Genomic DNA, 139,656 nt, shown 5'->3' on the forward strand with positions numbered 1-139,656 from the left:
GGGCGTGGAGGTGAGCGGCTCCCCTCCCCTCCCAGTCGAGGGGGAAGGGGCGGGAAGTAGGCAGGCGGGGTGCAGTGATTGGCTACACCTTTGACGGGCGGGTAATGCGTCCTGTGGCGGAACAAAGCTGAGTCTTCCCTCTGCGGGGCGGGCCGGGGGAGTGGGCGGGATTTCCCGGGTAACAGAGAAGCGGCCGCGGCGGTAGAGGCGGCGGAGACGGTTTCTCCATCTTCCCCCCTCCCCTTCCCCCCTCGGAGTTTCCCTCCCTCCCTCCCTCCCTCCCAGTCTGGGCACCGGGGCCTGTGACCGCTTCGTTAGTGGAGAGGTAGCTGCCAGCCCGCTTCGGCAGGCCTGTGCCCCGCGCCGTTCTCGGGGCCTCCCTGCTGAGCCCGAGGGTCACGCCGAGAGGGACACGCAGTGACGAGCGGGTGAAGCAGCTTTGCGGTGAGAGCACGCCGGCCGGGGGGCCGGGTGGGAGGCTGGTGTGGCGGGTAACGCGGGGCTCGAGGGTGTGTATTTTTAGGGGGGCTGACCTCCTCGGCTTCCCGTAGAGCAGACGGGCGGGAGGTGTGTAGCTGTGTGAGGGGGGTGGGGGGCGGAGCGGGGCAGTGCTCCGTGCGGGAGGGGGAGGAGAGCGCAGTCCCGGTGCGCGCGGAGGGGGCGGGCGCTCGCGCCGCCGCTCGGGGGCGGGGCCGGCGCGCGCGTGCGATTGTGGAGGAGGGGCGGGGCCGGCCTCGCGCCCGGCGCTGTTTGCGGCCGACCACCTTCCAGCCTCCCGGGCGGGCGGGGCCTCCGGCGAGCGGCCACGCTCCAGCCTGCTGGGGCGGGGGACGGCTCCAGGGTCTCCCGCGTGTGGCTTCTGGGCGCGGCAGGGAGGGGGCGTGAAGTCTGCGTTCCTCCGCCTTCGGGGATCCGGTTGGCCGGAGGGGGCGTACCGAGCGACGATGCCACTCCCCTTTGCCGTCCCCCTGCTCTGGGTTTCCGCCTCCTTGGCGGTAAGGCGGTGCTAGGGAAATCCCGCTGTCGGGTCTGGCTGCGAGTCCGGGCGCCTATGTCCGCCCCGCCCATGTCCCCGTGGGGTGGGCGGGGCCCCGCCGGGGAGTTGAGGAGGTGTTGGGACTTACTCCTGCGGCTCGCCCTTGCCTGCTGCCTGGGGCGCGGGGCCCGCTGCCAGAGCTGTCGTCTCAGCTTTGCTCCGCGCAGCGTGGATGGCCCGCGCGGCCAGGAGAGTGGGAGCATGGCCACTGCCACTCCCCTTTTGGTTGTAACTCTTGGGGCGAGGTGCTCAAGGTCCTCTGCCAGGAGTGTGTGCTGCCGGTGGTGATCGTGCTTCCGTGGCGGTGGGGTGGGGGAGGGGCGGGGAGCCCTAGGAGAGTAGAACTGTGGCCGGGGACAGCCTTTCCTGGAGTTCCCTTGATGTTCAGTTACTGTGGCTGTACGGGGCGGGGCTTTCTTTTAGCCAATGGGGTGGTGGGTACTAAAGTTGGCGACTGTTTCGGTGCCTTAGGACTTTAAACTCGGTTAGCCATGAAAAGGCAGTGGAAGCTCCTGCTCTTAACAAGGCTGAGTTTTATAACAGGAAGGTTTGGATTTACATTTTAATTTCAAAACTGATCTGTTTTAAAGATGGTGATTTAAAAAAAAACTCAGACTTTAAATAAAATACTCTAATTTCTCCGACACTTGTGTTTTTGAATGCTTTCGTTGTACAGATGGTTCTGCTATATGAGCTTAGTTTCCCAAAGAAATGTTTCGATTTAGATAATTAGGTGAAAAGTCTTCTCTTTGTTGTTTGATGTAATTCTGTTAGACCATCTAGACCACCTTCTATTAATAGTCTATGGAACATAGTGTTCTTGTCCCTTTTTATTTCAGAGTAGGGTGAAGTTGTGGACTAGTGTAGCCTTCTGTGTGTGTATTTCCCTCCAACTGTATTGGGGAGTGGCCTTAAGGCATTTCAGATTGAATGTATGTATACATAACCACATTAGATGAGGTTTTTCCTCTGACTTGATACGTTGTCTTTTCCTGTTAAGAGAATTAAATGTTTTTGACATTTTTCATGGGAATAGAAACGTGGTATCAGTGTCTGTTTATGCTCTAACATGTGAATGAGCCTCTGATTAGTTATCTGAGCTGAAGTTAACTTCTAGATTTGTGCTTTGGTCAGTAGGGGCTGAGAGTTTGGTGCCCTGTGGTATACTAATTAATGTGAAGACAGTCCCACCTTCTCAGTTAAGGAAGTTTCAACAGCAACAGTAGCACTTTAGTTAATGATAGCTGTAATAGAATTGGTGTGGAGACTAAAAGCCTGGGTGTTTTTCCTCATGATATAAACTGGCAAAGACAGTGGAGAATGATGTACAATTGAGGAAGGTTTGATCAATACATAATTGTTCTCACCATTTGTGGTACTATATGCTGTGAAACACAGAAGAACCTAATTTGTGCCCTTAAAAATAATGTTGTTTGGTTGGTATGCCTGGGTTAGAAGTTCCACATAGGCTTTCAGGATTCACGTAAGAACTTGATTAGGCTGTATTAGGAAAATTTTCATAAATGGTTCTTTCTGGATATCAGCATTTTATACTATAATTTTGAGACAAGTTAAATACCTTAGAAAGATTGACATTTTTTAATTAAGAAGGTTTTAATAGTTCACCTAAAGAGTAAGACTTTTTTTTTCTTTTTTAAGGAAGGAGGTGTTTAGTAATTTGATAAGATTCCTGGTGAAGCATAGATCTGTTTACATCTTGCATCTATCAGTGCACCCAGGCAAGATACTGGAGAGCTATGCAGGGCAGATGTTAGTACCTGGGAATTTCAGTTGGAATTAAAAGGTCCTTTCAGCGGAGCACTGTGGCTTTTGTCTGTAGCACTTTGGGAGACTGAGGTGAGTCAGGAGACCATCCTGAGCGAGACCCCATTTGCACAAAAAAATAGAGAAATTGACTGGGCGTGATGTTGCATACCTGTAGTCCCAGCTACTCAGGAGGCTGAGGCAGGAGAATCACTTGAGCCCAGGAGTTTGAGGCTGCAATGAGCTATGATGACGCCATTGTACTCTAGCTGGGGCAACAGAGTGAAACCCTGTTTAAAAAAAAAAAAAAAAAAAGTTACGGGGGTCTTCAGTGGTCTAGTGCAGTGCTTTTCAAGGCTTTCTCACCCTTTTGGATAATTCCACCAGACAAGAGTTTGTTAAGCTTTTACTTTACCCAAGCAGTCTGGTTTTGGAGTCTGTCATCCCTATACTTCAGCTGCTTCTGTCTATGGATAGTGAACAAAGAAGGAACAGTGTGCTTTTTATTTTATTTTTCTAGTGAAAGGGTCTTGCTTTGTCACCCAGGCTGGATGGAGTGCAATGGTGCCATCATAGTTCACTGCAACCTGAAACTCCTGAGCTCAAGTGATCCTCCTGCCTCAGCCTCTGGAGTAGCTGGAACTACAGGCACATGCCACCATGCCCAGCTAGTTTTTTAATACTGTGTAGAACTGAGGTCTTGCTTTGTTGCCAGGCTGGTTGAACTCCTGGCCTCAAGCAGTCTTTCCACCTTAGCCTCCCAAGGTGCCAGGATTACAGGTGTGGGCCACCCAGCCTGGCCTCAATGTGCTGTGTTAAAAAAATTTGTGGTAAAGTATGCATAACAAAATTTACCATTTTAAACATTTTTCAGTTCAGAGGCATTAAATACATTCACATTGTTGTGCAGCCATCACCACCATCCATCCTTAGAACTTTTTCATCTTCCCAAACTGAGACTCTGTATCCACTGAATAATAACTACCCATTCCACCTCCCCCAGCCTAGGCAAACACCTCCTTTATGTCTCTATGAATTTGGTTACTCTAGGTATTTTATATAAGTGGAATCAGACAGTATTTGTCCTTTGTGTCTGGCTTATTTCACTTAGCATAATGTCTTCAAGGTTCATACATGTTGTGACCCGAGTTAGAATTTCCTTTTTAAGGCTGAATGATATTCCACTGTGTATATAATACCACATTCTATCTATTTATTTGTCGATGGACACTTGAATTGCTGCCACCTTTTGGCTATTGTTAATAATGGTGCTATGAACATTAGTATACAAATACCTGTTCAAGTGCCTGCTTTTAGTTTCTTTGGATATATATAACTAGAAGTGGAATTACTGGGTCATATAGTGATTCTATTTTTAATTCTTTTGAGGAACCATTAGTGTGTTTTTGAGAGCAGCTTTAAGGGAAAAGAACGGGACTCAGATTCTACAGGTGAATTGAGCCAACACTCATTTTTTTGATCATCTGCTTGAATAGCTCTGGGCTGACATCGGAAGAGTCTCGTTCCCAAGAATTTAACTTCTTATATGGAAAGGCAAAGAGACATATGATTTTACTGCATGTGAATGAGGGTTGGGTGCCTTAAGAATCAAGTACAAAGTGCTATAAGGAGTTCTAAGGAGGGACAGTCCATCTTTGGGGTGGAGGAAGAGAGGAATTGAATGAGAAACATGAAGTAGTCTGAAATCTGAGATCCAGTGGATGTGAGTGGTTAAATGTCCTTAGACAACTCACTCAAAGTGCCCAGAGAGCACTTTGGAATGTTAGAAGTGGTGATATCATGTTGAAATTGAATTCTCTCTTGAAGTCTTTGTTTTAGAGCTTGTGAACTACGGTCTCTTCAGTTTGCAGACCTGATCTGTTCTACTACTTTGGAAGATATTTAAGAATCACAAGCAGGGCATGGTGGCGCACTCCTGTAATCCCAGCTATTGAGGAGGATCTCTTGAGCCCAGGAGTTTGAGGCCATAATGCACTATGATCATACCTGTGAATAACCTCTGCAGTCCACCCTGGGCAACATAGCAAAACCCCCTGTCTAACAACAACAAAAAAAGAAATTTAAAAAAATTTTTGAAAAAGAGAATCACAGTAAAGAAATTATAGACTTGGCATATATGTCAAGCTCAATATATATTGTTAATATGGTCAACTATTGTTCCCTAAAACTTTTATTCCTTCACATGCCTTCCTGTTTCTGCTACTTTTAAAAGTTATAGGCCGGGGGCGGTGGCTCACGCCTGTAATTCTAGCACTCCGGGAGGCCGAGGAAGGTGGATCGCTCGAGGTCAGGAGTCCGAGACCAGCCTGAGCAAGAGCGAGACCCCATCTCTACTTAAAATAGAAAGAAATTATCTGGCCAACTAAAACATATATATAGAAAAAATTAGCCGTGCATGGTGGTGCATGTCTGTAGTCCCAGCTACTCGGGAGGCTGAGGCAGAGGCAGGAGGATTGCTTGAGCCCAGGAGTTTGAGGTTGCTGTGAGCTAGGCTGACGCCACAGCACTCACTCTAGCCCGGGCAACAGAGTAAGACTCTGTCTCCAAAAAAAAAAAAGTTATAGAAGCAATATCTTAGGATTTTGACCTTCCTTGTGTTGTTTAAGTACATAATTTTGAAATTTTATTTTGTTGAGATGGAAATTAAATAATGTGGTAACCTATCTAGCAGCGTACTTGAATAGTCTGTGAATCAGAGTTTTGCCATTATTATATTCTATCCTTTTTTTTTTTTTTTTTTTAAGAGGCAGGGTCTCTGTGTTGCCTGGGCTAGAGTGCAGAGGCACTATCATAGCTCACTGCAACCTCAAATTCCTGGGCTCAAGAGATCTTTCCACCTCAGCTTCCCAAAGTGCTGGGATTACAGGCATCGACCACTGCTGGCCCTGACAGTTTTCAAAAAATGTATATGAATTCTGATTGTCTTTAGACAATTATCTGTCTTTTAAAAACACATTATAAAAGAAAACCTTGGCTTCCTTTAATTGTGTAAATTTCTCTTTCTTCAAAAGACTAGCTACAGGGGATTTGTTTTCAGTCTGTTGCAAGCAAATACATAGAGGTTTTGTCCTTACACGTGTGCAGGGCAACTGTCTCATATGGCTTTCTGTAGAGATTGCTGCACCGGTAGCTCCCAGTCTATCCAGATTGGGATTTAATTTTCTAGCCTCAGTCCCCACGACAATGCTGGTACATGGTAGGTGATATGTTGTTTACAAACTAAACTCTAATGGCATTTAAAAATTTTTTAACTAGAGGCTACCTTTGTTTAGTTGAAATTGGCTTTAACACATTGATTGCCACACTAGAAAAAAATTTTTTTTCTCGGGACCACAGTGTTTTATTACGAAAATAGAAAACTTCAAAAACAGAAGGATCCTTTCTAATTTTATTAAAAATTGTTATTTTTTTGTTTACTGTGTGTGAGTTATATGCAACTTGAAAAATAGTTCTCATGGCTCCCAAGGTGAAAAGATGTGTGAGCTACTTATGCTTCATGAGGCCCCGGGCTCAAAACTAGTGTGAGTTAAATACAACTCACATGGCAGTTAATTTGTTAAAGATACTTAGGCATTTATTGGTGGCAATTTCTAACTGCTGTACTTCTTTTTTGCCCCTTCTTTTGCTACTCCCTTTCTTTCTTGTGTGTCTGCGTGTTATTTGAATTCAACGACATCACGACAGTGGACCCTTCTTTAGTCCTGCTGGTACCTTCCAGGGCTGGGTTTAACTAGACTTGACTAACTTGACTAGGCTCTTGAGGAATATACAAGTCCACAGTCCCTTATTTGCATTTCTGAAATGCAAGAGTTTTAGGTTTGTTTGTTATTTGGTAAGTTTGGTTCTGTAATTAACCTAGGGGTACAACCTGATCTAGGCTGTCCCACTTGATGCGGAAATGTGACTGTGCTTGATTATGGGGAGCTACCCCAGCCCTGGCTGGGAAAAGGGATATGATAAACAGTATATGCACTGTAGTTCCTTACTAAAATCCAAACAATGTTGATGACTCTACAATTCCTATCTGTAACTGGGATCTCTCCCTATACTACAGACTAACATGTCCAGTGGCCCTTGTAATGTCTCCTCTTGGATAGCCAATAGGCATCCTTGACTCCTCTTTTCCCTCTCTTTTTTATATGTGGTCCATCAGCAATTGCTCCATATTCGAAATACTATGCAGAATTTGACCCTTTACTACCTGCACACCCCCAGCCCCTACTACACTTAGTACTAGCAGCATCTCTAGCTTGGATTCTGTTCTCTCTGCTTGGTTATTGCTTCTCTTTAGTCCATTCCCCTCCCCCTCTTTTTTTTGACACAGAGTCTCATTCTGTTGCCCAGGCTAGAGTGCCGTGGCATCAGACTTGCTCACAGCAACCTCAAACTCCTGAGCTCAAGCAATCCTTCTGCCTCAGCCTCCTGAGAAGTTGGGACTACAGGCCTGTGCCACCATGCCCGGCTAATTATTTCTATATATTTTTAGTTGTCCAGCTTATTTCTTTTATTTTTTTAGTAGAGACTTGCTCTTCTTCTACTTTTAGTAGAGGGGTCTTGCTCTTGCTCAGGCTGGTCTCAAACTCTGAGCTAAAACGATCTTTCTGCCTTGGCTTCCCAGAGTGCTAGCATTATAGGCGTGAGCCACCTCGCCCGGCCTCTTTAGTCCATTCTCAACACTGCAGCCAAAGTTATTCTTTTAAAACCTAAGTCAGACCATGTCACTTCTTTGCTTAAAACCATCCAATGGCTTCCCATTTCAGTCTGAATATTAAGTCTGGGTCCTTATTATGACCTATAAGAACAAACCTGATGTACCCCCTTCCTACCATCCCCACCCCGTCACCTCCCTGACTACATTTCTGACTAGTCTCTCCTTCATTCTTCACCAGCTTTATATGGCCTTGCTGTTCTTGAAAACAGTCAAGCACATGTGTGCCTCATGGTCTTTGGATTTGCTGTCTCCTCTGTCTAGAATGCTTCTTCCACTGATTTCCACATGGCTAGCTTTTCCTTTCTTTACTCAAGTTACCTTCTCAATGAGATACTCTTTGGTCATTCTTATCTAAAATTTCAAAAACCCTTCCCTGCTGTTGGCACTTGTTACTTCCTAATATTTTAAACATGTTGTTCATCTCTTATTTATTGTGTTTTTCCCACTAAAATGTTAGAAGGGATTTTTGTTTTTATTTACGGTTATATCTCCATCTCGTAAAACACCTGGGGCATAGTATATGCTCAGTAAATATGAGAGGATGCATGCATGAATGAATGATTTTGTTCCCACCACAGACAAGGCAGTATGCTAAGCACAGTAGAGGATATATTGATGGTTAAAGATATATGTGTTCTTGTGTGTATGGGAGCAGATTAGCTAATATACGATAAAAGCAATGTCAGATGAGTGACACATCTACTTGTCCTCTTAAGAATCATCTCAAGTCCTATTCGTCATACTTTCTTTTTTTAAATTTTTTTGAAAGAGAGGAGGTCTTGCTGTGTTGCCCAGGTTGGACTTCCAACTCCTGGGTTCAAGCAATCCTCCCACCTCAGCCTCCCAAGTAGGTGGAACTACAGGTTTGCACCACCACGCCTGGCTTGTAATGCTTTCTTTAAAGTTGTAGCCAGCAAGCATATATTGTGTCACACTTTTGTTTTATATCATCCTCAGTTGATTTCTAGAGACCTTGTCACCCTAACTAAATGGTCTTGTGAATAGGGAAATATGATTTCCTTCTTTTATATTACCCTCTTATAATTCTTAATTTTTTTTAACTTTTAACATTTAATGAAAATAATTTTAGACTTCAAAAAATGTTGGGAAAAGAATACAAAGAATTGCCATATAAACTGCACCCACATTTTCCCAAATGCATCTTTCAAAACCATAATCTAGTGATCTAAAGCAGAAAATTAACATTGCTAACAATAATACCTTTTGAATTGAAATAGTTTCCTGTTCATTTCCTACCTACAACAATAGGTACTATGTAACATCAGTGTCACTTGGATCCAGTTTTAGTTTTTGAGTTTGTTTTTGAACAGGCCCAACTACTTGTAAATATGTGTATTTCATGACTTTTCTTGAAAGAGAAAATTTACTTTTTTTTAAAGGAATAAACTCATTTTAGCTTTTACCCTTTATATGTCTGAGGCATGTTATAGGGTCCTAGTGATCTCATTTTTCCTGTATCTTGAAACATTTTGGTGTTTGATCATCCTAGAATTATTTCATCATTATTCATCAGTTATTCCCTAATATGCTAAAAAGGACTAAAATAATAGAATAGGAGAATGATGGAATTGCTTAAAAGAATGATGCAGTAGTGAAATAAATCATTGCTATTAACACTTAAATTTTTTTACTGCTTTGCCCAAAGCATTACAGCATCTTTAAAGACAGTGTAAAAGAAGGTGGGAGACACCATCTTAAACATTATGCAAGATACTAACATTTGGAGAATCTGGATGAAGGGTATATGACAATTTTTTAAACTATTTTTTTTACAACTTTTAAGCTTTCACTGAACATATTTGAGAATCCATAATTTTTCATTTTCCTTATTTTCATAATGGGAAAGAGAAGAAAACTAAAGACGTTGTACAGTTATTAGAGGAACTAGTAGATATATGCAGTGTGACAGCAGCACTGCAGACTGTTATGATGATGGTAAAATTGATTGTATAAACCAAGTTGCAAAATGAGTATGTATTCAGATGACGATACCCTAGATGAATTTTCTCAAACTTAAGAATTTATGAGTGCTCAATGTATTTCTGAGAGAGAGAAGAAAAACGTTATCCTCATCCAGGTTGTCGTTCAACAAGAAGGACTTTAGAACGTGATTTTTTTTTTTTTTTTTTTTTTTTTTTTTTAGAGACAGGGTCTTTCTTGCCCTTCCTCCCAGGCTAGTGGTGTGATCACAGCTCACTATAATCTTGAACTTCTGAGCAGCCTCCCAAGTAGCTAGGACCAGAGGTGCATGTCACTGTGCCTGGCCTTTTTTTTTTTTTTTGGAGACCATATCTCAATATGTTGCCCAGGTTGAACTCTTTCCTGTCTTGGTAATCCTCCCACCTTAGCCACCCAAGTAGCTGGGACTATGGGGCATGCCACTGAGCTCAGCTTTGAATGTACTATTTTTGACAAGAACCAAAACCATTCCAGTTTGCCAAAAGGATGCACGATGGTTATTCTTTCATCTTTTAGGATGTTTCTGCACCAAAACTTATTTGATGTGGCTTGAAGGGGACAAGTGCCAAAGGTTAGGTGTGTGTACAAAGATGATTAGAGGGGAAAAACGATGTAGAAATGAAAAAAATCATTGGACTGATCATTCTAGTGAGTATGTATTAGTCTAAAAATGAGAATGCTTGTAATTTTGGAACAAAGATGATTGTCTTCTCTTCAGTAAAATTATGAACTAAGTTTTCAAAGTATTGCATTTGATCATGCAAGGGCAAAAAAAGAAGACCCGAAAGTTATGATAAACTAGAACCTTCGTAGAGATGTACCTGAAACCTGGGATCAAAATTTACAGAATGGCTGTGTTTCAGGTGCATGCATGACAGTTGAGTAGTTGGTTGCATTTGAAAGGATGTTGCCCATTTTGGGTATTTACATTTCTAAAAAACCGGAAAATATGGAATAAAAATTTACAATTGCTGTTTAAAGCATTAATTCTTTTTTGTTGTTTCATTTGAGACAGCGTCTTGCTCTGTTGCCCTGGGTAGAGTGCAGTGGTGTCATCCTAGCTCACTGCAGCCTCAAACTCCTGGGCCCAAGCAGTCCTGCCTCAGCCTCCCGAGTAGCTTGGACTACAGGCATGCGCCACTACACCAGGATAATTTTTTCTGTTTTTAGTAGAGGTGGCGTCTTGGGTCTTGTTTTTGTTCAGGCTGGTCTCAAATTCCTGACCCCAAGCTATACTCCCCTCCTTGGCCTCCCAGAGTGCTAGGATTATAGGCATGAGCCACCGTGCCCAGCTGCATTTTTCTTTTGATTCAAAATTTACATATAGTGATATGCACATGTCTTGAGTACATTTTGTGTGTGTGTATGTGTGTGTGTGTGTGTGTGTACACATAACGTGAGATGATGCTGTATATTCTATAGCTTGGTCTTTCTACTTGGTATGTCTTGGAGTGCTTGGCTTGTACTTATAGATTTAACTTGATCTTTTTAATTGCTGAGTAGTTTTCCATAGTATGGATGTATCAAGCTTATTTAGCTATTCAATATATTTGACAGAGTGTAGTGGAATTGCATTAGAAGTGGAATTGCTAGGTTAAAGGATATGCACATTTTAATTTTATTTTTTTTATTTTTTGAGACAGAGTCTCACTCTGTTGCCCGGGCTAGAGTGCAGTGGCATCAGCCTAGCTCACAGCAACCTCAAACTCCTGGGCTCAAGCAATCCTCCTGCCTCAGCCTCCCGAGTAGCTGGGACTACAGGCATGTGCCACCATGCACGGCTAATTTTTTCTATATATATTTTTATCTTTCCATATAATTTCTTTCTATTTTTAGTAGAGACGGGGTCTTGCTCCTGCTCAGGCTGGTCTTGAACTCCTGAGCTCAAGCAATCCTCCTGCCTCGGCCTCCCAGAGTGCTAGGATTACAGGCGTGAGCCACTGCACCTGGCCACATTTTAATTTTTAATAAATACTTATAAGTTGCCAATCATGATGGCTCACATCTGTAATCCCAGCACTTTGGGAGGCTGAGGCAGGAGGATCACTTGAGGCCAGAAATTCAATCCAGCCTGGGTAACACAGTGAGACCCTGACTCTACAAAAAATTGAAAACAAAAAGTCAGCCATGCATTGTGACTCGTCCTGTAGTCCTAGCTACTCAGGAGGCTGAGCCAAGAGGATTGATCGCTAGAGCCTGGGAGTTGGGGGTTTCAGTGAGCTGTTGTCATGCCACTGCACTCCAGTCTTAGCAACAGAGCAAGGCCCTCTCTCACAAAAAACAAACACAAAAACTTATACCAACAATGTTTCCCTGTACCCTCACCCACACTAAGTATCATAATTTTCTTTTAATTTTTGCCATTTGCTTTGGGATAAATATTATTTTACTTTACATTTTTTTTTATTACTAATGAGGTAATATATGGTCTTCTCAACTAGTTTTTAAGCTTTTAGAGGGCAAGGGCTGAGATTGTATACCACCTTCATGTCTGCTTACTGAACATTTGCTGTAATAATTGAATGAATGAATGAATGCTGTGAAGCTATTCCTGCTTTATTAGGTTGAGGCTGAAGAAAGGATGAGTTAGCTAAGTGTGTGAGAGGTTAAAGAAAGCCAAAATTGCTCAGTGCATGTGTGCCTTACGTAAAGCAAGTCTTCCTTTTTTTCTCTTGTCTTTTGTGAGAGGTAGGGTAGTTGAGGTGATTAAGAGTCCAGGCTTTGGAGGCAGATTTCCTGGATTCATATCCCACCTTTGCCTCCTATTAGCTGTGCAGCCTTGGGCAGTTTACTTAATCTTTGTATTTCAGCTTCCTCATTTGTAAAATAGTGAATAGCAATACCTTGCTTACAGGGTTGCTTGAGGGTTAAATTAATAAATATTTGTAAATGATGTGGAATGGTGTTTGGCACTCTATATGTGTTAACTGTCATTCTTTCCCTTTTGCAAATACAGTACAATTGGCCCTGTTCATCCATGGATTCAACCAACCATGGATTGAAAATATTCAGGAAAAAAAATCCCACAGAGTTCCAAAAAGCAAAACTTGAGTTTGCCACGTACTGAAAGCTACACTGAATCCATACAAATGAAGTGATGTGTAGGCGTTATATTAGGTATTATAAGTAATCTAGAGATGATATAAAATATAGGGGAGGATGTGTGTAGGTTATATGCAAATTGTGTGCCATTTTATGTAAGGGATTTGGGCATTCGTGGATTTTGGTATCCATGGGGGACCTGGAACAAATCACCACGGATCCCGAGGGACAACTGTATTTGAGTGTCTGTAATGTGTTAGGCCTGTGGGGAATACAAAGTTGACAAGGACCCTACTTTGAAGAAGCTTGTAGATTTAAGGCTTGTTTAGGGTAGTGTTGAGACATTGGCAGGGCTGGATGACAGGGTATAGACTGGAAGGAGATAATTGTTTTTTAAATAGTAACCTAAATTCCTCCCCCAATCAGAAAGGAAGGATTTTGTAGGCTAAACTAAGGAATTTGGATTATATTTTAAGTGATGGGAAACCAGTGATGGATTTATAGCTGGATTAGATTTGCATTTGAAAGCAATATAGAGGCTAGACTAGAGGGGAGAGGCCAGAAAGTATTGGCCACATTTGAGGGGAGGGGTGAACGGGCCTGATGAGGGAGTGGTTGTGTGACTAGATGGGAAGCGATTGATCTGAGAGACAGTTAGGAAATAGAATTATGGGTGGTGATTGTTAAAGGAGTAGAGTATACTTTAGAGAACGTTAAACCCCTTCAGTGTTGCAGAGGTAGTCTGGAAAGCAAACTCTGGATGTGAATGAAGTTAATACTTTATCAAATCACAATCACTTTATAAAAGGAATGATTTTTTTTTTCCCCAGACAGGGTCTCTGTTGCCAGGCTAGAGTGCAATGGCATCATCATATTAACAGGTTACTGTAACCCTGAACCCCTGTGTTCAAGTGATCCTTCTGCCTCCCAAGTAGCTAGGACTACAGGCATGAACCACTAGTCTGGCTAATTTTTTTTTTTTTCTTTTTTCTTTTTTTTTTTTTTGTAGAGACAGGGTCTCGTTGTCCAGACTGGTTTCAAACTCCTGGGCTCAAGCAATCCTTCTGCCTCGGCCCCACAGAGTGCTGGGATTATAGGTGTGAGCCACTGTGCCAGGCCCAAAGGAAATGATATCTTAATTGCAAAAAGATAGAGCATGATATCAGAATAAAGCATAGTATTTTAATCCTTAATCCAAGAAAGACTCACCACAATCCTTCTTTTTTTCTTTTTCCTATACTGGTCCATAGACCAGCATTTAGGAATCACTAATGTAATCTGATCCCCTCCTTTTGCAGATAAGAAAACAGGACCAAAGTTACAAAGCTTCATGTCAGAATTTGGACTAGAATCCAGTTCTTGACAGGCATTTTAGTGCAATGGTCTCCAAGCCTAGGCCATGGCCTGGTGCTGGTCCCCCTAATCCCAGTCAGTGGAAAAATTGTTTTCTATGAAATTCAGGAACCGGGCCACCCCGCAAGAAGTGAGTGTCGCGCAAAGCAAAGCATCATCTGTATTTACACCTGCACCAGCTGCCTCCCCATCACTCTCATCACTGTCTGAACTCTGCCCCCCATAGAAAAATTGTCTTCCATGAAACCGGTCCCTGGTGCCAAAAAGGTTGGGGATCGCTGACCTATGCTGTGCTCTTCAGATCTGAAATTGGTTTACCATTTGTAAAATATTTACTTGGCTTTTGGTTACAGAGATTAATCTCAGGTGAGTTAAGCATCTAGAGTTCAAGCCAATAGAACCCAAGACCAAACTGTGGTATAGGTAGGTCATGGATGTACATAGAATTAGTAGCCAAGAAAGTCTTTTAAGACTTTACTCCATCCACTTATTAGACTCAGTTCCTCATCCCAAAATAGTTTGAGGTTTAGTGTTCCTGGTCATTTGATCAGTGGCTCTTAAAGTATGAAATAGCATGTGTGATCTATATTTCCAATCCTTGGATATGTCTGAAAGTTTTAGAATTAAGCTGAACATGCTGCTTCATACTAGGAAAATATAACCAATTAAGACAGTTGAGACATTTTAAATTATTTCTCCTGTGTAGCTGTCAGCAGTATGTTTTCAACTCCATTTAACTGAGTTCAGTATACCATAACGCACAGACTTGGGAGACTTCATCCTTTGATCTGAATAGGCTACAGAGGGAACATATTTGTGATTTGAGATTTACAAAAAGATAATATTAAAAGTAGCCAGCTTGCAAATTAAACAATTGTGCTGCTGTGTCAGGGTCCCACTTAGGTTTGTGAGATATGAGAAAAACCTGAAATGATGTCAAGGCTAAGGATTGTAGTGGCAGGCAGGTTGAGGACTGAGAAGAGGTGACGCACCCCAGAGGCATCCTTGTGCAGACTGCTTTCTTTTCAGGCCTCCTGTGCTCCTAGAGGATGAAGAAAAGACGGTTGAGTGGACTCAGAAATTGGGCAGATACTTTTTTTCCTCCTTACAAAAAGTGCCTTACTTGAGATGAGGGGTTGGTTTGCTAAAATCTCCCACTATTACCGTAACTTTTATCTGGTCTCAAAATCTGGTCTCAATCCTGGGCTCAAGCGATCCTCCTGCCTCAACCTCCTAAGGAAACAGGATCAAGGCACAAGCTACTACACCCGTTTACTTGAAATAAGTTTTAAAAGTAGACTACAATTACAGTACTAGATTTTGAGAGGAGTTAAGAAGCAGCATTTGAATATTTTTATAAATTGTTTTGAATAATGTACATGGGGTTATGTACTTAATATGAGGAATGACAGCATTTGAGGAGGAAACTAGAGAATAAAGCAAAAAAAGATGTTTGTTTTTAAAGTAGAGGCAATTTTTCAACTTAGCAGTGCCAAATTAATTAAAACTATGTTACTTAAATTTTTGTCTTTTTCAGTTTTAACTTGTACAGTGTGAAGTGTGTGTGTACATGTACATGTACTTTTGAACACCCAGGATGATGTCTAGGATGAAACAGATAATCAGTTCTGGGAGTCTAGCTTATACTAAACTTGGGTGATTGGCCCTAAGTTAGACACATCATACCAGAGTGAGAATTGATTTGCATGTTAAGTCTTTTGGTTTCTGCAGGTTTTGTAGTGCATCCCTGAGCATGAGTGCAGAATGAAGCGACGTTTGGATGACCAGGAGTCACCGGTGTATGCGGCTCAGCAGCGTCGGATTCCTGGCAGCACAGAGGCTTTTCCTCACCAACACCGGGTGCTTGCCCCTGCCCCTCCTGTGTACGAAGCAGTGTCTGAGACCATGCAGTCAGCCACGGGAATTCAGTACTCTGTAACGCCCAGCTACCAGGTAAACTGGACCCAGCCAAGGGACTAGGCTTGAGAGTAGAGGGATGGTAATTTTATCCAATTAAAAAATGCTTTATTAAGCACTGAGTTAGATATAAAAAAAATTATGGAGTATGTGTAACATAATTAATAAAAATACTGTACACTCGCATATAGTTTAGAATAAAAAGAATGTCATGACCTTTGAAGTTCACTGTGTATTTCTCCCTGATCCCTTACTTTTTTCTCTCTCCCTTCAGAGGTAGCCACTAGTGTGAACTTGGTGTTCATTATTCCCTTGACTCTCCTGTTTTTTTTAAAATCTCTAAATAATATAATTATTTAGTTTGGATATTTTTGAATTTTCTCCCCACCCAGACAGGGTCTTGCTCTGTCACCCAGGCTACAGTGCAGTGGCCAGATCATAGCCCACTATAACCAGGAACTCCTGGGCTCAAGCGATCCTGCTGCCTCAGCCCTCAGAGTAGCTAGCACTACAGGTACACACATGCCTGGCTAGTATTTATTTATTTATTTTTTAATTTTTATTTTTTGTAGAGACAAGGTCTTGCTATGTTGCCCAAGCTGGTCTCAACCTCCTGGCCTGAAGCAATCCTCCTGCCTTCCCCCTTCCCCTCAACGGGCTGGGATTATAGGCGTGAGCTACTGTGCCCAGCCTAGTTTTCAACTTTTATATAAATGGAAACATACATATTCCTTCTTTGACCCACTTGTTTATTCATTCAATATACTTCCTAAGATTCATCCATATTTTTATCTGTAGCTGTAATTGTACCATTTTCACTCTGGTATGAATTAAATGAATATACCCCGTTTATCAATTCTACTGTTGGATAATTGGGCTATTTCCAGGTTTTTACCATTGTAAAGGTGCTGCTGTGAACAATCTGATGTATTACTCCTAGTGTACTCAAACTGGCGATTACATTACAAAATAAGAAGCTTGCACCAGAATTTAAATCAACACACTTCTTTTGTCAAGAGAGTCTTTGGGGGAAAAAAAGCAGCTGTATTAAACAGTGTCCTTACTAGTGGAGTACAGTTGACCCTTGAACAACTTGGGGATTAGAGGCTCCGATGCCTACATAGTCAAAAATCCACATGTAATTTTTGACTCCAAAAACTTAACTACTAATAGCCTATTCTTGACCAGAAGCCTTACAAATAACGTAGTCTTTTCACACATATTTACTATGTTGTGTATATTATATTAAGACACTGTATTCTTACAATAAAGTAAGCTAGGAAAAAGAAAATGTTATTAAGAAAATCATAAGGAAGAGAAAATATATTTACTATTCATTAAATGTAAGTGGATCATCATAAAGGTCTTTATCCTTATCAGCTTCACATTGAATAGGCTGAAGAGGAGGAAAAGGAGTTGGCATTGCTGTCTCAAGGGTGGCAGAGGTGGAAGAAAATCCATGTATAAATGGACCCTGGGTCTCAAACCTGTGTTGTTCAAGGGTCAGCTGTACTTGGTTTATATTGTGGTGCAAATTCCTTTTCTTTTTTTGTAGACCAGTCAGCAGGTTTGAGGACAAAAGAGGAAGAATTTCTCAGTATCTAGGAGAGGGATTGCTGGGTCTTAGGGTATATGCATCTTTAGCAGGGCCAAACAATGCTAAATTGCTTTTAAAAAGTGTACTAATTTAAATTTCCACAAGCATTATATATTCCTGTTGTTCCACATCCTGACCAATACTCAATCATTCATCTCTTGCCTTTCACTCTGTTTTGTAGAAATGGAAGAAGTGTAATTGTTTTTTGTCCTTTTTTATTATGAAATTAATATATCACCATGGACTTTTCTATAAAAAGGAAAATTACTTTTTCCTCTGACCCTTCAGATTTTCTCCCACTGGTACCCAAAATTTTGTGTACATATACAAACATATCTGCATCAACCTACCTAATTATCTAAATCCACTTTTCTTTTTCTTCTTCTTTTTTTTATTTTATTTTATTTTTTTGAGACAGGGTCTCACTCTGTTGCCTGGGCTAGAGTACAGTGGCATCATCATAACTCATTGCAACCTCAAACTCCTGTGTCAAGTGATTCTCCTGCCTTAGCCTCCCGAGTAGCTGGGACTGTAGGTACACCCCACCATGCCCGGCTAATTTTTCTATTTTTTGTAGCAGCAGAGTCTCTCTGTTCCTCAGGCTCACTTTTCTTTTTGTAAAATTTGGATTTTATAGTACTTACTGGTCTGTTATTTGTTCTTTTCACTTAATATATAGTGGATACCTTTCTACTTGAACATATGTATGGATAGATTTAAGTAATTAAAAAAAATCACTGCATTGTTTTAAGAGTTGCATATATAATATTCTTCTCCAGATCAGTCTGAACTATAACTTATTTAACTAATTTGGAGAGGCCTTCTTCAACCTCACTTTTGAGTGACTTGTAAGTATGACTGATACTGGGAATATAAACTGGCGTAATCTTTCTTGAGAGCAGTTTGGCAGTTTGTGTCAGATTCTTTAGTTACTTTTTGACCTGGCAGTTCCATTTCTAGGAATTTATTATAAGACTACAAAAAGAGGGCAACCTGGGTGAGGTAGGAAATGGTGGTTCCTTAGATGTCACTCTTCCTCAGGAGTTCCCCTGGAAGCAGTGTAATGCCCTCGTACGGGCTGAGACAGCAGTCAGAAGAAGGCCTCTAGCAGATTGAACCTTTAAGTTAGGACTTGAGAGGAAAAAAATTGATTGTTTTCCTTGGGTGATTACTTTTACTAATATTATCTTAACAGGTTTCCTATACATGGGATAGTTAAAATCTCTTCCTACTGGAAACTGTAATGTGCTTGTATAAAACTAGGCATCTCGAATATTTATGAACTCCAGTAAAGTCTTGTGAAAGCCTGTGGACTTGTAAAACCTGTAAAAACATACATACTGGAATATAGAAGCTCAGAAGAATAATCCGTCTTATGAGAGCTACATTAGAGCTTTTAAAATTATCTAAATAATTTCTCTTTACTCTTCATATATTTTGTAATATTTCTGTGGATTTATGCATAGTCACTTTATTTCTCCTTCCTCCCCCTCCCCTTTCCCTTCTAGGGTACTTTTTTATGAACTTTGAGGATTTGAAGAAAGCTTTATTCATTTTTGTTTGTTTTTGTTTTTTTATTTTTTAGAGATAAGGTCTTGCTCTGTTGCCCAGACTAGAGTGCAGTGGTGTCATCACAGCTCACTGCAACCTGGAACTCCTGGGTTTCAGTGATTCTCCCGTATCAGCATCCTAAAGCACTGAGATTACAGGCCTAAGCCACTGAGCCCAGCCCTTCTATAAGTTGTGGAGCACAATTTATATTACTTAGAGAAATAGAATTTCATGTTTTTTGTTTCCTTATTTTGGGGCTGGGACAGTCAGGTATATTGTCATTTGTTGTCTTCTATAGTTATTAATAGTTCTGTAAAAGGAAATAGAAAAGCTCTGAAATTTTTATATAGCATGTCTTGCAATAGAAATGGAAGCAAAGAGACTTGTGCTTTCATTTCATCCTGAAATTTTTAAGAGGACAAGAGAGAGAAAAAGAGAGAATGGAAAAGACGTGTTTGGGCTCAAACCACCACCAACTTGGAAAAAAATTGTTTTACTTTAGGAGTAATACTTGGAGCTGGGTATGGTGGCACACACCTGTAATCCCAGCACTGTGGGAGGCAGGCCAAGGTGGGTGGAATTCAGCACCAGCCTGGGCAATATAGTAAGACACCATCTCTACAAAGAAATAAAAAAAATCATACTTGGTCATTGTAACAAATAAAGATAAGCAAATAAAACCAAGTAAAAGTCTTTCCTAATTTTACTACCACAAGATTAAATGCTAACATTTTGCTATATATTTGTTGACTAGGGTTTAAAATCTTTTCATTTTATCGTACACTGCATTGTACTGTTTTTTGTTTTTTTCTTTTTGAGACAGAGTCTCACTTTGTTGCCCAGGCTAGAGTGAGTGCCGTGGCGTCAGCTTAGCTCACAGCAACCTCAAACTCCTCGGCTTAAGCGATCCTACTGCCTCAGCCTCCCGAGTAGCTGGGACTATAAGCATGCGCCACCATGCCTGGCTAATTTTTTCTATATATATTTTAGTTGGCCAGATAATTTCTTTCTATTTTTAGTAGAGACGGGGTCTCGCTCTTGCTCAGGCTGGTCTCGAACTCCTGAGTTCAAACGACACATCCGCCTCGGCCTCCCAGAGTGCTAGGATTATAGGCGTGAGCCACCACGCCCGGCCCATTGTACTGTTTTTAAAAATTATTTAAATGTTTAAATCTACATGCAGTACATGAATACATTCAACTTATGGTTTAGGCCGGGCGCGGTGGCTCACGCCTGTAATCCTAGCACTCTGGGAGGCCGAGGCGGGTGGATCGCTCGAGGTCAGGAGTTCGAGACCAGCCTGAGCAAGAGCGAGACCCCGTCTCTACTAAAAAAATAGAAAGACATTATATGGACAACTAAAAATCTATATAGAAAAAATTAGCCGGGCATAGTGGCGCATGCCTGTAGTCCCAGCTACTCGGGAGGCTGAGGCAGTAGGATCGCTTAAGCCGAGGAGTCTGAGGTTGCTGTGAGCTAAGCTGACGCCACGGCACTCACTCTAGCCTGGGCAACAAAGTGAGACTCTTTCTCAACAACAACAAAAAAAAAAAACTTATGGTTTAGAACATTTTGTTAAAATATATATGTGTCTGTATCAGTGCTATTTAAAGTGTGGTTTATAAATGGCTGGTCTGTATATTTTATTACTAGTGTGTAATGAAGTAATTACAGAATTGAGAGTGTTTAGAAACTTTGTACTGATTGGACATCATAATTTTCTATCTGTAAAATCCAATAATGAAAATTATGGGTTTATGTAGTTTTTATTTCACTTTTTTAGTAATTTACTTTTATTGTATTTTATACAAGTACTGGACCATGATGGATTGGCATTTAAGAAAAAGAAAAACTGAAGAGCTGGGCATGGTGGCTCATACCTGTAATCCCAGCTACTTGAGGTGGGAGAATCACTTGAGGCCAGGAGTTGGAGACCAGCCTGGGCAACATTGTGAGACCCTGTCTCTTAAAAAAATGAAAACAGGCCGGGGGAGGTGACTCACGCCTGTAATCCTAGCACTCTGGGAGGCCGAGGCGGATGTATCGTTTGAACTCAGGAGTTCGAGACCAGCCTGAGCAAGAGCGAGACCCCGTCTCTACTAAAAATAGAAAGAAATTATCTGGCCAACTAAAATATATATAGAAAAAATTAGCCAGGCATGGTGGCGCATGCTTATAGTCCCAGCTACTCGGGAGGCTGAGGCAGTAGGATCGCTTAAGCCGAGGAGTTTGAGGTTGCTGTGAGCTAGGATGATGCCACGGCACTCACTCTAGCCTGGGCAACAAAGCGAGACTCTGTCTCAAAGAAAAAAAAAAAAAAACAATAACAAGAACCATAAAAAACCAGCTGAGTGCAGTGGCACATACCTCTAGTCCTAGGCTACTTGGGAGGCTGAGGAGGGAGGACCACTTGAGGCCAGGAGTTCAATATCATCCTAGCGATATAGCAAGACCTTGACTCAAGGGGAAAAAAAATGGGTCCTTCATCACAGATAATTTGAGATGCACAAAGCTATATCATTTTTAATAGCTACAAAGAATTCTGTTGTAACATGGGTGGGGTATAATTTATTTTACCAATTCCCTTTTGTGGAGATTTGGGTTTCTAATTGTCTTTGTGTATGCAAAGATACACACGAATGCTTTGTACATTTGTGTTATTTCTCTAGACACATTTGGGAAAGACTGCACAAGCCTTGATGTTTCTTGTTTGCATTTTGTCCACCCCAGGTTTCAGCTGTGCCACAAAGCTCCGGCAGTCATGGGCCCACCATAGCAGCGGTTCATAGCAGCCATCATCACCCAACAGCTGTGCAGCCCCATGGAGGCCAGGTGGTCCAGAGTCATGCTCATCCAGCTCCACCAGTTGCACCAGTGCAGGGACAGCAGCAGTTTCAAAGGCTCAAGGTGGTGTTTAGTTCCTTTTCTTGGGTCAAAAAGTTTATCATTAGCAGGAAACAACAAGTTTATCTTTAGCAACCTAATAGTGCCAGTGTTACAACTTTTAACTTGAGAGATGGGTGAATCGCAAGAAGTTCTACTTTGTTTTTGTTTTGTCAAATCTGGTTATATTTCTCATCTTAGTACTAGTGCTTTATCCGGGGAAGAATATACTCAAGCAATGTTTGTGGAATGTATGAATGCGTGGTACTCCAATGTTACCAGGACCGAGGGGCTGTTTTCATACAAAATGAACCTTAAAGTTCACTTTTTGGATGCTTGCCTTTGAGCCCTCCTTTGTTAGCATTGTATAAGCTTTATGGATAACTCACATGATTGGCTATAGGCATGTACAATAAATTACCCCAGTAATATCTTTTACAGTTTAGTCTTTTTATTCCTGTTTATAAATAGCTGAATTGGCTGGCATCCGCAAGTCCATCCTTAGTAAAAAATATGCTCCTTTTTGGGGAACCTTTATGAAGTTTGGGGAAAATTGTAAGTATGAATAAAGTGTCAGTGTTTTCTCCTGAGTTTCTGTGGTAGGTTTTTGGTGCTTTGAAATTCATGAGGCATTGTGGCAAAATGAAGCTTATGTGTTTTCAATTAATCTTGTCTCTTTTGTTACTTTTCAAAATTTGTGATTGTTGCAACAAGTGTTCCAGGTTTCAATTTTTCTAAATTATATACAATTTAAAATTGAGTGTACTAACTATAAATGAAATAACTATAACAAAAGACATTAGATCATTATTTGGTTATATCAGCCTAATTATATTAAGTTGCTTGCAGATAGCAATGAACAATGTACCATTGGAGGACATATCCATGTGTAGCAAATATTTCTACTTTGTTTTCCCTGACATTTAGTTTAATTCTCCCTGACCCTTGCCCTCATTGGTTTGGGTTCTTAGGAACTTTAATATTGGCATAAGGACATTGAATGCTATATAAATATCTAGAGCACACCAAAACTAGACTATTTATAGGAATTTTGCCAAACTTACTATCTATATTGGCTTAAATAATGCTGACTAAAGCATAGTCTTTAAAGAGAGTGCAAATTATCTAGGCCTGAAACTTCATTCTGAACTATGTCTTTGGGAAAATTTAAATTAGCAATATTGGGTTTTTTTAAAAAACATTTTTGTTCTCTGCTTGTAGAGTGATGGCTATGTACCAAAATGTATTACTGCTGTATACTTAGTACTGCACCAAGTTCTTAAAATACCTTTTTAAGGGCCGGGCGCGGTGGCTCACGCCTGTAATCCTAGCACTCTGGGAGGCCGAGGCGGGTGGATCGCTCAAGGTCAGGAGTTTGAGACCAGCCTGAGCAAGAGCGAGACCCCGTCTCTACTAAAAATAGAAAGAAATTATATGGACAACTAAAAATATATATATAGAAAAGAATTAGCCGGGCATAGTGGCGCATGCCTGTAGTCCCAGCTACTCGGGAGGCTGAGGCAGGAGGATCGCTTGAGCCCAGGAGTTTGAGGTTGCTGTGAGCTAGGCTGACGCCACGGCACTCACTCTAGCCTGGGCAACAAAGTGAGACTCTGTCTCAAAAAAAAAAAAAATACCTTTTTAAAAACTTGTTGGGTGTGATTTAATTCCATATTAATCCTGTATTCCACAGTTAATACCTTAATGTTGCAAAAAAGCTTATAAACTTGCTGTTAAACTAACAAAAACACATTTCTGTAGCCTTTTTCAACCAACCCTGTCAAAGCACAACACCTGTTTTACTCACCTTTCTCACAGGAGTCTTCGGTATAAGTATATGGATGGTGCTTTGTCTTACAGAAACTGGCAAAGAAACAAGGAAGGGCTTTGGATTTGGGGTTATAGAGTGAGTCATGGGTAGAGTTAGGATTACTTGCTCTATTCTTTTAGTTACAAGCTCTTGCCTGTATTCCTAAATAAAATAACTTGAATTTCCTTCCTAAAAAGAAGAGGCAAGATTCTTCTGTGTCTTTGTGTAATTTAAGTCAGTATTCCCACATTACCTGCCATTTTTGGATCAGTACTAAAATGCTTTACAAGTCTTTGAATCAATTTCAATAAATCATTTATATTCTATAGTAAGGAAATATCCTGTGAGAATGCTTGCTTACATTTTTATTTGAAGTATCAACATTGTCTATACTTTTTGTATATCTTTGGCTGATTGGTGACAAGAAGGAATTTGAGTAATTAATTTGAGGCATGTTAGATGTGATTTGATTTAGTTTCTTTGTTGAATGCCAGCAGCGCTGATATTTGGAACATATTTAGCAAGTTCTCTTTACAGATGCTTGTGTTTGTCTCCCCCAACAAGATTACAGACTTCAGGAGGTTCAGGACCTCAGTAATAAATTTCTGGTAAAGTGAGCCGGGAAAATTCATCAGCAGAGTCCAAGGGCACTTCCCAAGTGCTTCCTTAAATCTGTAGCTTCTAGATAACTGCATCTAAGTTGATTTTTAAAAGTATTTTTTCATTTTTTATTTATTTTAATTTTTTTAGAGACGGTATCACTCTGTCATCCAGGCTGTAGTAAAGTGGTGCAATCATAGCTCACTGTAACCTTGAAATCCTGCCTCAGCCTACCAAGTAGCTAGGACTACAGGGGCACGCCATCACAGCTGGCAAATTTTTTAAATTTTTTTTTGCAGAGGTGGGGTCTCACTGTTTTGCCCAGGTTAGTTTCAAACTTCTGGCCTCAAGTGATTCTCCCACCTCTGCCTCCCAAAGTCCTAGGATTACAGATGTGAGCCCCTGTGTGCCTGGCTTTTTGTGTGTGTGTGTGTGCGTGCGTGTGTGGTTTTTAGAGCTGCTTTTATAACTAATTTTTATTTTATTTATTTATTTTATTTATTTGTTTTTTTTTTTGAGACAGAGTCTCACTCTGTTGCCTGGACTAGAGTGCCATGGCGTCAGTTTAGCTCACAGCAACCTCTAACTCCTGGGCTCAGGCAATCTTACTGCCTCAGCCTCCCGAGTAGCTGAGACTACAGCATGTGCCACCATGCCCGACTAATTTTTTTCTATATAATTTTTAGTTGTCCAGCTAATTTTCTTTCTATTTTTAGTAGAGACGGGATCTCGCTCTTGCTCAGGCTGGTCTCGACCTCCTGAGCTCAAAGGATCCACCCGCCTCGGCCTCCCAGAGTGCTAGGATTACAGGCGTGAGCTGCCGCGCCCCACCTATAACTAGTTTTTAAACCGTGGCTCACTATGACTTTCAGTACTGTTTTCTTCCAAATATACATATATCACAAAAAATTTCTTTCTTTTGGGTTTCTGTACTTTTTCTTTCTCTGTGATAGTTATACCATATTATGTTTGTTTATTTTTGATAACTCATCTTTTGTCGTGTGATGATAAATGCTGTTAAGTATCTTCCAAGATCTTTGTTCCTTCTGCAAACTTAATGAGTTTTGTGTTCTGTCAGCTTCGTCATTAATGAAACACATCAGTGTGGAAAGTTGGGAATATGAATTAAATAAGCCATTGGATTTCAACAGAAATTGTCATGTTATTTTTAAATTATAGAAAAGCCAACCATCAAACAAGTGGTTATTGATCAAGTATACAATCTGTACTGTATCAATACTGACATTCTCTGATTAACCATGGCCATAATGGAAGTTTGGACAACTCTGTAAATACCATTTGTCTCAGTCCATTAGTGCTACTATAACAAAATACCTGAGACTGGGTCATTTATAAATAATAGAAATTTATTCCGTACAGTTCTGGAGGCTGGGAAATCCAAGATCGAGGCACTGGGAGGTTCAGCGTCTGATGAGGGCCTGATTGCTGCTTCCAAGATGGCACCTTGACCTCTATGTCCTCACATGGTGGAAGGCAGAAGGGCAAAAGGGACCACAGTGCTAGTTCCCTGCAGTTCCCTTATAAGGCCGCTAATCCCATTCATGAAGGTTCCACTGGCATGCCTTAATCACCTCCTCCTTAATAATACTACCACATCCACGATTAAGTTTCAACGTATTATGAATTTGGGGGAACACATTCAGACCATAGTACCATTTAATGGTTTATTTGAACATAAATGTTTCATTTCACAATATAGTAAAAGAGTATGGCTTATATTAAATTAGGTGTGTATTTCTGAAACTTTGTGAAACTTGATATTTTGTGTAATTTAAGATACTTATCCCAGAGGGTATAGGAAACACCTAGAGGGTATTTCCCTTGGCTATCTCCTGAGTAACCAGAAATTAAATTGTCCTAAATCAGACTCAACTTTTTAGTCCTTCAAACATTTTCCTCTTTGTGGTGGATCACTTTGGACTGCTAGCTCTCCCTTATCTACCATATTCGCTCAATCTCCGAATCCTGTCACTTCTACCTGCTAAAAAGCCTTTTAGTCTGTGCAGTTCCTTGTTCTTTTGGTCAGTACTGTAATTCAAATCACTGTTCTCACATGAGTTATCCAGTTATCCCTATAACATAACTGGTCTTCCTACTTTCTTTCAATCTATCCTACCCTGTGCCAGTTTTTTCTCAACACTGTAGCCAAATTGAGTACATGAAAATGCAGATGATAAAAATATCAATTGCTTTTTAACAAGATTTACAAGTCCTTTCAGGATCTAGATCCTGCTTTTTTTCCTATCTTACCTCTTGTTTACTATTCCTTCTAATACTCTTCTTCATCACAAATCCTCCAGCCAAACTGTACAGTTTTCAGATTTCCAGATGTGCCGTATGGTGTCCTGTAGGCACTTGGTGATCACCTACTTGGACACTGTGTTACGATTCCCAACTAGATGTGAACAAACTTCTGTAGAGTAGGGGCTGTGAATGATTTGTCACTGAATCCTTAGTACCTGCATTGAGCCTGGCACGTTGTAGCTGAGCAGCTTCATACTTGTGAAATGAATAAATGAATGATATTTTAATGTGATTATTCTTTACTGATCATTCTGTTCAAAATTATCCAAGGCAAGGCTATAGATTCTATGAGTTCATTTTTATTTTACGCTTGAGTTTTAATATTGGCATCCATACTGACTTTCAATATTTTTTAATCTATTTCATTTACTATGTTGTTTAGGCATAAATCATTTTTTTTAAAATAATTCTTGGCTTATTTTTTTTTTTTATAACTTTGAGATTTATCCCTGCCTCAGGTGGAAGATGCGCTATCCTATCTTGACCAGGTGAAGCTGCAGTTTGGTAGTCAGCCTCAGGTCTACAATGATTTCCTTGACATCATGAAGGAATTTAAATCTCAGAGGTAAAAGATATGTGTGGTTATACTCAAGCTTTGTGCGTTAATTTTGAAAGTAAGAAGATATAGCTTATTCTTACCTGCTGAAAGATAAAGGATACTCCCTTTTGGAGGTTGAACTTTCAGTATCGTGCCTTTATTTTTTGTATTGCTTTCTTGATGGAAATTACAGCCACTAGACTTTTGTTTTCTCTCTGTTGGTAAATTTTTCTTAACTGAAATTTTTCCTAGTGCTTCATCTCAGTTAGGGAAATAGTACTGGTAATGACTTAGGCTATTTGATTTTTGAATTGGTTTAAGATACCCTGATGTTCTGGCATGGTTTACTGTCAAAAAAGAATAACTCATCTGAACAATATAGACACATACCCAGTAAGTGATTTATTCTGTTGTATGGAAGGTTGGGTCTTGTTTGGGGTTTGCAGCTTTATATTTATTATCTGAGTATCTGCTTGATTGTTACTATAAATGTATATTCTTTTCAAAATTGTGACCAAGCCTCTTTGGATCTAAAGCTAAATGGCTTTGGAATTTCAGGGATCTTTGTATGTTGTTAATTTTATAATGTACAAGTTGATTTATATCCTGTGTAGAGAAGACCAGTGGAAAGTGTATTGTTTTCTTTTTAGAATGTTAGTCAAGCTTGCGATCCATAATTTCTCTTTTTGTTTTTTATCAGCATTGACACTCCAGGAGTGATTAGTCGTGTGTCCCAGCTGTTCAAAGGCCACCCTGACTTGATAATGGGCTTTAACACCTTCTTGCCCCCTGGCTACAAAATTGAGGTGCAAACCAATGACATGGTGAATGTGACAACTCCTGGCCAGGTTCATCAGATCCCCACCCATGGCATCCAGCCCCAGCCTCAACCAGCACCCCAGCATCCTTCCCAGCCTTCAGCCCAATCAGCCCCAGCTCCTGCCCAGCCAGCTCCTCAGGCCCCACCTGCCAAAGTCAGTAAGGTGAGCACTTGGAAAATATTGCAGCGTGTGAAATGCATCCCTAGAAGGCACCTTCCTTTGACATTTCCCTTTATGTAAGTCTTAAATGGAGATACAAGTTACAAAGATTTCATCAGAGAAGATGCAGTAGTCACATCATCTTGTGAATCACATAATGTGGTTCACATTTACACACCATATATTTAGATATCTATTTAAATCAACACATCAATAAACTCCAAGCACTTTTTTGTCCCCAATTTCTGCTTATTATACCCATGAACATCCAGACAGGTGGTAACTTTTTATATAGTAGTACTTTGACAGCACAGGCAGAAATGGTCATTTTGCCATGGTCAAATTGTGCTACTGCCCACAAGGTCATCTTTTTATAAAAGTTTTTCCACTTACTAGGTTAGGTCATAACAAGCTAAGCACAAGATCCTGCTGATGATGATGGGGTGTACTTGGTCTAGAACTGCACCGTCTGATACAGTGGCCATTAGCCATGTATGACTAGTTAAATTGTTTTTCACTTGTACTAGCTACATTTCAAGTGCTCAGTAGCCACACATGGCTAGTGGCTGTTGTATAGGACAGTAAAAATAAAAAGCATTTTCTTCATCTCAGAGAGTTCTATTGGACAGAGCTAGCCTTTTTTTTTTTTTTTTTTTGAGACAGAGTCTCACTCTGTTGCCCAGGCTAGAGTGCCGTGGCGTCAGCCTCGCTCACAGCAACCCCAAACACCTGAGCTCAAGCAATCCTCCTGCCTCAGCCTCCCGAATAGCTGGGACTACAGGCATGCGCCACCATGCCCGGCTACTTTTTTTCTATATATATTTTTAGCTGTCCATATAATTTCTTTCTATTATTAGTAGAGACAGGGTCTCGCTCTTGCTCAGGCTGGTCTCGAACTCCTGAGTTCAAACGATCCACCCGTCTCAGCCTCCCAGAGTGCTAGGATTACAGGCGTGAGCCACCGTGCCTGGCCTCAAAGACTTTTTTATATAGATTTACTGTAACAATTGAGACGTCTTCTTTTTTGACATTACAGATCTGTGTAGAATGAGTTTTTTTTCCCCTATCTATACCTGTTGAGCTAGTGAGATTAAAAATTGCATGTGAAAAATTATTCCCTATAATTGGGGATGGCTCCAGTTTTAAAGTTTTATGTAGAAAATCTGGGACTGAGCTATTAAGAACGTGTGAACCATGTATAACTCCTACCCCTGCCCAGCATTATTTGAGTTGGGCTAAAATGGCCTGGCCTGAGTGAATAAGTAAAGGAGAGAAGTTGATCAGGCACCTTTCTCTTTAGTTTGAACTTTCTTTCCCTATGTCAAACCCTTTGTGCTCCTGAGGAGAATAAAGACTTTTTTCTTTTTAGCCTTCCCAACTACAAGCACATACTCCAGCCAGTCAGCAGACTCCCCCACTCCCACCATATGCATCCCCACGTTCTCCACCGGTCCAGCCTCACACACCAGTGACAATCTCATTGGGAACGGCCCCGTCCTTGCAGAACAATCAGCCTGTGGAGTTTAATCATGCCATCAACTATGTTAATAAGATCAAGAACAGATTCCAGGGCCAACCCGACATCTACAAGGCGTTCCTGGAGATTTTGCACACATATCAGGTAAGAGGTTGCCCATTAAGCTTGTCTTAACCAGTCCACCCTCTGAGGCCATCTAGTCCACGAAGAACTTGAGTAACCATTACTGTATCCATTAATTCTTACTGGAAATTAACCAGTTATAAACTATGATGTGTGTTTATAAAGCCAGTTTTATTTGCCTGACTTGATTGCCCTGTAGCATAGTTAGGATATTTTTTTTTTTTTTTTTTTAATTTTTTGAGACAGAGTCTCACTCTGTTGCGCAGGCTAAAGAGCAGTGGTGTCATCATAGCTCACTGCAGCCTCAAACTCCCAAGCTTATGCGATCCTCCTGCCTCAACCTCCAGAGTAGCTGGGACTATGTGTTTGCTCCACCAAGCTTGGCTGATTTCTCTTTCTTTTGAGACAGGGTCTCACGTGAGCCACTGCGCCTGGCCCCAGTCAGGATTTTTAAAGTCATTGCCCTGTGACATGAATGCCTGTTTTATCAGGGAAGTTTAGAGGATGACCTGTGTAGTCTAGTTAATCTACAATGGAAGAAGGAGAAATTTCTCTAGTGTTTATCAGTTGTTAGTGGTTCCCTAGGCATTCACATTTACTACTCTGGTGTTACAAGTAATTAAGTATCATCCATCATCTTCTGCTCCTTTCTCAACTTAAAAGTCTGCAGTCAAAACAGATGCTAAGAGCATAGACTTTCTTAAATACAGCCTAAGTGGATAACAGTGCTCCTGTCAGACGTTCCAGAAAGTGCAAAGGTGAGTGATTCAAAAGAGTGGCCCTTTAATATGATCTCTTCTTCTTTACAATTCTTCAGAAAGAACAGAGAAATGCTAAGGAAGCTGGAGGAAACTACACCCCAGCATTGACTGAGCAGGAGGTATATGCCCAGGTGGCTCGTCTCTTTAAAAACCAGGAAGATCTGTTGTCAGAATTTGGACAGTTCCTGCCGGATGCCAACAGCTCCGTGGTAAGTTTTATTTAGAAGAAGAATTACACTATTTAGGATTCTCGTCTTAGATCAATGGGAAAGTTACAATCAGAAGAGAACTTGGATGGTATTTACTTGCGTTGATAAGAGCGTTTATCTCTTTCATGTGTCTTAATCAGCTTTTAAGCAAAACAACTGCTGAGAAGGTTGATTCTGTGAGAAACGACCATGGGGGCACTGTGAAGAAGCCCCAGCTGAACAACAAGCCGCAGAGGCCCAGCCAGAATGGCTGCCAGGTCCGCAGGCACTCTGGACCCGGAGCCACCCCTCCGGTGAAGGTGAGAATGGGCAGTGGCTGCTCATTTTGACTTTCACAAGCTATTCTAGTGGACAGCTACTCCCGGGGTGGTCACATGTTATTATCTTAGGTGTGTTGAGAGTTGGATCCTGGATATTCATTCGGAGCAAGTTGCTGTTTGTCAGAGAAACTCAGTGCAAAATTTTCTTATCTGGCTTTGCAAAAGAATGTTAATATAACACTAATTACTTGGCCTACTGTGCTTTTTTCAGTTCTTATTGTATTTTTCCTGTATTATCTCTGTTTGCTATGAGATGTCTTCTTATTTTTTTGTTTGTTGCCAAGGGTTTCCAAGACTTAAATATTTTTTTCCTTTCTTCTGATTTGGTGCTTTAAACGTGCTCTGTGCTAAGAAAGAAGATTCTTTTTTTTTTTAAACTTCCCAAACATAAATTATTTATAAAGGGCCAAATATACATTCCAGTTGTATACTGAGTTACACAATTTGTTTAAACATAGATTAAAACCAAAATATTACCACCAATACCCACATTTATGGATAAATTATATTTTAAACATTTTTTATTGATACATAATTTATATATTTATGGGGTATGTGTGATATTTCATTGCATAGAATGTGTAATGATCAAGTCATGGTATTTGAGATATCCATCACTTTGAGTATTTGTCAATTCTATGTGTTGGGAACAATTCAAAGAAGATTCTTGAGCTTGATAATTGTTTCAGAAATAAGTGCGTGGTCTCTAAGTTCATCTTGGAAGTAAAGTGCATGTGATTTGTGAGATCTCTTTGGTCTAGAGGCCTATCCTACTCAAGGCTCTTTGTTGGGTTGCCAGAGCTCGCTCTCTCTCTCTCTTTTTTTTTTTAAGAGACAAGGTCTCACTCTGTCACCCAGGCTGGAGTGCAGTGGTGTGATCATAGCTCACTGTAACCTCGAACTCCTGGGTTCAAGCGATCCTCCTGCCTTGGCCTCCCAAAGTGCTGGGATTACAGACGTGAGCTACTGTGCCCGGCCAGGTTTGCCAGATCTTATGTGTATCATCTTAATCTCCAAGGCAGGACCTTTGGGCTGTAGCAGAGGGAAGTCTTAAAAACTGTCAGTAACCCATCACATGATGTTTTTTGTTATAGAAAATACTGATGGATGGTCTGCCTATAGAAAGCTAAGCTTGCTCCTTTCTTAGATGTAGTCTATCTGTGATAGGGAGAGGGCTAGTTGTATGTATTGAATGTTGAATTGTTTAGTGAACTCTAAAGCAGTATGTAATATGGAAGAGACAGATGTGTCTACAGAATTTAATTAAAGAATAATCAAAGTTAGTGGTATTTCTAATAGAGATAGCAAGAATCAGCTCAGATATGCTACATTCTTGGATTTGTCTCCGCCCACACTTAGTTACCCACAGGTGGAAACAATATTTTAGGGGCTTACAATTCTCCACCTACTTTCTCTTTAGGCAGTGTAAGCAGAGGCTATGGCTCCTAAGAAAGTATACTCTGAGATGGCCAAGGTAAATGTGCTGCTTCTCACACAGTTTGTGCGTTTCTTCACAGATAGTGAGAGGTGGGGATTTTTAAAAGTAAATTCTTGCCTGACAGAGTTATATCATGACCTATTCATTCCCTTTAAAAGAACAATATTAAATTGGTCTGAGTGGGTATTGCCAACAAGATAGTTATTTCTTCTATTGGGAAAATAAACTGCTTTTTTCATGAATTTTTTAATTGAAATATTATAAAGGTTAAAGGTTGATTTCTGTCCACTCCAGGCAAGTGTGCCAGCTCTTTTTACAAACAACCTCTTCTCCCTCAACAGGTAGGAAAACAAGACAGTGGCATTAGATTCCAAATAAAGTTACTTTTGGCCTCTGGAAAAAGTAAAGATATTAATTCTAATACTTTGTCACAGTAATGCTGTGATTCATTTCTGGAGAGAACATTTAGGGAGTAAAATGAACTGTGACCCTCTGGTGGAGAAAGAAACTGACAGGCAAACTGAAATAGAGTAGAAATCATTGAGGGTGTAAAGTGAGTTAGTGACTTGAATTCTCTCATTTGTTTTAAATTATTAATCATTGGTTTCCGTGATGAAACCATTGAACACAGATGAAAATAAGAGAAATCTACTCTTTGAATCTTACATGTTTGTATTTTTCCTTCTTTGCAGAAGAAACCGAAACTGCTCAGCCTAAAGGATTCTTCTATGGCAGATGCCAGCAAGCATGGTGTAGGAACTGAATCATTATTTTTTGATAAGGTAAGTAAATGGATGAGTTAGATTTGATACTGGCTATTAATGTGAAAAGAAAATCACGCCATCCCCAAGAATATTTTGTTTTAAAGGCATCAAGCTGATTAGGACTTTATATTTTTTAACATAGTTTTTAAGTTGTAAGTCCTTTCAGTCTGCTAGTAGCACTGTTAGGGTAGCTAGAGAATTGGTAGCATTGTCTGCTTTATTTTTGTGAAGTAGTTTGTGGCAGAAGCCGTTTCTTTTTTTTTCTTTTTTTTTTTTTAGACAGAGTCTTTCTCTGTTGTCAGGGCTAGAGTGCAGTGGCATCATCATTGCTCACTGTAACCTCAAACTCCTGGGCTCAAGCGATCCTCCTGCCTCGGCCTCCCTAGTAGCTGGGACTATAGGTGTGTGCCTCTGTGCCGGCTGATTTTTCTATTTTTTTGTAGAGTTGGGGTCTCCTCTTGCTCAGGCTGGTCTTAAACTCCAGAGCTCAAGCAATCCTCCCACTTAAGCCTCCCAGAGTGCTAGGATTATAGCGTGAGCCACCTCGCTGAGCCAGAAGGCAGCTTTTTAGAAAATGCATCATGTTCCTCACAAAAGATGTTTGGAGCTCTCCGTTGTATATCCAGGTCTCTACAATGGAGATATAGGTGCCTGCATCAATTGTTGAGGACTTAAGATGATTTGTAATCTTGTAATTGTTGAGATTCTTATTTGTGGTGTGCAGGTATAGAGTTCATGGGAATTCTGATTTAATTGTATGTTTTCGAAGCTCCCCAGGTGATTCTAATGAGCAGCCGAGTATTGAGATTGCTGGTGTAAATGGTGTTGTGTGGTGCCTTAGTTTGGTTCTCCTCCTGTGTCTGACTTCCTTCTTGGAGTCAGGTTGGTGATTAGCAAGCAACTTTCATCAGGGTAGTTGCAGCTGTTGGGCTTTTTGCTGGCAGGATCCAGCCCAGATTGATTTGTGGTGATTTACTCTATCTTGCAAGTCTGGGGTTTTGGAGAAGGACAAATGATTTAACATCTCCATGATTGGTACCCTGTGATCCCTCTCTGTCTCCTGTGCCTATGTGACCTCTCTTGTAAAAGAGGCTCTGACTCGAACCATTTCTGAGGTCTGCTTGGGCACTTTGTACTTTAGACAAATGTAGAAGTCCAGGTCACAACCAATAAATGGCAAGAAAAGGGTGAGGAGGGGTAACTGTTATAGATGAAATAAGAATTGAGAAATATATAAGCCAAATATGAAATGCAGACTTTGGATTTTGAACTTAATTTTGAAAGACATTTATTAGACGATTCAAATTTGTGCATAGACTTAATATTAAATGCTATTAAGTAATCTTTTGAAAATAAGGTAATTTTTAAGAGGAATGGTAATTTTAGGAGTACTTTTTCTTAGTGATACATATAGATGGAATGTCTAGAATTTGCTTTGAATTTGGTGGGGAAATGGATATAGATGAAATAAAATTTAAATATTGATCTTGAGGTTTGGTGAGTACGTAATGTTCATTAGACTTCTATAGTGTTTCTTCAAAAGCTAATAAAAATTAAATAGGGTATAATAGTATCAAAGGTAAAGTACTCTTTCATATTTAGCTTTAAAAGTTCGTATTCTCTATAGTGTCTCCTAACGAACAGTTAAAAAGTATACAGAAGTCGGCCGGGCGTGGTGGCTCATGCCTGTAATCCTAGCACTCTGGGAGGCCGAGGTGGGCGGATCGTTTGAGCTCAGGAGTTCGAGACCAGCCTGAGCAAGAGCGAGACCCCATCTCTACTAAAAATAGAAAAGAAATTATATGGACAGCTAAAAATATATATAGAAAAAATTAGCCGGGCATGGTGGTGCATGCCTGTAGTCCCAGCTACTCGGGAGGCTGAGACAGGAGGATTGCTTGAGCTCAGGAGTTTGAGGTTGCTGTGAGCTAGGCTGATGCCACGGCACTCACTCTAGCCTGGGCAACAGAGTGAGACTCTGTCTCAAAAAAAAAAAAAAAAGTATACAGAAGTCTAGAGCAGGGTTTGTTGACAAGCCATTTGGTGTGGTAATGGTCTGCAGTCCACACCAAAGGACCACAATGCTATATATTTACTTCTGGAATTGAAACTACATCAGTCATCTAGCCAGGTTAGTTTTACTTTGTCTATGCCTTTGGACATTTTAGGTTTTTGGATATTAAAATGCTCAACATTGTAAATAAAGGAAGGAAAATGTTCAGGTCAGAGGACAGAAGTATTTTATTTTAAAAGGTCATCATTCAAGGTTACCAGAATTTGTAATAGTGTTGCAAAGATTCTTGCTGTAAACTTCTGTTAGGAGAGTCAACAAAAGCTTGCATAACTCTGATATGGTTTAGAGAATCAAGCATATGAGAAGGTATACTCCAGGATCTCACTTCTTAAATTTTTGTTGTGGAAAATTTTGAACATATACAAAACTAAGGATAATAAAATGATCCCTTATGTCCCTACTATCCGGCTTCAGCAGTTCCCAGATCCTAGCCAGTGTACTCATTTCATATGTACTCGCACCCATCCCAAATAATTTGGAGACAAATCGTAGATATTATTTCATCCATAAATATTTTAGTAAGTTCCTTTTTTAAATGATTCCTTTTTTCAAACACAATCATTATGACATGTAAGAAAACTCACATTGATTCGTTAGTATTATCAAATATCTGTTCAAATTTCCCCAATTAAAAAAAAGTCCCAGATCCGAATTCCCCACTTAACCTTTTTTCTTCTGGTTGTCTCCAAAGGTCCGAAAGGCTCTTCGGAGCACGGAGGCATATGAAAATTTTCTGCGCTGTCTTATTATTTTTAATCAGGAGGTGATCTCTCGGGCTGAGCTTGTGCAACTAGTCTCTCCTTTTCTGGGGTAAGTGAAGTTAGGGGCTCAGCCCTGATGCGTGATATGGAGGCCAGGTAATACCTTATCTGTGAGAGTATATGATAGGCAGAGTTAATTTAATTGAAGTAGGATGGTTAACTCAAATGTTAGTGTCAAAAGAGTCCTGAATAAGTTTTCATTCCAACTCTAGAGGTGAGAAAATAGAGAGGGCACAGAGTTATTTATTGACTAATGGCCAAGACTAGTGGTCTCGTCCTCTGACCAGTGCTGGATGTTTATAGAGACAAAACTCTTCCAGGGTTCTAGAATCTAGAATGTATTTGACAGCCTAAGAATTATGTGAACATTAAAGCAATAATCTTGATCAAAAGAATGGCTGGTTATTGCCTGGTGCAACTCCTTTCGTTACCACTTTCATTGATCTGGAAGTATTCTGTAAGAAAAGGGGAAACCAGATACTCAGAAGCAGTGCTTCTTGGGAGGGAAATAATTTTTCTCTGGTAGTGGAGTTCTGACCCCAAAGCAAATGGTGGTAGTCGCACCTCAGGATAACTGCATCATGTTTCTAATTGCTTACTAGTTTTTGGTTTGATTCTTCAGGAAATTCCCTGAATTATTTAATTGGTTTAAAAACTTTCTGGGCTATAAAGAATCTGTACATCTGGAAACTTTTCCAAAGGAACGAGCCACAGAGGGCATTGCAATGGAAATAGATTACGCCTCTTGTAAACGACTGGGCTCCAGCTATCGAGCCCTACCGAAGAGTTATCAGCAGCCCAAATGTACAGGACGGACTCCTCTCTGTAAAGAGGTAAGGCCTTCCCCAGTAAGGGTGAGGGTTGGCCCTGCATCCTGAGCTTTCTGTGGAACTAGAGATTGAGTGAGCAATGTGGGGATCGGGAAATAAGAAAAAGCAAAATAACCAAAAAAAGAAGAATAAAGAGATTGAGAATTTATATATATGTATGATGAAATCAAGAACATTCTCCATCTTTTTTAAAAAGAAAATGTTTTTCACTTGTATTCAGAACCTTTTTTGTACTAATAATCCTTTTGTAAACTTGCTAAAGGTGAAATTTGTGGAGTAATGTTAGCTGTTTCTCCCCTCCCATAGAGTTGTGACTATCTTTTTATTGAGAATGTTCAGTCACCAGAAAGGTTTTTTAGGGTTTTGTTTCAGTCTCTCTTCTTCTACCCAAAGGTTTTAAATGACACCTGGGTTTCCTTCCCTTCATGGTCTGAGGACTCTACCTTTGTCAGTTCCAAGAAGACTCAGTATGAAGAACATATTTATCGTTGTGAAGATGAACGCTTTGAGGTACGAGCTCCTTTGTCATTTGAAGTTTGGGGAGACGGGAGGTGCTAAGTGAAAGGCTATCTTTTCATTTCAGGGTTTGAGGGTTGGCTCTTTAAGACTGAAAAGCCAGAGGCTCACATTGTTTTGTGGCAAATGTTTTGTTGTGTTACTTACCATGCTTTATGCAAATATTTTAGTAAATTTTTATGCCAAATGTGACCCTTTTTAGGCCACATTAGCCCTTTTAACTGAAATTGTCCATTGATGACTGACTAATAGTCATTTGGATTTTCAGTGGCATTTTAAAGATTATTGTGTTTTACGTGGTATAGAAAATCAGTATCCTAAGGCCTTTCTTGAAGATGTTTTTAAATGATTTATAGAAGGTCTGTGTGTATTGTTTCTCTTAGCAGATACCTTAACATAGTTCACAAACCAGCTCTGCTGTGAGAACTGGAATTCTCTCGTATTTCTGGTATTGATTTGGCTTCTTTTGAAAGAAAGTAAAATTAGAGACTTTTTTTTTATTATTATTTTTTCATGTTTTTGCATTTGGATTCAGTTGGAGGGGACTTTATTTTAAAGTAGTTGAGAAGGGAAGAGTGGAGTGAATGAATGAGTTGGTAGAGGGCCCCTATATCAGGCGTGGGGGAGCATTGAAAGCTCAAAATCCTCAGTGTGTTTGATACCTGGTTTGCTGTATCATCGCCAAAAAGGGAAGTTCAGTGTGTCTAAAGAGGTAAAATGACATGTGTCCTATTTATTGTATCTAGTACATTAAATAAACTGGCTCTGCTTATTCATATGGATGGGAGATACCTTACTTTTTTTTTTTTTTTAAATCTATTGTGATTTAACTCTGCTAGTTTTCCCTTTTCGCTCTTGTTTTACCTGTTTCCAGTGTATTTTGAATAAAGAGCCACCTGCTGCCTGGCCACTGGCAGGTGGTTGGCCATCTTTGCCCCAGACTTTATAAGGAGTTTAAACCATTTGCCAAAAACTAAATCATGACAAAGATGTTAACTTCATGGGGAGTTTGATCAAGCTAAAGAAAGCAATTCTTTGTTACCTATGTTTAGTAAGGTTAGAAGATGATGAGTTAAAAAGCAGAGGATGGAGCTGGGCATGGTGGATCGCCCCTGTAATCCCAGCTATTTGGGAGGCTGAGGCAGGAAGATCACTTTAGCCCAGGAGTTCTAGGCGGCAGTGAGCTATGATCGCTCCATTGCACTCAAGCCTGGGTGACTGAGCGAGACCTGGTCTCTTTTTTTTTTTTGAGACAGAGTCTCACTTTGTTGCCCAGGCTAGAGTGAGTGCCGTGGCGTCAGCCTAGCTCACAGCAACCTCAAACTCCTGGGCTCAAGTGATCCTCCTGCCTCAGCCTCCCGAGTAGCTGGGACTACAGGCATGTGGCACCATGCCCGGCTAATTTTTCTATATATATATTTTTAGTTGTCCATATAATTTCTTTCTATTTTTAGTAGAGACGGGGTCTCGCTCTTGCTCAGGCTGGTCTCGAACTCCTGACCTTGAGCGATCCACCCGCCTCGGCCTCCCAGAGTGCTAGGATTACAGGCGTGAGCCACCGCGCCCGGCCTGGTCTCTTTTTTTTTTTTTTTTTTTTTTGAGACAGAGTCTCACTTTTTTGCCCAGGCTAGAGTGAGTGCCGTGGTGTCAGCCTAGCTCACAGCAACCTCAAACTCCTGAGCTCAAGGGATCCTCCTGTCTCAGCCTCCCGAGTAGTTGGGACTACAGGCATGCACTACCATGCCCGGCTAATTTTTTTTTTTTTTGATATATATATTTTTAGCTGTCCATATGATTTCTTTCTATTTTTGGTAGAGATGGGGTCTCGCTCTTGCTCAGGCTGGTCTCGAACTCCTGAGCTCAAACGATCCGCCCACCTCGGCCTCCCAGAGTGCTAGGATTACAGGCGTGAGCCACCGCGCCCGGCCCGGCCTGGTCTCTTTTTAAAAAAAAAAAAAAAAAAAAGTACAATATGGGATCTTTTGTTGACAGGATGTTCCTGTTCTGTCTCAACTGGTATGTCTGCGAATAAGAGGCAACATCCTTATTTCCCATCTGTGACTACAAAGGCAAACATGAAAGAAGTGTGGTGTATGCATGTGCTTAGCATGTGCTTAGGATTTGATGCGATGGGCTAGTTTGAATGGGCTGTCCCTTTATCAGTCACAATAGGTTAGTAATACTGTAGTACAGACAACCCCCAAATCTCAGTGACTTGAAAAAACAAAGGATTTATTTTTTGATCATTCTACATGTGCATTGATGTTTAGCAGGGATTTTGCTCATCAGAATTATTTGGGGGCCCACCCTGAGAGAAGGCCACCATCATGAATATTCCTAGTGACGAGAGGGAAAAGAAAGCTCAGAAGGATCTCACAGCCTTCAATGCTTCAGCCTAGAAGTAATAAAAATTACTTCTACTCATCTCATCACAACTCATTTGCCAGAATTGGTTACATGGACCTATCGAATCATAAGAGAGCTGGGAAGTTTAGTCCGTTATTTGTGCATATTTGGGAAGCAGGGAGGCCAGGAATATTAACAAAATGACCACCACCATCCCAAAACAAGAAAACTTAGGGAGCATTTGTACAAACATTTGGTGTAGGCCTTTGAAACTACTCATTTATTTCATTTTCTGTTTTCATGTTTGGAGAGTCTTGTGTTAAATCTAGGAAAAACTAGACTCAAAGGTGGCCAATCATTTCTTTAACCAGGATAGCCTAGGCCACTGCTGGAAAATAGGTTCCAGGAGTTCAGTAAGAATTTAAATGTTTACCCACAGATACAGCATTTTTTTGTTGTTGTTGTTGGTTTTTTGTTTTGTTTTGTTTTGTTTTTGAGACAGAGTCTCACTCTGTTCCCCAGGCTAGAGTGCCATGGCATCAGCCTAGCTCACAGCAACCTCAAACTCCTGAGCTCAAGCAATCCTCCTGCCTCAGCCTCCCAGGTAGCTGGGACTACAGGCACGTGCCACTGTGCCTGGCTAATTTTTTCTATTTTTTTTAGTTGTTTGACTAATGACTTTCTATTTTTAGTAGAGACGGGCCTCGCTCTTGCTCAGGCTGGTCTGGAACTCCTGAGCTCAAACGATCTGCCCACCTCAGCCTCCTAGATACAGTATTGAGTTCTTTAAGGAATGGTCATCACTGCTGTTATGACTGCTAGATGTGGAAGAAGGCTATTCGATATTTAAATATTGAAGTATATTTAAATATTTCAAGTTATGCCAAAAAAATTTACTCTCCAGACTGATTTGTCGTCTTAAGTGGTCTTCTGGGGATTATTTTGATTTTTATTGTTTGTAACAGATCTTAGCAATTCAGGAAAGTTAATTGTCTCCTGTTAGGTCTCTCTGGTCTGGAGTCAGCACTCTTAAGCAAAGCACACTGTGGTGGTGGTGGTGATAGAGATAACTACCACTTGTCCTTCTTAATTATATGTTTCTTACGTGCCAGGCATTGTGCTAAACACTTTATGTGGACGGTATCATTTAATCCAGAAAACAACTTTATGAGAGTAGCAGGGGCTGTTATCTCTATTTTACTGATAAGGAAACAGCATTATATGGCCAGCATGGCAGAGCCAGGATTCAAGTACAGGGAGTTTGACTCCTTACCTTATTCTCCTGACCACTACTCTATTCTGGTTTGGGTCCTGAACAACCTTCTTTGTCTTCCTCTTTAGCTTGATGTAGTTTTAGAGACCAATCTGGCAACAATCCGAGTTCTAGAAGCAATACAGAAGAAACTTTCCCGATTGTCTGCTGAGGAACAAGCCAAATTTCGCTTGGACAACACCCTTGGGGGCACGTCAGAAGTCATCCATCGAAAAGCACTCCAGAGGATATATGCTGATAAAGCAGCTGACATAATTGATGGTCTGAGAAAGAACCCCTCCATTGCCGTTCCAATCGTCCTTAAAAGGTACCCGAGCAAATGTGCCCTTCATGCTTTAGTGTATTTCATGGCAGATATAGTATCCCTTTAAATAAGCCTCACATTTTCAATCTGATTGTCCCATGAGACCTTTCTTTCTCACCAACCCTGGTTGTTAGAATTCAGGTACAGAATGGAACTTCTTGTTGGGGTTCTTTGTAACCAACATTAGAGAACAAACCTTACAGGTTCCCGGTGGAGTGCTCTGTATGTATGTTTGAGCAGGCATTTTAAAATACAACCACGCATGTTTCTATCACTCAGTGTTGACTATTGTTACCATCTTTGTTTTTTAATAAGAAAAATCTGTCTTTATCTTTGTAAAATATGATAATGTGCTAATTATTGAAAAATATTTAGTTTATCATTTTTACCAAGGATGTTTTGCTTCTTTCTCCTAATAAGCTTTCATGTCAGACTTATATATAAAGGGGGCTGTTGTACCCACCTAAGGCCAGGTGCTAAGTAGGTGGCCAGAGACTGGGTTGATAACATCATGAATCCTTTGCTAAGAGCTGGGTTGTTTCTTGGTATCACCTGGTGAAAGTTAGTTCACAAATGCTCAGATTTTATTTTTTTCTCCCTAGTCTTCCCCTCGAGAACTGGCACAGATTAATGGTTTCCTCTTCTTGCCAGTAGCATTTAACTTCTGGCTTTGAGATGTAGGTTATCCTTCGGTTCTAGTGCTGTTTTTGGATTTTACTCTATTCTCTTCTGGAGTATTAGAATCAATTGTTCTGATCAGAATTTCCAGACTCTGTTCAGAGAAACATTGTTGTGCAAGTTCTCCACTCTTGGACCTTTGCATTTCCATTAGCATAGTAAACATTGTGGGAAGACCTGCAAAAGAAACTTGTTAACTTTGTTTTTGCTGGCCGAGGAAGAGAACTCTTTTTTTTTCAAGGAATACTTACAACTCAGGGGTACTCTGTGGAATGCTGTTTGAGAAATAACTGTTCTAGGTAAGATTTCTGACTTTGGGATAAATTACTTCCCCAGAGTAAGTCCTGAATGAGTAATTTCCTCATGTAACAGAGTTCAAGACTGGTTTGATAACATTTATCCCACGTTAATAATTTCAACACACCTAGTATAATTTTGACTTTGGAAATACAGTAAGCCTGGCATGTTTCTCATGTTTAAACCCTCTGAATTCCCATGTTGTTGTTTCTGTCCCCCGTCCCATTCCACTAGGTTGAAGATGAAAGAAGAAGAATGGCGAGAAGCTCAGAGAGGCTTCAACAAGGTGTGGCGAGAACAAAATGAGAAATACTACTTGAAGTCCCTGGACCACCAGGGAATCAACTTTAAACAGAATGACACCAAGGTCCTGAGGTCTAAGAGCTTACTCAATGAGATTGAGAGTATCTATGATGAGGTGAGCAGGATTTTCTACATCTGTGAGAGGACTCTAGTCTTTATTTAGCATAGCTTTGATTCCAGGAAATGGCCTTTGTTAAATGTGAGACCCTCCCCAAGACCTGTTCATTCTTGCTTCATAACTGTCATAGTCTTTTCTACTCCTGATTCTACCATTTTAAATCTAAACCTAACCTTTGGACCTAAGCTGATTGACTAGCATCCTGATTTACCATCCCGGTATCAGTTTACGCCTCCCAACTCCCTTATCCACTTCTCCCATCTGTTTCCCTCAAACAATACCTTGTATTCATGCAGACCATCTCAACTTACCACAACTTAACTTACCATTGACCCCCAAATTCTTTGTAATCCTGGTTTATTCAGCACACTTACCAGGCCTATAAATGGTATTAGGAGCTAGGATACATAGATGAATAAGAAATTAATGAGCTCACAATCTTAGGAGATGGGTAGAAACATAAATGCAGTACAATTAGGAATTCCTAGAGTGGTGTGATCCTAAATTTTTAAAAAGAGACCAAGCACAGTGGCTAACACCTATAATCCCAGCACTTTGGGAGGCTGAGACGGGAGGATCACTTGAGCCCAGGAGTTGGAGGTTGCGATGAACTGTGATTGTGCCATCGCACTCCATCTAGCCTGGGTGACAGAGTGAGACCTTGTCTCCTAAAAAAAAGAAGACTGGGCAGAGGGGACTCACATCTGTAATCCTAGCACTCTGGGGGGCTGAGGGGTAGGATAGCTTGAGGTCAGGAGTTCAAGAGCAGCCTGAGCAAGAGCGAGACCCATCTCTTCAAAAAATAGAAAAATTAGCTACACCTGGAGGTGCATACCTATAGTCCCTGCTACTCTGGAAGTTGAGGTGGGAGAATCGCTTGAGCCCATGAGTTGGAGATTACAATGAGCTATGATGTCACCATTGCACTCTAGCCAGGGCAAAAAAAAAAAAAAATGAGTTCTTACATAAACGTAATCATCCATATTTTGCTAATGCTGTGACATCATTAATCTCTACACCCCCACCCCAAAAGTATTTTGAAGTGAATCCCAGACCTCACATCATAGCTTCCATAAATCCTAATTTAGGATTTTAAAAGATGGTCTCAGTTCTGTCCCTCTATTCCTGTAAGTCATGAATGTCTAGAAGATAGCAATATTTTGATATCAAACCACATCTCCCACATTATCTATTTATTTCTAGAAAAGGCACAAAAATTGTTAAGGTCAGGTCCTAAGTTTTGGATTGGAAAAATATAGCCACTATCATTAAGAATGGAATGTGCTTCTGGTGTAGTCTGGTAGGCTTTTTGTTGCCATAGCTGTGTCACAGAATACTTTTGTGTGTCTTTCCTATCAGAGGCAAGAGCAGGCTACAGAAGAGAATGCTGGTGTACCTGTTGGCCCGCACCTCTCACTCGCCTATGAAGACAAACAAATACTGGAAGATGCTGCCGCTCTGATTATCCACCATGTGAAAAGGCAGACAGGCATTCAGAAGGAGGACAAATATAAAATCAAGCAAATCATGCATCATTTCATTCCAGATCTGCTCTTTGCTCAGAGAGGTGATCTCTCAGATGTGGAAGAAGAAGAAGAAGAAGAGATGGATGTAGATGAAGCCACAGGGGCAGCTAAGAAGCACAATGGTGTTGGGGGCAGTCCCCCTAAGTCCAAGCTAATGTTTAGTAACACCGCAGCTCAGAAATTAAGAGGGATGGATGAAGTATACAACCTCTTCTATGTCAATAACAACTGGTATATCTTTATGCGACTGCACCAGATTCTGTGCTTGAGGCTGCTGCGGATTTGTTCCCAAGCTGAACGGCAAATTGAAGAAGAAAACCGAGAGAGAGAATGGGAACGGGAAGTGCTAGGCATAAAACGAGACAAGAGTGACAGCCCTGCCATCCAACTACGTCTCAAGGAACCTAGTGAGTGCTTTGGTTGTTGGGTTACAAAGGATGTGTGGAGTTGAGGACCTCAGAGCCTAGGTAGACTCAAGACTGCGTTCTTTTATGAACAAAGCTCAGGCCCCAGAACTCTAGTTGGGTTCAGATCCTAGGTCTGCAATATACTGGTTGTGTTGCCTTACTTAAACTCTCTGGACCTGTTTACCTATAAAATGGAGGTGTAGTACTCATTGCCTTCTGGGGTTGCTTCATTCAGAGCACCCTGTGCAGTGCTTGGATCTTGGATACTCAGTCAGTGGTTAGTTCTGTGGACACACCAGGGTAGGGGGTGGGTATCATTTGCCATTAGTTTCCCAAATGGCAGATCTTTGGGTTACTGCAGAATCAAAGGACAGACAGGAACTCAGATATCACAGTCCCTTCCACTCCATGACAGAACATAAATTCCTAATCATCCATGCCTAAGCCAGATGGGACTTCTTTCAGATATGTTTGGGTAGGACTTCTGTTTAACCAGTAAGGTTCATGCTCATTCCTAATAAGTAGGAATAGTTATGGAAAGGAGATTGCAACTCAAAGAGATGATGTGAGACACAGTGGAATAGGCGGAACAGGGATGAAGATGGAGAACTCGGGAAAAGGAAAGTAAGTAAGGGTTAAGGAAGCCATCATGTACTTTAAGTAATTCTGTGCTGCCTGCTTCCAGATAACAGTTCAGTTCATAAATTAGGTACTTGAGCTGTGGACCACAGGCTTTTTCATGAAGCCTTTCTGGGCTCTTGAGGAAATAGCCAATCTGAGGAGTGCATTTATTTTTTTTTTTTTTAAAGTTTTGCTGATGTAGGAAGCTCATGTGTGGTCCTAGACTTCTATCTCTTGAAGAGCTTGTGACACTGCAAATTAATTCTAAAAGCCCTTGTCTGGGTTAGTCCTAGCTTGAAAGAGACAAATTTTGTACCTCTTTGTGGTGATTCCATCTGCTTGGATAGAAAGTAGAGAGAAAATGGCCTAATCCTGGCTTCACCACTGACTTAACCTGCTTTAAGGCTTACGTAGTTTGGTCTCGAGTGATAAAGCCACCCCTCATGCTGACATAGCTTGTGTGAAAAAGTCTGTGGTTTGGACTCAAACCTTTATTCTGGCATAAGGCATTTTTCACAGTCAGAGCATATTTCAGAGGCTCATTCCTATTTTATGGGCCTGAAGAAGGTGATACTCTGCGATGAAACTCAAGCCAGTTGCTTATTTTAAACAGTAATTGTCCTGTTGTCCCTGTCTTTAATGATTCTATCACACCTCAGATAAATTGAGATAGACTCAGTTTTGCTCTTAGCTTTTTTTCCCCAGTACAAACAGGTAACCAGTTAGTTGATGATGAGTTTTTTGTAATTTTTTTTTCATTTTAGCCAATTTTTATTGAAGTGCAACATATATGAAGTATACAAATCAGAACTGTACAGCTCAGTGAATTTTTACAGCATAAACACACCTGTGTTCAAAACACAGCTCAAGAAACCCAGATAAGCTGGTGTAGTAGTGTGTGCCTGGTCCCAGCTGTTCCTGTTTGGGGAGCTGAAGCAGGAAGATTGCTTGAGGCCAACCTAGGCGACATAGTAAGACTCCTGTTTCTTAAAAGGGCTGGATGCGGTGGCTCACACCTATAATCCCTGCACTTTGGGAGGCCAAGGTGGGGATTGCTTGAGACCAGGAGTTCAAGACCAGCCTGGGCAACACAGGCAGACCCCGTCTCTGCAAAAAATTTAAAAACATTAGCTGGGCATGGTGTCCTGCCTGTAGTACTAGCTATTCTGGAGGCTGAGGTGGAAGGATTGCTTGTGCCCAGGAGTTCAAGACTTGCATTGAGCTATGATCGTGCCACTGCACTCCAGCCTGGGCAACAAAGAGAGACCCTGTCTCTTAAAAAACAAAAACATAAACAAAACCCAATAAAACATAGCCAGTACCCAAATAGCCTCCTTTTGCCACTATCTTGATTTCTGACGCTAGAGATTAGAGATTAGATGTGCCTGTTTTCAAACTTTATATAAATGAATCTTATTTTATGTGAGCCAAAGGCAGGACTGTTTCACCATTCCTTGTGCCCTCTGCTAGTTGCCAAGTGTGTCTTTAACAACTGATAAGATTTATTCTAGCTAGTGGTTGAAATGACTTATGTACTGCAAATACAGATCATGTAATGCAATTTGTGAAGTACAGTGTTGCAAATCCATTTTTAAACAAAAGGACTTTGACAAATTCAGATTACTTCATTATTCATAGAGGATTTAATTTGCGCTCCTATTTTTCTCTTCCCAAGAGGTTTCCCAGTGCTAGGGTATGGCTGTGTCTGCCTTTTCTCATCTGCACTTGATGCTTCATTGAAATGGCTTTAGGAGCAAGTGACCTATGTCAAGAATGCTCTTGTGTAGGCTGGAAGAGCAGGTTCCTCTCAGAGGAGCCAACAACTTTTTGAAGGACTGGCTTCCCTGGGATATTTTCCTCTCCTGTCATGCAGAGCCAGTAGTACTGTAAAGAAGTGTCTTTGTATAAAGAAACATCTTTCTAGCATGGTCAGTCAGAATGTTAGGAGCCACTGTTAAAGTTGCAAAGTCACTTTCCTCTGGTAGGCAGTGCTAGTGATTGTAGCCACCTGTCAGATTTCATCTCTGTCTATAGTGGACTGAGTGGGTATGTTTTGAATACCTAGTGTTTGTTCCTTCCGATGTCATTTAGGCCAGCTACAGGATTTGCCCTGCACTCTATCCTCAGTCTGTTCTTAGCAGGGTAAGGCCTCACCTATCCCATCTCTCCCACAGTGGATGTTGATGTAGAAGATTATTACCCAGCATTCCTGGACATGGTGCGGAGCCTGCTGGATGGCAACATAGACTCATCACAATATGAAGATTCGCTGAGAGAGATGTTCACCATTCATGCCTACATTGCCTTTACCATGGACAAACTGATCCAGAGCATTGTCAGACAGGTGAGGGCATGGTGGAGGCTAGAGTGGGTGAGGGGAGAAGTTCTTACCTGAAGATGGGTCAGGCAAAGAAAAGGCAAGATTTCTATTGCAGAAGGAAAGGCAGCTTTCTCCCTTAACAAAGTTCATGAACATACGGCTCTGAAGAGGGGAAGAGGAGGTTAATGTGATGTTGTATTTCCTATGTTAACAAAGTGGGAGTGCTTCAGCTATGTAATTGGCCCCTTTACTGTTCTCCTTGTGCCTTCAGTAGGAGCCTGCCTTCTGATGCTTTCTTGCTGTCCACCTGTCAAGAGTACAATGGTCCCGACCCCAGCTCCCTGCCCTACTGACCATATATTACCTGGTCTGAAAAGATGAGCACACAGTGTGTGACGTTGCCTCTTCCATAGGTGTTGGTGATTCTGTGCACTTGCTTCGTTTAATATTTGAAATTCTTTTTACAGGAAAGGTTTTATATAACATCTTTTACAATACTCTGCCTACCTCACTCACCTCAGGTTCCCTCTGAGTTACGTTTGTGGTTGGTTTTGTGTTTTCTTCCTGCAGCACCATGGGAATTTCTAAATATGTTGTTCTTTATAACAAAGAGCTTATAACAGATTTCTACTCTTCATACTTGAGTTCTGAACTCTCAAAAAGATCAGAGTCTATTGGTGTGCTACTTTTTTATTTTTTTTGAATTTTTGTTTTGGTTTTGAGACCCACCTTTACTACTATTTTGTTACAAGTCCCCAATAGGGCTTTGTTTTTTCTTTCCAACATCCTGTTCTGCAACTTACTTGGCTCTTTTTGCCTATATGCTGAAGAGCCTGGGCATGGCACGGGCCACGTGAAGACTGGCACGTACCTTGAAGTTTTTTCCTTCCGCAGTGCAGGCTTTGGCTTTCTCCTTGTAGACATTCTGTATGGGCAGTACTGGCCCTTGTCAGCTTGAGTTCCTCAGCAGAACTCTCTCCTCTTGGGGGCTGAGGACTTCCTGGGGCAGAGGATGAGCTTGGAGCGGTACTCCCTCAGCTGCTCAACATTGGCCTGCAGCAACTCAGTGGACTTGTTCTTGGATCCACAGAAATACCAGTGGTCCAGCCACCCTTAACTCTTCTAAGCTGAAGCCCCTGCCAGCTTGTACTTTGGTGTGATACCTCCCCATGGGTTACCTTACTATGGGTTAGATGGGTCCAAACACAAGGGTGGGGCAGTGTGGCATGCTTTTGCAGGCCTTGTATCCGCCTGGCGGCTGGTTGAATCACATGGCCATGTAATGATGCCAGTCCTTGTAGAAGTGGGGCTTTAGGGTGATGCCATTCCAGCTGGGTGCCATGGCTGCCTACGGCCCTCCTCCACAAAACAGCCAATGGGAAAGGTGGTGTACTCCTTTTAAAAGTGAAAACTTATAAAAAGCAAATTCTAATTCTGGAGCCCACACTGCCACTATAGAAGGAAAAACTTGTTGGTTAGTGTTCTGTTGGGCTATATGTTGAATCCTTTGGAAAGTACCCATGCTTTTTTCTTGGTTTTGGAAGGGTGCATGCCTCTGTACCCGTCTCACAGTATCTTGTCAGGATTGAGGAGGAGCACTTCACATAAATGAATCTTGGCTTCTTGGGGAAAGTTGTCAGGCAGACAGTTTTTCCCTAAAAGTTGAAAAAGTTTTTAGGCCTTCTCATAAAGGGTCTAGATGGTGACTGACAGAAATCATTACGTAGATACAGTCAGCTGTGGACATAATTTTTCAGAGACTAATCCCTGTTAACTTACCCTAAATTTATATAAAATATAGACTCCAATTATCTTGTGCTTGTATTTCTGCTGATAAGTTTGCTGCTGCTACAGCTAGGAACAAAGTCTTTCATGCTACCAGTACAACAACTTTAAAAGAAGTCCAATAAAACTTACTTTTCATAAGCCTGAGGTTGGTTTTTTAAATAATAGGTATAATTAGTTCATTTACTAGAAGCATCTGGTTATGATTTTGAGTCATATGTACCATCTCAACCCTTTTTTTATGGAAACAGAAGCTGCATCCAGAATCACTTACTTTATTTTTTTTTATTTATTTATTTAAGGACAGTCTCTCACTCTGTTGCCTGGGCTAGAGTGCCATGGCGTCAGCCTCGCTCACAGCAACCTCCAACTCTTGGGCTTAAGCGATCCTTCTGCCTCAGCCTCCCAAGTAGCTGGGATTACAGGCATGCACCACCATGCCCAGCTAATTTTTTCTGTATATGTTTTTAAATGTCCGTATAATTTCTTTCTATTTTTAGTAGAGACGGAGTCTGGCTCTTGCTCAGGCTGGTCTCGAACTCCTGAGCTCAAATGATCCACCCGCCTGGGCCTCCCAGAGTGTTAGGATTACGGGCGTGAGCCACCGCGCCTGTCCCAGAATCACTGACTTTAAAACATGTTCAAGCTTCCCATCTTAACCCCTTCAGCTGGAGACATCTCTGCTCTCATTCTCATCTCATTTGGTGTTCCCCATAGACTTCATTGCTGGCGAGGGGTAGAAGATACATTTTCAAGTCGAGCCATACATTTATCTTACCTTTTGCAGGCTGATTTAAGAGGGATTCATTTTGAGAATAGAATAGGCAGGCTCATAGACAGACATCTAAGTACGGAACTCAAAATATGGCCACACAATGTAAAGACTGCACTGTGAATTTTTATTTTCTGCTTTGAATGCCTACATTCTCATGCTTCTCTCTTCATGTGGACATTTGGCACGTCTTCTAGGCTTCTCCAGCCCTCTAAGGCTTTGGCTTGCCATGATGATGCCTCTGGCCCAGCATTACCTGACCTTTCCATACAGTTGCTCCTATGTAGGAAGTCTACTGGATACTCTCCGTGTGTCATTTCGAATTAGCAGGACAGAGAATCTGACCAGCTTCGCGTGGGGGTGGGATTTCCCTAGCTGTCCCGGACTTATAGTGCTGCCGTTTCCAAAGACTCAGGGAGGGGCCAGATATCCAAAAAGGGGACATGGGTGAGGAGTCAGTGACAGTCTACTTTGACAAAATATAAAGCAAGAGAATTATCTACATGGTAGAGATCAAGTTTGGATATACTTTTTCACCATGCTGTTTTTCTCTTAAACTGTATCTTAAGCTTTTCCCTATGTTATCAAGTCATCAAAAGCACTATTTTAATGGTTGTATCAGAATCCATTTGATTGTAATTTATTTAACTATCTGCAGTTGCTGTAGATCGTGCCCTTTCTACCACCCACAGATCACTTGCCCTTCTGACCTTGCCCTGTGTCCAGTTATCTACTAATACACATACTTGTCATTTCAGACTTTATTTAATGTTAAAAATAAGTAGTTGTCATAGTTACGCTTCAAAAAGAATGTACCTTCCTAAAAATAGGATGGCCTGGTGGTTATGAAAATGTTAAAGCAAAGTAGATAAATTGATATTGAAATTAATGTTTTGTTTTCTTCTTATATCTGTTTTTCACATTTCCTATCATTTGGATGGGTGAAATTTTCATTTGGGGGAATTTTTATTTCAAATAGAAATAACGTATGACCTATGAGAATGGGAATTCATTCTCTATGAACTGAAAGGTTCAACTTTCTAGTCAATTAGCTAGTTAAATAAGATTGTCACAAAAGTTATCAGTAGTGAGCCAGAATTGCATGCTGGCCTGTATTGAAAGTGAGCTAATTAACATTATGTATACCTTAAATTCTACACTTTGTATCAGATGTAGAAAAACAGGTGGTGTGTTTGGAAAGAGTATTGGTCTAGGAATCAGGAAACCTACACTATTAGTCCCCACTTTGCTTCTTCAGCTGAGACTCCCTGGGCGATTAATTCAGCAGCCATTTCTTAAGCACCTAATGAGTTCCAGGCTTTGTACTTGGGCTGGTAACACAGACATGGATCTTGTTTTTGTGGTTCTCTAAGGCTCCTCTTCACCCCGGTTTATACACTAAGTTTTCCTGTCTGATGTGTGACTTTGTCTCTTAACAGCACACACCCCTCCCTCTTCAGCCTGCTTCTCAGGGTGGTTATAAGGATCAAATGAGCCATGGAAATTTATATACAGATCCTTAGAATTTTAAATAAGTGGCACATTAACCTGAGTGACCTGGTTTTGCTTTTAAATAGGTTGAAAGTTTTACTCATGGACCACTGATAAGGTTGAAGATCTTGGTTTGGTTATTCTCCAAGAAAATGGTACAGTGGTTTGTGTAATTGATTTTCTAAAATTGCCAACCAAAAAAAAACACCCCTTTTTTGAGTTGAATGACTTGATCAAAGGAAGGTTGACTATACAACAGGGAGGAATGGTTTCTTAGTTCACTAACAACTTGCCTTGGCTTGATTCTAGCTGCAGCACATTGTGAGTGACGAGATCTGTGTGCAGGTGACTGATCTGTACCTGGCAGAAAACAATAATGGGGCCACTGGAGGCCAGCTGAACACACAGACTTCAAGGAGCCTCCTGGAATCAACATATCAGCGGAAAGCCGAGCAGCTTATGTCAGATGAGAATTGCTTTAAGGTGAGAGTTGCTCGTGCAGCCACAGACTTTGCTGGTGACAGTTTAAATAGTCAGAACACTCTGAACTAAAAGTTAAAGCCAGGGTACTTTGACCTAGTGATTCCACTCCTGGAGCTTTTTAGAGTTTCTAATGAGCTCATCAGAGAAACACAAAGAATGTGGAAAAAGTGGAAGTAACTGTCTCCCTGCCTTTTAAAAAAAAATGGTTATTTATGATTTTTACAATTTTATATTCTACTTTTTCTCTGAACATTTTTCATATTATAATGCTTTGTAAATATTACTTTTGAAAAATGTTTAGACCAGCCTGAGCAACATAGCGAGACCCCATCTCTACAAAAAAAAAAAAAAAAAAAAAAAAAAAGCTGGGCATGGTGGCATATACCTGTGGTCCCAACTTCTGGGGAAGCCCGGGAGTTTCAGGTGCAGTGAGCCACGGTACTCCAGCCCTAGGTGACAGAGTGAGACCCTGTCGAGAGAGAGAGAGAGAGAGAGAGAGAGAGAATGCAGACAACCATCAATTTTTTATTTTATTTTTTGTTAAAGGGTCCAGGTCTCACTCTGTGACCTAGGCTGCTGGGCTCAAGCAATCCTCCCACCTCGGCTTCCCAGAGTGCTAGGATTACAGGCGTGAGCCACAGCACCTGGTCACTTTATAGAGAATTAACACCTGTATTATTGAACGGTTACATTGTTTCCAGTTTTTTACCATTATACTGGCTAATCATAAAAGCAAATAGTTGGAAATAACCTAGATGTCCAACCAGTATGGGAATTGGGTAATGAAAGCCTATCGTGAAGACTGCGTGACATATTTTGCAATTCTTAAAAGTAAATTAAAAAATGCAGGGTTTTTTTCCCTTAAATCTATTTTGGAAGTAACTGTGTTTGTATTGTTGTCAGGTTGTAAATTTTACTAGCAGATAGGAATTTTTAAATCTTTGAAAGAACACTGAGAGCCAGATCTAGCATCTGGTCCTTTGTGCTTATTAACTAGTGAGTTGCCTTGAGAAACCAGAACTCTCTGAATTTAAATTTTCTCCTTATGTAAAATGAAGGGTGAAATAAAAATTTCTCAAGTTATTTTTCCAGCTGTGTCCTTCTCCATGTGATTCTGATGATAAATTATCTTGTCTGCAGAAAGCCTTAGGGTGAGGGCATTGAGTATCCCAGGGTTCTGCAAGGGGAGTCCCTGTGCCATTGCCATTGATTGTTGTTTTATGCAAAACATGGCTTGTTTGCCTCTATCAGTGTATTGCTTTTAAGTATGGATTTTTTTTTTTTTAAATCACACAAATAGTATTAACAGAACTCATAATTTCAAGAACTTTTTTTTTTTTTTGAGACGGAATCTCTCTCTGTTGCCTGGGCTAGAGTGCCGTGGCATCAGCTTAGCTCACAGCAACCTCAAACTCCTGGGCTCAAGCAATCCTCCTGCCTCAGCCTCCCGAGTAGCTGGGACTACAGGCATGCGCCACCATGCCCGGCTGATTTTTTCTATATATATTTTTAGTTGTCCATATAATTTCTTTGTATTTTTTTAGTAGAGATGGGGTCTTGCTCTTGCTCAGGCTGGTCTCGAACTCCTGAGCTCAAATGATCCACCCGTCTTGGCCTCCCAAAGTGCTAGGATTACAGGCATGAGCCACCACACCTGGCCCTTCAAGAACTTTAAATACAATTGGTACTATTATAATAAAACACTTATTAATATGTTCATTTTTTGGGTTTCTTATCCCAAGGCACATTTAGATTTCTTATGTAGTCTTTATTGCAGTATAAATGCAGTTGTTTATCTTTGTTGCATTTGGTATTTTCCACTTAACTTTGATACGAAGAATTTTCTTTGTTACTTTTTTCTTAATGCACTAGACTTGTTTATATCTTTGCAGTAAGTCGTAGAAGTGGGATTATCAATTGAAAACTCTGACATTTTATGGTTCTGGCTACACATGACATATTTCTTTTTTATGAACAAAATACTTGTTTTTTAAAGCACTCTTTACTGGCACTGATTATTGTTTTAGCTAATTAAAGACATTTGAAACATGAAATGGTACTTTTTGTTCTAACATATTTCATTTTACTGGTAGCAAGATTGGACTTCTGCCTTTTTTTCTATCACTGGCTTTCCAGGCTTTTGAGTATCTTCCTCATCTCTTCAATTGGAGTGATGTTTTATAACTTTATTGCCCCTCCACCCCAACCCCGTGAAAAGATAGGTTATAGCTTTGGAGATGGCCTGTTGTTTACTCTCAGTTTCTTATTTGCAGCTTATGTTCGTTCAGAGCCAAGGCCAGGTTCAGTTGACCATTGAGCTTCTAGACACAGAAGAGGAGAACTCTGATGACCCCGTGGAAGCAGAGGTATGGACAAGTATACACAAAGCCCTTATGTTGGGCAGAGCTGGCGTGTCCTGAGAGTTTGCCCAGTCACCTTATCTGCTCGAAGCCCAAGCTACCTTAGGCCTGTTTAAGGATTAGGACCTGGATGCTTCAAGTGTATAGGTCATTGCAACCATGTCTTCCACTGAATAGAAGGGCCGCCTGGTTATAGATGTTAACCTCATCCTTCACTGAGTAGAGATGTCTCCTCTTAAGAAGTCTCATGGTTAGCAGCTTTCCTATTTTTTCCTGAAATATAAGAAGCAACAAATCAGGTGCCATCTTCCCAGTGTCATCCTGACCCTTTGTGTCATGTTTACTTTTTATTGGGCAGATGAAGCCAGGAGTTCCCACCCCACAGAGTAGATAGAGAAATGTGATTATCATAGTTCACTCTGGCAGGTAATGCAAATAGGAGACATAGGCCATATGTATGATGTTGGGGGGATATGTGGAAATATTGGCTTGTGGCTGCCAGATCTTTCAATTTTTTTCCCCAAGAGATGCCAGAAATCCGTATTTTAATGTGAAGAATACTGATTTTCAGACATTTGCCACTATACATTCTATTTAACAAAGCCTTCTGTGGGGAAATAAAACTTGTCAGTGAGCCAGCTTCTAACCATTTATGACTTCTGATAACTTCAGCATGTCAGAGAAACTTGTGGTATTGTTAACTGAATTTTTAATCTATATTCCAATACCAAGTAAAAAGCGTGTCATTATAGAAAGGGACTTTATTGATCTTGAAATTTATCAGTTTCAGACATTTTTGTCATGGGATTTACTGTACTACCTGATGAAGATGAAGCTCAGTTTTTGTGATTTCCCTCCACCTCTGTTTTGTGTTTACCATCCTAGCGCTGGTCAGACTATGTGGAGCGATACATGAATTCCGATACTACCTCTCCTGAGCTTCGTGAACATCTGGCACAGAAACCAGTATTTCTCCCGCGGTAAGTGAGCCACGTCACTTGTGAGCATTATATATTTGTACATGGTTGAGGAATGGAGGGTTAAATTACCTTCCGATTCTTGGTTTTCACATATTCTCTTCATTTGTTCTATCTGCTGAGGATGTTATTGCAAGGTTTGAATGACTGTTACAACATGGGCTTACCTGGAGCATATGCAAAAACATCAGGGAGGTGAGAGTTTTAAAGAATCAGCAGTTACTTCCCTATATTTGATGTGAATGTGGGTTGGAGTCTCCAAGGTTTGATGGAGGAGGAGTCGCAGGACTCAGCCATGTAGTCATACTTATAACTATGATTTATTACAGCAAAAAAGATACAAAGCAAAATTAGCAAAGGGAAAAGGTGCCTGAGGCAAAGTTGGAGGAAGCCAGGTTTAAGCTTCCAAGAGTCCCCTCCCAGTGGAGTCACACAGGACGCTCTTAATTCCTCCAACAACAAGTTGTGACAACACACATAAAATCCTGTCTACCAGGGAAGCTCATTAGCCACTCTGTGCCAGGGTTTTTATTGAGTTCGAGTCATACAGGCACCCTGTGCCTAACATATACCAAAATTCCAAACTCTCAGAAGGAAAGCAGGTTTTCAACATAAGCCAGATAGTTTATACAAAAACAGTTTAGGTACAGTGAGCCACTAACATGATTTAGGGAATGGTAGAAAGTTCCCCAAAATCCAAGATCCCAGACCCCAGCCAAGGGCCAATCTTGTAAGCAGACCTTTCAAAGGATAGCAGTCTTAGTCCTGCTGTGTTAACTGTGCACCCCACCCCCTGCTTTTTTTTTTGAGATGGGGTCTTAAGTGCAGTGGTGTCATCATAGCTCACTGCAACCTCAAACTTCCTCCCACCTCAGCTTCCTGAATAGCTGAGACTACAGGTGTGCACCACCATGCTCGGCTCATTTTTCTATTTTTTGTAGAGATGAGAGCTTGCTGTGTTGTTCTAGCTGATCTTGAACTCCTGGCCTCCCAAAGTATTAGGATTACAGGCATGAGCCTCCACACCTGGCCTGTTAACATTTTTCTGCACAGAATTTAAAAAATTTTCCCCCTATATACAGGCAATTTGTAATGCTGATCCTTTCAGCATGCAAAACGATTTTCAGAGGTAGAAAATAAATCGGTAGAGTGGCTTTCTTCCTTCTAAACTTTTAAGTTTAGAATAGAAATCTCATGTCTTATGTTTCCAAAATGTTATCATCCTGGTATTACTAGACTTAGTCCCCTAATGAGAACATGGAAAAAGGGTACCAGCGAAGAGGGCCCTGCCAAGTTCTCTATTCATTGATTCTTTTAACAATTTTGAGTAGTTGCTCTGTGCCAGGTCCTCCTCACAACAAAACAGACACAGTCTACATGCTTATGACATGTTACAATAAACATACATATCATTATGTATTTCTTACCAGATTGGCAGAGTTTTTAAACGATTTATAATCTGTATTGCAGAGGGAGGCACTCCAATATATTGTAAGAAAAAATATGGCCGGGCGCGGTGGCTCACGCCTGTAATCCTAGCACTCTGGGAGGCCGAGGCGGGTGGATTGCTCAAGGTCAGGAGTTCGAGACCAGCCTGAGCGAGACCCCGTCTCTACTAAAAATAGAAAGACATTATATGGACACCTAAAAATCTATATAGAAAAAATTAGCCGGGCATAGTGGCGCATGCCTGTAGTCCCAGCTACTCGGGAGGCTGAGGCAGTAGGATCGCTTGAGCCCAGGAGTTTGAGGTTGCTGTGAGCTAAGCTGACGCCACGGCACTCACTCTAGCCTGGGCAACAAAGTGAGACTCTGTCTCAACAAAAAAAAAAAAAAAAAGAAAAAATAGAAATTGATGCAATCATTCTGAGGGCAGTGCAGTTAATGTGTAGAACATTAACCCTACAACTTCAGTTTCTAATGATTCTTTTCTCCTACAGTTAAGGTTCTCAGTCTTTTTGGCCTTGAGACCCTTTATACTCTTAGAGCTTGAGGACTCCAAAGAGCTTTTATTTACGTGGATTGTACTAGTAATATTTATCATGTTAAAAATTAAAACTGAAACTGGTAACTGTGGATATTCTTCTTTGATATGACAACAAAAGTCTACCCGTGGTAGTTTCTTAAAGACTACTTGCAATATGAATTGAAATATTAATGAGCTTTTCATTCTTTCTTTTTTTTTCTTTCTTTTTTTTTTTTTTTTTTTTTTTTTTGAGACAGAGTCTCACTCTGTTGCGCAAGCTAGAGTGAGTGCCGTGGTGTCAGCCTAGCTCAGCTCACAGCAACCTCAAACTCCTGAGCTCAAGCAATCCTCCTGTCTCAGCCTCCCGAGTAGCTGGGACTACAGGCATGCACCACCATGCCCGGCTAATTTTTTCTATATATATTTTTAGCTGTCCATATAATTTCTTTCTATTCTTAGTAGAGATGGGGTCTCGCTCTTGCTCAGGCTGGTCTCGAACCCCTGAGCTCAAACGATCCGCCCACCTCGGCCTCCCAGAGTGCTAGGATTACAGGCGTGAGCCACCGCGCCCAGCCGAGCTTTTCATATAGTTGTCAAAATCCATTGGCTTATCTTGTACTTTGAGTGAATCTTCTTTCATCCATGATTTTGTAACTTCATGCAATTGGTGATTTGGAAACTTCTAGCTCACTAAGTTATGCAGACCTACTAAATGTTGACACATTTTACAATGCTCCCCCCCAAAAATCACATTCATTAATATCACCATTGATCTTATCAAATACATCTTCAAGTATTGGGAAGCTGTCAAGCTTGGGGCGGCTGATGCCAGTTTTACCAAAATTCCTAGTTTTGCTTGAAAATTCAAATCTTACCATTGGCAACATTGTTTTCCTTGGAGTGATAGGTCCCTTATTCATTTTTGAGAAAATATCTGCCAATCCTTGGCCAAAGCTAAGTTTAGTCAGTCATTCTTTCAGGTTAAAATGGTGATCCATTTACAACTCAAGCAATTGCTCATGTGCTTTTCTTCAAGAATACCATTGTACTCTATTACACAAAGGTACTTTATGTGTAGTTGCATTTTGTCATACAGCATGTTAAAAAGATGTGATTTAATAAAAAATGTTACTGCTTCATCAGAGACATTCTTAAACGAAACTGGCTTTTTCACTTAATGCCAGTGGATGGTCAGATTCTAATACAAAGACTTCCAAGTACAGTTTGGTGCCACCGTAGCATTTTTATTCACCATTACTTTTATCCTGCCAGTGCAAATGAAACACAGTGAAAAAGGCAAATAATGTTTTAGTATTATTATGAAATAGTTTTATCTCACATATCTCCTGAAAGGGTCTTGGGGATGCCCAAGAGTCCTTGGACCAAAGACTTGCCGTCCTATAAAAACACATGTATACAAAGATATTCAATGAAGCAGTGTTTTTAATAGCTAAATATGGGAAGCAATAATCGTCTAGCTGATAGCCCTGCTCCACTGGATGTGGAAGAGATTCAGTACCTGCCCCTAGGGCATCCAGTGATTGTGAATTATTTTCTTTCCTTTGTGTGTAGAATGGCCTTAGTTTATACCATCTTAGGGAGAATTTTTAAAAATAGGCATTCAAATAATTTTATGTGTTTCAGATAAGGACCTTCGTTGAGAGCGGCTGTTAAGGAATGATTTAATTGGGGTGTGCTCCTCTGCAGCAGTTAAAGAGAATGAGACAAATTTATGTAGTGAAATTTAAAAAGTCTTCATGACATTAAATGAAAAGTTGAGAATAAAATACGTAGTATGAACCTATTTTGTCTTAAAAACAAATCCCAAAGCAGAACTATAGTAATTACATATGTAAACTCACAGAGGCCCAGAAGTTTTGTATTAAAACTGCAAACAAGTGGCTACCTTTGACAAAGCAAGTAGATTTGTAGAAGTGGGAGGAGGGGATTTGTTGAGGATTTCTGCTTTTCTATGTGTCTTTGCAGTTGAAACTTTTTTACAATGAAACCATTAAACATTTTTGTAGGTATGTAACTAAATAATAAGAAAAACTCATTTGCGGGGGAGTCACGGCAATCTGTCTGGACAAGCTCTCATCCTGTAGGGCTCTTCTGCTCTGTAGGAATCTTCGGCGGATCCGGAAGTGTCAGCGAGGTCGAGAGCAGCAGGAAAAGGAAGGGAAGGAAGGAAACAGCAAGAAGACCATGGAGAATGTGGATAGCCTGGATAAGCTAGAATGTAGATTCAAGCTGAATTCCTACAAGATGGTGTATGTGATCAAGTCAGAGGACTACATGTACCGGAGGACTGCCCTGCTGCGGGCTCATCAGGTGAGAACCAGTTACTGGAATTTCTCTATACATCTCTCTCCCCAGCTAGGACCAGGGAGGCCCAGAGTCTTCTGATTGTTTCTCGTTCTTTATGAAAACCTATTTTTGAATTTGAGAATTATTGAGAAAGCACATTAGTTTGCTAAGGATGCCATAACAAAGTCCCACAGACTGGCTTAAACAACAGGTATTTATTGTCTGGTATTTTAGGAGGCCAGAAGTCCAAGATTAGGGTGTTAGCAGTGTCGGTTACTTCTGAGGGCTGTGAGGGAGAATGTGTTCAGGTCTCTCTCAGCTTCTTATGCGTTGTTGGCCATCTTTGGCATTCCTGGGCTTGTAGATCCTTGCCTTTATCTTCATATGGTGCCTGTGTGCATCCAAATAAGCTCACATTCTGAGTGTTGTGAACTAGGACTTCAACATATAAATTTAGTGAGGAGTGGGGGGGACACAATTCAACCCATAAGAGCAGGTAAATACCTGGTGGTACCTCTTGGTGAAGCTACTCTCAGCATTTACATTTCAGGCAGTATCTGATCTTTGGCATGTATGAATCCTGTTTTCATATATATCTCAATTTTGAAATCTTCTTGGTACAGTTATGTACCATGTGTTGTGCCAGGCCGTGGGACTACCACCATGAAGTAGAACAAAGAGGGTAATGTGATGTGTGCTACCAAAGAAGCAAATCAGATGAAGTGGTCAGGGGTAACTGGCGTGCAGGCCTTGCTTTCATTGGAGGAGGCTTCTCTAAGGAGGTGATGCCTGAGGTCTGAATAATAACAAGGAGCTATCCTGGTGAAAAGTTGAGGGCAAAGTAAATAGCAAGTGCAAGACTGGGACTTGGCACATTAAAGAAACTAAAATCACCATTCTGGCTCAAGGTTGCCTTCATACCTTCCATGAAGTTAGAAGGATAGATTGCATAGACTTTGTCTTGTAGGCCATGGTTTGGATTTTGTCAGAGGTACTTTGAGACATTGTTGACAAAGATAGCTTGGACTTAGGACTGCTATGAGTAGAATGGGAGTGAGTATGGGTACAGAGTTGAAAAACACTCAAAAGGCTGCTCTTGTCCAAGTGAGATATGATGGCCATCCATACTACTGGGATGACAGTAGAATTGTAGGAATTAGATTGTAGCTATAATTTAGAGTTCTGTGGCTGGGCATGGTGGCTCATGCCTGTGATTCTAGCACTCTGAGAGGCTAAGGCGGGAGGATTGCTTGAGCTCAGGAGTTCAAGACCAACCTGAGCAAGAGTGAGACCCCGTCTCTATTAAAAATAGAAAAATTAGCCTGGCGTGGTGGGGCATACCTGTAGTCCCAGGTACTTGGGAGGCTGAGGGAGGAGGATTGCTTGAGCCCCAGAGTTTGAGGTTGCTGTGAGCTACAATGATGCCACTGCACTCTACCCAGGGTGACAGAGTGAGACTCTGTCTCAAAAAAACCAAAAAATTAGAGATGTAATTGACAGGATGTGATGCTGGATCAATGTGGGGAAGGTAAACAAAAGGAGGACATCAAGGCTGATGCCTGACTGATTTTTGGGTTGGTGAGTTTTTTGTTTCTGCATAAGTGGTGGAAAGTTTAGGGGTTCATCTGATAATAGGAAAGGGTTACCAGGTTTGGGGGGCAGGTGAAACACTCTATTTTGAAACTCGTTAAGTTTGAAAGAACTAGGAAACATTCAAGGGGGAGTGTTGGGCAAGCAGTTTAATGTACAGTTGACCCTTGAACAACGCAGAGCTTGGGGTGCTGACCCCTCTCCCACCCCACACAGTCAAATCCATGTATAACTTTTGACAGCCCGAAAACTTTAATAGCTTACTGTTGACCAGAAGTCTTACCAATAGTATATAAACAGTTTATTAATTTTATTTTGTATGTTATATGTATTGTATACTATATTCTTATAGTAAGGTAAGAGAGAGAAAAGAAAATGTTAAGAAAGTCATAAGTAAGAGAAAATATATTTACTATTCATTAAGTGGACAGGGATCATCAAGAAGGTCTTCATTTTCATCATCACGTTGAGTAGGACAAGGAAGAGGAGAAATGGGGAGGAGGCTGGTCTTGCTGTCTTGGGTGGCAGAGATGGAAGAGAATTTGTATATACATGGCTCCATATAGTTCAAACCCGTGTTGTTTAAGTGTCAACTGTACTTCTCTCATGGCACTGAGTGTAGCTGCTGTGTGTTGTGTGTCTGTCTGCATATCTGTGATTCAAATTCTTTGGGGAGCTGGGCAACACCAATTTTATCTTTGTATCCCCTACTATACCTTACACGTGGGCTCCAGTAAATATTTGCTGAGTGCATACGTGGGAACATAGTGTTCCACTGAAGATCTGCTGTGCCTGGACTCTGCTGGCCAGGGTGGGGTAATACAGTGAAGGAGGAGTGAGTTTTATTCACACTGTCTTTAGAAGTGAATGTTACCATGCTGACAGAAATGACCAGTGGCTGTGGCTTATTGTGTCTCAGCCAGCATACATTAGAATCAGCTGAGTTGCTGGTTTAAAATGCAGATTGGTAGAACCAGGGAAACCTGTATGTTTAACAAGTTCCCCAGGTTATAACCAATGTATGCTAAAATTGAACAGTGAGCTTGTTCTCAGAGCCTATGTTGGCATTTCTTGGGGGCTTTATGGGTTTTAATTTCCTATTGAACATAGAGCATTCAGACATGCCCTGTGTTCTTATCTCTTTCAATTCTCTTCTTTAAACAGAATCGTTTTTCCTCCTTTTTGTTTTTTTAAAACTAACCAGTAGTATCTAAGACTTAAGTCCACATCTTTGCTACTTTAGGAGAAAATTGAGCTTTGTATTTGAAGGGCTTTTTTTGGTCCTACTTCTTTTTTTTTTTTTTTGTCCTCTTTTTCTGTTTTGCAGTCCCATGAGCGTGTAAGCAAGCGTCTACATCAGAGGTTCCAGGCCTGGGTAGATAAATGGACCAAGGAGCATGTGCCCCGTGAAATGGCAGCAGAGACCAGCAAGTGGCTCATGGGTGAGGGGCTGGAGGGCCTGGTGCCCTGTACCACCACCTGTGATACAGAGACCCTGCATTTTGTGAGCATTAACAAGTATCGTGTCAAATATGGCACAGTATTCAAAGCCCCTTAACTGCAAAGCCAGAGCAGATAACTTGAGGGTGTGTGTGTGTGTGTGAGCATGTATACTCACACACGTTGAAGAAACAAGGAAGATGCCTTTCAAGCCTCACTGGGCCTCTCTGGGACATGGCCACCCTGATCTGTGTGTGGCTGGTGCATATTGGCACCAAGTGGGCTACCTTTAAGAAACATGAATACTTTATAAAGGTGGAGCTGGAACTTTTCCCAAGGGGGTTCAGGTATTAGCCTACCCTGGAGGGGAAGGAAATCCATGCAAGCACAGAGACAAGCAGCTTGCTTGCACACACCAGCAGAGCTAAGACTGGAGTCTCCTGTGGCCTGACCTTCAATGAGGGAACTGGATGCTGTTCATATTTGGCTGGATGGAGGTGCTGGGGAAGTACTTTTAATGCTCAGATGGATTGTAACTGTGATGGTCACTGCTCCTCTCCTCTACCCCAAAAGGAAAAAAAAAACTGGATTTGATTTTTTTTTTTTTTTTTCCTGGTCACCTGAGCACATTTAAGAACACCCATTAGGTTTTACCTGGGATCTGCAGTTTGGCTTTGGAATTGATCATCTTGTGGATTTGATTCCTGATGAATCCCTTGCTGCCCACCCTTTCTCTCTCCTTTGGTTCTCAACCTCAAGTTCAAATCAGTCATCCTTTTTAGCTCCCGTGGAACTGTTTTGTACCTGCTTCTTTACTAGTCTACCCTAGTGCCATCCACCAGCTTTACTCTCTGATACACACACACACACACACACACACACACAATTTTAACTTCGTTTTTCTTTTTTTGTAAATAATGTACATACTGTCAATTTTTTATTAAAGAAATATGCTTTGATGTGCTAGCATAACTGCTCTAGCTTCTTGTGTACCATAGTACTATGTGGCTTCAGATTTAGTACCTATGAACAGATGTACAAGACATTTATTACACTTTTTACCAAAGGGAGTTACCATTGTAGTACTTTTGTGTAAAACTTGTCTTCCTTACCCCCAACTTTTTTTTCTTTTCTTTTTTTTTTTTTTGTAAATAAATAAAGCTTGGTTCTTACTTAAGGAATAAACTCTCAACCCAAGTCCCTTGTCCTCACCAGAGAACTATTGTGAAGCAGGGAATTTTCTTCAGTTCCTTATCCAGGGTACGAACAGGATTTTGTTTTAAATAATTAAGTCACTTGCACTTGTCTCAAATCAAAATATTCCAAAATTTTAATATAGAGTACTTCCATTCTTTTAGTACATGTTTTTTTCCCTTGTTCAGCTATTTGAAAATATTTTATATTTGGGTAAGTTGTCAAGCTATGTAGTTTGTATTTCTATATATTTTTTCTTATCCTTATTGGGGATGGGGGTGAAAACTTAAATACCAAGTCAGTATTTGAAAGAAATGTGTATAAAGTGTGTGGTATAAATGGGGTTGGGAGGGAGAGGATTTGATACATTTCCTTAGTAATTGCACATGGGATATATATATTTTTAATTACATAAATTTAAACTGGCAGACATTTAAACATGAGTGATTAGGATTTTTATATGTGGTTAGCCTGGACTTTCTAAACAAAGACCAATGGAGTCCTTCTCAGTACTCTGGATTTTTCTCCAGCAACTATTACCCTAGTCTTAGTTGTAACCAACAGTGTTTTATGTGTGGGTTTTTGTGTTTTTGTTTTTGTTTTTGTTTTTGAATTAAAACCCCCACCACCAAAAAGAAAAACAAATTTTTTGGCTCCTGGACTTTGAAAACCCATGGTAGACTGCTCTGATTTTAAGCATTTTTGTTGTAGGCAGACAGAAGACTGTGGGCCACAGTAGAGCATGGCAAAGTATTGTGGGAGAGGGAGATTCTAGGGCAAAGCTGGGACAGTGCCTGACTTGGAGGTAGAGTGGTAATGTGTTCAGTGAGGGAAGAGATCTTGTGTTCTAAGCGACAATTCCCCTATCCCCCTGTGCTCCCTCAAGAAAGATGTTGACCTGGAACTACAGGGGAAATTGATGGGGTGTGACCAGGGCAGCCCTAGCTCTTGCTCCCACCCCCACACACAGTGTTAGCTCCAGAGCACCTGCCTGCAGGTCAGGATGATAGGGTTTCATGGCCAGTTCAGGAGAAAACCCCAACCCACCAATGCAACCAACAGAAGAGGGAGCTTTACCTGCAGCCAGGGTTTTCACAAGCAGCATTTTTATTCTTCTGCTGTCTGACATGTAAGCTCCAAGCTCTAAACCCAACCTGCATTATATACAGCAGAAAGTTCTTTATTTTAAATCACATTTGGTATTCTGTACTTAGTCACCTTTCCATGTGATTGGCATTTGAAATGTTGTAAACTTGGTCAGTATTTCCATTAAAATATCAGGGCTAATGTTGTGTATATATTTTTTTCTTCCTAATGATTTTATAGACAAGGACTGTGGCAACCCCACGAGGAAAAAAGTAAAGTTGCCAGTGGAATACTTGGGATGAGAATGAAATTAGAGGTCTGTTTCTGACATTAGGGCTTCCCTGGACTCTACAGACCTGTCCAGTGAAATTACAGGGAAGATTCTATGGGACTCTTCAATGCTATGACCATGATCTGCTATCTCAAAAATCTTTGCAGAGTTTCTGGTGATGGGCAAGAGTTAGCAACATACACATGAATTAAAACATGTAAGCTAGGGTCACTGGAGCTCATCCTCTCTGCTCACCATATCCTCCAGTCAGTATGAAAACATGCATCCTGGGCAGCCTCCTTCCACGTTAAGCAGACACCAGTTTTCGTGTTCAGGCATGTAGCCAGAGCCAGTGAGTGGTCTCTGATTGCTGCTTTTGAGGCTGGGTCTGCAGCAGCCAAGGTTCCTGCTCGTTGTGCCCAATGGTCCCAAGTCTGTGTCTCAGGACCTTCGGGGGCTTTAATCGTCAAATTTCCCATTTTATTTAGGGATCTGCCCTATAGCCAACTAGCCTCCAAAGCGCAGCTTCTAGTTTTCAACTCCTGGCTCAAAGTTCAGACAGCAGCTGGGCTTCCGAGAGCCGCTGGTGTCTCCAGAAAAGCTGCCCGGGGCTGGAAGGCGCCCTTCAGATTCCGGAACCTTTGGTTTCAGTCGGTGGACCGCGCCGGCAATGCCAGCGGCCTTCCGGGGAGAGGAGCTGGGGCGCGGTGATGGCGGGGGCGCCGGCTCTGAAGCACTGGCGCACCACACTGGAGCGGGTGGAGAAGTTCGTGTCGCCGCTCTATTTTACCGACTGTAACCTCCGCGGCAGGTGTGGCCCCTCGTCCGGGTAGCCGTCCGGCCGCATCCGTGCGCCTCAGCCTTCCGGGGGGAAACCTAAGCTGCCGCCACCTGGGCCGCGGGACAAAGTGCCCGCCGCGGACAGGGCAGGGGCCCGGGAGGAAGGGTAGGGGGCAGGATGTGCCGTGGGGCCGCCAGGCAGCCCTGTCAGCGGCGGACCGAGGGAAAGTGCGTCCCCACCGGCCGGCTGGCCCAGGGTCGGAAAAGGGGAGGCCTCGAGCGCGCGCCCACCGGCTCCTCCCGCCCAGGCTGTTTGGGGAAAGCTGCCCCGTGGCTGCGCTCTCCAGCTTCCTGACGCCCCAGAGGCTTTCCTACCAGGAGGCAGTCCTGCAGGACTTCAGCCCGGCGCGGGTCGGCGACAGCTTCGGACCGACGTGGGTAACGCCGAGCGGGAGGGAGGGCTCGCGGGCCTAAGGGAAGGCCACATCCCACACCCGGCACCCTACCCAGCCCCTGCCACGCCTTTTTTGTTGGCCACCTGCCCTAGACAGCTACAAGAGATGGAGCAGCACCCTCTGCCGGGAACAGCACCCTGGTCCCTCAGAGTCTTGAGGGGAAAGTTTCCATCCTTCCATCCCCACCGTCTGCACACCCTTTAGGAAGGGCACCCGAGGTCGGATCATGGACCCCTGACTTCTCTTCCTCTTTCCCTCACCTTGCTGCCCAGCCCTTGCTCCTATCTTGTGGCTCAAATCTGAGTCCCTTTCGATGCTACAGATTCTTGGAAAGAGTCTCAATCTCTTGCTGACCTTTTAACTCAAGGAAGTATTTCAGGACAGGGTTTCCACCTCTAGGCCCATCACAAGGGCTCTCTTGCAGATGGTGGACCTGCTGGTTCCGGGTGGAGTTGACCATCCCAGAGGCATGGGTGGGCCAGGAAGTTCACCTTTGCTGGCAAAGTGATGGAGAAGGTCTGGTGTGGCGAGATGGGGAACCTGTCCAGGTGAGGATCCCAACCCTAAGGTCAGGTGTGACCGCTGTTCAGCCCTCATCTCTGGAGAAGCCACAGCTGAGTGGCTCTGTCTGCAGGGTGGTATCAGGATTTCGGTACTGGGGAAATTGCCACTTGGGCTTCTGTGTAATTGGTCCCTAGTTTTCAATAAACCAGTTTTTATTGTATGTAATTCATGCTTATGGGGAAAATTGTTTCAAACAGTTCTAGATAGTAGAAAGTAAAAACTGTTAAGTCTTCTTCCCCTGAAGTAATGAATCTCTCCCTACCACCCCATCCCATTCCCTAGATATAACCACTGTTAAGTGTCTTGTTCATGCATCCAACCATATCAGGTTTAATCCTTAACAATCCTTTGTGGTAGCTCTTTATGCCCACTTACAGATTAAGAAACTGAGATATATCAAGGTTTTAGTTAGTTTACTTGCTCAGGTTCACACAGCTTCCATTTCAAATTGGACTGACTCTCAATCTGGGGTTAGGACTGTTCTTGTGCTAAAAGAAGGCAGAGCCATTCTCTCCCTCCCTTCTCTGGCTCAGCACATGTCTCATGGTGTTTATTATGAGCTAGACCCTGTGCTAAGTGTTGGGGATGTAGCAGGGAATGAGGCAAACCTATCCCTGACTTTATAGAGTTTCCCTTCAGATATTTATTCAGGAGTGCAGAAGCCACACCCAGGCCTCCTAACTCCTGTCCATGGCCCTTAAAGACCATGGGCTTTTCTGGCCGGGCGCAGTGGCTCCTGGCCTGTAACCCTAGCACTCTGGGAGGCCAAGGCGGGCGGATAGTTTGAGCTCAGGAGTTTGAGACCAGCCTGAGCAAGAGCGAGACCCCGTCTCTACTAAAAATAGAAAGAAATGATCTGGATAGCTAAAAATATATAGAAAAAATTAGCCGGGCATGGTGGCTCATGCCTGTAGTTCCAGCTACTCGGGAGGCTGAGGCAGGAGGATCATTTGAGCCCAGGAGTTTGAGGTTGCTGTGAGCTAGGCTGACACCATGGCACTCTAGCCTGGGCAACAGAGTGAGACTCTGTCTCCAAAAAAAAAAAAAAAAAAAAAAAGACCATGGGCTTTTCCACTGGTAAACAAGTATTATTTGATGGTCGTGGTGCTGGCTGCTGTGGGAGGTGGGACAGCTGCTACCAGGGGTCTCTGATTTGTCAATCTTGGCCCTGCTTGGCAGAGAGGACCCAGAGCTGGGGGCCAGGTGGAGAGGCCTGACTTCCCTTGGTTTATGCTTCACCTGAACTGTCCAAAGGCCTCAGGCCCCATCTTTCACTCCACTCCCTGCCAGGGTTTAACCAAAGATGGTGAGAAGACCAGCTATATCCTGACAGACAGGCTGGGGGAAGGAGACCCCCGAAGGTGGGTGAGTCCCTATGCGCTGGTCTACCAATACTGTGGGGGGAGGGGTCCCACCAGGCAAGGAGGAGCTGAGGCCTAGAGTGATCTCAGAAGTACCCCACCTCCAGCACAACCGTCCTCAAATCTCACAGTTTGCTTTTAGAAAGCATGATTCCTTCCTAACTATAAAAATAACGTTTGCTTTATTGTGGTCAGTACAGAAAACTCAAAGAAGTAAATAACTATTATCCCACCACCTAGAGTAGAGATGACCACCATTAACATCTCAGCATTCATGTTCTTGGTATTTCTTTCAGGCATAGTTTTTACTAGTTGAGATCGTATTTCTTTGATGTTTCACATCCTGACTTTTTACATTCCCTATTATACCATGGGCATTTTATGATACCATTAAAAACGTTTCTTAGACATTAGTGTATTTTATGTTTTATTGAACACTGTGTTTGAGATGTCTCCAGACACTGGGAATATGGTGTTGAATGATGTTGACAGCAAAGGGAGACAGTTCTACTCATGTAATTACAAAACTGACGAAGGCCCTGAAAGAAAATTCTGGGAGCTAGATATGAGGAATCTGTTCTAGACTTAGCGGAGGGGTAGGAGGAGGGTCAGGAGGGCTTCCCTGAGGAAGTCTGAGTAGAGCGGCACCACAACCTCTCGGGCTTCTCTAGTGAAAGACCCACCCCATGTTGACTGATGGATCTAGGGTCTAGACGGTCCAGCCTGGGAGATCCAAAGGTGCTTTTAATATGCAAACAGGGTTTCCAGACCAAGGCAGTGCTCCGCAAAGACAGCTTGGGAAATAGAAGGCTAAACAGCAGTGTAATTCACACAGTTCCACACTTGTTACTGATTTGCCCTGACTGGGGCAGGCCACTCATCAGCAGGATTCAGTCTGGTGTTTCTACGTGGCAGCCAGTGTGCACAGCTGACACACTGTGGGGTCCTCGGCGGGGTGGGTCCTGGAGGCGAATGGGGAGGGGTCAGATGGATGCCTCCTGGGTGCTCCCTCCCCAGGTCCCCAGAGTCCTCTGCCAGTTCCTTGGCCTGAGGCTGCCTCCTCATGTTTGTAGCCTGACGCTCTACGTGGAAGTGGCCTGCAATGGGCTCCTGGGGGCTGGGAAGGGAAGCATGATCGCAGCCCCTGATCCCGAGAAGACGTTCCAGCTGAGCCGGGCCGAGCTGGCCGTGTTCCACCGAGATGTCCACAAGCTCCTGGTGGATCTGGAGCTGCTACTGGGCATAGCCAAGGTACTCGACACCCCCCTTCTCTCTGTCACCCCCTAGATCCCTGCTCTAGGCTGGTTGTTTCTTGGGTCAGATAAGTGAGACTCAGAATCCAGCAGGGAGAGAGTTCCTGCCTGAGGGTTGAGAGGATTTTCCCGTGTAAAGGGGAGGCGGAGCCGGTGCTGAGCAGGGGGTACAGCAGGAGCAAAGGGGTGGAGGTGGGGGCATTCTGCTGAACACCCTTGGGAGACCCCCCCTCCCCAGACCCTAGCTCTGGAGGATGTGCTTGAGAAGGGGATTAAGGGGCAGAACCTTGCTGTAGGGTCTCGGGGAGGACAACCAGCGCAGCTTCCAGGCCCTGTACACAGCTAACCAGATGGTGAATGTGTGTGACCCTGCCCGGCCCGAGACCTTCCCAGCGGCCCAGGCCCTGGCATCCAAGTTCTTTGGCCAACGTGGTGGTGAAAGCCAACACACCATCCATGCCACAGGGCACTGCCACATTGATACAGGTAGGCCTGCAGGTGGTTGGGTTGGCTGGAGAGGCAGGAATGCCCTGGAATCCCTGGTTGTGCCTTGGAAGCACTGCGTGATCCTCAGCAAGCTCTTGCCCCTCTTGGGCCTCAGTGTTGCCCATCTGTAAGATGGAGCTGGGGGACTGGACTGTGGGCTTTGTTAGCTATGGCTTCATTTGTTCTTTTGACAAAGTCTGATGCCTAATGGGGCCCCATGCTATTAATAGATACTGGGGGGTAGGATTCCAGAGATTGGTGATCATAGAATTGGCAGGCACGGCTGGTACCACAGTGAGGGTGGGGGGCTAGTGTGGGGGGTAGAGAGCCCAGAAGGGTCACCTAACCCAGCTGGATTAGGGGGATTCCAGAGAGGCTTCCTGGACAAGGTGACCTTGAACTGAGCAAGAATGGGCAGGAGTTTGGCAAGGGCACCCAAGTCCTCAGAGAGGAGTGATGTGGAATTATTGAGATGGGGGCTCAAACGCAGGGAGCGGGTTTCCTGGGGAGCATCAGGAGTTCAATTTTGAACCTGAAGAATCTGCAGTGTCTGTGAGGCTTGTGAGAGAGCCACCTGATTAGCAAGTTCCCCAAGGTATTGGGTGTGATGCAAGTAAAGTTTCTGAATCACAGAACAAGGGCTCTCTCTGCTGTGCCAAGATGCGGGGTAGCGGGTGGGGGTTCCGGGCTGGTAAGGAAGGAACTGCCTAGGGCCGGGAGAGGCTGGGAGAGGCCGTAGTGCCTCCTGCAGGACAGCTGGGCCAGACAGGTCCATCCTGGGAGCTGTGCCCCCTGTTCCAGCGTATCCTCAGCACGTGCAAGCGCAGGGTAATTCCTGCTGCCTCTCATGGGATCCTCTGAGGCATCTCAGCCTCAGACTGAGGCTGTCCCACGGCCAGGGGCCTCCATTTCCAAAATTGACCCTGCCGGCCTCCTTTCTCCAATTTTTCCTCCCCCCTTGCAGGAGCGGTTTGAAGTGACAGCTTAGGAAGGATGCCACAAGGTTTTCCAGAGTGAAGGGCTGGGGACGGGAGAAGGGAATAGGTGACCTTAGGCCTGGTCAGGCTGCCGGGGCGGGGGCGGGGCTAGAGACCTGTCAGGACCTTGCTGCTCCCTCCACCCCCAACCCCCATCTAGCCTGGCTTTGGCCCTTCAAAGAGACCATAAGGAAATGTGCCCGGAGCTGGGTGACAGCCGTGCAGCTCATGGGACAGAACCCTGAGTTCATCTTTGCCTGCTCCCAGGTCAGAGGGACAGCGGTGTGGGGGCAGGGGAGGCACCTGGCCCTCCCTGGGGCTCTCTGAGGGCTTCTTAGGCCTGAGGGGCAGGTCTGTTCCCCACCCTCAGCCACTCACTGGGCCCCAGATGCTCGGCCCTGGGTGGGGTCCTCGTCACTGCTGGCTCAGGTCCCACCCCATCGGCCCCACAGGCACAGCAGCTCGAGTGGGTGAAGAGCCACTACCCCGGTCTGCATGCCCAGCTCCAGGAGTTTGCCTGCCGAGGGCAGTTTGTGCCCGTGGGGGGCACCTGGGTGGAGATGGTGAGTGTATTTGGCACCTCCTCAGCCTCGGTCCATACGGTTATGGCCTTCCCTCCTGCGGCCCAGGCTCCCCTCGGCTGTGCTGGTGACTTGCAGGCCATTCACACCCTGTCTGTGGCAGGGCGCCTTAGTCCCTGGAGCCCCAAGGCCTGAGACTCCAAGGGCGGGGAGGGTCTCCAGCACCGTGACAGGCTGTCTGTGTGGCCGGTCCTGGGCACCTCGCTCAGGCAGATGGACAGGCCTGAAGCGAGGAGAGGGACCCTTCCTGGGACCTGGCTATAACTCCTGTGTCAGAGCAGCCCTGGCTTCTCCTGCAGGGAATGGGGCTGGCCTGAGCTCTGGCCTCCCTCTTCCCTCGCTGCCAGGATGGGAACCTGCCCAGTGGAGAGGCTATGGTGAGGCAGTTCCTGCAGGGCCAGAACTTCTTTCTGCAGGAGTTTGGGAAGATGTGTACTGAGGTAGGCTGGGAGCTGCTGCACCGGGCTGTGGGCAGGGGGGGCTGGTACCTGACCCAGCGTCCCTGAGGGGCTGAGGCTGGGTGGCTCCACCGAGCCCTGGTTCCCAGCCTCCAGGGGCCCTCTTCCCTCCAGTTCTGGCTGCCAGACACGTTCGGCTACTCAGCACAACTCCCGCAGATCATGCGTGGCTGTGGCATCAGGCACTTTCTGACCCAGAAGTTGAGCTGGAACTTGGTGAACTCCTTCCCGGTGAGCAGACCCAGGGGAGTCAGGGTCAGAGTCGGCCTCCGTCCCACATGGCCCATTCACCTCTCCCCAGGCTAATTTGAGGAGTCCCGGACAGACCACCAAACCCCCGCCCAGAGAGGATGGGCCTCCACCACAGTTGCACAGCAGGCAGGGGCTGGACCGAGTTTGCCTCAGCCCTGACTCTGGCCGTTCTCTCCTGCCTCTGTTTCCCTGCCGGTAGCACCACACCTTTTTCTGGGAGGGGCTGGATGGCTCCCATGTACTGGTCCACTTTCCACCTGGCGACTCCTATGGGATGCAGGGCAACGTGGACGAGGTGAGCGGATACTTAGTGGTGGGGGTGGGGGCAGGCTGGAGAGGGCTGGCCTGTCCTAGGCTGACCCACACTGACCTGCCCCTACCTGTCCAGGTGCTGAAGACTGTGACCAACAACCGGGACAAGGGAAGGACTAATCACAGTGCCTTCCTCTTCGGCTTCGGGGATGGGGGCGGCGGCCCCACCCAGACCATGCTGGACCGCTTGACGCGGCTGCGCAATACCGACGGGCTGCCCAGGTCAGGCCGGGCCTCCAGCAGGCCTCAGCTCTCCTTCAGCCCCACCCTCAGCCTTGCTGTGAGCCCTGCCTTGCGCTCAGACAGTGGCCCAAGCCCACCGCTGGGCCTTGTCCTGCTCCAGTCCTGGACCACCGGCTCCTCCAAACTCCCACTCTGGGGGTGGGCTGGGGAAAAGCTGAGGGAGGGAAGAGGCAGAAGCTTGAATCCACCAGAGAGAGCAGCTCTCCTGGGGTGTCTAGGGCTGGCGTTGTGTGGATGGGGAGCTTTCTGGAGTAGCTCTTCTCTGTTGGGACTGATGGATTGTCTGCTCTGACGTAGAAGGGTAAGCCACCAAGGCTTGTGGTTTCCCTCAGGGTACAGCTGTCTTCTCCAAAGCAACTCTTCTCGGCGCTGGAGAGTGACTCGGGGCAGCTGTGCACGTGGGTCGGGGAGCTCTTCCTGGAGCTGCACAATGGCACCTACACCACCCATGCCCAGGTCAGGGGCAGGTTGTGGAGTGAAGCAGGGAGCGTGTGCCCTTGATCTGCAAAGTTTCAGAGAAGGAAGCAGGGGAGAAAGCCCAGCCCAGATCTGGGGGAAGAGGCTCATGTTCCAGGGAGAAGCTTGGAGGAGAGAAGTACTGAGAGCTGGGTTGGTCAGGAGAGCTTGGAGGAGGCAGGACTGAGCATCCCTAAAGAAACAGGAGTTTGGGCTGGGGGGAGAGAGGGAGGTCATTTGAGTCCGGTCACCTGCAAAAGGCCTTATCTAGGAGGTCCTGGGGAGCCGTCAGGGGTTCTGAGCAAGGGAGGGCTTTGGAAGGCATCTGGCACGTTTAAGCAGACTCCAGACTGATCTTCCCACCTGGGCTCAGATCAAGAAGGGGAACCGGGAGTGTGAGCGGATCCTGCATGACGTGGAGCTGCTCAGTAGCCTGGCCCTGGCCCGCAGCACCCAGTTCCTGTACCCAGCAGCCCAGCTGCAGCACCTCTGGAGGTCAGCCTGGCTTCTGCCCCTACCGCCCACCTGAGCTCTCACCCCAGACGCTTCTGTGGCTGTCCTTCCTGGCCTTGCCCATCCCTGCCCTTGGCCCCTGCAGGCTCCTGCTTCTGAACCAGTTCCATGATGTGGTGACTGGAAGCTGCATCCAGCTGGTGGCAGAGGATGCCATGTGCCACTACGCAGGTGAGGCTGACAGTCCCGCCACTCTCTCCAACCCCAGGGGGCCATTCAGGGGTCATCCCAGATCCATTGCCCACCCATGACCAGCTAATCTCTCCTCAGACATTCGTTCCCACGGCAACGCACTGCTCAGCACTGCAGCCACAGCCCTGTGTGCTGGGGAACCAGGTCCCGAGGGCCTCCTCATTGTCAACACGCTGCCCTGGAAGCGCACGGAAGTGTTGGCCCTGCCCAAGCCCGGCGGGGCCCACAGCCTAGGTACGAGCTGAGGGAAGGGTTGCTGCTACCTCAGGAGGGATCGAGGCCAGATCGATGAGGTCAGGGACACCCTGGGGATCTCTGCCTTGGGGTGCCCCAGGCTGGAGTAGAGTAGCCACATCCTCCATCACCCTCACCCCAACCTGAGCGAGGTTCTAGAAAGATGAGGAGGCTGCGCTGATGCCTAGACCTCACCCCCAGCCCTGGTGACAGTGCCCAGCATGGGCTATGCTCCTGTTCCTGCCTCCACCTCGCTGCAGCCCCTGCTGCCCCAGCAGCCTGTGTTTGTCGTGCAAGAGGTGAGTCCCGGCAGCTCCTGCGGGGCAAGAGCTGTCCTGGGGTGCTCCTAACAACTTGGGGATCCTGAGCTCCGACCTGGAGCAAGTGGCAAGGTGGGGGTGGGGTGGGGATGGGGGTGAAGCCCCTACATACTCAGCCTCACGGCCCCCTTTCACCAAGACTGACGGTTCCGTGACTCTGGACAATGGCATCATCCGAGTAAGGCTGGACCCGACTGGCCGCCTGACGTCCTTGGTCCTGGTGGCCTCTGGCAGGTGCCAACTCCTCACTGTCCTTTCCCAGTGCCTAGCAAATGGGTCCCAGATCCCGTTTCCTCTGTCTCATGGCCACAACACTGCCCACAGCAGCCCACAGTGGCTCTGGGCTAGGACCCACATATAGAACAAGGCAGGGTGGGCTAGGGGTCCTTGTCCCCTGGGTCTGTTCACTCTGTCCCAGCCCACTGAGCGCAGCTGGAGAGAGCGAAGCTATACGGTTGTAAAGCACCAATCGCCACATCCTTCTAGGGAGGCCATTGCTGAGGGTGCTGTGGGGAACCAGTTTGTGCTGTTTGATGATGTGCCCTTGTACTGGGACGCCTGGGACGTCATGGACTACCACCTAGAGACACGGTATGGGCTGGGCAGGACTTGGGGGTGGTGGGGTGCTGGGTCACAAGCCCCCCTAGCTCAGTGCCTCCCACCCCCATCCCACAGGAAGCCCGTGCTGGGCCAGGCGGGGACCCTGGCAGTGGGCACTGAGGGCGGCCTGCGGGGCAGTGCCTGGTTCTTGCTGCAGATCACCCCCAACAGTCGGCTCAGCCAGGAGGTGGTGCTGGATGTTGGCTGCCCCTATGTCCGCTTCCATACTGAGGTAGCAGGGGCAGGGTGGCGGTGGTGATCTTCCCCAGGTGCGCCTCGTGAGAAGGTGCCAGCCTCAGGCCTGTGTGTCTCTCCCTTCCCTCGCCCCCACCTTCCATCCCACCCCCAGGTGCACTGGCACGAGGCCCACAAGTTCCTGAAGGTGGAGTTCCCTGCCCGTGTGCGTTGTCCCCAGGCCACCTATGAGATCCAGTTTGGGCACCTGCAGCGGCCCACCCACTACAACACCTCTTGGGACTGGGCTCGATTTGAGGTCTGACATTGCAGGGGGTAGGGGTGGGCTTGGACTCCTCCCTGGCTGGGGAGAGACTGGGTGTGTGGTGTGGGGTGGGGAGGAGGGGGATGATCAACACTGCTGCTTCCTAACGTGTACCAGGCGTTGTGCTAAATGCTTTCCACTTAGTGTGATACTTACGACCATTTGGTGGGTAAGTACTATCATTTATCCCCGTTTCACAGATGAGGAAACTGAGGCTCAGGCAGGTTGGGTGGCATGCCCAAGGCCTCCTAGAGTGGGAGCTGGAATTCAATCTTGTGGTTCCAGAGTTTGTTCTCACCCTAGTGACAAGAGCTGTGGAATTTGGGAGCACAAGGAGGGGCATGGGGCCACCAAGTGGGTCTCGGATCTGCCCTCCAGGTGTGGGCCCACCGCTGGATGGATCTGTCAGAGCATGGCTTCGGGCTGGCCCTGCTCAACGACTGCAAGTATGGCGCATCAGTGCGAGGCAGCGTCCTCAGCCTCTCGCTGTGAGTGGGTACCCAGCAGGCCCGGGAGCTGGCGTGGGGTGTGGGGCTTCCTGGGGTGGAACTCCAGCAGCTTCCGCCCAGTCCATACCCACCCTCCTCACCGCAGCTTGCGGGCGCCTAAGGCCCCTGACGCCACTGCTGACATGGGACGCCATGAGTTCACCTATGCACTGATGCCACACAAGGGTGAGCGCTGGAGATGGGGGGACCTCCTGCAGCCCTAGACACCTCTGCCCGTCTCTGAGCACAAACCCCAGCAGCCTGGCCCGCCCTCTGCCCCCTGTAGGGGCTTGGGAGTGTAGCCCCCATTCTCCATCAGCATCGCTTTCTGGTTGTACCCCAGGCTCCTTTCAGGATGCTGGAGTTATCCGTGCTGCCTACAGCCTCAACTTCCCCCTGTTGGCGCTGCCAGTCCCGGGCCCAGCGCCCGCCACCTCCTGGAGTGCCTTTTCCGTGTCCTCTCCTGCGGTGATGTTGGAGACTGTCAAGCAGGCAAGGGGCGGGGCGATCTGGGGGCGGGGTTCCGGGCTGAGCCCACCCCGGCCCCGCCCACTGTCCGCCTCCCTCCCCAGGCGGAGACCTGCCCCGAGAGCCAGAGCCGCGCGCTAGTGCTGAGGCTGTATGAGGCCCACGGCAGCCACGTGGACTGCTGGCTGCACACCTCGCTGCCCATTCAGGAGGCCATCCTGTGAGTCGCGGCGCGGGCTCGGGCGGGAGGAGGAGTCCTGCCCTCACAGAGCCCTCATGGCCCCTCCTGTTCTCCAGCTGTGACCTCCTGGAGCGGCGAGATCCTGCTGGCCACTTGCCCCTTCAGGACAACCGCCTGAAGCTCACCTTTTCTCCCTTCCAAGTGCAGTCCCTGCTGCTCGTGCTTCAGCCTCCAGAAAACTGAGTCCCTAGGGGTGGGGTTTTGTTTGTGGAAGGCTTTGGGGGCTCCTCATTGCTGCCTCCCCATCGTGAAGCACTGATCAGTTGCCTCTGTGTAATAAATCCTTGGATCAGGAACCACGCTGGTAGCCCCTGCTTACGCCCCTTAGGTTCCATCCTCAGGCTTGGGGGGGGACAGGTCTCCGGCACCTGTGTGTGCAAGGTCTGGGTTGCAGCTCCCGCGAGAGATTGGGGACCTCGGGTGACCAAAAGCTTGCTTGGAGACCATGCGATAACAAGTTCCTTTCCTGTGCGGGGCTGGAGAGGAGACTGGGAGGGTGGGTTCTGGCTGGATGGGGGAGCAGCCACAGGCCCTAAGAATCCTGGGCTGGAGGAGCTTAGGATCCTGGGCTGCCTGGCCAGGGTCTCAGTACCACCTCTAAGGGGCTGTCCCTGCAAAGGCAGACTGTCCTCTGATAGCCAGAGCTTTGAGGTCTGGGATGGGGGCTCAGTTTGCCTTGCTGAGAAAGTAGACCCTGTCCCCAGAGCCAGGCAGCAGGCCCAACCTGGCCACCTCAGACCTTGTGCAGCCAACCCAAGAAGTGCCAATAAGTTCAAATTTATCAGTTTATGAAAAATACAGCATTTTTCACGTGGGCTTTAAAAATACGGAAGGTTGGGTACAATTAAAAACATAGCAGTTGTGCAGGGAACAGCCACGGGGCCTGAGGCATACGGCCGGCCCCCTTGAGATGCCGCCTGCTTCTAGGAATTCAGACGGGCCCCCAGGTTCAGGGCAAGATGGCGGGAAAGGCTAGCTGTAAGCAGGAAGACCCTCCTGTTAAGAGGCTGAGGTCCCCTCTGGTTCCAAGGGTGGAGCATCAGCCTTAATCTTGCGGGGTCTGCGGCGGCGGCCTGGGCAGAAGCAGAAAACAGGCGAGAGGGTTAGCGCGGACTCCCAGGCTGGGGCTGCCCTGACGACCTCCCCCCACCTTTGTCCACGGGTCCTGCACTGCCATCCCATCCTCTCCTGAAGAGTCAGTGTCTGTGGTGCCCCTTCCCTCCCCAGAGGCGGGTGCCGAGGAAAGCCCACCGGGGGTGGCCTGTCGCCCCTTCCTCCTCCCTTTCTCGGGGACCGTGGGAGCTTCTGGGTCCTGTTGGAGGCTGGTCCCCTCAGGCTGCTGGGTTGCAGTCTTCTCAGGAGGATCTCTCCGTGCCCTTCGTGTCCTGGAACGGGCCTTGTTTGGAGGTGGAGGGTTCTGGGTAGAGGAGACACGGGTCTCTGAGGGGCTCAGAGAGCAGTTCAGAGGTTGCCTAGCCCACCTTCCCAGGTGCAGCCAAGGCAGGAGCGGGCTGCGCAGGAGCAGGCCATACCTCCGCTCTGTCCTCGGGACTCAGCCGTGTTGCCTTGGATTTCTTTTGGCAGGACTTGCGCCCTGCAGGACACTGGTGCTATGGTTGGAGGGTCCTATAGCCCCAGCCCTTTCCTCCAGACTCCCACTCTGCCTGGGGGTGCCCAGGGCTGGAGCGGGTGGTGGAGGGGAAGGGCGCTGGAGCCCTTGCAGACAAGAAGTCCTTTCTGTTCTCTTAGCCTATTACATTAGGAGTAGCTTACCTTTGGGTACCAGGGGTCCAGGATCCCCCTAAAATCGGATGAGAACAGTTCAGAAATCACCCTGGGTTGGGGTAGGGGCAGTGTTCTTGGAGAGGCAGGATTCAAACACACATCCTTCCAAATCAGTATAAGTCCACCTAGGAGGCCTGTCTGCTAGGTTTTCTAGCACTGCTCCCTGTAGGGACGCAGCCTGGGTGCGTGAGACCCATCCCCGCCCTCCCTGGGATGGGGGAGAGGGGCTGAGAGAACCTGTTTCCAGGGCACAAGGTGAAGGAAACTGGGACCTCCTCCAATGTCAAGAGTCAACAAAGCTGCCTTGCCCGTGGGCTGCTCTACTCGCTGGGATCCTGGGACTCAGAGGATCAGAGGGGCAAAGCATGGGGAGGACGTAGACCCTCAGGAGCACCATGACCCTTGGGAGGCCTACACAGGCCCTGGGCACCTCCACCTGGAGAAGACCCCAGCTCCTGCCCTGCTGCAACCACAGGTCTCCACCCCACCAGCTTCCCTGGGGTCTCCATTTGCCTGTGTGAGCAGTGGGGCCCAAACCTGGAACCAGATGGTGCGGCCCTGCCGGTCCTGCAGGGAGCTCATGCCTGGCACGCCATAGCACCGCAGCCAGGCCCGAAAGGCAGCGAAGTCCTCCTCCCCGCTCTCCGGCCCATAGCCTTTGCCCCCTGTGGGACAGAGGAACGGGCGGAGATCAGGGAGCAGACTCGGGGAGGAGTGGGGAGCCTGGTTAGACCTGGCTCAGGCCTCAGCCACACAAGCTGACGGACTGAGTCAGGGGCCACGCTCTCCCTCCTCCAGCTGTGACCTCGGTGGTGTCTTCCCCCTCTGGGCCATGACTTTCCCATCCTGGACTGGGTTTAAGAATCCTCCTGTCTCATGAGCAGCTCGCAGGAAACAGGTCGTTGACGAGTGAGGAGGCCTAGTCTATCCCCCAGGTGGGGAGTCAGGCCCAGAGAGGGACAACGACCGCCCTGGGGTTACACAGTATGCTGAAGCAGAGGCTGTTGCCATCTCTGCCTCCCCAGGCCTCACCCAGCTGGACCACTTCCTTGGGCACCGAGTGGCACAGCTCCAGCAGGTCCGGGTTCTGCAGTTTGGCCCTGATCTTCTGGCTCAGGGTCAGCTCCGGGCTCTGAGGAAGGGCAAGGGCAGGACCTTGCTGTCAGCATAGAGCAGGGCCACTCAGAAGGCACATCTCCCCTCTGAGCTCGGTAGGGCCTCAGGCTGTCCATCCTCCCCGTCGCCTCCCGTCGTGGAGCCAAGCTGGAGACACCTGGCTCAACCCGTCCCCTTGCCAGCCCACGTCAACACCAGTGTGCCAGCCCATGTGCGCCGTCCTCCTCTGTACCCTCACCGGCCTGCGCTGCTGCAGGGCCTCCAGAACCGTTCGGGCCTTCTCGAAGGGGGGGATCCTCAGCCTGGCGTGGGGTGGGGACAGGGAGCCTTGCTAAGCAGTGGGGAAGGTGGGCACACCTGGTCCACCCCTGCCCTCGTGCCCACTGCCTGCCTGCTGACCGGAACAGGATCTCTGCTCGCAAATAGTTGCCAATGCCATTGAAGAACCTCTGGTCCAGGAGGGCCTCGCAGATGGGCCGGTCAAAGGCTTTGTCCGCTAGGTTTCGTAGCACGTTTTCCCTGGAGGGACACAGCCTGGGTGCATGAGACCCATCCCCGCCTCCATGGGATGGGGGAAGGGCTGAGAGAACTTGTTTCTGGGTGCAAGGGGAAGAAAACTGGGAGTCCCAGTTACCCCTCTGTTTGCCTCAGTTTTCCCATCTGTTAAATGGGAATAATACGGGATTTAAATTCATTGTGAAAGGTGAAAAATACTGATCAAAACCAATGTGTTCAAGGGAACACATGTGAGTCTGTATGTGTGGTTGTGTGTTTATCACCAAAGTGCCTCAGACTCCTTAGGAAACTTGAGAACAAGGTGATCACGGGATCTCAGATGTGTCTGCAGTCTGGAACTCCCTAAGACTTGTGGTTAGTGCCCACACGTGGATTTGTTTTTCTTTTTTATTTTGAGACAGAGTCTTCCTCTGTCGCCCAGGCTAGAGTACAGTGGCGTCATCATAGTTCACAGCAACCTCAAACTTCTGGCCTCAAAGGATCCTCCTGCCTCGGCCTCCCAAAGTGCTAGGATTACAGTGTGAGCCACCGTGTCTGACCCACATGTGGATTTGACATTGGTGGGTTCCACTCTCCTCAAGACCCTGAAGACTGTGTGTCTCTGTGCAGCAGGTGTGTGGTCGTGAGTCCTGGCTGGTGAGTGCCCCGGCAGCCCCCACCCCACCTGCAAGGGTCATGGGTCTCAGCTCACCCTCATGAAGAGGAAATGCATCTCGTTTCTCTGTGGAAAGGGCCATGGCAAGAGGGACTCAGTGCAGGGCGTGAGGAGAGTGTGAGGAGGGGGCCAGGAGTCAAGTTCTGGGGTACAGGTGCGAGTGGAAGGCTAGCCTGGGTGGTGTTCCGGTCCCTGAGGGGAACAGATCACCACACGCCCTGGCTGTAGGAACAAGGAAACAGCCAAAGTGCTCGTGGTGGGAGAGAAGCTGCAGAGCCAGCTGGCAGGGTTAGCTCGTGGCCTGACTCCCTAGGAAGGATGAAGCGGGGAGGGGAAGGGGGTGGAATCCAAGACCGTGGAAAGACGTATCCCAGGGGATGCACTCGGGGCTCAGGCCTGGGAAGGCCAGGAGTCAACTGCCTTCTGTGGCATCAGAGACGCCCCTGACCTACCCCACGGGCAGCCAAGTCTCCAGAGAACCAACTGGAGGCGCAACGTTCCCCAGGAAGTGGGAACTCACCAGGTCTACTCCAGGCCTTTGCATCTCTGATTCTCATGCCTTCCGCTATGGCTCGCCTGGCTGGCTCCAATGGCACCGCCCCTGCGCCCCTCCCCCGCCCGGCCAAAAATCATTCTCTGCTTCCTTGGCCTGTGGGATTTTTCCTCTGGCTTCTGTCTGTTTGAATTCCTCTTGTTTGTTTCTGTGCTCCCCTACCTTGTCTGAGCCTTGGCTCTGCAGGAGCAGGGACGACCTTCATCTGTTCACTGCTGTGCCCCCAGCACCTAGAGCAAGTCCTGGCACGAGCTGAGACTCATACACGTTTCCTCTTTAGAGGAAAGGAAGTGGCTAACACTGTGGTATCTTAGGTGACCTGCATCACATCCCAGGTGGGGCTTATAGCCCCCTGCAGGCAGGGAACAGTCACAGAGGAGACCACAGGACACAGACCAGTGGGCAGGCAGCACATGCAAGACCACAAAAAACCAGGTCATTAGGCAGTCCCCTCCCCACCCCCTTGAAACAATTCCTGCTCAGGCTTTTTTTTTTTTTTGGACAGGGTCTTGCTCTGTTGTCCAGGCTAGAATGCAGTGGCATCATCACAGCTCACTGCAACCTCAAACTCTTGGGCTCAAGCGATCCTCCTGTCTCAGCCTCCTGAGTGGCTGGGACTACAGGTGTACACCACTATGCCCAGCTAATCTTTTTTTTTTTTTTTTCTTTCATTAGGTAGAGATGGAGGTCTCACTCTTTGCTCAGGCTGGTATTGAACTTCTGACCTCAAGCAATCCTCCTGCCTTGGCCTCCCAAAGTGCTGGTACACTGCACCAGGCCCAGCCTTACTTCTTAGTGTGTTAAAACCCCTGCACCTTTCTTAGCCTCCTGGGGGCTCCAAGAGGCCGTGTGGGATTCTGGGTCCTGCCCTCGGGGCGGTGCCAAAGGCAGCCTCCTTGGCTCCTCATCTCTCCTCCCACATCAGTTTTGAATTTCCATGTCTGTTGGCTCAGGGAGCTGACCCAGGGCAGGGACACTGTCTTGGTCTACGGACCAGGGGACTGAGGCCCAGAGGGGGCTGGGACTCACACCTCGTTGGCCAACAAGGCACCAACAGAGCCAGGCCCGGAGCCCAGGACTGTGTTTATCCCACCTGGTGCTGGCCCTACCTGAACTGCTCATACTCCAGCAAGACACAGGGCCCTCGGCCCGGCTGCCACTTGCCCCCGAGGTCCCAGCGGCCGAATCGGCGGATGTCCACAAAGCACAGGGCGAGCCGGGGGCCAGGTGGAGCTGTGTAAAAGCGAAGATGGGCATGGGGTGGCAGCGCATCTCCGGGCACCAACTGGAAGGAGCCGGACATGCCAAAGCGGAAGACGAGGGCCAGGGGCTCCTGTGGGGGCTGGGCCCCAGGCAGAGGGCTCAGTGTCAGGCGCAGCTCCTTGCCACGGGCTGAGGCCGAAATGCAGTAGGCACTGCTCTCAAAGGGCACCTCGGGGTTGCGGCTGACGGAAGACTTCTCCACACGCCCGCCGAACACCAGCCCCCGGCATGCCTCATTCACAAAGTGGCTGGCCAGGTGCAGCTCAGGGCCCTCAGGCATTCTGTGGGAGGGGCGGGCGGCAGGGTCCTGTGGGGGCAAGAGGACAGCAGGTTGAGCCAGGTGTGCACCTTGTGAGGTAGGAATTGTCACCCCCATTTTACAGAGGAGAACTCAGGATCAGAGGGGGATGTGGCCAGCTGGACTGGTAGGAAAGTGCTGGCCTGACCACAGTCCCTGTCTTGCACCTTTGCCCTCTTCCACAGTGCTGGGACAGCCCAGGGCACCGGGAGCACAGGCTGGGGAGGGAACAGGCTTCTGCCCTGCTCATTAATACCTGCCTTCCACCGGCTACCACTGGTGCTTTTAGAGTAAAGTCCAAACCCTTGCTGGGCCCAGGCTGCAGTCACTCCCTTGTTCTTTCCATCTTTGCCTCCGTCTCCCTATCTGGGGCAGCAGCCCCCTCCCACACACGTCATCTTGTCTTGTCTTCTCGGACTCCCACAATCTGAAAGGCTCCTGCTGTCTGAGGGCTGCCCCCACCTGCGCTCCCACCCAGGGTGAGCTCTGCTGCTCATCACCCCACCGCTTAGACGCGCCTGCATCTGTCCACGCACAGATCAAAGCGATGAGCCCAGCTCGCAGCCAGCCACGAGCCTGCCACCCCCCGCTGGCCGCGCTCGGGCCAGGGCAGGAGCCAGGACAAGACGGAGGGAATGCCACACGTGCACCAGCGCCGGAAGGAGGGCAGGGCGCCGGGAAGGGCTCCCAGCTCCGAGCCCTGGTCTCGGGGAGTCGGAAAAGCACATGAGCGCCTCGGTCCTCTAGGAGCCGTACTCACTTCCTCGCCTTCGCCCACTTTGCGACTTTCCTCTGCCCCCGGACGTTTCGGATCGAAGGCGCAGGTGTGCGTCGGGTAGAGGGGGGCATTTAACTACGGCAGACGACTTTACCTCGCCCTCCGCCCGTTCAGCGCCGCCCGGACCAGGGTCCCGAAATGGTTCGATTTGCAGGAAAAGGTGAATCTCCAGATTCCTAGTTTTGCGAAGGGCGGCGCTCTATGCCCGCCGTTTCCACAACTGGGACTCTGTTCTCGGTTAACTCTGGACCCCTTCCTCCCCAGGGCCCCCGCATCCCATCCTCTTCAGCCCCGCTGCACCCGTCCCCCACCCCCGTATTTCCACTCCCCCTTCCTACCTCGCCCCCGCCGGGTAGGCTCGCCACCAGGCTGCAGGCACTAAAGGGTTAATGCCAGGGGCGGGCCGCGCCTAAGAGCACGCTGGGAGTGTGGGCTCCCCTCCCGCGCCTGCTGGGAATTGTAGTTTTTCGGGGAGGCAGCAGAGACTGTTGGGATGGAGAACCCGAGCTGGGGGGCTCCAGGGTGTGGGCAGGCTTTGGGGCAGTCACCTGGCTAGGAGGTGGCGGAGGGACCTGGCTTCCCACTGACCAGCGCCGGCGGAGTCTGGGTCAGGTCTGAGGTCCCAGGTCGCAGCTGTCTCTGTGGTTGGGGGAAGTCAACTGCAGCAATGCCCAGTGTAGTGGGGCCTGCAGCTGTGCGCAGGGCTTGCACAGGTGTGCGACAAACACAGGCTCTGGTGGTGACGCTAAGCATCAACGCACAGACATAGCACGTAAACATAAACATAACTGCCTGCCGAGTGGGAAGTGCAACCGAGCAACAAAACACAGGAGCCGAGAAGTAAAACCCACTTCAGATAGTTCTGCGGGAGACGGCCTCTCTGCAGTGACCTTCAGGCTCAGGAGTCTGGGGCCAGACTGCAAAAGGCCAGGACCAGGCAATACGCCCCCGGCGGCAGTTACGCCAGTGCAGAGGCCCCCAGGCGAGAAAGAGATTGGCCCATTGAGAGAACTTGAAAAAGTCCCGCGTAGCTGGAGGTAAGTGTCGGGAGGTGAGGACAGAGAGCCAAGCATGGTCCAGGTCAGGGACGGTGGGGCCCCCAGAGACCTCTGTCGTGAGTTTGCATGTTATTCTAAATGTACGCCTGCGCCATAGCCACGTTTCTCCTCACCTTCATACTGCTTCTGCTCCTCCCGTCATCTGTTTATTCATTTATTTTAGCAGAAGTATTTTAAAGCTAATTATAAAAATCATGGCATTTTATCCCCAATACTTTAGCATGCATTTCTTAAAACCAGTTTCCAGATCGGATGCAGTGGTTCATGCCTTTAATCCTAGCACTTTGGGAGGCCCAGGTGGGAGGATCGCTTGAGGCCAAGAGTTCAAGACCAGGCTGGGCTACATAGTGAGATCCTGTCTCTACAAAAAATAGGAAAAAATTAGCCAATCCCATCTGCTTGGGAGGCTGTGGTGGGAGGATCACTTAAGTCCACGAGTTCGAGGCTGCAGTGGACTAAGATGATGCCACTGCACTCCTGCCTGGGTGACAAAGCGAGACCCTGTCTCTAAAAAATAAATAAATAAAAATAAAACTCAATTTCCTGAAAAGCCTCCATACCGTTATCACATCTAATAGAGTTAACGATAACTTTTTTTTTTTAGCCAGTCAAATTTAGCAGTGGGGGGGTTGAATACCAATTAACGATAACTTCTTCTTTTTTTTTTTTTTTTTTTTTTTTTGAGACAGAGTCTCACTCTGTTGCCCGGGCTAGAGTGAGTGCCGTGGCATCAGCCTAGCTCACAGCAACCTCAAACTCCTGAGCTCAAGCGATCCTCCTGTCTCAGCCTCCCGAGTAGCTGGGACTACAGGCATGCGCCACCATGCCCGGCTAATTTTTTGTATATATATATTTTAGTTGTCCATATAATTTCTTTCTATTTTTAGTAGAGACGGGGTCTCACTCTTGCTCAGGCTGGTCTCGAACTCCTGACCTCGAGCGATCCACCCGCCTCGGCCTCCCAGAGTGCTAGGATTACAGGCGTGAGCCACCACGCCCGGCCAACGATAACTTCTTAATATCACCTAATAGGTAGTCCACAATCAAATTTCCCCAATTATCCCCAAAATGTCTTTATAGCTGGTTTTTTTTAACACAAATTCCAATCAAGGATTATATAGCTCTTTAATAATTTCTAATCTAGGTGGAACCACGTCATTCCATCGACCACCACCCTCCTTTTTTTGGAGACAGGGCCTCACTGTGTTGTCTGGGCTACAGTGCAGAGGTGTCCTCATAGCTCACAGCAACCTCAAACTCCTGGGCTCCAGCGATCCTCCTGCCTCAGCCTCCCGAGTAGCTGGGACTATAGATGCCCAGCCCAGCCCACCCTTTTTTTGGGGGGGGGTCATGATGACAACTGACCTTTCCGAAGAGTCCAAGCCAGTTGTCATTTGAGACAGATGCTCCATCACATACTGGATTTGTTTGAATGTTTCCTCAGTGTGTCATTAACCTGTTCCTCTATCTGTAGTTTTTCCTGCACACTGACAGTTAGATTTAAAGGCTTGCTTATATAGAGAGAGGGACACCTCCCAAACACTATTCTGTACTTTGAATTACAGCACATGAGGAGGTACCCAATAGCCAGTTGTCCCACTTTAGTGAGGCCGACATTGATCAAGGTTGAGGCTGTGATAGCCAGGGCTCTGCATTGTAAAAGGTATTTCACATCTTGTGACCAGTAAGTAATCTATGGGGTAATTTGTTTCGCTGTTCTCGCTGTTTGTTTAAATTAAGGTGTAATTTACATATAGTAAAATTGACCTTTTTAGAGTACAAGTTTTGACAAATACATACAGTCATGAACCTGCAGCCACAAGCCAGAGAGAATGCACGTTGCAGCATTATTCACAATAGTCAAGGTGTAGAAACAACCTAAATGTCCATCCACAGATAAATGGATTTTTAAAATGTAGTGTACAATGGAATACTATTCAGTCTTAAAAAAAGAAAATCTTGCTACATGCACGCATGGATAATTTTGAGGACATTTATACTAAATGAAATAAGTAAGTCACAGAAAGACAAAGGATGATTCCACTTATATGAAATATCTAAAATAGTCAAACACATAGAAGCAGCCAGTAGAATGGTGGTTGCCAGGAGCTGGGGCAGGGCCAGGGGGAGGGAAGAGGAAATGAGCAGTTTCTATTCAACAGATACAAAGTTCAGTTATGCAAGATGAATAAGTTATGCAAATCTGCAGTACAACATTGCACCTATGATTAACAACACTGTATTGTACATTTAAACATTGTTTTAAGAGAGTAGATCTCATGTTAAGTGTTCTTACCACAATAGTGAGAGGAAGAGAGAGAATACATTTCATCATCTCCCAGAATTTGCGCTTGCACCTTTGTGGTCAACATCCCCGACCCATAGCCTTTGAGTGTGGTTTCTTTCTCTTAACATAAGGTATTGTGATTCAGCCATGTAATTAGCCGGCCAGCATTCCTTTTTCAGTGAGTAGCATGCCATTGTGTAGATGCATCAGTTTGTTTATCCGTTTACTAGTTAAGGGACATTTGGGTTGTTTACGTGGGGTGACTCCTAGCACCACGAAAATAAGCAGTTTCACAGCAACTTTTCACCTAAGGGTTTTAGCACCTTTGATGATCCTTGCCTCAATCAAGTGTTTAACTGGGAGTTATAAATGGTGAGTTTCTAATTCTGTCATTCCTTATATATTAGGTGAAATTCTTGTGTAAAGTATACCTTAACCTCGTTGAGGGGTTATCCTGAAATACTAAAAACACAGGACAAACTCTTAATTCCTTCCCTTTAACTATCAACTTCCAGACTAAGAATTTGGTGTAATAATGCATCCCATGGTGACAAATTAGGGTTGGTTTGGTTTCCAGAGGGGCTTTTTCTGTTAGAGCTGCAGTCCCCATCTTCCAGTGGCCTGTTAGGGACGGGGCCACAGAGCTCTGCCACCATCCCTCCTCCCCACGCCCCCATCCAGGTCCAGGTCAGGGGGGCGGCTCAGGGGTGGGGGGAGCAGGGTGTGTGTGTGTGTGTGTGTGTGTGTGTGTGTGTGTGCGCGCGCGCCCACAGCAGGAGGTAAGCGGAGGAGTCAGCAAAGTGACGCTTCATCTGTATTTACAGCTGCTCGCCATCATTGGCATCATGGCCTGAGCTCTGTGCCGCCATGCCCCCACCCCCAGGCCGTGGAGAAATTGTCTTCCATGAAACCGGTCCCTGGTGCCAAAAAGGTTGGGGACTGCTGTTTTAGAGATCATTATGGAGTCATGGATTTTTCACATTCAACATCTTTTGTTGTTGAGATGGGAATCTCACTATATCACTCAGGCTGGTCTTGAACTCCTGGGCTCAAGCCATCCTCCCAGCTCAGCCTCCCAAGCAGCTTGGACTACAGGCTCAAGCTTCCGCACCCAGTTAATTTTTAAAATTTGTTTAGAGGCAGGGTCTCACTGTGTTGCCCAGGCTCATTCAACATCTTTAAATTCATTGCAGTCCTTTTTCCCCCTCCTATTTATTGAAAGAATATTAAGTATTGGGGCTACACAAACATGGAAACAAACACAATTCCCATCTTTAAGAAACTCAGGCTGTTAAAAGAGGCAAATGAGTTGAAACAAAATTACAATGTGATATTCCCAGAGCACTAACAGGAGCATCTGTGAGAATTCTGTGACAACACAGAAGAGGGAATGCTGCCTGGGGAATGAAGCTAATGTCTTTTCTCGTGATTTTTTTTTTTTTTGGTCTACCATTTTTTGTTTATTCCCGTTTTCATTGTTTTTTCTTGCCCAACTGTGGGCTACTCGAACATTTTTTAGAATATCAGTTTGACTTATCTCTATTTCATTTTATTTTTGAGAAATATTAATTGTATAAATTTATGGGGTGCCATGTGATGTTTTGCTGCATGTATATATTGTGGAGTCATTAAGTCAGGCTCATTAATAGACCCATCACTTCAAGTATTCATCATTTCTTTGTGATGAGAACATTTAAAATCCTCTTTTAGTGCTAATTTTGAAATTCACATTAACTACAGTCACCATGCTATGTAACAGATCAACAGAACTTACTCCTCTTGTCTGAAACTCTGCACCTTTTGACCAACATCTGCCCTTTCCCTGTCTTCCGTTCCCCCAGCCTCTGCTAACCACCACTCTACTCTCTACTTCTGTGAGTTTGACTTTTTGAAAAATACAGCATTTGTCTGTGTCTGGCTTATATCACTTAGCGTAATGTCCTCTAGGTTCACCCATGTTGTTGCAAATGACAGGATTTTTTGCTTCTTAAAGGCCAAATAGTATTCCATTATGTATATATGCCACATTTTTAATACACTGTCCATTGATGGGTGTGCTGTTTTTGACTATATTATACTGCGTTGCTTTTGCAGTCGTTGTTCTAGCTATTACGTTATACATACGTAACTTGTCACAGTTCACTGGTGTTGACATTTGATCAAAGTGTAGAAATATTACCTCCCTTTACTCTCTCCTGTTTATTGTAATCTTAAATATTTCCTCTACATAAACACACTAGATGGTATGATGATTTTTGCGTCACCTGTGGAATCTAATTTAGAACACCTGAGAAGGAAAGGCTACTGTGTATCCAAATTTTTAACTCTTTTCATTGTTCTTCTTTCCTTCCTGATGTTCCGAGATTCCTTCTTTCATCGTTTTTTTTCTGTTTACAGATATATCTTTAGCCATTCCACTTTTTTTTTTTTTTTTTTTTAGACAGGGCTGTCCCCCAGGCTAGAATGAATGCAGTGGTGCAACCTCAAACTCCTGGGCTCAAGCAACCCTCCTGCCCCAGCCTCCTGAGCAGCTGGGACCACAGGCGCACACCAGCACACCTGGCTAATTTTTCTATTTTTTTTTTTTTTTTTTGTAGAGATGGGGTCTCGCCATGTTGCTTAGGTAGGTCTGGAACTCCTGGCCTCAAGCACTCCTCCTGCCTCTTCCTCCTCCCAAAGTGCTAGGATTACGGACATGAGCCACCACGCCCGGCCAGCCATTCCACTTTTTTAAGGTTAGGTCTACTAGTGACCTGTGTGTTGTCTTTCATCTCAGAGTGTCTTGAATTCCTGAAGTCATTTCCACTGAATATAGGAAGCAGGTTGACAATTCTTTTCTTTCAGGGCTCACGAACATGAACGTTCAGTCCCTAACACCATTCCTCTTGCCAATGAGTGGTTCGGGCATGTGCTTCTGTAACCCTAAAGATGGCAGGGAGACAAGGGCTCTCTCCTCTCTCTACGTGGGGTACCTGGCACTGGGGCCACCCACTTGCTGCCAGCCTGAGATCAGAGCCAACGTAAAGAGGGCAGAGCCAAGAGCATCCCAGGCCTGGGAGCTAGAACTCTGATTTTCCGCTCTGCAGACAAGCTGATTCATTCTGGTCCCCAGTCTGCCTCAACCCTGACCCGCCTCAATCAGCAACTGAGAAAAGAAAATGAGCAATAGGCCAGGGAGGTCTGTAAGATACCCTGGTCTCTCTCACAAAAACCTTGGGTCTGAACTCGAAAGACACCCATGCACACACTCCTTTCTACTTCCATTTATTCTTCTTACTCATGAAAACACGTCAACAAGTGCCTTTCGAGGAAGAGAGGAGGCAGTGCTAGAAAAGGCCCTCCGGCCCCTGTACTGAATCTGCAGCGGGCAGCCGGGCAGCCACGCACCTGGGAGGCAGGGGACAGGACTGGCCCCAGCGTCCTGGAACTGGGGCCGCCTCCTGAGGTTCAGAGAGCAGTGACTCCACACTGGTAGGACAGTTCCACACAGGCCTGGAACACCCTTCTCAGCCCAGGGAGCTCATCAGGGTCTGGGCCTGCTTCAGTTCTGCAGGGGGGAGAGGTGGGCAGGTGGGAGGCAACAGGCAGACCTGGGAGGGCCCTTACCCCTCCAGGCATAGCTGAGCCTCACCTGCCAGGAGGACTTGGAACTTGTCTACTGAGAGGGACATGGCAACAGGCTGTGCCGGGACACCCTGGGCAGGTGCCACCTCCAGCCGCAGGTGTACCATGGGCTCTTCCACGGATTGCAGCAGGCTGGAGCGCAGGGTGTAGTCCACCCGCCAGCCCACACCGGTCAACCTGTTCACTGTGAGACAGGGTCGGGGGGCTCTCAGGATCACAGGCAGGCAGGCCAGGCAGCCCTCAGTCCACACCCTAGCTCAGCCCTCGCCCCTTCAAGGCTGCGTGGCTTCTAAGCAGCGCTCATCCGTCTGACCCCGGCTTGGAAGAGGGAGGCTGCTCATACTCAGAACTCGATTATCCACCTCGGACCCCAGGGAAAAGAAACCTGGGCTGGCGTCAGGAGAGCCAGGCCAGGTCCCCACTCTGCAGCTGCTTGTTGTGTAACCCTAGTTAAGTCTTCTGAGGACTGGTGCTTTGCACACCGCATGTAACTTCTAGAATGGAGCCCACACTCCACCCTGGCTGGCCCCACACTTACCGCGCAGACTGCAGGCCCGCAGGTGCTCCTGCAGGGGGCTTTGCTTCTCCTCGTAACAGCGGCACAGGCTAGCCGCGTGCTCTGCGGGCAGAACGAGGTCTCTTGAAGTAGCAGGTGGTGGCTGGAGCAGAGGCAAGTTTCTGGCCCAGAGAGGGCAGGGCACACCTCAAGGTCACATGGCCTGGCCTGCTCTCCAGCAGCCCTTGGCCCATACCTTACCTACCTGCCCGCCCGCGACCCCGTACCTTTGGGCAGCCCCAGCTGCTGCAGTTCACTGGACAAAGATTCACCGTCGACGCTGTGCTTGGCTGCACTAGAGAGGATGAAGCTCAGTACTGCCACTGTGGCCTTCACATCGCCGGACTCTGGGGACCGGTGGGCGGGGCAGGGGATGTTACTGTGGCTCCAGCCACCTCCCTGTTGCCCTGTTATCTTTGGCTCAAAGCCCCCAGGCCTCTGGAGCCAAAGGCACTGCTGCTGCTCCACCAGGAGCTGGCAGAGGACAAGAGGGCGAGATTGTCAACGTCTTTCTTCCCCTCGTGCTCCTCCACTGAGGCAGCTGGGGCAGGGAGGGCTGCGGGGAGGAGGGGGCCTCTGTGTGAGGCACTGGGCCAAGTACCCAGGGTTGCCCAAGGCCTGCGGACTCAGTGGGGCACTCACCAAACTTGGCGTCGGCGGTGAGCTTCAGGATCTTCTCATACTGTGGAGAAAGGAGACCCTCAGGGGATGACAGATCCCTGCACAGCAGCCCCTCGCGCCCAGCCTGGATCCCGCGCAAGGAACACGCTGGGCTGGAGAGAAGGGTGGGAGGTGTCCAGGGAGATCGACAGGCTGGATTCACCCCCTCCCCGGGCCTGGTGCAGTTTCTGGGCAGTGGGGGTCATAAGGTCATGGGACAATGGGGTGCTGAGTCCTGTACTCACGTCAATCCCTTGTCCCAGAAGTTCCTTTAGTACCTGGCTGCACAGCAGCCGCAGCTTCACAGAGGACTGGAAGGGAAGTCTTCCCATCAGCTAGACTGGCCCACCTCACCCCTCACTGCTGGGGTTGGCTCAGGGAGGGCCAGCCAGGTGATCAAGGTCACACAGCATGGTAGCACAGGCTGAGAGCACTGAGGACCCGACTCCAGAGTGACCTCACCACCCCCACCTCATAACCCCCAGCCCCAATGCCCCTCCCTCATCCCCACATAGACCCCATGCACTCAACAATCTTGGCCAGTGTGCTGATCTCCGCCAGGACCCAGTCGGGACAGTCCAGATCACCACAGAACCGGAACCTCTGCAAGGCAGCAAGGCAGGTGATCAGGGTGGAGGGAGGGCTCCGGTGGGGCCAGGATCCATGTGTGCGTGGCCCACACTATTGCTCAGCAGGAACCCCTGATCCCTGTCCAAGACGGACACCCTCTGGCCTCTGGTTCTCCCCATCACCAGACTGTTTAGAGAACTCACTCCCTGATCTTCCTCCACCAAACCCTGTTCTGATGCCTACTCCAGGCGTCATCTGCTTGACAAACATCGCTCAGCGCCTTCTCTGGGGCAGATCCCGTTTTAAGTGCTGGGGGCACAGCAGGGGGTAAAACGGAGTCCTGGCCTCGTAGACATGTGTGGCCTCTCTCGCTGCCTCCCCATACCCAGCCCTGCTCCCACTTTGTCCCTGATGGCCCTCAGCGTGGCTTGTTCTCCCTCATTTCATTCAGATCTCTGTTCAAATGACACCTGACCAGACAGGCCCTACCTTGTCAGACTTTCTAAAGTAGCCCCTCACACAAGGAAATTCTGGGCACCAGTAGCTATGTTCATTATCTTGGCTATGGTGATCCAAGACCCCAAAAATATGTGGGTTTTTTAAGACAGGGTCTCACTCTCATTCTGTTGCCCCAGGCTGGGTGCAGTGGCACCATCATAACTCACTGCAGCCTAAGACTCCTGGGCTAAAGCGATCCTCCTGCTTCAGCCTCCTGAGTAGCTGGGACTACAGGCATGTGCCACCACACCCGGCTAATTTTTTAAAACTTTTTTAGATATGGGGTCTGGATGTTACCCAGGCTGGTCTCAAATTCCTGGCCTCAAGTGATCCTCCCACTTCAGCCTCCCAAAGTGCTGGGATTACAGGCATGAGCCACTGTGCCAGGCCTAGATTGATCTTTGTTTACTTGTCCAGCCTCACCTTTCAATAACCTCCAGATTACACTCTTCCAGCTAGCTGAAATGCATTCATACCTAGGCAGCCAGGCTCTCACCTGAAGCCTTTGCACATGCTGTTCCCTGTCTGAAGACACACTTCCCCTCCCCTGCCTCCCAACCCCTGGTACACCAACTGTACTGCACCCAGGCAGCTTCCCCTGCCCTCCCCGACCCCAAGTTGATGTCTGCCTCAGGAAACCTTCCTAACACTATATATAAGGTACAGTTCGGTCTCTGCCCCTGGAGTCTTAAGTAGGACTGGCAATTCAAGCCTCTGACTTCACCTCCTGCAGCTGAAGTCCCACTGCCTGGCACACTGCATGGTATAGATTAGGCACTAACAACGTATCTACTGAATGAATGGATGGATGGATGGATGGATGGATCGGGAAACCCCAACACCAAAACTACTCCTTTCTAGCTCCGGAAAGAGTAGCGAGGCTTTTTAACAGTGTGGGAGAAGCAGCCTGACTCTAAGCAAGTTCTTGTTCAAGTACCACAAGAGGGCTGGGGACGTGGGCACCCTGGGGGCTGGGCAAGGCCTGGAAGGTCTCCCGCTCCCGACAAGCCCCAGTTCCTGGTCTGCCAAGGAAGCACCCTGGACTCTAAGCCGGCTGGCCCGATCCGTCCCCCTTGCAGTGCGCAGAAGCAGGGCTGCGGCGGACTTTCCTCTACCAGACCCTCGGCCCCCACGACGGCACCCACAGCGTTTGCGGAGGGGCCTGCAGACTGCCCCTCTCCTCGCCTCCAGAGCCACCGGCGCCCCACCCGTCCTACCCCAGCATCACCTCCCTCGCACCACCCCCAGTCCCTCACCATCGCGCCAAGAGGCCGGAACGCAAGAATTTCTTTTTCCGGTTGCGCCTGGTCAGCTGATCCGGCGATCACGTGACGCGGATTCACAGCGTCCGGGAGGGCGGGGCCTGCCCTGGGGAGGTTGGGAGTCGGTTGCTGCTGGCTGGAGCTGTCGGGGCGGAAGGCTAGAGCCGCCTGTCTCCCAGAACCCTTCCGTGGAAACGGTTTAACTGACGCCAGAATCAAGGCAGTGACAAAGAAGGCGTGGAAGTCATTCCGTTTGTCTAACTTAAGGGGACGGGATCCCAGGAGCCGGGGTATTCAGGTCATTTTCATGTTTTCCACCGTTAAGCAATACTATTATGTTAATAATAGCTGTGGGCTGTGGCAGGACATATTTTAAATACAGTATACATGCAGAAAAATATACATATTATAAAACATAATGAATTTTCATAAACTGTCCACCCCACGTACCCAGCACCCAGTTAAAGATATACAACATTACCAGTACCCCCAGGTAGCTCTTTCAAGCGCGTGGGTATTTTATTTTGATGACTCCTCCTAGGTGCCTTTCAAAACGGGCTGTGACAATGTACATGCTCAGGAAAAGTTTTTTCTACAGCTTCACCAACATTAGATACTTAAGTTTTGCCAATCTGATAGGAAAAAAAAATCATTTGCTTTAAATTGCAGTAGTCTGCCTACTGGTGACTTTGAGCAAATGGATGGTCTAGGAAAACGAAGTTTCTGACATTGACTTGAAGAGGTAAAAACAAAAAGACAAAACAACAAAAACATACTAGAGAGTAGACTAATAACCAAAGAAGAAATTGAACACAGTCCTCCCTTAGTATCCTCAGGGTATTGGTTCCGGGACCCCGAGATACCAGAATCCACAGATGTTCAAGTCCATGAATGAAATGGCTTAGTATTTACGTAAAACCTATGCACATCCTCCCATATGCTTTAAAGCATCTCTAGATCACTAATTAATATAATACCTAATACAATGTAAATGCTATGTGAATAGCTGTTTTATCGTAGTTTTAAATATTGTGATTAGCGCGTTCGGAGAGGCTGTGGCTGCGGTGACCGGAGAGGAGAAGAAGCTCTAGCAACTATGGCAGTGTCGGTGTTGGCGGTGCGGTCGCGGCTTGGCATGTGGGGCGTGAAGGCCGTGCGAGCCCGAGGCTTCGGCTGGGATCAGTCTGATCTTGTCGACAGGAGCTCGGGCTCGGGATCGATCCGGGAAGCTGGTGGGGCCTTCGGAAAAAGAGAGCAGGCGGAAGAGGATCGCTATTTCCGGGCGCAGAGTAGAGAACAACTGGCAGCCTTGAAAAAACACCATGAAGATGAGATTGGTCATCATAAGAGGGAGGTTGAGCGTCTGCAGAAAGAAATTGAGCGACATAAACAGAAGATCAAAACGCTAAGCCATGATGATTAAGTGCGCACAGTTCCCCATAGAATGGCACCTACCATCGCCCACTTCTATGTAGACATAGTTCTGGTTTAATTAATATTTGTCTGTGTGCCACTAACAGATTCTAATGAATTGTCTCCAGTGAAAAAAAATTGTATTCGTTTTTATTTTTTTTTTCAAATATTTCTATTCATGGTTGGTTGAATCCAGGGATGCGGATGGAACCCAAGGATACAGAGGGCAGCCTGTGGTTTGAGCTCTCTCCTCAATTCCATGCCCACCCATGCACAGGCCCGGCTGGTTTTATTGTAGACTTTCAAGCTTTCATTTTTTATTTCTTTTATTTTTATTTTTGTTAGCCAGTCAAATTTAGCAGTGGGGGGTTGAATACCAACTTTAGTGACACTAATGTTAATAAGTTCTGATAACCCACTACCATCGGACCAGCCCCTTTCAAGCTTTCAAAGGGCAGACAGAGCCCATGACAGTTAAACTGCTCCGTCAAATAGAAAGTAAGGGAAAGCATCCCAGTTCATAGTAAAATGGATCTCATTTATACAGAGTTCTTCAAAAAAATCGTAAATGTTAGCCTGTTGAAAGCAAAGGGTGTTAAAATTCTACATCGTGTCACAGAAAATTTTTTATTTTTATTTCAAAATATTAAGGGGGTACAAGTGTTTTTGTTACATGGATACTCTGTATAATGCAGATGTCAGGGCTTTCAGTGTGCGGCACCAGGACAGTGTTCCTTGTACTCCACAGATAAGTTTATTCCTCACCCTCCGCCCGTCGTCTCCCCTTCTTAGTTTCCAATGTCCTTTACGTTTTTTTTGTGCCATGTATACCCATCGTTTAAGCTCCCACTTATTAGTGAGAACATGTGGTGGTTATTTTTCTGTTCCTGAGATATGTCACTTAGGATAATGGTCCACATTGCTTCCAAATTGCTGTGAATGACATTATTTCATTCCTTTTTATGGCTGAGCAGTATTCCATGGCGTGTGTGTGTATATATGTATGTATGTGTGTGTGTGTGTGTGTATACACACACCACATTTTCTTTACCCACTCATGAATTGATGGGCACTTAGGTTGATTCCATATCTTTTCAATTGTGAATTATGCTGTAGTAAACATTCCAGTGCAGGTATCTTTTGGATAAAATGATTTCTTTGCCTTTGGGTGGATACTCAGAAGTGGGATTGCTGGATGGAATGGTCGGTCTACTTTTAGCTCTTTGAGGAATCTCCACACTGTTTTCCACAGAGGTTGTACAAGTTTGTAGTCCCACCAGCAGTGTATAAGCGTTCCTTTCTCTCTGCATCTACACCAGCATCTGTTGTGTTTTGGTTTTTTAATGATGGCCATTCTAACAGGGGTAAGGTGGTGTCTCTCTGTGGTTTTCATTTGTATTCCCGTTATGATTAGCGCTGTTAAACTTTTTTTCATAACTTTGTTGGCCATTTGTCTGTCTTCTTTTAAAAAGATTCCGTTCATGTCTTTTGCCCATTTTTTTGATGGGGTTGTTTTTTTTCTTGCTGATTTGAGTTCTCTGTAGATTCTGAGTATTATTCCTTTGTTGGATGTATAGTTTGCAAATATTTTCTCCTATTCTGTAGGTTTTCTGTTTAGTCTGTTGATTATTTTCTTCGCTGTGCAGAAGCTTTTTAATTTAATTAAGTTCCATTTATTTATTTATTTTTTTGTTGCTATATTTGCCAATGAGGTCTTAGTCATAAAGTCTTTGCTTAGACCTATATCTGGAAGAGTTTTTCCTATGTTTTCTTCTAGAATTTTTATGATTTCATGCCTTGCATTTAAGTCTTTGATCCATCTTGAACTAATTTCTGTATATGGTGAGAGATCATTCTTCTGCATGTGGCTATCCAGTTTTCCCAGCACCGTTAGTTGAATAGGGCTTCCTTTCCCCAATGTGTGTTTTTGTCCGCTTTGTCAAAGATCAGTTGGTTGTAGTTATATGGTTTTATTTCTGTGTTCTCTATTCTGTTCCATCGGTCTATGTCTTTACTTTTGTACAGTACCATGCTGTTTTAGTTACTATAGTCTTGTATAATAGTATAATTTGAAGTCAGGTAATGTGATGCCTCCAGATTTGTTCTTTTTGCTTAAGAGTGCTTTGGCTATTTGGGCTCTTTTGTGGTTCCAAATGAAATTAGGGTTATGTTTTTATCTGTAAAATAAGATGTTGGTATTTTGATGGGAATTGTGTTGAATCTAAGATTTTTATTTTAAGAACATAAGAATGGTTCCAATTGTATTTCATCATATCAATAGGTTTAAAAAGAGAAAAAAATGGATAGATTTGGAAAACCACTTTTGATTAAAAAAGAGAAAAAATACAAATTAGGAATAGATGAAAACTATCATAAGCTGATAGAGTATTTGAAAAACAAAACCGCAAACAGCAAACAACGTCAAACGGAAAAATTATTTAAATTTGGAAATAAGGCAAAAAGATGGGTGGCTTGTCCTTTTAATGTCACACTGGAGCATTGTTTCACAGATACTTGTTTTACAAACACAGATTATTTGATTGTTTGGAGCAGTGGTTCTCAAACTTTAGAGTGCGCCCTAATCCCCTGCAGGGCTTGTTCAAACAGAGGTTGCCAAGCCCAACACCAGAGTTTCTGATTTGGTAGGTTTGAGGTGGGACCTGAGCGTCTGAATTTCCAAGTTCCCAGGTGATGCTGAGGCTTCCAGTCTGGGGACCATGATTTGAAAATCACTAATGTAGGAGAATGTACCTGAGAAGTTACAGGTTAACTTACAGATTTTTGTTCAGTAGAAAAGATAACCCCAAAGATGACAGATTTATTTCCCTATAGGACGTTAACAATTTTTGTGTCTAACTGAGCATGCATTTCAAAATGGCTTTCCTGGCGCACCATAGATACCGTCTCTCAAAATGCCCCTTGAACTAGCTCTACCATCTCACTGATTCTCTCAGGAATTAAAGATGCTATCTGGCATACCCTTCCTCCCACACACACCTGGCCTCCCTGCCGTGGGGGCTGTCAAAAGCAGAACTGGTCCCACCTGCACTAGTTGGAGAAGGGCCTTAGGAAATCACCTTTTGGGGGATTAGTTCCACCTTCATTCATTCATTCATTAACTCATTCACTCAACACATATCCGCTGAGCATCTTCCTGTGCCAGCCTGGGGTGATGGGCCAGGCAGATCTGTGTCCCGAGGAGCTCCCCTCTGTTTGGAGAAGACGGACAGGCAGACTCACGGACCACGAGACCTCCTCTGGTTAGGGGGCACCTGGGACTGGATGCAGGGGAGGGTCTCACCTGCAGGAGGTGGCTGTGGGTGTCAATGTGGGGGGAGGTGGAGGCAACAAGGGAGTGAGGGTGTCCAGGCAGAGGGCCCGGCATGTGCACAGGCCCAGGGCGTGGACCCGGGGCAGGCAGGGCCCACTCTGTCTGGAAGGCTTCCTCACCCTGCCAACTATAGGCCCTGGCTGGATCACAGGTAAAGGCTTCATGCCAATTTTTTTTTTTTTATTTTTTGAGACAGAGTCTCGCTCTGTTGCCCGGGCTAGAGTGCCGTAGCGTCACCCTAGCTCACAGCAACCTCAAACTCCTGGGCTCAAGCAATCCTACTGCCTCAGCCTCCCGAGTAGCTGGGACTACAGGCATGAGCCACCATGCTCAGCTAATTTTTTTTATATATTTTTAGTTGTCTAGTTATTTTCTTTCTATTTTTAGTAGAGACGGTGTCTTGCTCTTGCTCAGGCTGGTCTTGAACTCCTGACCTCGAGCGATCCTTCCGCCTCGGCCTCCCAGAGTGCTAGGATTAAGGGGGGGAGCCACCACGCCCGGCCCATGCCAATTTTTAAAATGATATTTAGTACATTTTAATTATACAATGAGACATTACTGTGATAAAAATAAAAAATATAGAAAATTTTAAAAACCAAAAAAAATTGACTGCTTCTCTCCCCACGTAACTGCTTCTACAGTCTTTTCTGACTCTCTTCCCTATGTATATGCAACTATAAATATAAATTTCACAAGATAGTATTCTACCCCATATTCTGGTTTGGAACCTGATTTTTCACTCAGCGGTGAATAAGGCAGGTTTCAGACAGGCTGGGCATTGTGAGGGCCCTGCCCTGATGTCCCAGCAGGGGTGTGCCCCCCTCACCCCCTGTAGGGGACTCTGTCCTTGTTGCTGGGTGACATTGGGAAAGTCCCACCCTCCTCAGAGCCTTGATTTTCTTGGTTGAATTAAGGGCTGGAAGGGGTGTGGGTTGGACTAGATCAGTGTTTCCCAAAATCAGAAATGCCACCTAAAGCTGCTGTGGGATGTACCCTGCTCAAATCCAGGGGAGAGGCATTTTCACCATAATCTTTGTGAATGGAGCCCCTGCCCAAAAGTGCAGTGTGTGAACCTAGTGCTCCACAAGAGGACTTTAGGTGGCAGCTGCATTTATTTATACAGTGACCTTCTGTTTGTAGTAAATGATACTGATTTTCCATTTACTGTATATCAGAGGCCAGGCATGGTGGCTCACACCTGTAATCCCAGCACTTTGGGAGGCCAGGGCAGGAGGATCAGTTGAGGCCAGGAGTGTGAGACCACCCTGGTCAATATAGCAAGACCCCACATCTACAAAAAATTTGAAAATTAAAAAAATAAAATGTGGTATATCAGAATCAACTGGAGGGCTTGTTAAATCACAGATTGCTGAACCCACTTCTCAGAGTTTCTGATTCAGAAGGTCTGGGATAGAGCCTGAAAATTTGCATTTCTAACAAGTTCTTAGGTGATACTGATGTGGCTGGTTCAGGGACCACATTTTGAGAACCACTCATCAAAAGTTTCTCTTTTAATTACATTTATTTAGGTTTTAAAAATGAATTGATTTAAAGCACATGAATAGATGCTAAACAATACTAACCATTAGGGAAATGCAAATTAAAATCATGGTAAGATCTGAACAGCTAAAATAAAAAGCAGTGATAACATCAAATCTTGGTGAGGATACAGAGTACACTGAGTCTCTCATACATTGCTCGTGGGAATATAAAATGGTACAGACGCTCTGGAAAATAGTTTGGCAGTTCCTTTAAAAACTCAACACATACCTCTATATACCACCGACCAATTGCTCCTGGGCATTTATCCCAGAAAAAATGAAAAATGAAAAGCTTCTGCACAAAAACCTGTACATGATTGTTCGTGGCAGATTTATTTGTAATAGCCCCAAACTGGAAACAACCAAATATCCTCAGTAGCTGGATGGTTAAGCAAACTGTGGTGAATCTATACTATGAAATACTACTCAGCAAGAAAAAGGAACGTGCAACAACGTGGATGGAGCTCAAGGGTATTATACTGAGTAAAAGCCAGTCTCAAAAAGTCATATTCTGTATTACTCTGTTTATATAATATTCTTGATGAAATTATAGCAATGGAAAGCAGATTAGTAGTTGCCAGGGGATAGGCATGGTGGAGGGGAGGAGGCAGGTGTGACTACAGAGGAGTAGCTGGAGAGAAATTTTTGTGGTGATAGAACAGTTCTGTATCTTGATGATAGTGGTGGTTACATGAATCTACATATGTGATAAAATGATGTAGACCTATGCATATGACATTGCTGGATATCGTACTATACGTATGTAAAATGTAATCATTGGAGGAAACTAAATGAAGGGTACATGGAACCTCTGCACCATCTTTGAAATTTCCTCTGAATCTGTAATTATTTAAATATAAAAAGTAAAAAAAATTAAAAACTTGATATGGACAAAAACAAATAAAAATAATATTGACTGCATGCAAGTCTGGCAAAACTGTTGACACAGTAAATGATTGAGAGTATCTAATCCATCCAATGCGCAGTTGCCCCCAGCCAGGCCCTGTCCCAGGTTAGGTCACTTGCAGGAGGCTGGGACTCTGGATCCTCTCCTCCTTGGCTTTGGGGTAGAGTTGACAGATAAAATACAGGATTCCCAGTTAAATTTAGATTTCTGACAAATAATAATTTTTAGTATAAGCATGTGCCATGCATATTTAGGACATATTTATACTAAAAATTCTATCTAAATTCTTTAATGTATATCTATAGTTATTTTAAACCCTTGTCTGCTCATTCCAATAATTGAGCTATTTATGGGTCTGTTTGTATTGACTGGTTTGTCTCTTAATTTTAGGATACCTTTTCTTTTTCATATGTCTAGTATTAATAAATATTTTTTGATATGCTAGACATTGTGAACATACATTGTAGAGATGTGGATTATGTTATCTTACTCCAAATTGTGTTGAGTTTTGTTCTGGGAGGGAATTAATTACTGATGGGTTAGGTTTTGTTAGGGTGAGTTGTTTTCAGTTTTGCCCTTATTTCTAGGGAATTTTCCTTAATCCCAAGGCAGGCTTCTAAGCCCTCATCTGAATGTCTGGGATATTCACCAAGACCTGAGACTCCAAGAGTGGAGACTCTGGATGGGCCAGAATTCTGAAGTATCTGCAGCACTCCTAGTCGCAGAAGAGTGCTCTCAGGTCAGTAAATTCTCACACGTGCAGCCTTTTGTCCACCCCTGATCCAACACTGTCATGCCCTCTCCTCCTCCTCTCCCAGATTCTACCAGGATATACTCAACAGCTCCTGCAACTGTCTTGGTGAATAAGTCATTTCCCCTGGAGCAGATTGTGCTTGTGATCTTGGGCTGCGACGAGGATTGACCCTAGTCATTGGTCTGTGGCAATGTGAGGCAGCAATGAGGAGGACACACCTCATATTCTGTAAGGCATACATCTCACTGGGTATTCTTTGTCTAGTCTCCAGGCAAGGGGCAGTTGCTCTTCTCTAGCAAGGGGGTGGCTCCTTTTAGCCCAGAGCATTCTGGAGAGACTGGAAATTCAAGGTTCTAAGATGTATCCACTCAAATTTCCCCATACCAGGTGTCAGGATCACATGACTTTTCTATCAGGGGCCCTGAAGTTGGCATTAGAGGCCCATTACAGTTAATACTTTGCAGTTCTGTCATCGTTATAGTTCAATTCCATGTCTAACTTACAGCCCATTCTGCTCTCCAGGAGTGGGAGAAGTTTTCTTCAATCCTGTCATGGAGGCTCTCTGGTTTCCACAACATTGTCTGAGCTGACAGGCTTAAGCTTGACATTTTCCTTCTTCAAGGTTTCTTTCTTACTTTCTTTCCTTTCCTTTTGTTTTCTTTTCTTTTTTTTTTTTTTTTATCATGGCTGATATTTTTACTTTTTAAATTAATTTTAAAATATCAGAGGCCAGGCGCGGTGGCTCATGTCTGTAATCCTAGCACTTGGGAGGCCGAGGCAGACACATTGTTTGAGCTCAGGAGTTCAAGACCAGCCTGAGCGAGAAAGAAAGAAAGAAATTAGCTGGACAACTAAAAATATATAGAAAAAATTAGGCCGGGCGTGGTGGCTCACGCCTGTAATCCTAGCACTCTGGGAGGCCGAGGTGGGCGGATCGTTTGAGCTCAGGAGTTCGAGACCAGCCTGAGCAAGAGCGAGACCCCATCTCTACTAAAAATAGAAAGAAATTATATGGACAGCTAAAAATATATATGAAAAAATTAGCCGGGCATGGTGGCACATGCCTGTAGTCCCAGCTACTCGGGAGGCTGAGACAGGAGGATCGCTTGAGCCCAGGAGTTTGAGGTTGCTGTGAGCTAGGCTGACGCCACGGCACTCACTCTAGCCTGGGCAACAGAGTGAGACTCTGTCTCAAAAAAAAAGAAAAAAAAAAAAAAAAAAAAAAAAAATTAGCCAGGCATGGTGGCGCATGCCTGTAGTCCCAGCTACTTGGGAGGCTGAGGCAGTAGGGTCGCTTGAGCCCAGGAGTTTGAGGTTGCTGTGAGCTAGGCTGACACCACGGCACTCTAGCCTGGGCAACAGAGTGAGACTCTGTCTCAAAAAAAAAAATATATATATATATATGTATATATATATGTATATATATATCTCAGATGTTGGCAGGCACACTGGCTCATGCCTATAATCCTAGCACTTTGGGAGGCTGAGGTGGGAGGATCACTTGGGGACAGGAGTTCAAGACCAGCTTGAGCAACATATTGAGACCCTGTCTCCACAAAAAAATTTTAAAAACTAGCTGGGTGTGGTGGCGTGCAACTGTAGTTGGGAGGCTAAGGCAGGAGGATCACTTGAGCTCCAGGAGTTTGAGGGTCGCAGTTAACTGTGATGACGTCATTGCACTCTAGTTCAGGGGACAGAGACCCTATCTCAAAAACAAATAAAAAAACAGACATAAGAACACATCAGCAAAATATAATAAAAGACTATTTTAAGAATTTTAGTTTGAACATCGATCTGAAAATAAATGAGACAAAAATTAGACAATTTGAACACTGGACTGACGGACATTTGACCTTTTTTTTTTTTTTTTTTTTTTTTTTGAGACAGAGTCTCACTCTGTTGCCCAGGCTAGAGTGAGTGCCGTGGCGTCAGCCTAGCTCGCAGCAACCTCAAACTCCTGGGCTCAAGCGATCCTCCTGCCTCAGCCTCCCGAGTAGCTGGGACTATAGGCAAGCGTCACTGTGCCCAGCTAATTTTTCTATATATATTTTTAGCTGTCCATATAATTTCTTTCTATTTTTAGTAGAGACAGGGTCTCGCTCTTGCTCAGGCTGGTCTCAAACTCCTGAGCTCAAACAATCTGCCTGCCTCGGCCTCCCAGAGTGCTAGGATTACAGGCGTGAGCCACTGCACCCGGCCGACATTTGACCATTTTAAGGAGTTATTTTTAATTTTGTTTTTTAGGTCTAATAATGGTACTGTGCTTTTGTTAAAAAAAGAATCCTTTTTCTTTTAGAGATATATGCCAAAGTATTCAGAGAGGATGTTACATGATGCTTTTGCTTCAACATAATCCAGCAGCCACAGGGCGTGGGAAGGACGGAGACGCAAGATGGTCCGTATGTTGGTAACTACTGAAGGTGAGTGAGGAGATCATTATATCATTTTCCCTGTGTACAGATAGAAGATTTCCATTAAAGAAGGTAAAAATATTCATTTAGATGTATGTGTATGTGTGTCCCTCAGTATCCATGAGGAGTTTGTTTCAGGACCCCCCTCAGATATCACAATCCACAGATGTTCAAGTCCCTTATGTAAAATGGTAGAGTATTTGCAAATAACCTACACACATCCTCCCGTACACTTTAAATCACCTCTAGATTACTTAAAGTGCCTAACACAATGTCAATGCTATGTTAATAGTTGTTCTACTGTATTGTTAGGGAATAATGACAGGGAAAAAAAAAAGACTGTACACATTCAATACAACCATTCATTTTTTTTCCCTAAATATTTTTGATCCACGGTTGATTGAATCTATGGATGTGGAACCAAAGGATGCAGAAGGCTGACCTCTGTGTGTATGTGTAAACACACACGTTTATATAAATAAAATGTTCCCTATTACATATTAACCTTCCATCTTGGAATTTTGCATATGTTTCCTGCTGCCTGAAAAATACCTCTTAGGTCTGGAAGCGACAAATTCTCTCAGCTTTTATATGTCTGCAAACACCTTCATTTTGCCTTTTCTGACAGATATTTTTGTAAGAATTTGACTTGAGGCTGGCAGCACATTGAAGGTATCATTCTGTGGCCTTTTGGTTCCTGTTGTTTCTATTGAAGAGTTGGCTGTCAGCCTGATTGTTGCTCCTTTGAAGGCAATCTGAATCTTTTCTCAGATACTTTGAAGATTTTAAAAAATCTTTTGCCTTTGTTTTTTTGCACTTTTGCCATAATGTGTCTAGTCGTACAGTTATTTTCATTTATCCTGCTTGAGGTTTATACAGCTCCTTAAATCTGTGAACTGTTGTCTTTCACAACTTAAAATATATTCTCAGTCATTATTTTTTAAAATATTGCATCTGCTTCATGACTTCTTTCCATTCATTCTGGGACTCAGATCACAGGTATATTTGACCTAGTCATATATCCTCTATAACTCTTTCTCTTCTGGATGTTTTATTATTTTTGTCTCTTCTTGTTTCATTCTGAATAATTTCTTCTGACCTATCTTCTAGTTCACTAATTCTCTCTTCAGCTTTCTGTAATTGGCTATGAAAACCATCCATGGAATTATTAATTTTAGTCACTGTATTTTTAAATTTATGATTTTTTATAGTTTTCTAAAATTTCCAATCTTTTATTTCCTTGAACATGTTAAATATGGTTATTTTTTTAGTCTATGATGATTTCAATATCTGGAATCTCTGAGCATGTTTCTATTGTCTATTATTTCTGCTAGTTCTTGGTTTATGTTGTCTTATCTCTTCTTAAGCCTGGTTTCCTTAGTTGTGTGCCAAACATTTTTTTAAATTAGTTTGTAATAATGTTTTGAGGCTTAAGATAACATTATCTTCCTTCAGAGATAATTTTGTTATGGCCCAGTCAGGTTTATTGGCTGCTGCTCAAGAGGAAGCCAATACACTGAGACAGCAGAGAAAGAGTTTAATATCGCAGGTGCGATATTAAAGGAGGAGATGGAAGGAATTTCTCAAACCCATCTCCCTGAGGATTTGGGAGATAGGGTTTTTAAAGATAGTTTGGTGGGCAAAAGGCTAGGGATTTGGGTTGATTGGTGGGGGATGAGCTCAGAGGGTTGGGAAGCAGAGATTATCTTCTCAGTTGGGAGATTTCCTGGGTAGAGTGGTCTCAAAGCTGTTGGATCCATTCCCACAACCATCTGGTGTCCAACCATCTGGTCCAACTGGTGTCCGTGGGTTCCCCTGGAATGCAGAGTCTGAAAACTACTTCAAAGACCAGTCTTAGGCTGGGCGTGGTGGCTCATGCCTGTAATCCTAGCACTCTGGGAGGCCGAGGCGGGAGGATTGCTCGAGGTCAGGAGTTCGAGACCAGCCTGAGCAAGAGCGAGACCCCATCTCTACTAAAAATAGAAAGAAATTATCTGGACAAGTAAAAAAATATATATAGAAAAAATTAGCCGGGCATGGTGGTGCATGCCTGTAGTCTCAGCTACCCGGGAGGCTGAGGCAGGAGAATCGCCTGAGCCCAGGAGTTTGAGGTTGCTGTGAGCAAGGCTGACGACACGGCACTCTAGCCCAGGCAAGAGAGTGAGACTCTGTCTCAAAAAAAAAAAATGAGGCTTGATAAGGGGAGGGTCCGGCCAGCATCTCCAAAAGGACAGATGCCAGCCTGGCAGCAAAGCCCGGGAGGAGTGACGCTGGGGGTCAGACCCTAACCAGGATTAAGTGCCTCTGAGATAAAGGGCAGGTCTTGGGCTTGAGGTACCACGACTCCCAGAGAGAAGGGACGGGCAGCTGGTGGGACTAGGCTGGGCCAGGGGACAAGCAGTCTACCTAGTTCAGCAGGGACATTCACTTGTCCTTGCCCCTGACAGTTCACAGCATGATTCTGGCCCTGTCAACATGCTTGGAAGATGTAGATGACATCCCAGATATTGGGTGAAGAGGAAGTGCGCAGAACTGCAACCCAAGACCATTCCCAAACCATCGGGAGCCTTGGCTGGGTCCCTGAGGGAAGGAGGGAACTGGGGGGCACTGGAGGGTGGGGAGAGGTGGGACTGTGAGCACTTTCCAGCCCTGCCAGCCCCAGGAGTGGAGTCACCAAGGCAGGCTGGTGGGGGGAGCATGGAGGCCTTGAAAGCCGCACGGAGTATTCAGAATTCAGCAGAGGATATGCAGGGTCCCAGGCGTCCCCACCCTTTTCTCCCTTTCTTCCTATGGGTCCCTGGTTCTGTCCTGGTCGAGGGGCCTGAGCCCTCAAACCATCGCAGCACCCGTCTCTGATGAGCACGCTGCAGGAGACGGAGGGCTGGACCTGGGGGCACTTGCCAAGGGTCCCACGGGAGCATAAGGTGGCATGCCAACCCACCTCCACTGGAGCTCAGGCTGGGAGCCAGGAAGAAGGTGCCAGGAAGGGGCAGCCCACCCCTGCAGCTGGGCAGCCACCTCGGAAGGTACACAGGCAAAGCGGCGTGTCCGCCGGCCCCTGCCCGTGTGACTAGGCAAATGTCTGCCTGCTCAGCCCAGATGACCTGCCCCTGTCCCGCTCCTCCCCTTGGGGTCCCGCCTTGCCTGCTGCTGACACACTCTCCAGGACCCTGTGGGTGTCCACACACCCTCTCCTCTGGCACTGGGCCAGGGACACAGGATGACCTAGCAGGAGGAAGCGTGTGCTGGGAAGGGGTGTGCACAGGGCCAGGCCTCCACCATGAGCAGCAGAGGGTAAGGGAGGCAGGATTGCAGGCCGTTCGGGGGCCCTGGAGCTCAGAGGGGAAGGGGACGCTGCCATGGCTGGAGGGCCAGGGGGTCCTGGCGGATGGGGCTGCAGCTGGCCCAAGAGAAAAAGGGGCCAGACCCCATCCTGTCCTGGAAGTTGTGGATCTTTTAATAGTCATTTTGTTGCAATCTGTCTTCACTCGAGGCCAGAATTTCCCTTTGGTTTATTTCACGTATCCGGATGGCTTATTTCAGGTCTTGGGCTGGGCTCTGAGGAGAGGCCGGGAAAGAGAAGAGCACTCGGGTCCAGCCCAGCACAGATCCAATTCCAGACTTGCCTTTCCCTGGCCCCACACCGGGCCCTGACACTTGTCACACCGAGCACTGACCCCGGCCATGCCCTGAGCCCTGATCTCCAGTTCTCAACTGGGTTTTGCCTGAAGTTGTCCTGGACCAGGAGAGGCTCGGTGGGGAGGGTGAGCATGTGCCTGGCTTCCTGCGTCACCTCCCCATGCTGGAGCCTGACCCCAGCGCCTCCGGCTGATGGCACAGCGTGGGCTCCAGGCATGTCTCTGTCCCTTCTCCCTTGTGTCCCAGGCAGGCCCCAGTGCTGTGAGCATCTCTGGCAGAGGCCTGGGTCTGCCCCAGCTCTGCCCCCAGCTTTGGCTCCGGCCAGCCTGACCCGGAGGGGCGATGGAGAGGACAGGAGAGGAGGACCCAGTGTCCCCGGGTGTGGGTGGAGCCATCAGAAACCAGCTCTCCCTGGCCCTGAGTGTGGCTGGGAAGGGGGTGGCCCTGCAGGCCTGGCAGCGGTTGGGCAGAGGGACTGATGCTGTTCTCACCCCCTCCTCTGCAGGACACCAGCACCTCCACAGACAGAGGCTCCCTGCGGCACCAGACCCACCAGGTAAGACCTGGGCATGCTGGGAGCACAGGCAAGGGGCAGGAAGGGGCGCCAGAGAGGGCTGGCTGGCCTGGGGGTGGGGACGGGCCGCAGGGTAGGTAGGGTGGCTCTGGGGGCAACGAATCCAGGCCTGGAGGGAGATGTTGCCAAAGGTCAAAGCCTGCCCTGGGGAGGGCATCCCTCCCCCCTCTCACCTGGACCTGACAGGGCAGCCTCGGGCTGTGCAGACAGGAGTGCTTGCGTTCACCAAGCAGCTGAGTCGTGACTCAGTGCGATTCAAGGGCTGGGCGGGGAGCTGGGTAACCCTGGGTCGTGTGTGTTGCAGTGAGGGTGGGTCTGGAGGATGTTTTTCTCCCCCTTAGAAAATATCTCTAACCTGGAAGAGGCCGATTGGGGCAACGGGAGTATCCAGGTAGAAGGAGCCAGGTGGTATCGAGGGGCTGGGGGCAGCCGGGAGTGTGGCGGAGGCCCTCCCCGGGTCTGATTTCCTACTCAAGGCTTCTAGCGATTATCTCCCCACCAGAGGTGGCTCTGGTGACCTGGGACACATACTGACTGTCACGGCAGGATCACACAGAGGCCAGGAGCCTTGGTGGGAGAAGCTTTGAGGACTTTCCACGGCCCCAGGAGGTGGGGTGGGGAGCTGGGTCTGAGACCTCAGCCACTTGCAAGAGGCACCAGCCCCTCAAAACTCTGAGCTTCCTTCTTACGGCTGCGTCTGAGGCAGGGGAGGGCCAGGGGCGGGAGAGGAAAGCAGGAACAGGCTGGGGAACCCGGAAGGACCCTCTGCCCGAAGCCAGCCATCCTCCACGCTCCCGAGCCCAGTCAGGGCACTGAGGGAGGGGGGCTGTTCTCTGCTGACCTGCCCTCCACCACGGCCACCCAGCCTGATGGAACAGGAGCAGGGACCAGCTGGGACAGGAGCTGGGGCAGAGCCTGGGCCATGGCTGTCGACACCTGCCCCTACGTGGCACGCTCCGTCCCGCCGGGACACAGGGCTCCCACCCGACCACGATCAGCACCTCCACCGTCCTCACGACTCAACCATGACCCATCACCCATCGTCCCCACAGCCCCCAGCGGCACTAACAGTCCCCACCGCACCCCAAACGAGACCCCTCCCTCTCACCAGCACCGACCGTCTCCATGTCCGTGGAGAGTGCCCACCTCACACCTGCCGTCCAACTCTTCCTCAGTGTGTGTTCAGGCCCATAACCCCCCCCCCCGCCCCACCTGCGGGGCGGGCACATTTGAGGGGACAAGGGCTTTGCTGGAGCCCACCTGGCGAGTTAGGGCAGCTGAGCCTGCACCGGAGCTCGGGGGTAGGAATGTGGAGGGGCCCGGGCAGAAGTGCTCACCGCTGGGCACCACGAGTCCCTTCTTTTTTTTTTTTAATTTATTTTATTTTATTTTATTTGAGACAGAGTCTCGCTCTGTTGCCCAGGCTAGAGTGAGTGCCGTGGCGTCAGCCTAGCTCACAGCAACCTCAAACTCCTGGGCTTAAGCAATCCTCCTGCCTCAGCCTCCCGAGTTGCTGGGACTATACAGGCATGCGCCACCATGTCCGGCTAATTTTTTCTATATATGTATTTTAGTTGGCCAGATCATTTCTTTTTATTTTTAGTAGAGACGGGGTCTCGCTCTTGCTCAGGCTGGTCTCGAACTCCTGACCTCAAGAGATCCACCCGCCTCGGCCTCCCAGAGTGCTGTGATTACAGGCGTGAGCCACCACGCCCGGCCACAAGTCCCTTCTTGAAGGGGGACTGGAGAGGGCGTCTCACACCTGCCACCGGATTCCGAAGCCTCCGAAGCCTGAGCAGGAGCCTTTGGCCTGGGTGAACGGCGGTTTCCAGGTGCCGGGGTTCCCCTAGCTGGTAAGGGAGTAGGGGTGGGACAGGCTGACTCTGGGGCCCTGTCCCAGGCAGACCCCACCCTCACCTGGCAGGCAGGGCCAGGGTCCTCCTCAGTGAACCCCCACGGCTTCCACGTATGAGTCTGGCCTCGGCCAGCCTGGAGGGGGCTGATGCAGGGCCAGGGTACTCCCCTCAGCCCCCAGGCTTGGGGCTCCCTGAGGGCACTCAGGGCCACCCACCTGGGGGACCTGGCACAGGGCAGGCCCTGCGTGGGGTTCGGTGCACACTCACAGGGAGGTGTGGCATTAACCCCACGGCTTTTGGAGCTGCCCCCACACAAGGTCCAGCCTCAGGAAGCACCCTGTATTCCGGGAACGTGGTGAGGCCACAGGCTCGTTCCGTGGTGGGGAACCAAGCAGCTCTTCCCAGCACCCTTGGGCTGGCCTGGGCCTCACGGGTCATTCAGACAGACCCGCTCGGGGTCCAGGCCCGGACAGCACATTCTCCCCGGGAGCTCCGGGGAGGAGACCAGCAATGGGGTGCAGTTGGGGTGGGAGGCAGAGAGGGTCCCCAAAGTATGTCCCTTTGTCCTTGAAGCGCCCTTCGTGGGAGGCGGGCAGGGCTTCCCTCGTCCCTGGTGGGCTCCGGGGGTTGGAGGCAGCGCGGGGCCAGGGTGTGTGTCTCCTCAGGCCCCTCCCTCAGTGGAGGGGGTGGCAGGGAGGGTGGGCATGTGAGAGGCTGGCGGATCCCAGCCCACCGGCAGCTGGCGGAACAGGCCCTCCTGGTTTGCAGATCTCCTGGCCATCTCGGCTTCTGCCCTGCCTCTTCCTGCCCTGGCAGTCCCGGCTGCTCTCCCTCAGCCCCTGGCGCGTCCTGTGTGACTAGACACGCACAGGAGACGCAGGCCCCTGGATCTGCGGACGTTGCTGCCACGTTACGGTCAGGGGTTTCTCCTAGTCCACAGCACCTCGGGCCTGGGCAAAAGTCCAGTGAGGGCCCTGGGTTGTCTGTGATAGTCCATGCTCCTGCCCCCGTACCCGGCACCCCTATACCAACCCAGCAGCCAGCCGGAGCATCCTCTGCCCCCGCCACCCCCGCACCTGTATGGGGGTGCCCACAACTGCCAACCTGGCCGCTGGGCAGGGACACCGTCAGTCCCCGCGCCACACGCTGTCTGCATTAGGGGCCGGAAGTCTGGGCCAGACGCCTCCTCGCCTCTGACACTGGCTCCAGGGGCCCCAGGGGAGGCCGAGTCCTCAGTACCCCAGGGCCGACCTGCGATTACCTCGATTGCTAACACGTTGGCAGTCACAGAGCCTCTTCCTGCTGTAGCTCCAGCGTGGGCAGGGCAGGCCATGCCCTCCCCTGCCCTCATGGTGGGCTCCGGGTCACCCAGACAGGCTGTGGCTCTCAGTCTGGGCCCAGGGCCTGGTGGCCCTTCCATGTTGCCCTCAGCAGCACCATCTTCACAGTTGTCACCATCCCTCTCCCCACACCCCCACCAGCATTGCTCCTGTCCTCATCCCCATCACCCACAGTTCCATCTTTGTCATTGTCACTGTCACTTTCCCCACCACCATCACCACCACCACCATTTCAGTCACCGACAACATCACCATCCCCAGTCCAGGCCCTGATTTCCGTGGTAACTACCAGAGCCGGAACCTTTCCGGACCCGTCTGCGTCTGTGTTCCCACCCACAGCCACTAACTCTCCCTTCAGTACCTCCAGCCTCCCATCTGCCCTGCCACCCCCGATGGTTCCAGAGCCAGCCGCTCTTCCAAGGACAGCCCAGCCTGGGCCGGGGGTCCCTGCCGACCCAGCCCCCATGGCCACCAGCCTTCCCCCTGCCCCACCTGGCCCAGATGGACCTGGGGTAGCATTGTGTGTGCTCCGGGAAGGAGAGGGACAAGGAGAAAATGCCTCCTTTGTGGGCAAATGAGAAGGGAAGATAATCTCTTCCTCCCACCCCACACCAGGCTGTCCCTACTTAGCCCCTAACTCAGTGGCACTGTTCTTACTGCCATCGGGGCTTCCGGCTGAGTGGGCGGAAGCTGACAGAGCCTGGATTCATCTGGAGCAGCGTGCAGGTGACGTGCATGAGACAGAAGGGGTCAGGGAGTGTGGGGGTTGTGGTGGACAGGCTTGAGGCCACTGACAGGGTACCTGCCCTGGCCATGGGCAGACTGTGCTGGTCCCCTCTGCCAGATGTGGCCTCCAGTTCGTAGGTTATCTGAGTTTCGGGCCAGGACTGGAGCCAGACTCCCTTTGGGGATGGGGGACACAGTGGGATGGGACACAGACCACCCAGACATCACTTGTGCTCTGGGCTTGCTGGCCAGCTACGGAAATGCACAGGGGTGTCCCTGCTTGAGGGGAAGGCTGGGCCTCCACTACTCGGACCTGCCTCTGTGACAGGCTCGTCCCACCCTCCAGTCACACTCTTGAGCTGGGAGCCCACCCACCCAGGGGGCTCACCGGAGCCTGTGGCCCCTCACCCCCACTGAGCACCATAAAAAGGGATGCAGAAACACCAGGCACTCCCCCCAGCTGGCTGTGGCTTCCTGGGGGGCCCCCATGTCCCCTGGGTGAGTCAGGATGGGGTTCCCAGGGTGAGACGCCCTGCGGGAACACGGCAGGCGTCGTGAGTGCTGGTTCCTCAGGGCTGAGCCCCTCTGCCCAGGGGGCCTTGGAGACATCTCCACTGCCCAGCTCTGTGCAGGGAGCCAGGGCCTGGGACCACGTAGTCTTTCTGCTTGAGAAGAGCCTCCATCCTAAGGGTCACCACACCTCTGCCCCCAGCTCAAGTGTCCAAGATGTGGAAGGACCAACAGTCAGAAGGAGGCTGTGGGTCCCTCAGCCGTCATGGGCCTTGGTGAACAAGAGGGTGAGAGGGAAGGGCACCTGGGCTGTGTCCCCCTGAAGTCTGTGGGGCCAGGCTCCAGAGGGGTCCCTGGGAGGGAGACTGGCACAAGAGGAAGTGTTGCAGAAGCCTTGGGCACCTCCTCTGCAGAGGTGGGCCCAGCTGGAGGTTTAGGGCCCACGTCAGGGGGGTGGGCTTGTGGGCCACACGGGAGCCAGGCTACCTGCTGGGACTGCACGGGAAGTCTGGTGCACAAACAGTGGCATCAGCTGAGCTGGCAGAGCCACCCGTCCCAAGGAATGCTGGAGGCCACACTGCTTGGGGCTTGGGGCCGGGAGAGAGATCAAAACTAACTCCAGATGGGACAGCACTCACAGCTCCAGAAGGTGGCTCCAAGCTGGCAACACCTGGAAGGGGCTGGGCTACCAGGAGCTGGAAGACCGCGCTGGGGCAGCAGCAGGCAGATCTGGTGAGGACCGAGCCTTTAGCAGCTGGGGACTTGCTGCCGGCTAGGCTTGGCAGTGCCAGGGTGGTGATGGGCAGGGCTGGGGTCCTGGTGTGTCCACGGGGCCAGGAGGTGGCAAGCTGAGGGGTGGCAGCAGAGACTGGACAGGGCTACCTGGCTGTCCTGCACGGGGGAGGTGGCAAGCCTTGTGGAAAGGCAGGCAGAACCCACGCCTCCCTGAGTAGGGGCTGTCTCCAGGGTCTCTTGCCCCTCAAGGCGCCGGGAGCCCAGGCCTCACTGAGGAGGGTTCAGAAGGAAGGGCCAAGGCCTCAGCAGACAAGAGGCTGGCGGAAGCGCCTGGCGTCTGTGCTGTGGGGCTCCAAGCTGAAGCCCCAGCTCCACTGGTTTGAGGAGATGCGGCCACCAAGCTTGGGGTTCCAGGAATTACAGATAGGAAAGCAGCTAGGGGCTACAGTTAGGGCTTGGAGAGGGGCCTGCCTGGGCCCATCGCCCTAATCCGAGAAGGAAAAGGGTGTATAGATGCCTTTATTTGACAGCCCGTGGAGAAAGAAGCAAGCCCCCCCCCCCGCCCCCCGCTGGCCTTGAAAGCATAGAATAGGCCTCTTAAGGTCCTTCCAGGGGCTCAGGAGATCAGCACCCACTTCCCAGGAGCCCAGGTTCTCATTGTCCCAAGAAGTCACAGGGACCTGGGAGGTAGACCCCTCCAGGGCAGAGGCGGGGCTGGGGGGGGTGGCTGCAGGCACAGTGAGCAGGCCTGGCCGCAGCTGGGGTTGTGCATCAGGGAGGGGTGGAGAGCTCCGCTGTGGCAGGTACCTCTGAGTGGCAGCAGCCAGAATGCCCAGAGTTGGGGTGCCCACGGAGGCGGCAGTGTACTGACTCGTGGAGCGCGCACCCTTAATCCAGCACAGGGGTTCGTGTCCAGCTGGAGAGGAGACAGGAGGGGCTCTGCAGCACCGTCCCCAGCCCTGGGGCTATCATCTCTGGAAGCAGAGAGGGAGGCTGGAAGGGCTGCACTGGGCTGGGCCAGGGGTTCCCTCTCTGGGGGTACCTGGACATGAGGTGTAGGGGAGCTGCCCAGGGACAAGCCAGCAGCCATTGTCCACCAGCTAGGGCTTCCCAGTGGCCTTCCTCACAGCCATGCCCACCCCAGGCCTCCTCAGCTGGGGCAGCAGGCTGGGCTGGGGGTTCAGCCTCATGGGCTGGAAGCACCCCCGTCTCCAGCAAGGCAACCACGGGGTGAGAGGAGACACAGCCAGTCAGGTCAGAGGTGGGCCCTGCTCCCAGCATCCCTGGGGGGTTGAGGGAGACCCAGCCTGCTCAGCCCAGCCCCCCTCAGTGAGAATAAACCAGGGGAAGAGGCGCCTGGAGCTCACCAAGGGGGTAGGGGTCTTGATGACCACCCCAGACACAACCCTCCCCGCCCAACTCCCCTCCTCTCCCAAGACACCAGCTCCCGCTTACCGCCTCGCAGGCTTAACTCTGTCTGCAAAGCCGGACACTGGGCCTCAGCCTTTTGTTCCGGGCTGGGGAGCCAAGTGAGGCATCAGGGAGGCTGGGCCCCGCCCAAGCTGGAGCCTCACCTGAGCCCCATCCGACTTAGGGCAAGGATGCACTCATGGGCCCGGTGAGGCCTCCTGCAGCAGGGGGAGGAGCCCAGCTGAGGGCAGGTCTGGGTAGGCCGATGGCTGAGCAGAGCCAGGTGTGGAGGGGTCACGGCCCACCCAGAGGGCCAAGTGCCCTCAGAACCGGCTCTGCGTCTTGACACTGCCCGGATCTGCTGTTTCCCCATCTGTCGCCTGATGGGAGGCGCATGGTGGTGGTTACTCAAAACACCCAACTCAGGAGCATCTTGGGAGTTTGATTAAAACCCAGATTTCTGGGCTCTGCCAAGGGCCATTCTTGAAACCATTTCCAGGTGGTTCTGTTTGAGAAGCCCTGCCTGCCCCGGTCCGGCACAGGAGACTCAGATGGTTACAGGGGACTTGTGGGACCAGAAGAGCCACATTCAACCAAGACAGAGGTGAGGAACATCCTTGAGGGGTGGGGGCCCTGCACAGACTCCTTCCTGCCCTCAGCGCTCGTTTGCCCCCAGCAGGGCTAGTGAAAACTGAGGGGTGGTACCCGGGGTAGGGCCCTGCCTCCCTCCCGCAAGGAGGGGCAGAGTTCCGCTCCTGCCCCACAGCCCCAGGCTGGCTCCTCCCTACGCCTAGAACCTCGGGGCAGGGCGAGGTCTCTCCCCTCCCAGATGGGGCTCCTGGGACAGCGCTGTCTCCTGGGGGCAGCCACCTCCCTCCAGCATGTCCACTCTACACCGCTCTAACTCAGCCTCCGCACCATTACGGGCCCTCTGGGGCCATAGGTGGACCCGGTGCAGAGCCCTGCCTGTCCCAGGCCTCACTCTGCCCTGCAGACACCTGCAACACAGAGCAGGGCCTAGAAAACGGTGAAAGTGTTTCCTGTCCCTTCAAACCCCCTCACTCTCTCTGAGAACTAAAACCTGCATCCCTGCCTCAGGCCAGTGGTGGGGAGGGGCAGAACCTCTCCCCACTCCCCACAAATAACTTTGTTCTTTGTGCCACAGGAGGTGGCTCGAGGGGGATCCTCCTGCTGGAGTCTTGCTGAAGATGAGATGACTCAGAACCCTCCAAAGCTCCATACTTCTGCTCAGAGACAGGACGTTGGTACTTGGAGACAGGAGTCCGCCAACCTCCTCATTTGCCCGAAAATTAATAAACTCCTCTTTCCTTTTCCTCAAACCACTTGTCCTGGTTCTTCTGATGTGGCCTCGAGGACAAGTGCTGAACTCTCAGTAACACGCTGGCGGGTGGCAGGGACACAGGTACATGAGGGAGGGAGGACCGAAGGAAAGACAGCCCGAGGCCCAGCGTGCTCTCCCTCTTCGGCAGTTCTCTCCTCCTCACAGGAGCAGCCTCAAGTGATTCCAACTCTGCCCTGCAGTTTTCTGCAAACCACATGGCCCACACCCTATTCCTCAGGTTGTGGGCCTGAGCAAGCTGTCGGTATGACCGTGGACTTAAAGCCAGGCTTCCCAGCCCCACCTTCCCCCAGCCCAGGATTCCTACTCAGACCCTGCTTGGCGTGTGTTCTCGCTACTTCCTATTAATACTTGTCTCCAAGGCCCTGTGCAGGCATCGCCTCTTCTGGTACCCGAGGACACCTCCCTCGAGCTTCCATAGCATCCCTCCCCCAGGGTTGTCACTGCAGGGGCCAGAGTGTGCTGTGGTTGCCTGTCCCCTCGAAGGCCAGGTAACTCTTCTCGTACAGTGTACAGGACTTCAAACCCCGGCCCAGTGCAAGGCCAGGCTGGTACAGGAGGGACAGAGTGGGCCCACCTAGATGCTGGGTAGACCTAACAAGCCCTTGAGGACTGGCCCCTGTCCAGGCGGAGCAGGAAACCAGACCCAGGCAGCCACCCCGGCTGCCCTGAGAACAAACCTCTGTGGTAACAGAGCCCAGCAAGGGCAGAGTCTCTGGAGGGGTTGCCCAGTGGCCCACCAGCTAAGGTCATTGGGATGCACAGTCACTAGCATGAGGGGGTGACAGTTCCAGGCAGACTGAGAAGGGCAAGTTTTTGGTCCTGGGAGAGGGGCAAGTGCCGGCATCTGGTGACCAGCATGTCTCACCGGGCGGTAGGCCACTGACCAACCCCTAGCAGGACCCGCGGGCCAGAGCCAGCCAGCACAGGCGTGCTCAAGACGCTTTGCACCTTCCAGGCTGAGACAGGGTAAGGCCAGGCACACAGTGACGAAGGATTAAGCCACCCCACCACAAACACAGCCAGGCCCCTGTTCCAAAAACAACCCAGACGCTTTAATGGCCTGCCTCCAGGGCCCACAGGCTCTTCACAAACCCGTAAATAAGGCCAATGCCCCTAGTGCCAGCCTCTGGCTCAGTCAGCACTCGGCAGGCGGGTGGTCCACAGCAGGGCTGCCAGGCTCTGGCTTGGGGAATGCCACGGTCCCCAGTCCTGGTCTTTGGAGACCTCCCAGGACTGAGCTGCCACTCAGCCTGCCTGCTCCAGTCCCTGAGTCCCTGCAGCTGCCAGGCTTCCAGAAACACAGGTTTCCAGGGATAGTGCATGGGGTGGCAGAGGCAGCTCAGGGAAGTCACTGATGTCCATTGGGGACAGGCTTGGGGCTTCCAGGGGTGGCGGCAGCAGGCCCAGAATAAGAATGCCATCCCCAGGCCTGTCCCCCACCAGCAGCAGGGATGGGGTGGGGGGACAGCAGGCTCCCTTGGGGAGCTCCAGGCTGGGGCAGAAGGGGGCGGGGGGTGACTGCTGAAGTGTGTAAGTCATACACACTGGACAATGTACCACACTCTAAGACAGCAAGTCCTATGATACGTGAAGACTCTACAGGAAGGTTCTGCTTGCCTCAGCTTCCTAACCCAGGCCCCGTCCCAGGGAGGAAGCAGAGACCAAACCGTAACGGGTGTGTCAGGCATCGTCCCCACAACAACCCCGTGAGGTAGGCTGCGTTGTCCTATTCTACAAATGGGGAATGAGGGCTCAACACGGGGGAGGTGTCTTGCCCAGATGTGTCTGGCTCCAAAGCCCACATGTTTTCTCTAGGAAGAAATAGGAAGTGGTCCTATCTAATAAAGAGCCTCAAGTTGAAAGCTCAGGGGCTCTCAGCCCAGTCTGGGCAGGCCCAGGGTGAAAGCTGGGGACCCCCCAAGGGAGTTGCCCTGGCCCCACATTCACTCGTGGCCCAGAACTAGACAGGCAGAAGGGAGTCCCAGACAGATGCCCAAACAGCACCGGCCACCAGAGCTACAGGTGATGGCTCTGGCCACCCAGCAGCTGTGGGCGGGGTGAGGGCCGGTCTGGTCCTGAGGCCTTGTGGCCCCAAGTGGGCAGCGCCAGGCCATTGAGCCAGGCAGTTTCCAGCAGGCTGCGGAAGCGGGCCCTCAGTGTGGGCCCGGGTGGGCTGGCACTGGCAGCAGGCGCAGGTGAGGCACCACCGGACCCTCCCCTGGCAGTTGCCTCTGCTTTCTCTGGGCCAGGGGTTGGTGGCTTCTTCCCTGGCTTCCTGACCTTGGGGGTCGGTGACTTCCAAGCCAGGGCTAGGCTCTCTGGCTCATCTCTGGCCGTGGTGGGTTCTGAGGGGGACACAGCTCCAGCCTCAGTGTCAAAGTCACCTGGAAAATGAACGAATAGTCAGGCTGCAGACTCCACATCCTCAGGTCCCACCTCGTGGCCTCTGAAGCCATCCAGAACAGTGATTCTGCTCTGCCCCAGGCCAGCATGGCACCAGCAAGGTCACAGATATCGTAACTCTTCCCCACATGCGCCCACTGGCCAGACCATCCAAGCCAAAAAGGCATTTCTCCCTAGGTGACACCAGAACCCTTATCTGATGAGGGCACTGCTCAGGAGAGGCTGTTCGGGTACAAGGATGAGAGGGAAGGAGCCCAGCAGGCCAGGAACCACTGGTGTACAAGTGAGGAAACCGAGGCACAGAAAGAGAGGGCACTGCCATCCATGAGAGCCACCACCTTTCTGCATACCACCTGCAGAGCTGAAGCCAGAGCCCACCGGGGCAGGGCCGGCCCTGAAAGCACCGCCTGGAGGAGGTGGTGGAGGGCCAGGAGGGCCCCAGAGCACTCCTCCTGAGAGGGGGAGCACAGGCACCCAGGAGAAATGAAGGCAGCAGTAACTGTCTGCAGCACCCACAGAAGGGTGGCCTCCAAGGATTGGGGGAGGGAGTGGGACAGGGGCACCAAACTCTAGCCAGTGGCAGGACACTGGGCCCCAGTCATTTCTTACCAGGCCCCGGACTCTTGCAGGCTGGAGTCAGAGCAGGAGGGGACTGTGTGGGGCTCCACTGCCTACCAGGCAGACCAGAAAAGGCAGACATGGCTTCTCTGGGCCCCGACAGCCCAGAGGTACAGGGAGAGGGCTGGGCTGAGGAGCTCTGGGGGATGCAGGACACCCACCTGCACTCCTTCTCACTCAGCAACAAAACGCCCGCACCTGCATTTCCTTTGCACCCCATTATCTGCCCCAAATTCCTAAGTGTTCAGGGATCGGGAGTGCTGGTCAGCCAGAAGCCAAGCCCCCCGCCTGCACCTCACTGTCTGGGGCCCTTCACCCTGACCTCGAGCCTTGACCAGCTAAGGCCCAGGGCAGGGCTGCCAGGACGTGTTGGGACTGTGAGCGGTTTCTACAGGGAAACAGCCCAGACAGAGGCTGGATGGTGGGAACGTGGGGACAGAAGGGGCAGAAAGACCACAGAGGGGACCTCCATGCCAGGTGTACTGATGCAGGAGAGGCAGTGACAGAGATCACCTGATCCCATCACCAGGGTCCTGGCTGAAGAAGCGTGATCGTTCGCACCTTACAACACTGCAGTTGTGTGGTCCTCCCTGACAAAACAAAACAAAGAACAAAAAACCAGCCAGGCGCGGTGGCTCACGCCTGTAATCCTAGCACTCTGGGAGGCCAAGGCGGGAGGATCGTTTGAGCTCAGGAGTTCAAGACCAGCCTGAGCAAGAGCGAGACCCCATCTCTACTAAAAAAATAGAAAGAAATTAGCTGGACAACTAAAAATATATAGAAAAAAATAAGCTGGGCATGGTGGCACATGCCTGTAGTCCCAGCTACTCGGGAGGCTGAAGCAGGAGAATTGCTTGAGCCCAGGAGTTTGAGGCTGCTGTGAGCTAGGCTGATGCTACAGCACTCTAGCCTGGGCAACAGAGTGAGACTCTGTCTCAAAAAAAAAACCAAAAAAACAAAAAACCCCAAACAAGTTAGAGAAAAATAAGCACCAGACATCATTTAGTAGAGAGAAAGCAAATCACAGAAGTGTTCTGACCTAGGGGGACGCTTGTGTGTGTGTCTGAGAAAGTACGCATTCCAAAGGCAGGGGTGTATGGAGTGGGAGGATGGGGGCCCCGCCAGGTCTCGTGAACCAGGGTGCCCTTCACTGAGAAGGGAAAGACTAGGGTGGGGGGTAAGCTTAGGGGAAGCTCAGGAGCGTGATTTAGGATGAGCTCAGCGTGGTGGAGACATCCAGGTGCAAGAATCCAGCATGCTGTGGGTTATCTGGGGCTAGAGTGCAGACGAGGAGAGGTTGGGCTGAACACAGACAGGAGGAAGTGATCTCAGACAGAAACGGGGCCTGGCCAGAGCCCCAGGAACACCAAGGGAGAAGCCTGCGCCAAAGATGGGGAAGGCACAGGCAGGGGGAACACAAAAAGGTGCAGCACCAGGGGAGGCTGAGACAGAGTTCCCACGGGTCAGAGCAGCTGGCTGTTCAGAAGCCTACGAAGGACTGTGATCAGTGATGCCTGAGGGGGACACATGGGGGGTCCTTAAAGCCCACTCTGGAAGGCCAGACCCCACTGCCCAGGAAGGAGTTCTTCGAACCACTAAGCCCCGGCTATGACCCATTCACACTGCGCACACACCTGTCACCCGCTCACACAGCTCCGGTGGCTACTGGGGCTGCCCCATGCTCACCAAGCTGGCGGCGTACACAGTCGCGCCACTGCAGGCCCAGCAGGTCAGGGTAGATGTCGGGCAGCTGGCGCAGCGCCAGCAACTTCAGCATGCGCGAGGTGCAGCCGTGCAGGGCACGCTCCCGCAGGGCCCGTTCCTCTGACAGCGTGGTGGGCCGCAGCTCCACGCGATGCTCCTGCAGCACGTGGTCCACGGAAGCAGGTGGCAGCCGTGGGAAGAGCCGCTCCTTCACCAGGTGGATGGGCACGAAGATGGCGCCGGCCCGCACCACGTGGGGGAAGGGGCACCGCTGTGTGTACACGAAGCTCTGCAGCTGGGACAGCAGCTTGCTTAGCAGCCCCTGTACACCCTGGCAGTCCTGCCACGCAGCCTGGCCCCAAGGCCCAGCTGTCTCAAGCCACTCACGCAGCTTCTCCGGTGGGGAGTGGGCCACTGAGCCTGAGATGGCATCACACAGGGACGCGTGCAGCCCCGTAAAGTGCTGCTCTGGGGAGTCTGCGGGGCCAGGTGTAGATGCTGGAGCGGGGCCTGCAACTGGAGCAGGAGCAGGAGCTGGAGCTGGAGCTGGAGCCGGCGCCGGGGATGGAGCTGAAGCAGGGGTGGGGACAGGGGAGGCCACAGCCACTGGAGGGCTGGGCAGTGCCAGGTTGAAGCAGGCCACAGGCAAAGGCTGAGCGAGAATCTGCAGTCCAATGGGTACAGATGTGGGAGTGGGGGCAGGCTGGGCAGGGGCAGGGGCAGGGGCAGGAGCTGACGTGGGTGTGGATGGGACCACGGCTGCAGGCAAGGGTGCCGGTCGGAGGATCTTGAACTTCCGGAACATGAAGGCCACAGAGCTATGGAAGTTGGTCCTTGGCGTAGCCTCTGTAGTCGCTGGCAACCCTGGGGCTTCTGGGACTATCTTTTTCAGGCCTGGCAGATCTGACACTGTGTTCCCCACACCTGGCACATCCATGGCTTCGGTGGGCTTGGCATGTACCACAGGACTAGGGACCTTGACGGGAGACGCCTCTGCAGCGGGCTTCTTCACACTCAAGTCCAGGGCCACCTCCTCCTTACGTGAGCAGTGAGCCCCTGAGGGGTCCTCCTGGGCAGGCAGGGTCCCCCTGCAGCCTTTGTCAGGGCTCTCATCGGAGGCTGGAGCTGAGTCAGGCTCAGCTGTGGCCTCGGGTGCCTGCCCATCTAGATAGTCACGATAGGGGGCCAGGCTGAAGACGTTGTCGATAACAGGCATCGGTGGAGAGCTGGGGGGCCTTGCACCCTCCTTCTGTGGAAGAGACTGGCGCTCCTGGGCACAGGGGGGAAGTGCCGGCGGGGTACAGGGAACCGGACTATCCCGGATGACAATGGGAGCCCCAGGGTGCTCACTAAGCCGGGGCTGCAGCTGCTCTTTCCTGCAGCTAGGCAGCCAGGTCTTCTCTCCGGCTTCCTGGGCTGGCTTCTCTGCAGTCCTCACAGGCTCCGAACATGGCTCGCTGGTTGGCAAAGGCTGGCACGTCCGCTGGAAGGCACCAGGCTGTGGCACAGCCTGCATGCTATTCTGGGAAGGTGGTGTCCCTCCAAGCCCCGGGGATGCTCCATAGAGAGAGAGGTCATCCCGGGCATAAGGGAAACTCAGGGTTTGGGGAGCAAAGTCCAGTGGGCACCGTGGAGCAAGAGGTGGCTCCAGCTTGAGGCCTGGTGAGGGTGCTGGGAGGGGGGCAGAGGGATAGGAATAAGTGTCCAGCCCCACTGGGGGCATGTAGGGTGTCTGGGCTGCCTGCTGCCTCAGGTAGGGGCTGCCAAGCCCACCAACCTGGTACCCAGGGCCCTTGTGGGCTCCCAGGGGCTGCAGTGGGAGCACTGAGCTGTAGCTGCCCTGCTTCTCTGGGTGGCGACAGGCTGGAGGGCAAGGCAGGGGCTGTGGAGGTGGGGGCAGGGGATAGTGGGTGGGCATGACTTCCTGGCAGGGTGGCCCCAGGGGCTGGGCTGGCTGGGTCCAAAGACTGGAGGGCCCCTTGGACATCGCTTGTTTGGGGTCCCCAGAGTAAGGACCTGTGTACTTGGAGGCCAGGAAGCCTGTGCTGTGGATGGTCTGATACTTCTCCAGGAATGCTTGGCATGGGGAGAAGCTCACTGAGGAGTCTTTGCTGGACCCTTCGGCTGGCACCCCACGCAAGAAGGTGCCATCCAGGGACTGGCCCTTGCCAGGGGCCAGAGAACAGGGTGAGTCAGCTGAGGGCAACAGAGGCCCAGTCACCAGCGTCCAATCAACGTCCAGTGGCCTCTTTGCTGCCCCTTCTGCCAGGCAAGTCGAGAGCCCGTAACACAGAGGGTTTCGGTAGACAGGTTTGGGCGCTGCCAGTGGTGGGCCTGGGTAGGAATGAGCCGGGGGACTGAAGGGCAGGAGCTCAACAGGGCTGGAGTCCTGCATCTTCTCAGGGCCTTCTGCTGGCGAGCGGTAGAGCAGGCAGTTGGTCAGCAGGCTGTCTGTCCGAAGTGGAGGTCCTGCCATGCTGGGGGGGTACAAGGTTGGGTATGGGGTCCAGGAAGCCATCCGCTCAGTCCCTGCCTTGGGAGTACCCGCCATGGGACAGGAGAAGTAGGCTTCCTTATAGCTGCAGCGGTCCTGGCTTCCAGCAGAGGGGAGCAGGCTGTGCCCAGATCCCGAGTCTGCCTCCAGGCGGGGCAGCTTGCCATACATCACAGGCCCCAGAGTCCCCAGTGGCCGCTTCTCCGCCATTGCTGTGAAGGCCTCAAGCCCTTCCGGGTCCCTGCTATTCAACTGCCGACCTGGGAGAGGGAGAAAGGCAGGGCTGTCAGAAACACAGGCCACACGCAAGGGATGTAGCCTCCTGCTACAGGCTCCTGTGGAAAGACGCCCACTGCAGCCGAGACTTGGGGTCTGGGTACTGCCTACAGATTCTCAGATTTCTTGGGACACTGCCCTGACCTGCCGGTCTCATGAAAAAATGGCAGAGCCTTACGTCAAACTCAGGTCCCTGGGCCAAGAGCCAGACGCTGCGATACCGGCTTGGCTCTGGAGGGCAGGCCCACCACAGGCGACCGGGGCGTGGCCGGTGCAAGCCACGCCCCCATGTCCCCCCTCAGCAGGAGGGCCAGGGCTGTCCGGCAGATGGCGCTGTGGTGCCGGCGGGAAGGCCCCAGAGGAGAGCCCTGTTCATGCCCAGCCATGAAGCCGCACAAGGCTACTCCAAGGCACATGGGGCAAGACAGCACCAGGGACTGGGCGTGCGTGTGCGTGTGAGAGAGAGAAAGTCCAGGGAAGGAGGCCCCAGGGCTAGCTGGCAACTATTCCCGTTGTGTTGATTGAAAAACTAAGTGCCGTGAAGGACTAAGACCCTAAGGCAAGACCAAGGATGGGGACCCAGGCCCAGAGAGGTCAAGCATGGGTTTCCTCAGCACACCAGGCACCTAATGACCCACGAGGGCCTCCATCTGAAGGCCGTCTGCTGGGGCCACACTGACCTGCCTCTACCTCCCCCGGCCAGCACCCTGCTCCCTGAAACTCTCAGTGGCTTAGAAAGGATCGATCAGCTCAACCTTGCTATGATTAGGCCACAGGCCAAGTATCACAGGTTTCTGGTCCCTTCTGGCTGGTGGCCAATGACAGCCACAGACTCAGTTAGACCAGTACATTTTGGGCACAGGAAAGGCCAGGGTAGCATGACAATGAACGCCCACTCCCACCCCAGCCTGATGCAACAAGGAAGCCAGGCGGGACTCTCAGAGAGAAAGGTGACTCATCTCCCAGACAGAATCCGACGCCTCAGGCCAGCCTGGAGAAGACAGGAGGGTCATCAGGACACAGGTGACAGTACCAATAGCAGTGCCCTATGACAGGGACCTGCATCCTGGGGGAAAGGCCCCACCTCACTCCCCAGCAATGTTTTAAGAAGTCGTTCAGTTTTGGGGGTGCTGAGCCCTGCCTGGGGAGGCTCTAGGTTAATTAAGTGCTGGCTCTGGTCTCACCTCCCCCACATGCTCCTTGGGGCCTGCTCCATACCCACCCCCAGCCCCAGGAGTCCTTCTCTCCTGAGCTCAGCCCGACGAGTGCCCTTTGCCCTGGAGACTTCTGGAGACCACGACTGGGATCCAGCCTACAGATACAAAGCCACCTGGGACCCTGAGGAGTTTCGGGGGGAGGGGCAGGAGCTCCAGGGAGCCAGCAGAGAACGCTGAGGGGTGTGACCTTATCTCCTGTCACTAGGAGATGGAGAGCCCAGTATATACTCCCTCAAGAGGCCCCTCCTCTATTCGAGACTAGCCAAAATGTAGGTGCCTCCCTCCCTGACCCACACGCTGAGGGGCCCGTGAGCACTTGGAGAGGGCGGAGCCCCAGGGAGCAGGCTCACATCACCCCCGGGGGCCGTTCTCTTGGTCCTCCCAGCCAGGACCCAAGGCAGGGTCCAGAAGAGCCCATCACGCCTGCCCCACACAGCAGGGAAAATAGCTCCGTGGCCCAGTTCCCACTTCCACCTCCTTGGGGCCTCGGGACGGACGCTGGGAGAGACCAGGAAGAAGAGCGTGGTTCCTGCCCAGGGGCGGCCAGCATCTGGCCTCTCCTGGAGGACTGGACCCCACCGGCGCCGGTGTCCTCACACCTCCCAACCCCCCAGCGGAGGCTCCGGGCTCTCCAGAGTTACAGCCCAGCCTGGGGCGGCCCACAGTCTCCACTGGAGGGGGAAGGGTCCCAGGAACGGCCTCCGTCCCCTTCCCCTATCCGCCCTGCCCACAACTCTGGTGCCTGGGGCTCACGGCCGGCCTTGCTTTGGGGCTGCCGCGCACTGGACCCTGCGGGCTTCCGGGTGTCCCCGAGCCCCTCCCGGCGGCTCTGGGGCGCACGTGCACCCCAGCAGGCTGACACACAGGCCGCCGCCACGCATGCAAACCCATGCCTGCACGTACGTGCATGGCCCACATCTGCACGCACGCCACTCCAGAACTGCGACTCCCCTCGCTCGGGCCCGGGCACATGGGTGCACGCAGGCGGCCCCGCGCACCCACCCACCCGCGGACCGACGCCCGCAGGCGGCGGGAGGTCCCGGAGCAGGGGCTGGCCTGGCTGCAGAGTCCGGGCAGCCACCGCCTCGGGGCGATCCCGCCAGCCTGGGCTAGGGCCAGGGGGTGAGTCAAGCGGTGGCGAGGAAACCACAGGGCCGTCCCGTCCCAGCAGGGTGCGTCCAGGGCCAGCGGCGCCTTAGCGCCCGCCGCCCCCAGGCCCAGCCCCCAGTCCCCCATCCACGCCCCAGCAATCCACGTGAGCCGGGCCCCGCGGGAGGCCCGAGGGCTCGGCCCGCGCTCCTATCGCCAGATCGGGCGCCCGGGCCATGCCGGAGCCCCAGCGCGCCACCAGGCCCCGGGAGCTTCGAAGCCCGAGGCCAGTCAGTGCCACGGCGCGACCCCCGCCCTGCAGCACGCCCGCCGGGGCCGGCCGCTGCCACAAGCCGCAGCACCTCGGCCAGGCCCGGCGCGCTCCATCCCCGGGCCAGCCGGCAGGGGCGCCCTGGGGCAGCACCACCCACCCCTTCCCCACGCGCCGCCCGCAAACTCGGCCCAAGTTTCCGCGCCCGCCCAGCGGGCGAGCTCCTACCTGCAGGGCGCCGGGCTTCCCGCCGCCGCTCCCCGGGGCCGCAGCCGCGACCGCATCCTCCAGCGCCGCCCAGGCCGCGGGTCCTTGTCCGGCCGGGCCCTGCGCGGGAAGTCGCGGTGAGCGCGGAGCCCGGAGCCACCCTCCTAGCTGCCGTTCGCGCCGCCGCCGGGCGCCGTCTGCGGTCCCGGGCGGGGCGGGCTGGGGGCGGGGCGGGGGCGGGGCGGCCCGCGGGGTGGGGGCAGAGCCCGGCCGCGCCTCTGGGACCTGCCCTCCCCTGGGCCCGCGGGGCGGAGGGCCTGCGTGGGCCAGCTCTCCCCGCACCGCTGTGCTGCGTACCCGCCGCGCTCCGCGAACCTGTGCAGTCGCTCGGCTAGATCAGTCATTCACTGCCACTTTCTAGCTATGTGACCTTGTGCCTGCCCCTTGACTCCTGAGCTACAGTTTCCTTATGTGTAGCACTGGAGTTCTATCTTCCTCTCAGTGAGGGTGTTGTAAGGCATAGGAGAGGTTGTGCTAAAATATCTGGCACCCAGCAGTGTCTTGACTCCCTTGTCCTGCACTGGTTGTATCAGGGGGCTGTAGAAGGGCTCATTATTTTTTCCCCTCATTTCGGTGTAGTCAGCCAGGGCAAATTCCAGACAAATGTATCTCAACCCCTGTTAGGGCCTGGCAGCTGTCTGAGGAAGGAGGGATGTCCCCATCCCCGGAGCAGGCCAGAAGTGAGAGTGCTTGGGGAGGAGAGGGGGTGTTGCTAAGTGGCCTCACTCGGTATCTCTGAACCTTTGCCGCAAGTCTCCTGCAGTAAGACAGGCCTGAGCACGTGCAGCCCGGGAGGCCGAGGGGGGTGGAGCATTCCCAGGCCTGATGGTATGTTGCAAAGAGGGGCTGGAGGGTGGAAGGGCTGCCCCTGTTTGCCCTGTTTCTATGGCCACCTGACTGTGGATGAGGGCCCCTCAGTGCTACTAGTTTAACTGAAGGAATCTAGTCTCATGAAGTTCCTGGGCTGCCGGAGGGCTGGGGACAGGTGTGTGCAGTGGGGGAGGGAAGGACAGGTGGACATGCCAAAGGTCAGAGTAAGTTCATGAGGCAAAACCACCCAGGCCACCTCCTCAGATCCCAAAGGTCAGGGATGCCTGAGTCAGAGCAGAGCAGACCTGAGGCTGCAGGTTCCGAGAGTCACTAAGCAGCTGGAGCTGAAAAGGAGGGGCTGGACACTGCAGGTAGGAAGAGGAAGTGAGGTCACCTGGGGAAAGGGGGGAGAGTGTCACTCTAATTAGAGCTGGAAGAACCTTAACGTCTGGAAATATTTGGGGAGGAGAGACCCAGAAAGGGTTGGGGCTTTCCCAGGGTCACACAGCAAGCTAGGACAAAAACCCAAATCCCCTGGTTCCCAGGCTGGGGATCTTCCTGCAGCCACACCTTAGCATCAGGAAAATGCATTCATGTGCTGACAGCTAGGGGTCATGCCAAGCCTCACAGCCTTAACCCCAGCCTGCAGCCCTGTGGGTCACAGGCTGTTCTTCCCCACTTTTGCTGCTCACCAACTCCGCTCCCTCTCCCCCTCCTCCCCTGCATAGCTCCCATCCCCCCACCCCTGCCCACGGTGTGAGAGGGGTGGGGGTGGCAGCGTGGGAGGAGGGCTGTGTTCTTAGCTCTTGGGGTCCAGGACTCTCAGCCTGTGCACTCACGTGTGCCCAGTGGTCTCTCCAATATCTCTGAGCCCAAGTGGGACCCACCCAGGCCAGGGTGAGTCTGGTGAGACCCTAGGGACCAACTAAGATTCTGTAGCCCCTGAATCTCGAGATTCAGGGACACCTGGCAAAGACAGCACACCCATTAATCAGTATCTTGTCCATTCTTTTTTGGCATGACTTAAACAGCCTGGACTACCAAAGAAAGGACACAGTTTGAGGGACTTGGGAGCTACTTTGTAACTTCCTGAGCCTCAAATTTCCTCCTTGCAAAATGGGAGCAGTGAGAGACTGGCTTTATTGACAGTGTAAGTGTTGAGCAACATCAGTGTGGGAAATTGCTTGTGAGCTGTAGAGAGCTCTGTGGAGTGTCCGTGGACTGTGAGCTCCTCAGGGCTCTGACCTTGCCTTTTTCCTCTACCGGAAGGGTCATGTCCACACAAGGGGACTGTCTTGGGAGCCCCTACATGTTTTTATTAGCGCTGTGGTCTTGAGAGAAGTGGTACATCAATTGGAAGGAAGAGTGTGCATAAAAGCAGAGAAGGGAACAGTCTGTCCTACGTGGGCCACATGGGTGGAGTTAACAAAGAAATAAGTAGTGTAGGAGAGGAGGTTTCTCCCCACCCCTAGCCCACCCCACAGGGTCTGCACAGGCTCCACATGGGGCACACACATGCATACTCCTCCTCCACCCCACCGGAGACACTGATTACTTATCCTGGCTCTCTGGGACAGGGAGGTAAGAGGTCAGCTCTCTGAACCTCAGCTCGTTATGTTATGGTTATTAATAACAATGTAGCTCTCTCTAATGAGGCCACACCTGCTATTTACAAATCTCTTTCCTTCCTCGGAGGAGCTCCTTCACCCCAGAGGAGGGAGAGGTGGAACTGGCAGCTACTCTACAAGCAGAGAAACAGAGATGTGTGGCACCTTTCCCTAAGACACACAGCAACGCTCCCCTCCATCCTTTCAGATGTAACTACAGACATTGCCTCCTCCAGGAAGGCTCCCCAGACTGCTATTGCTTCAGTCTCTGCCCTCTCTACTTCCTCATCTCTCCCTCTCCCCAACCAGAAGAGGAACATCTCAGTGGTTGGACAGGGCAAGGAGCTCCTACTTGGAGCCTGGTCCTATGCCAGCCATTTAATAGATATTGTTTCATTTACTTCTTGAAAAACAAGCAAACTGGGGTTTGACCCACTGAGCTGCGTGACCTAGGCAAGCCCCTTCACCTCTCCGTTTGCTCATCAAATGGCACGGTTACATATTACACGGCTCCAGTGACTTCACAGCTTAGTTTATAGTCAGCCCTCAACCAGTGGTAGCCCTAGAGGAGGAGGGGTGAGGCCACTTGTCCCCATAACTAAGAAATGGAGGTGTTGGGATTTCCCCCCACCCCAAAGGCTATGTGACACCCAGCCCTTCTGAGGGAAGGCTCAGACACAATTGGTGGTCAGGAACCCTCTGCCACCTAAGCAAGCCGAGCCTGAAGCTGGGCTGTGTTGGTGGCCATCAGCCTGAGCTCAGCCCGTCTTAGGGAGTCTGGGCTGGATAGGACCTGGGGGTGGGGGCAGGGTCATGGGACCCGATTGGGGTGAGGTGAGCCACTTTCCAAAAGTGTGCTGCCACACCAGAGCTCGGTGGCAGTCGCCTGCCGCTCTGCCAGGGTGAGTGGGCAGGGGGGAACCTCTTACTCCAAAGGAGCCCCATCCCCCTCCCGTGGGAAATCAGAGTTACTCAGAGGGGAATCCTGAAGACGGAGAAAGGGGTATGGGCTTTCATGGGCACCTCAGGAGGACTGCATCTGCCGGCCTAGGGTTAGGAAAAAAAGCCCATTCACAAAAATTTAGGGACCCCCTGCAGGGAGGGGTCACTCTCTGCCAGCCAGGGTGGACTGATCTTCCTTCTTTCCTTCCCATCCTTCCCTCCACCAAACACTGAGGCTCCCCAGGCTTTCTGCTGGCATGAGGGGCGCAACAGTGGATGGGCCCTGGGTGCTGTCTCCCAGTGCAGTGAGAGACAGACTTAAAACAGACCATGCACTGCAGTGCAACGGGTGCTTGTGCTGGGCTAGGGCTGCCACAGCAGGAAAGTGGCCTCAGGAGTAGGGCTGCTGGGCCTTGGGTTGGGAAGCAGGGGACGGTGATGTCCCTCATTCTGGCTGTGCCAGAGTGCAGCCACTGGAGGCTTGGTGCTAGAGGCAGTGGGAGATATGCCCTTCAGAGCCCTCCAGAGAGGTCTTTTCAATGCCCATATCTGACCCTGTCACCCCAGCGTGGAGTTTCGTGTGGCTCCTTGGTGCCCCAGGTTCCAGTTCTCCACTCTGGCTTCTGCATATCTCCGGATTGTCCCTCCCTAGCCAGCCACAGTTCCTTGGGGGACATACCTTCACACTTTGGAATATGCTCTCCCTCCATCTTGGCCCCTTACCTGGCTTTCTGTACTAATTCCTGTTGGCCTTTAAGACTTGTCTCAGGAACCCTCCTCCAGGAAGCCTTCCCTGAACTCCAGGCTGGGTTTGGTCATCTCTTCTGAGGCCCCATAGCATTCTGAACTCGCCTCCATCCCAGCCTCAGCTCCATGTGCTAAAATTGCTTAGTGAGGAGCCTGGCTTCCCTCCTCGACTGCAGAGGTACTTCCTCCAGGGCGGGGCCGGGACTGCCGTTGGGCTGGGACTCCAGTGCTCAGCACAGGGTTGAGTCAGGCTGTGGTCTGGACGGAAGGTTTAACAGTGAAGGAGGACTCTGCACATCTGAGAGGGAAGAAAGGCAAAAAAGCTACCCAGGCCCAGAGATGAAAGCCTGAAGGAGCCTCTGCTGCCCCAGACTCCTCTGAAACCCCTGCCCTCCCCTCTCAGCCTCTCAGGAGCCACGGCGCCAAGCTTCAGACCACCAAGGGCCTGTGTCCAGCCCCTATTTCAACGTGGAACAACTGAGGCCCACAGAGGGCCCGCTGCATGCCCAAGAGCTCAGGCAGGCGGGTCTAGAGGCCAGCGCTCCTTCAGGCCTGTCCAGTCTGCACACCAGGCTTCCCTCTTGTTCTGCCTCTCCCTCCCCATCTTCCCCCCTCAGACCTGGGATGGAAAAACACCTGGCTGAGCTCCACCTGCCTGCCTCATGCTGCCTGTAGCCCCCGCCTTGGAGGCCCTGAGCCTCGGGTGGGGGTGCGAGAAGGGGACCTTTGCGGAGGGGGAGAGGCTGATGCATTCCCCTTCAGTGTTGCAGGAGGCTGGCCCTCCCCAGAGCCTGGCCTCCTGCCAGCCTCCCTGATTGCCTCCTTTCCTTTCCCTGGCCAGGGCCTCTCTCTGGGGATCCCCTCCCCCGGCCTCAGTGCCCTGGGCAGAGCCTTCACAGCTGTTTCCAGGACGGCGGTTTGGGCTTGGGCAGCAGTACCCACAACGCTGACTCCAGCCCCTGGCTTTGGCTGGGCCTTGGCCTCCACCGGGAATCATCCTGCCCCAGCTCCCCAGTTCAAAGGTTTTGAGGGGCTGCCAACCCAGCTCCTCCTTGCCCCCCACGCCCCCTCCCCCAGTGCTAGGGCACCCTTTCCTCCTACCGTGGGGGCAGGCCAGGTGGACTGTCATCAAAGCCTTCCTGAGGCTGGCTAGGGCCGCAGGGTCTGGCCAGGTGGTTGGCTGCTGCCCCCTCATTAGCGGCCCGCTGAGGTTTCCGTCACTTAGGGCTGGTTACCAGGCAACCGCGTCCAAGGAGGGCTTGGCTCTGGCTCAGGGCTGGCACAGCACTGCGGCTGAGACAGAGGCGAGCAGCCCAGTGGGGTGGGGGCCTGGGGTCATGGTCAGGAGGCCTCTTGCTCCCAGGAGGGGTGGGGGTGATGCTTCAGAAACTGTCACCATCTCAGCCTAGACTCATAGCCCCACCCCGGGGAAGGGGTCTTGGGTCCTCAACACAAACAGCCACACTCAGAGCCCTCAGGTTTCCTGGAGGTTGAAGGGAGGCTGAGTGGGAGCAGAGAGGGGCACTTTTCCCCCTTTTGGGTCTGTAGGTGTGGCCTGAGGTGGGGGACACAGGGAATCAGATTTCCCAATGTACAGGGCTCGGGACTTAGGATCTAAATCTTACTCCGCCTCTTCATGGTTGTGTGACCTTGGACACGTCGGCGCCTCGGCTCTCAAATGGGATGCTGGCCCCGTCTCGTGAGGTAGTGTGTAGCGTGTGACAGCATCGTGTAGTGCCCGGCACGTAGCCCCTCGATGCTTATGCAGGCCCCCTCCAAGCCGGGCTGTCCGCTGAGCCCCAAGCATCCCACATTGCCGGGGGCAGGATTACACGCATTGCAGATGCCCACAGCCCACACATGGGCCACTCACCATTGCCAGGTGACCCAGGAATGTGTCACCTCCACGTCCAAGAATAGCCCTGCCCTCCACCCCAGTCTCTTGCTCCCCAATCCCTGATGGCAAATGGATAATATAGCAAACACTCATATAGCCTTTACCTTGTACCAGGTGCTGTTTTAAATGCTTTGCAAATATTAACTCGTTTATTTAATCCATTTAATGGATTAAGTCACTTAATCCGTTTATTTTATTAATCCATTTACTGGATTAAATGCGGTAATGCTGAGGTGGGACGGAGGCCCAGCCACACCCTCCCTCCCGTGCTGGGCTGCAGGCTTGGAAGTCAGTCCTGCCTCCTGCCTCAAGGCCAGCCTGGGCTGCTGGAGCCACAGGCAGGTCAGAGTTTCAGGAAGAGCAGTGACAGCTAATTAAAACTTCAGCTCAGGGAGGCCCCCTTGGGGCAGGGATTGCCTCAGTCAGCTTCCTTGGGGGAGCCCCCTAATTGGACCCCTGGGCCCTAGTAATGATGCAAACTCACCGGGCAGATGATAACAGGCAGGGAGGGAGGGAAAAGGAGGAAGGAAACAGGCTGGCAAAAAAATAATAACAACCCCCTCCTATTGTGAGGGGTAGTGACTTTCGGGTCCCCAGACTGTCACTTAGGAGCTGGGTGACTTCGGATGAGTTGCTTGGCCTCTCTGAGCCTTGGTTTCCTTATTGAGACGTGGAGATAATAAAATGTCCAGGCCTGGAGGGTTGCTGTGAGGAGACATACACCGGAATGGGTACTCAAAATTGAAGCAATTATCACAGTTATTAAACCACTACTACTACCAAAGTCCTTTCCCGTCTGTAATCTCACTGAGTTCTCAGAGCATCCTGGGAGGAGCAGGAGCATTCGGCTGGGGCCGGGCTGACCTCCCCGCTTTCTGTCCAGACGACCAACAGTCTGGGGCGGGCCCCGGGTGGGGTGTGGTGAGGCAGGGGATGCTGGTGGGGGGAGGTCAGGCAGAACCGGGGCCAAGGAGTGGAGAGGACGCGACTGGGCAGAAAGGAGCCCAGAGGGCGGTGGGGGTGGGGAGGAGTGGGGTGGCGGCGAAAAACATGGGCTAGAGCTCGCTGTGCTGAGACACCTAGGCAAGTGGGCTGTGGCCAGTGTATGTGACAGCCACACAATGCCCTGCCGTGAGTTGGGGTCTAGCCCTAAGTGACCAAAGTCTCCCCAGGTCCAGGTGCTGAGAATTGCTTGTACCAGAAGGGTGGGCTCTGAAGGGGAGTCAGGGGAGGAAAGAGGGTGCAAGGGCCTATCCCTTCTGGCTGCAGCAGGGTGGGCTCACCAACTCCCTTGCCCCTGTCTGGGGAGCAGGTCATCTTACCGCCTATTTGGGAGGCCTCTATGGTCACCGAGCACAAGTCCATGTCCCTGGGCTCTCTGGCCCCTTCCAGAGGCCACACGGCCGCTATTCTTAGAGGCGCAGGGCCCAGGCCAAGGTCCAGAAACAGGCAGAGCTGGCATGAGGTGACCCCCAGGCCCCTCCAAAATGACCCAGCTCAATGATGTCACCTCTGTTCTCCAGGCTGTCTCCACCTCTGCCCAGTGCCATGTCTGCCTGGTCTGCAGCAGGCCTGGAGTCCCCAGGAAAGGCCGTGGGCCTCCCTGCTCCTCAGTCACTCCCCAGAGCAGAGCACTCTGCCCCCAAGTGCTCTACGAGCCCTTGGCAACAAGCAGTGGCCTCAGAACACAGACCTTTCCCCAGAGAGAAAGCCAGGGCCAGGACAGAGGCATGGAGGCGAGCAGGACACATGTCAAAGCAGCTGCTCATCGCTAATAAATCAACAATTCCTGAGCAAACACAGCCTGCTCTGTGCCAGCCCTGGGCCTCAGCCTCCTTCCATGCCCGTGGCTGCAGCCCCTCTCCTCCCGCAGTCCCACCTCCTGTCACCAAGCTCAGGCTGCAATTAGCTCAGCAATTAGCACCTCATCAGGCCTGTCTGCCTGTGAACAGCTCCCTGGGGAGGGTTTCAGGAGGTCTCCGTGACCTCAGGGCCCAGAGCTGGGGCAAGTCGGGGCTGGAAGGCCCCAGTCAACCTCCCTGCCCCCACAGGTGCCAGGGCAGGGGAAGGGCATCCCTCAGGGAGTCGCACAGGGGGCTGGGAGGGAGAGGACCCTCACCCAGGACAAGACATGCACAGCACCCCCACACCTTCCTCAGCCATCTCTGCCTGTTCTGTGAGCCCGCTGGCTGGTGCAAGGTTAGGAACCATGCGTGGCTGGGGGCAAGACAGCAAGGGGAAGGTGGGTGCTCTCTGAAGTCCCCGCTGCACTAGGGCACAGCCGGGTTTAGAAAGGACCTCGGCCTCATCAGGGCCCTCCTGGCCTGGGGTCATCCCTTTCTGCCCAGACTTCATCCCCTTATGCCCCCTTGGTCCCTGGCATCAGCCTTTTGCCTCGAAGTCCCTCAGCCCTTGAAGTGAGCAGAGTGCCCCCGACCCAGCCCATGGTCAGGCTGAAGGTGACTGGATTTTTTTTTTGAGACAGAGTCTCGCTCTGTCACCTGGGCTAGAGTGCCGGGGCATCAGCCTAGCTCACAGCAACCTCAAACTCCTGGGCTCAAGAGATCCTCCTGCCTCAGCCTCCCAGAGTGCTAGGATTACAGGCATGAGCCACTGCGCCCGGCCTGAGGGTGGCCGGATTATGGGCTCTGGCTGTAAAGGCTGCCAGAGCTGAGGCCAGGGGCCAGGCACGACCTGTGGCTGGCAGGTCAGAGAAGGCCTCCTGCAAGGACGAAAGGAGAAGAGAGGTGCTGCCTAGGAGGGAGCGGGCACCACAGCACAGTAGAGCTCAGCTTCCCGAGTTTCCTTTAACACAGAAACAACAGAGGTTCCGTAGAGGATGACAAGAGGCTGGGTGTGTGGTGACCAGTAGTGCTATGGCGTGGGAAGCCAGCAGCGGTGGCATTCCAGCCACAGGGCAGGAGCTGAGCACTGAGGGAAGCCTCCTCTTATCTCCCTCCCACAGACACAGGGCAGCGCCGGCCCAGGAGAGAGGCCTTCCTGGGGGTGGGGAGCCCACAGGGCACTGCCCAGGCCTGGGGCACCAGTGTGAACGGCACAGCAAGGCCTGGGGTGGGAGGTGCTGGGGACCCAGACAGGCCGATAGACTGAGAGGCTGCATGGGGCTGACCTTGAGCTGTGGCCAGTCACGTGATTGGAGCCTGGGCAGCAGGAGACAGGCAAATACTCCCTGCAGCTGGGGAGAAGGCTTGGCCAGGGCAGAGCCTGACTCCCAAATGGGTCTCTAGCTCCATCTAGAAAAGTCCCACTGCTGGGAGACTGCTGCCTCGCTGTCCTGGCTCTGAAACCCCCAGTTACCGTCTCCTTCCTTGCATTAGCATTGCGCCTTAGGGATGCTCTGGAGAAAAAAAGGCACCAGCCACTTAACCCAGGCCCAAATTCCAACTTGCCACTCCTGGCTGTGAGACCTCGAGCAAGCCTCTTAACCTCTCTGAGCGCCAGGGTCCTTGACTACGGGATGACGATCGTGCCCCCAGGTTCACGGCGGAGGTCAAGGTTCTAATGCACCTGGATCTGGCCTGGCAGGCAGTGAGTGCCCAGGGAACCTGTGTTCCTCTCCATCCTCAGGCCAGTTCCTGGGAGGCAGCAGGACTCTGAGAAGGTACGGATTCAAGTCTGCTTGCCCTTCTCTGGAAAGTTCTGCAAGTACAGTGGGGAGGCCAGAAAGCCAAACCCCCTCCCAGTCTGCCCTTTCTCCAAAGGCTCAATGCCTAGCAGGGAGAGGGCAGACAGGTCCTTCCAATAAAACTCTTCTGCTTTCAAGCCTCTTGCCCTCACCCCCAGCTGTGCTCAGCCCAGCCCAGCCATCTCCATCCCAATCCAGCACATTCTAATCCCAGCTCCCACCCCAGTTCTGTTCCCATTCCTATCCCAATTCTGAGACAACAGCCAGGAAACATGCCAGGACAACCCTGGGGACAAAAGGCCTTGAGGTGGGCTTGTTCAATCAGAGGAAGGATCTTGGAAACTTACAGGGCTTCTTGTCTCCAGTGGACAATCGAGGGGCACCTGCTGTCCCCTGCATGGTCCTCCTTGCCCACGACGTTATCTTCTGAGTGGAACTCTCCGGAAGTCCACAGGGCCTCCTGCGACCCACATCCCCAGCACTGTGTGCTGAGATGCTAACCACAGCTAGGTGGAGGGTAGAAGTGTCAGCCTGAGGTCATCCTGACCCCACCTGTGACCCTGGTCTTTGTGTCCAGAAGTGCAGCATGCAGCCCGTGAAGACAAAAGGCCCGGAAAGGCACTTTGGGGCAACTGAGGAGACTGTGCCCACTGCCCAGCTGGGCTGTGGGCTGAGGCAGGTGGTGGGCAGGTGGATCTGGGTTTGGACTTGAAAGGCCTGCTCAGGCTCCCGGGCCCAGCCACCCATGCCTCCATCTGCACCCAGGAACAGTTGTCTTTATTTCTCAGGTGGGGCCTGCCACCTCTCACCTACTTCTGCCACCCCTCTGGTCCCCAGCACCCTGATGGACTTTGAGGGGCTCCTTGACTGGCTGGCCCTGTTTTCTAGGTTCAGTGGGTATAGAGTGTCTCTCCCAAAAGCTGTGGCTGGAAGCCAGTCCCTGGGAGCCAGGACTGTCACTGTGACCTGATGTGCTTCCACCAGGGAGCTGGGCTCCCCACCCTGGGACAAGTTGAGACAGGCCCCGCAGAGCAGGAGGGCCCCCCTGAACCTGAGCGTGAGCTCGAGGCTGGGGCGGGGTGGGGTAGAGGGGAGGGGACCCGTACTCTCTGCTGGAGGGCTGGGAGCTGAGAGTGGTGCCCGGTTCTCCTGAGTTCAAATCCTGTCTCTGCTACTTCTTAGCTGTGCTGCCTTAGGCAAGTCATTTCTCTCTTTGAAGCTCAGGTGACACAGGTATAAAAATTAGGATAACTGTCACCCACCTCATGGGATAATCAGGCAGATCGAGTGAGATTGTGGATATGAAGAGCCCAGCACAGCCCAGGTACAGCGATGTTCAGTGCTTCCTGGAGGAAGCGAGCCTCAGGGCTGTGGAGCGCAGGGCACACATGCTTGCTGGGCATTGTGTGACCTGGGACAACCAGGAGAGTGCCCCTCCCTGACTATAGGCCTGCCAGGGGCACTCACTGCCCCTCCAACCACCCCCAAGCCTGCAGCCTGCACCTCCCCAGCCCACGGTGCTGTGGATGACACCTGGGGCTGCTGGTTCTTCCTGTGATGAGGGTAATATCCGTCCAGAGCCTTACAGTTCATAATTACTGTAGTGGACAACAATCTCCTGAGCCATGGTTATCAGGCACATTTTAGAGAGGAGGACAACCGAGGTGGAGTACCTTGCTCAAGATGGCGCGGCCAGGAAGCAGCAGTTCTAGGAGTCAAGCAAGCTGGGGGGCTCCCAACACCATGCCCTGACCTGGTGGGACTCATAGGAGCTTAGAGGACCAAGGAGAAAAAAGATGTTGTGCACAGCACACACACACACACACACACACACACACACATAGACACACATGGACTCAGCCAGGCACAGACAAGCAAACATGGCTTTTCATTCATTCTTTCACTCTCCCACCCTCCCTCCTTCCCTTCCTTCTTTCTTTCCCTCCCTCCTTCCTTCCCCATCCTTCCCTATTTTCTCTCCCCCACCCCCCACACCCTCGGAGCACTCAGCCAGGCTTGCTATACTGGGTGCATAACCTCTGTGGGTGTCCACAGGACCTGCCAGTTGCCGAAGGCAAGAGGACCACAGAAAGGCCCCCTAGCCTCTCTTTCCAGGCCCAGAATAAGCAGATGCTGGGAGGGCGGTATTGGAGTGGGGCGCTCAGTCACCCACTGCTCCCCTTTCCCTTCCAGTTTTGCTCCCCCACAACTGCAGCCCCCAGTCCTGTCCCAGGCACCCCCTGCTTTGGGGTTTCTGTTTATACTCAGTTCCTCTACCAGACTAGCAAAGGCAAGTTTGCATCCTAGCTGTACGCCAGCCTAACTTTGTGACCTCAGGCAAGTCACTGGATGTGGCTGGCCCCAGTTTTCTTGCCTCTAAAATGGGGCTGTAAGGGTGTGGTGGCTCCCACCTGTAGTCCCAGCTACTTGGGAGGCTGAGGCAGGAGGATCCCTAGAGCCCAGGAGTTTGAGGTTGCTGTGCGCTATGATGCAGTGAGCTATGATTGATGTGATGCACTGCACTCTAGCCTGGGCAACAGAGGGAGGCCCTATCTCCAAAATAAAATAAAATAAAATAAAAAACAAAAAACGGAAAGAAAAAAAGAAAGAAAATAATAAAATGGGACTATCGTGCCTTTCTTACTGGGTA

The 139,656-nt window shown here is 48.8% G+C and overlaps 5 protein-coding genes and 1 pseudogene across 10 annotated transcripts; 3 read left to right on the forward strand and 3 right to left on the reverse strand.

Moving 5' to 3' along the window:
- Nucleotides 1-305: 305 nt before the first annotated feature.
- Nucleotides 306-63,350, forward strand: SIN3A (SIN3 transcription regulator family member A). Of its 2 annotated transcripts, none has more exons than XM_069481687.1 (21): nt 306-444; nt 15,639-15,860; nt 21,703-21,879; nt 27,049-27,155; nt 27,829-28,111; nt 29,478-29,729; nt 30,526-30,678; nt 30,819-30,977; nt 33,129-33,218; nt 35,966-36,084; nt 36,658-36,868; nt 37,259-37,375; nt 41,069-41,307; nt 42,514-42,697; nt 44,060-44,633; nt 47,429-47,598; nt 51,932-52,105; nt 54,379-54,471; nt 55,351-55,445; nt 59,532-59,739; nt 62,633-63,350. In XM_069481687.1, exons 2-21 carry the CDS (start codon nt 15,672-15,674, stop codon nt 62,861-62,863), a joined length of 3,825 nt encoding a protein of 1,274 aa, XP_069337788.1. In that variant the 5' UTR covers nt 306-444; nt 15,639-15,671; the 3' UTR covers nt 62,864-63,350. The 2 variants fall into 2 exon arrangements, with proteins under 2 accessions (XP_069337788.1, XP_069337797.1); XM_069481696.1 differs by having other exon boundaries at nt 29,613-29,729.
- A 2,473-nt stretch (nt 63,351-65,823) lies between these two features.
- MAN2C1 (mannosidase alpha class 2C member 1) lies at nt 65,824-77,325 on the forward strand. 4 transcript variants are annotated; one of them, XM_069481709.1, is made up of 26 exons: nt 65,824-66,107; nt 66,385-66,510; nt 66,956-67,079; nt 68,386-68,456; nt 69,530-69,707; nt 70,006-70,195; nt 71,333-71,439; nt 71,625-71,735; nt 72,101-72,193; nt 72,326-72,442; nt 72,663-72,758; nt 72,852-72,997; nt 73,351-73,474; nt 73,848-73,969; nt 74,073-74,158; nt 74,258-74,413; nt 74,602-74,712; nt 74,835-74,967; nt 75,220-75,324; nt 75,409-75,565; nt 75,683-75,826; nt 76,211-76,320; nt 76,427-76,506; nt 76,664-76,812; nt 76,893-77,008; nt 77,086-77,325. In XM_069481709.1, exons 1-26 carry the CDS (start codon nt 66,007-66,009, stop codon nt 77,210-77,212), a joined length of 3,180 nt encoding a protein of 1,059 aa, XP_069337810.1. In that variant the 5' UTR covers nt 65,824-66,006; the 3' UTR covers nt 77,213-77,325. The 4 variants fall into 4 exon arrangements, with proteins under 4 accessions (XP_069337810.1, XP_069337818.1, XP_069337828.1 ...); XM_069481717.1 differs by having other exon boundaries at nt 74,615-74,712; nt 74,873-74,967; XM_069481727.1 differs by having other exon boundaries at nt 74,615-74,712; nt 74,873-74,967; nt 76,733-76,812.
- Nucleotides 77,326-77,800: 475 nt separating this feature from the next.
- NEIL1 (nei like DNA glycosylase 1) lies at nt 77,801-85,220 on the reverse strand. Its single transcript, XM_069481746.1, has 10 exons — nt 84,088-85,220; nt 82,764-83,224; nt 80,330-80,449; nt 80,169-80,232; nt 79,847-79,946; nt 79,352-79,479; nt 78,803-78,830; nt 78,562-78,623; nt 78,281-78,446; nt 77,801-78,102 (listed from the first exon to the last, which is right to left on the reverse strand). The coding sequence occupies exons 2-10, from the start codon at nt 83,195-83,197 to the stop codon at nt 78,029-78,031; spliced, it is 1,176 nt and encodes a 391-aa protein (XP_069337847.1). The 5' UTR covers nt 83,198-83,224; nt 84,088-85,220; the 3' UTR covers nt 77,801-78,028.
- A 5,272-nt stretch (nt 85,221-90,492) lies between these two features.
- COMMD4 (COMM domain containing 4) lies at nt 90,493-94,532 on the reverse strand. Its single transcript, XM_069457245.1, has 8 exons — nt 94,503-94,532; nt 92,710-92,781; nt 92,424-92,489; nt 92,161-92,200; nt 91,746-91,865; nt 91,501-91,581; nt 90,970-91,146; nt 90,493-90,885 (listed from the first exon to the last, which is right to left on the reverse strand). Exons 1-8 carry the CDS (start codon nt 94,503-94,505, stop codon nt 90,845-90,847), a joined length of 600 nt encoding a protein of 199 aa, XP_069313346.1. The 5' UTR covers nt 94,506-94,532; the 3' UTR covers nt 90,493-90,844.
- A 139-nt stretch (nt 94,533-94,671) lies between these two features.
- On the forward strand, nt 94,672-96,000 carry LOC138374423 (ATPase inhibitor, mitochondrial pseudogene; annotated as a pseudogene).
- Nucleotides 96,001-118,971: 22,971 nt separating this feature from the next.
- Nucleotides 118,972-127,487, reverse strand: C2H15orf39 (chromosome 2 C15orf39 homolog). 2 transcript variants are annotated; one of them, XM_069457269.1, is made up of 3 exons: nt 127,319-127,487; nt 121,726-124,497; nt 118,972-119,402 (listed from the first exon to the last, which is right to left on the reverse strand). In XM_069457269.1, the coding sequence occupies exons 2-3, from the start codon at nt 124,445-124,447 to the stop codon at nt 119,035-119,037; spliced, it is 3,090 nt and encodes a 1,029-aa protein (XP_069313370.1). In that variant the 5' UTR covers nt 124,448-124,497; nt 127,319-127,487; the 3' UTR covers nt 118,972-119,034. The 2 variants fall into 2 exon arrangements, with proteins under 2 accessions (XP_069313370.1, XP_069313378.1); XM_069457277.1 differs by having other exon boundaries at nt 119,341-119,402; nt 121,674-124,497.
- Nucleotides 127,488-139,656: the final 12,169 nt, after the last annotated feature.

The sequence above is a fragment of the Eulemur rufifrons genome, chromosome 2 (genome assembly GCF_041146395.1).
Source record: "Eulemur rufifrons isolate Redbay chromosome 2, OSU_ERuf_1, whole genome shotgun sequence".
Lineage (NCBI taxonomy): Eukaryota > Metazoa > Chordata > Mammalia > Primates > Lemuridae > Eulemur > Eulemur rufifrons.

Coding starts and splice junctions, on each gene's coding strand:
- SIN3A (XM_069481687.1), top strand. CDS start 15,672: ATGAAGCGACGTTTGGATGACCAGGAGTCACCGGTGTATGCGGCTCAG. Junction 33,219..35,965: donor AATCATTATTTTTTGATAAG/GTAAGTAAATGG, acceptor TTGTCTCCAAAG/GTCCGAAAGGCTCTTCGGAG. Junction 44,634..47,428: donor ACTACGTCTCAAGGAACCTA/GTGAGTGCTTTG, acceptor TCTCTCCCACAG/TGGATGTTGATGTAGAAGAT.
- MAN2C1 (XM_069481709.1), top strand. CDS start 66,007: ATGGCGGGGGCGCCGGCTCTGAAGCACTGGCGCACCACACTGGAGCGG. Junction 69,708..70,005: donor TGCTACTGGGCATAGCCAAG/GTACTCGACACC, acceptor ACCTTGCTGTAG/GGTCTCGGGGAGGACAACCA. Junction 70,196..71,332: donor GCACTGCCACATTGATACAG/GTAGGCCTGCAG, acceptor ACCCCCATCTAG/CCTGGCTTTGGCCCTTCAAA.
- NEIL1 (XM_069481746.1), bottom strand. CDS start 83,197: ATGCCTGAGGGCCCTGAGCTGCACCTGGCCAGCCACTTTGTGAATGAG. Junction 80,233..80,329: donor CGAGCAGAGATCCTGTTCCG/GTCAGCAGGCAG, acceptor ACCCCACGCCAG/GCTGAGGATCCCCCCCTTCG. Junction 78,103..78,280: donor GGGGCGACAGGCCACCCCCG/GTGGGCTTTCCT, acceptor GCTTCTGCCCAG/GCCGCCGCCGCAGACCCCGC.
- COMMD4 (XM_069457245.1), bottom strand. Junction 92,201..92,423: donor TTCTGGGACAAGGGATTGAC/GTGAGTACAGGA, acceptor CTTTCTCCACAG/TATGAGAAGATCCTGAAGCT. Junction 91,147..91,500: donor GCGGGCCTGCAGTCTGCGCG/GTAAGTGTGGGG, acceptor CCTGTCTCACAG/TGAACAGGTTGACCGGTGTG.
- C2H15orf39 (XM_069457269.1), bottom strand. CDS start 124,447: ATGGCGGAGAAGCGGCCACTGGGGACTCTGGGGCCTGTGATGTATGGC. Junction 119,403..121,725: donor CTGTGTACGCCGCCAGCTTG/GTGAGCATGGGG, acceptor TTCATTTTCCAG/GTGACTTTGACACTGAGGCT.